Here is a 144,179-nt window from a genome sequence, read left to right on the forward strand (position 1 = left end):
ATCCCCTGAATGGTAGAAGTTTTCTCACTGGGCATTGTCTAAACAGCTACCATGAACCAAATCCAGACACAAGCAAAGGGCAGCCTCATAACTTTGAGAACTCCCATAATAAACAGTCAAATAATGAGTAGCATATCTTCATTTTTATATATTCATATGCATATACCTTACTAAAATACAAGATTTTTCTGACTAAAATCATAGAAATAACACGGTATTTAAATATATGTATGAGTACATACACATCTATGAAATTCATTGTTTCAGTACCTGGCAATGAATTTATTTACCTCTAACTAATTCTAGTAAATGTTTGCGAGTGTGTTTATGAGAACACCAATTTTTTCCCCCACACTTCGGATTAAGTACCAACATGTGCTAGACACTATGTTAATCACTTAACTAATATTTCCTTTGATGCTCAAAACTGTAGGAGATAGGTATTATTATTTTCATTTTCCTGTGTCTTGCCCAGGACACAGCAGTAAAGTGCCAGAGGCCTGGTTTGAACTTAGATATTCTAGACTCCAGACCAGCTATCACCTAGTTGCCCTCATTTAATAGAAAAGTAATTTTTACAGATAAGAAGGAAAGATCTCTGTTACAAAGCAAAATAAAAAGCACAGTGATGAGGGTTGTTGTTTTCTTTCCCTTTGGCCAGAAATGGGTGGAGAGAGCTATTTCGCTGTTATATTCATCAATTAACTTGGGAAAAAGAAAAGAAAAGTACATAATGAGGGAACCTTTTTAAGTAAAGATACACACAGGAGCACAAAAACTGCTTTATATAAGTTAGGATGATAAAATTATATGTTTTAATAAATATCCATTCTTGGTTCTTACTGACAAGGGAACTCAGATTTTGTAATGAAAGCAATCTCCCCCTATACCATTTTAGAAGTTTTCTTAGGAAAGAGAAGGGATCATTGCTGAATATCTCTCCTGACAGAAGGTCCCCTTGCACCGACAGAGTGAGCTGAGTTTAGCAACGGAATATTTATATGAATGAGAGAAAAGAAACAGAATATAACATATGTTTTTGACTTCTGGTTTGGAAAAGGCTAGGTGGGCCTGCAGAGTGAAGGGTAGGGGACATTATGACCAAATATCTATTTGAAGACTAATACATTAACTAGGGAAACTTTTGTCATTACTTCAGAATCTCTTGTCTTGTCTTTGAATTGGGGTTGAGAATTTAAATCCATGCACAGAAAATATGCATATACACAAACATGTAGGAGACATGCATATTTGTGTATGTGTGTATGTTTATATGTAGATAGAGATAGATACAGATATAGGTACAGATTAGATATGGATATGGACATTAATATAGATAAAGATTTCAGGCACAGATTTTCTATGGATGGGGATATGAATGTATGAATATATCAATACACATGCAGATATCATATAGACAGATAAAGATATAAATATAGGTACAAACATGTATACAGATGTGATATCGATATGGACATGAATATAGATATAGATAAAGATAGGTATAGCTACAGATGCAGATTGGAGATATATATTTGGAAATAAGAACATATAGAAATGAGAGAGATATGGATATAAATATGCATATGAATATAGATACACTGATACAGATATGTAAATACAGATTAGAGGAATGGATATCAATATAGATATAAACAAATATACCTACAGATAAAAACTGAATATTGATATCGAAATAAAAATAAGCAGATCAGACAGGGATATAGCTATAGATGTAGATACAGATATATATATATATATACATATATATACACACATACACAGTATAGATATGGAGATAGATATAGACACAGATACAAATTAGATATAGATAGGGATATGAATATATATCTGCATATATATATATACACATATATATAGATAGATATACACATAATCTAAGTATTGAAAGAGCTAGGTAATAGGGTAAATAGAGGAAAAAACATTAACACCAAAGCCTTTCAATGCCAATGTCCCAAGGGAAAACACCAAACCTCCTCTAAGTGTGTAGGTACTGAAGGTTATGTGTCTAGCCCCGTCCCAAGCCTCAGCTTCAGGAGAACACGGTAGGTTAGTAACTTGTTCTTCTGCTGACCACTAAAGTTGGCTCACCTTGCTGTCTGGCTCACCTTTGCTGATCACCTCAGATACACGGAGGGATTGGGGCTTCTCTCACCACTACTCCCAACTAGGATGGTGGGGTGTTCTTGGACAGAAGGAAGGTGGTACAAGCACTTCTCAAGCCAGGGGAATCAGGAATCAGCGACCTCTGGGAACTGAGTCAGTCCCGCTGCCTGGGTGTTATTCTCTTGGCCTCAGCAAGAGGGGAGGAGGATTCTCAAAGGCCATCAAATCCTTAACTCCAAGAGGCCTCTGCTGGGATGCCAAAGGCCATGCCATTGTCTTCCCCTGCTTTAACCTCCTCCTCCAAAAATTCCCAGCATCCTTGTAAAACTCCTTCTCGATCATCTTGGAGATGGAGCACACCAAGGGAAGATTGTGAGTGCAAGGCAGGGGCCAGGTAACCCAGGCTCTTTCCTTCTCCTATTATCCCGAAGGCTCTAAAGGCAGAGGGCATCTTTTGATTTTGGGAGCAACCAATCGCGACTTAGTTTTCAGAAGGAAGTGACTACATAGCAAGGTGCTTACAGCAATCTGGGGCAGAACTTTTGGGACACCACAGAGACGCCTGTCTTTCTGAGGTCTAGGTGGGGATGGTGGTCTCTGACCCCTGTGCTGCTCCAAGTCTCCTCTTCACCACAGAAGGGAAGTGTGGAGCTGGGATCACAATGAAAAGGGGTAACTGGAACTGCGTGATACCAAGAGAGTGGAAGCCCCGAAACTCATGGAAGTCCTCAGCAAGGAAGTGATCTTGTCTGCTGCTTGTGGGAGGAACCACACTCTATCTTTGACAGAAATTGGCTGTGTGTTTGCATTTGCAGAGAATAAGTTGGGGCAACTTGGCCTTGGTAACCAGATTAATGCCATCCCCAGTCCTGCATAGATAGGTTACAATGGCCAGCCCAATACCAAAATGACTTGTGGGGCTGGATTCAGAATGATAATGGATTGTAAACGAAACCTCTACTCCTTTGGGTGCCCTGAATGTGGTCGGCTGGGACATAATTCTGACTGGAAATTCATTGCCCAGCCTCAGAGGATAGAATATGAGTGTAATCTGGTCCCCTGCTAGTTCTCATCTTCACTGAGAAGACAAAAGATGGACAGATTTTGCCAGTCGCCAGTGTCGTTGTCTGAAATGTTGCCTGTGGCACCAATCACACTCTCGTTCTTTTCTCTTAGAAATGTGTTTTCTCTTGGGCATTTGAAGGGGATGGCTGACTGAGCCACACAGAGTAGAAGGATAGTATGACCCCTCCTCTGGTGAAGCTGTTCAATTTCCTGGGCCAGGAGGCTACCCCTGCCCCTTCGAAATCACTGAAGTTGGTAGCCTGTTTTTCTGGGGTGCTACCAACACTTCTCTGGAGTTCACCATGTAGCTCAAAGCTGTTCAGGGCCTCCGTGACTGGACAATGACAAGCTTAGCTTGTGGTAAGTGTAGTATTACAATGGCTGCAGATGAGAGCACCATCACCTGGAGCCTGTCTCCAACGTGTGGTGCATTGGGCTACTGCTATCACAAGCCCAAATCTTCCACAGCTGCCCAAAAAGTGAAAACCCTGGATGGCATTTACACAGAGCAGGTTGCCATAGGCTACTTACACTCCTTGGTGAAGGAGAGGGACCAGAGCAAGAATGAAAAAGAAAAGAAAAAATGACTCCCTGAGTATAATCCCCACACCTTCTCCTGATGCTGGGAGCAGCAAAGCTGCCAGCAGGCTGTCCAGGCCCCTCCAGACAGTCCACCTTGACAGTGTTCCCTGGAACACAAAGAAGGGAAATGAGAAGAGATTACTCAGTGAAAAGGTCTCCTGAAGCTCCTATTTGTTAGTCTTCCTGAGGTCCTGTTTTATAAACATATTCGATGTTAACTACTTTTTTACTGTACGATCCTCAAAGTTTATCGCTTCCTTTCTCTCTTTTCTCCCTTCCTCTACCCTAAATGTTCAATTAAAATATTTGCTCTTCGTTGTGGACTTAGCATTCCTACAAAAAAAACAAACAAACAAACAAACAAACAAACAAAAAAAAAAGGAACCTAAAAAAATCACAAACCCTATTCTTCCAAAAGCATCCTTGTAAAATTTCCACTTCCAAGAACGTCATTATAAAAAACAGCACCTTCTTTCCAAACGCATCCTCTTGCTCCAAAAGGAAACCGATTCCAGAGAGGCTCTTTGCTGCTAAATACAGGTATTCATGAAAGATACGCTTTCGTATTGACTCCAACAATGACATTTTGCAGGGCTAGCTATTGTGCTAATAGCTTAAGAACTGAATTTTTATCTAATTTCCTAAGTAGTAAGTTTTATCTAGAATAGGGATTTAACCATTAAAATAATATTAGCCTTTTCTAAAGCTTTAAAACCAAGAACTGACTTACACCAAAATACGTGGCTGCCACTATCCTGTGACGTTGAACAGATGCTGAAAGATCATTCAAATCGAAATCCATGCTCCTGTTGGCCAGCTAAACGATTTCAATCTTTCATTTTTCGTGAGCCTCAAAATCAATATTGGATGAAACACCCAAAGTTCCTCCGAAATAATTCATATAACTCATCAACAAAAAGACTCTTCAAGAATTCTCTCAATCGGGCAGAAACGCAGGGAAGGCGGAGTCGCTAAGGTTTCCTGCTTCATCGCTGCTTGTACGGAATCCGCTGCCCGGAATTCCTGGCCAGAGCTGCCCTTGTTCACGTTCATTTCTACTAAGCAACACTTCTTCCATCCTCCTGTTACCGCTGCAGCCACCTGCTCAGCGGCCCTAGGCCCGCATCCTCCCTTCCCTCCGCCGCCACCCAAGCATCAGTCCGAGTCTCACCCCCAGCCCCTGCACAGCCTCAGCCGCCGCCATGACAACATGCTCCCCCTCTCAGGTGCAGCAGACTTACCACGAGGACTCTGAAGCGCCAGATCCACCTGTACCTCAACGCCTCCTATGTTTACCTCTCCATGTCTTACTGCTTTTACCTAGATGATGCAGCGTTGAAGAACTTTGCCAAGTACTTTCTCCACCAGTCCCACTAGGAGAGGGAGCATGCTGAGAAGCTGATGAAACTTCGGAACCAGCGTGGTGGCCGCATCTTCCTACAAGACATCAAGAAGTAACACCGAGATGACTGCGAGAGTGGGCTGAATGCAGTGGAGTGTGTCCTGCCCCTGGAAAAAAGTCACTCAGTCGTTACTGAAATTGCACAAGCTGACAAATAACAGAAATGACCCCCATTTAAATGGTTTCATCAAAACCCACTACCTGGACCAACAGGTAAAGTCCATCAGACACCTGAGTGATCACGTAACCAACCTGTACAATATGGGAGCCTTGGTTTCTGACATAGAGGAATATCTTTTTGAGAAGTACACCTTTGGAGACAGTGAGAATGAGAGCTAAGCCACACCTGGCTTACCCCACACCTGGGAACTGCAGCCTTGACTCCTACTGTCTTTCAGTGCATGCATATTTGGGTTATCTGACCATAATCTGTATCAAAAAACTGGCACCATTTACATCCCAATAAAGTGACTGGGCACTGATGAAAAAAAAAAATCAAACGCACCAATACCCCCAATGAAGGCTTATCTCAATCTTTTGAAGATCGCCACTATAGTGAAGATCCCCCACGATGATCTGAGGAATCCCATTCCATTTTGGACAGCCCTCAATATTAGAAAGTCTTTTCTTTCCATGGAGTTAAAAACTCTCTACAATTTATTCCCTAAGGTAAGTGGATTTTGATTCAGGAAGATCCTGTTTATATGCAAGCATGTGTGGGAAGGGGGTGAATACTTTAACACTTGGAGCTTAGTTGAGTTTTTCTGGTTCCTGCTTGTCCCTTAGGGGAATAGAGAAGGTTGTGAATAGGATGTAGGCTTGTTACGTGAAAAGGCTAGGTTAGAGGGAGGGAGAAGGGGAAGAAAAAGAGAGGAAAGAGGATAAATAACATCTGAGGATATTGTGAAAATCCAGTGCTGCTCTTTTGGAAAAGAAGGCATGATGGCCCAGCAGGTAAGGGTGCTGAGCCTAGAATCAGGAAGACCTGAGTTCAAATCCTGCTGGGTTACACTGGCAAATCACTTAACTTCAGTTTCCTTGTATGTCAAATTGGGCAAGAGTTGCACCTACCTCACAGGGATCTTGTGAACATCAAATGAGATAACCTGTACAGTGCGCTTTGAGTTCCTTTAAGCCCTATATAAATGATAACTTATTTTTTTCTGTAGACAAAATGAATTTTACTAAGTTAAATCCACTTTTTTCGTTTGCTTATTTGTCTTATTAACATCATTCAGGAACACATTTTTCTTGATTGCAGTACACAAAGAATTCTAAATTAATACCTTTGTGAGCAAACAGGAGTGTGCTAGGGAAGCCACCTTTTTGAAGACACCCTGCATTAGAAAGGAGGAAATTCCCACTAAATGGCTGGTTTGATAAGTCCTAGTTTCTTTCAGAGTTTAAAGAATCTTTGAGGGGGGGGGGGGTTGTTAGGTAATTGGTGACTGAACATTGAGTCACCCTGCTCTCCAATCGTTTGCTGCTGTCAACAGAGCCTGGTACCTGAAGGTGATCTCTGTTAAGTAACAACTGATATCAGATGCAGCCAGTTTTGGAAGATGCAGGTGAAGCAAGAATGTGGTCATGTTGTGTGGCTTTCATCCTGCTTTCATCACCTTGCTTAATCTGAGTCCTTCGTCTAGGGTTCAAAGCCTTGGAAGAAGGTAGAGAAGAAGGAATCAATGGGTTTTCTAATTAGCTCCAGAGTATCTGAACAGGGATAATGCTGGCCAATGTCCTGTTCAGGTGAGCTTCTTAATATAGAGCCCTGAGTGTTCCAGTCTGGATTATTCTGTCCCCTCACTCTAGTTTTGTTTTGGATTTTATAAACTGGTTCACAAATGAGCAGAGCCTGTTGGCTACAAGGCAATCGCTTATACTGGGGCTAAGGGGTATGTATGTCACTTAGCCCTACCTTTATTCAAAGTCATTATCATCCATCCAACTGGACGGGAATAAGACTATTCAGGCAAGCAATTTTTATCCATGTGCTACTATTGAGTGTAGGTGTGATGCATGGGGTTGTGGGGGGTAGTTGAGTGCCACTGATGGGGAATGGAGACATCTCAATAGAGAGGTGGATACAACACTTGCTAAATTCTTGTTGCTTGTGGTATAGCATAGCTTGTGCTATGCTATAACTCATCTTTAATAAGGTGGGGGCGGCTCCAAAGAATTGTAGACTTCTTATTACGCGGTAACTTGAGCCAACAGAAGCCAAACAATTCATCCTCTTAAATCTATCCAGTGTGTCTCTCTAACTTTGCATCTTTGTGTGTGTATCTGGGAAGGAAATAAGTACATTAATTCAGACATTCATATTATAAGCCCTTTAGGTAGATAGAAATAACTCCAGTTTCTGAGACTTTTAAAGTTTGGAAAGTACCATTCTTCCAGCATACCTCTGAGATGGGTAGCCTAAGTTGGCTGTTTCCCTTCTTGTAGTCGATGAAACAAGATCAGAGAAGCTAAGTTACTTGCTCAAGGAGATAGAGTTTGAAAGTATTAAAGTCAAGATATGGACTCCAAGGTAAACATTCTTTTGGTTACGTCATCCTACCTCTGTAAATAATGGTCGAAAAAGCCAGGTAATGACATTTATGTAGCACTCCCAATGACCCTGTGAGGTAAATAGAGTACAAATCATCATCCCCATTTTACAGATGGGGACACTGAGGCTTTAATAGTAGAAGTGCCCAGTCCAAGGTCACTCAGTTATTAAGCATCTGAATTAGGAATCAAATTGAGCTGTCTGGAGTCCTAGTCTTACCACTATTCCATGTTGCCTGGGCTAATTTATGCCTGATTTTACAAAGAGAAGCCTTTAAAATGATTGCATTGTGATTTTACTATCGTAATTGCTCAATCTAAGTAATTGAAAGCTTCACTAAGGACCTGTACATTATGATTTTCAAACCTGGATCTGCTCAGATCTACCCCCTTTTTTTGTCTTTCTTTGCTTCCCTATTCCCTGTCCTCATCACATACCTCAGAAATAACTTTGACAGGAAAGGAAGCGGGTATGTGTAAGAGTGAGGAGGAAGGAAGCAACATTCGTTTGCCTTCGTGACGGTAGGATGGTGTGGCACTTTCATAGCTTGCGTCAATGGTATGAGCTTCAAGGCCTTTTAAATAGTTGTACTGGAAAGAAATCTTCATGTTCCTCACATCCTCCTGGGCTGACATAAGTCAATAGCACAGCCTGCCATGGAAAACAGAATGATATGTAAAAGCAGGGGAGAAGACCAGCGCAGGTTAATCAGACAGATACGAATGAACTCAGTGGTGATATATGACATGTGGAAAACCCTGGACTGCCAGAATCCATTAAACACTGAAATAAGAAAAGAACTGCAGGCTGGCAGGGCGTAAGGGGGTGTGGAAATGATAAATTGTTTAGAATCCACTCAGTCAACAACCGTAAAGAATATGCTAGGCACTGTGCTAAGTGCAAGCTAGCTATAAAAACAAAAATGTGATCTCTTCTCTCATGTATCTCCCATTTGGATGAGGGAAGACAACATGCAGATATCTGGGTATATACAAAGATATATACAGAGGAGAAGGAAGGTTATCTGAGAAGGCAGGAGAAAATGGGGGTCAGAAGTATGAAAAGCCTAAGAATGTGGAGTTTGGAATGAGTCTTGAATCTAAGAAGCAGAGATAAGAGCATTAGACACATGGAGGACAGCCAGTGAAAAAGGCATGGGGTTCAGATTGTCTTCTCTAAGGAGCAGGAAACTGCCTGTATCTGGATTTTAGACTCTGAAGGGGAATAACATTTAAAAAGACTGAAAAGTTAAGAAGAGGCTAAGCTGAGAAGACCATTAAGGAACAGAGAGAGGATTTTTATTTGATACTTCAGGTGACAGGGAGGCCCAGTTCTCCTACGTTCTAGAAAATTTAATTTGGCAACTAAATGGAGAATGAATTAGGGCAGGGAGAGACTAGAGGCAGAGAGAACAGTTGGAAGACTATTGTCAAAGTCCAAGCAATGAGAGCCTGTACAGTGGCCAAGTTACATAAGAGATGTTGTAAAGGTAAAATGGCAAGATTTGACAATGTTTATGTGAGGTGAGTGAAAATGAAGGGTCAAGAATGGCACCAAAGTTTCAAACTAAGTGACTGGAAGGATTATTGTGCCTTTTCACATAACAGGAAATAGAGAAACAAGAGTTTTGATGGAATTGCCTCTGTTTTAGAGTTTAAGATGCCTAGTTGTAGCTACACAAGAGATGGAAGCTTGAGAGAAAAACTTGGTTAAATATATAGATCTGAGAATTGTCTACATTGAGATTGTAGTTGAACTCATGGGAGCTGATGAGATCGCCAATTGAGTGTCAAGAGGGAGAAGAGAAGACTAGAGAAGAGAGCCCAAGACAAAGCATGAGGGAATTCCTAAGGATGGTGACCTGGATGAAAATCCATCAAATGAGACTGACAAGATGGAATAGCTAGGAGGAGAAAGAGGAGAGAGCAGTGTCATGAAAATCAAGGGAGGAAAGAGAAATTAGTGATTAACAGTGTCAAAAGTTGCAGAGACATCAAGAAGGATAAGAAATGAGAAAAGGCTTTTAGATTTGCAAATTAAAAGATATCTGATGACTTTGGAATGAATCATTTTATTCATTATAAACCTGAACACCTTGTTATTTTGAATGATATATATTTATTATAATGAGTCATTATATATAATAATATAAAATCCTATACATATTATTATAAATGGAGGAGATAAGAGGGAAGACTGAATGGTCTCATTAATTTAATTGTAACAAGATGGGTAGAGGTATAGGAGTTAGCTAGGTGGTATAATGGTAGAACACTGTGCCTGGAGTCAAGGAAGACTCATATTCCTGAGTTAAATCTGGCCTCAGACACTTACTAGCTTTGTGACCCTAGGCAAGTCTCTTAACCCTGTTTGCCTCAGTTCCTCATCTGTTAAATGAGCTGGAGAAGGAAATGGCCAAGAAAAGCCCAAATGGGGTCTTAAAGAGTTAGACACTACTGAAAAAATGATTGAACAACAGATAGCTCAGTGGATAGAGTGCTGAGCCAGGGATCAGAAGACTTGATTGCAAATTGGCCTCAGACCCTAATGGTTGTCCCACCCTGGGCAAGTCACTTAACCTCCATTTGCTTTAATCCACTGGGGTTTGGAAATGGCAAACCACTCCAACATCTTTGCCAAGAAAATCCCATGAATTGTGTGGTCCACAAGAACATAATCAGACACAAGTGAACAATAACAAGAAGAAGTATCTCAGAGAACCCAATGAGCTGAGAAGCAGTGGGCCCGGACTCAGGTCTGGGATCTTACACTTACTAGCTGTTTGACCTTTCTGGCTCTTACCTCTGTACTATCCAAAACTGGTAGGCTGAATAAGAGATCTGAAGGACTCTTTCACATATTACAGTTCTAAAGTTTCTTATAACTCTGAACATTCTACGATTTAAGTTTGACTTGGCTGAATTTCTATAACTGAGCAATTACATATTTCAGTTCGGGTATTGCCAATTCTCTGAGCTTTAATTAGGTCTAACAACGGTAGGTGTCCTGGTTTGTCTTTAATAGAATATTTCCCATGCCACCTATGTCTGCAGATTCCCTTGATTCCCCTTACTTCAGCTCCCAAAAAGAGGAGAGCATTCTCAGGGCATTAGGAATCCTATGCTTTGACCTGCTGAAGTCACAGTAGTTTGTCCTTGGTGATGACGTGCTCAAAGTCTTAAGAAGTTCTTTTCTTTTCAGCCTCAAAAGAACCTGGGGCCATGTCACTATCGGATCTGAATCTCTGCTGAATACATGAAAATTCTGTCTCTGAAGATTTATCCACATTTTATGGCTATTGAGGTATTCTCGGTACACTGTATCAGAGTGAAATATTTTCTGGTTCCTGCAATGGTTGATTTTAAAAACGAAAAATACTACAAGCTAGAAGAGACCTTGAGTGAGAGGATATATTACACTTGAAAGCAATTTAACACCATAATGTGGTAGAATGAATCTTAGGGCTTGTCAAAGCCAACCATTATTTGAAAAATGAAGAAGTTTTCTATGAAAAATCATAAATTTCAATAGCAAATTAAGATTTGCAAAGTTATTTCATCCCAACAGCCAGGTTGAGCTACAAATGTCATTGTCTCCATGCTGCAAAATAAAAAAAATTAAGCCTGGGAGTCTGAGCCCAAATCCAAGTTTTGCAATCTATCTCCTAAGAAAGGACGTCTCCAACCCCCAAAGTAGAGAAATGCTTTCCTCAGTGTCACAGGGTGCTTTAAGAGCAGGGAGCCAGAATTCAAGCACAGGCTTCTGATATGCAATCATGTGTTCTCTACAGTGACCTGCACAGCCTTCCATTGACAAAGACCTCCTGGCTGCATTTACTTTGTATAATTAATATTTGTTGAACTGAATTCAATTGAATTGAGTTAAGCAAATATTCTTCATCATGTCTTGCTTCATTCAGGAGGTCTCTGATCCATTTCCATTCTTTAGAAGAAAACTAGGCAGGCATTTGTCCTGAGGAGTATGTTGATGCACAACGTTGTAGATCTGAGCAAGGCCTTTGGCACTGTTAGTTGTGAGGGCTTATGGAAAATAACGTCAAAATTTGGTGGCCAAAGAAATTCATCAATATTGTACATCAATTTCATGCTGGCAAGTTTGCACCGGTTCTGGACAGTGGACAATGCCCTCATGCCTTTCCAGTAACCAATGCAGTGAACTGGGGCTGTGTGCTTGCTCCCATGCTTTATAGCATGATGTTTTACTCCATATACACAAATGTTTTCAATAAGGATAAACATAGCATCAAGGTCAACTACCATACTGATGTCAAGTTCTTCAATTTGAAAAGGCTACAAGCAAGACCAAAGTGAAGGGAGTGTTGGTGCATGATTTTCTGTTTGCAGATGATTCTGCATTGCACTCAATGCAGCCTCTGAAGCTGAGATGCAATGAAGTATGTATCAATTCTCTGTTGTGTGTGCTAATTTTGGCCAAATAATTAACACCAAGAAAACACAGGTGCTCCATCAGCCATCACCACACCATCAGTTACAACAAATGGAGAAGTTTTGAAAACTGTGGATAAGTTCACTTACCTTGCTAGTGTACTTTCCAGGGATGTACACATTGACAATGAGGTGGAAGAACACATTGCCAGAGCTAGCTCAGTGTTTGGGAGGCTCTGTAGAAAAGTTTGGGAGAGGAGAGGTATGAGACTAACTACCAAACTGAAGGTCTGCAGAGCCGTTGTGCTGACATCATTGTTGTATGCCTGTGAAACATGGACGATCTACCAGTGCCATGCCAGGAAACTCAATCGCTTCCATTTGAACTGCCTTAGGAAGATTCTGAGGATCACCTGGCAGGATAAGGTAGCAGACACTGAAGTCCTTGCTCGAGCTGAATTGTCTGATATTCAAACTATGCTTCAGAGAGTGCAACTCTGATGTGCTGGCAGCACTGTTCAAATGCAAAATATACGCCTGCCAAAAAGACTATTTTATGGAGAACTTGCATTGGGGCAGGCAATCACCTAGTGGCCAGACGAAACGATATAAGGACACTCTCAAGGTCTCTCTCAAGAACCTTGGGTTTGACTTTGCAACACGGGAGACACTGGCACATGACTGTTCAGTATGGCATGCCCACATCAGAAAGGGTGCTATGCTCTTTGAGCAAAACAGAGTTGAGACAGCACAAAGTAAACGCAGGATACCCAAATTTGGAATATCCCCCCCAAATATTCACATGCACTATCTATGCCTAACCTGTGGTAGAGCAGTGCGAACTCATATTGGTCTGATCATTCACAGTCAGACACACTGAAATTTCCCTTTATCATGGTGATGTTATTTTGGTCCACTTTGAAGACAAAGGATAACAACCAAGCAATCAACCAACCAACGTTGATGTTGCCAATTGCTGGTAAGTGAATATCCTTTTTTCAAATCCAATGTGGACTGAGAAATATCTAACTGGCTTTAAAGATGTCCTGTTGAATGAGGCCTTAGTTTTACTGGGAGGATGGGGGGAAGGGGAGAACTTGTGAGAAAAAGGTGATACTTCCCTCTAAGTTCCAATGAAGAAAGAATTTTCATATATATTGAAAGCCCATGATGGGCATAAATGACTTGAGCATTTGTGGCCTGTCTACTTTCCTGAAGTTCCCCATCCTCAGACCAACAGAAAAATTATACTCAGACCTCCCTCTAAGAGTTCACGATTACATCCATTAACACTTAGAGTATCTGAACTCATTGGTATGGGTTCTCCTCTCCTTCATACGTTAGCAGATGGTTTCATGTGACAGTTTACTATGAAAAAAAGAAAAAGAAAGGAAAAGTATTCTGGTAGCCAACCAACATCCTTCTAATGAACCTCCCCAAACATGTTTGGGCTGATCTTCAAATAAGAGAAATGCATCCTACTCAGAATTCAAGATTTTTCATTTTATAAGGATGCCTGCCAGTGTAGGCACAGGCTTTGGGGCCTCAGTTTCCTTCTCTGTAACCCAGAGACAATAATTCTTTTCTTGGTTACCATCAAACTTGTGGTGAGGATTAAATGAGAGGAATGCTGTGAAAGACGGCAACATAATACCGTGGAAAGAGTATTCTCTCAAAAGTCAGAAGCACAAATCCTGCCTTTGACATTGACTTGGAGAAATAATTTTCCTGGGCTCCAATTTCCTCACCTGTGTAATGTGGGAATGGGGTGAGGATTGAGTTTACTAGATGGATTCTGGGGTTCCTTAGAACTCTAGCTTTGTAAAATGTGACAAGTTCTACATATATAAGGTCTTTTTATATATAGTACCACTAACTTAGCAGAGTTTTTAAATTGATTTTTAACTCTACAAATTATCAATTTGGGTTTCCTTCTTTTTTTGTTAGTTGTCCTTTGTCCAGTACAATTCAATGACAACTATTGATGAATAGCCTGCTCGTTTGTAAGCCCTGTGCTCAGTCCTGGGAAGACCTTTGTCCTCACCTCCAAGAATCTTAAACTCATAGGGACAAGAACACAAATAACTGTGATAGCAGAAAAGGTGAGACTAGTGGAAAAGCAATAGATCTAGGCAAAGTATGGTGGGAAATATGAGGAGGGAGGGATCATTTCCTTTGAGATAGATAGACAGAGCTTTTGTGAAACATTTACCATATGCCATGCACCATCCTAAGATTTGGGAATACAATCTAATTTGGGAAGACAATGCACGAAAGGGAACTGAAAAGGGGGAAAAGTGGGGAAAGTGAGGTTGAAAAGATGGGGATCTAGGAGGAAAAGTCAGGAGCTGAGCCAAAACAGAAGAGAGTCTGAATGACTTGGGTATGTATTGAGCACATTAATCAGGTCAACAATCATGAATTTTATGTTTTTGTTTATTTATTTGTTCTTACTTGTATTTTTTCTATTGTATTCCGTTCATTTTTTTTTTTTTTTTTACAAATCTTGCCCAGGCTTAGCAGCAGCCACTTAATAGTCCAACCATTCAGCTGACTTGCCTGGGAACCTTTACTTTGCTCTGTTTCCAACCTGAGCTAGTTCACCTTCCTTAGGTAGCCCATGTCTGTTCGCCCCTTCTAGGGACTAACTGTATTGGTGTACATTCCTAATCAGCATTTCTGTCATGGAAATTTAAAACTCCTACACTCATGCAATCCACCAAGCTCACCTACCCAAATAACGAGGAATACAGCTGTGAGCTATTAAGCCAGGCTCAAATAGCATTTAACAACTTATGATGGATGTGTCAGGCACCAAAGTAAACACTGCAGCTGCAAAGAAAGGCAGAAACATTCCCCTGCCTTCAAGGAGCTCTCAGTCTACTGGGGAACAGAGCATGCAAACAGCTATGTACAAACAAGTTATAAACAGGATAAATTGGAGGTAATCTCAGAGGGCACTAGCATTAAAGGGAATGAGAAAAGGCTTCTCACACAAGGTGGGATTTTTGCTGACCTTTAAGGGAATAGGGGAGGAAGAAACAAGGAGGGAGAATGTTTTAGGCAGGCTTAACAGCCAGTGAAAATACATAAAGTTCAAAGGTGTCATATATGAGAAGTATGTGATTATGAGCAGCTTGTATGAGCAGCTAGTGATTAAAGTACAAAAGAATACTGGAATGAGAGTTGAGATGTGGGTTCCAGTTCTGTCTCTTCTGTAAAATTGTTGAGTGACTCTCAATTTCTCCAAACCTCAGTTTACTTATTTACCATATGATGATAGTTTTCACTGTCCTATCTAACTCCATGGGGGTTCTGAGAATGAATAATAAAATATGCCATTGTGGGAAAGCAGAAAATACCATTTAAATATAAGCCATTATTATCATGACATGTTTTGCAAATAGCCCTTCACCTGCGGGCCCTAGGTGAGTACCCATTTGTAGCTGATGAAAAGGAAATAAGAATGTTGGTTTCATTTATTTTACTCCCATTGGGGACTGTGGGAGAACGAAGGATTTGGGGGTTTTTTTGAAACCTACAATCTCAGTGATTCTTTCAATAAGTGGATTCATTAATACCATTTTGTCCTCTTTTCTCAAAGGGTGATCTCTTATTGTCCAGCTGGCTTGCTGCATTCAAATGACTTTTCCAGAAAGTTTAGACTGGGCAGCACTAGTATAACAGGAGAAGGACTGAATCTGGAGCAAGAGGATCAGTCTCTGCATCCCAGCTCTACTTAGTGGTTCTGTGTCCATGAGCAAATCACCTCTTGGTTCTTGTTGTTGTCTAATCGTTGTAGTTATGTCCAACGCTTCATGACCCTGTATGGTGTTTTCCTTGACAAAGATACTGGAGAGACTTGACACTTCCCAGAGTTAAGTGATTTGCCCAGGGTCACACAGCTCATCAGCCTCTGAGGACAAATTTGAACTCAAGTCTTCTTGACTTCAGGCCCTGACTTATCTCCATGAGTCTCCTTAATAACATGGGAACACTGACTCTCACACTATCTTTACCTCATGACCTTTTTCTGGAAAGAGTTTGATGAACTCTCAAGTACTAGAGCAATGGGATCTTTCCCCCCCACCTCGAGCTTCTGTGTTGCCACCACCCCATGTAGACCTGCCAGGAGTCATCCTTCCCTTTTCATAGAATTCCTTTCTGAATGCCTTAATGCAAAGGTGTTTCAGTTAAGAACTGAATCCTTCATCTTCTTTCTCTCAAAGTTTGTCCTGTCTCACCATTCTATAGTTGTATGATTTGGCCCTGGAAGGACTTCATACCTTGTTTCTGAATTTGAGCTTGAGAAATTGGAAGCTCATCTCTCTAACATTCTCTCCCAACATGTTAACTTTTCAGATACAAACAGCAAGGAAGAGATCTTGAATTTCCCAAATGACTGTAAGTCTTTCTCATTACACCATATCTCATTCATGTACTGCGGCATCAAAACGGGAAGGTATATCTGAATGGGTACAGATGATATTCTCTTCATCTTTGAGGGGTCCTCTGGGAGTTGTAGAGTGTGGGGCAAAGCAACACGTAAACACCTGAATGTGGAAATTCTAGTCAGAGTTCATGTTCCTTTTTGCAACACTTTCCTCTTTTACAAAGGGAATTTGTTGTGCTGCTATTAAGCCAATGACAAGGGCATCACCAGAGGCAAAGGGCCGTTGGGGAGAAAAGTGGTTCCAATCCACATCATATTCCAACTTCATAGAATCAAAGGATTTGAGACATGAAAGAGACTGGGACCTAAGAGATCATCTACGTCAACATTTTTTTTTAAAGATGAAGGCAAAGCACTTGCCCTAAAGTCTGAAAAACCAAGATTCATACCCAGTTCCAGTTAGTCTACTGAAAGTTTCAAAAAGCTTTTGAAGGGTGTAAGTGGGGCATAACAGGGGTAAAAGATTATATATAACACATACTGTGGGGTAGGAGAGAAACACACAACCTTGTATCATGGATTCTTTCCCAACACCTTGGCAAGGCCCTTCTCTCAGGGTGTCAGTTGTCTCATCTCTGTCCACTTATTTTAGAGACATGAAACTTAGCTGTGAAAATCCCCAAAACCCTAGGAGAATCTATAATGTAGAATGATATTCCTTTTTTTGATAACTGCTATTATGGTGCTTTGTACCTAAACAGGCTTTGATAATAACAGGTTTTCTTTTGTTTGTTTACTTATTTTCAAAGTATTTTCTTTCCTTCTACAGAGCTTTTTGCCCACAAGAGCTCTCAGGCACCATTGAAATCCACTGAACTAACAAAAGGTGTTGTAGGAGAAAAACACAAAAGAAACACGATAAAAGATAATATGTTGTTGCTCATTCACTTACTTATTCACTTACTCATGGCATCCCAGAATTGCAGAACCTCAGAGTTGCAAGGGACTTCAGGGACCATCTAGTCCAATCCCCCTGTCTTACAGATGTCTTAAAGAGGACCCAGGGGCAACATGACTTGCCTAGGATCAAACAGAGTAATTGGCAGAGCTGGTATTTAAGTGAATCTCTTTAGATTCCAAGTTCAGTCTTCTTCTGCTTTGACACCTTTTTTGAGTCTTAGTTTCATCATCTGTGAAACAGGAGGAATAATTTCTGCCTTACATGTTTCACAAGGTAGTTATGAATAAGTCACCTTTGTAAACTATATATATATATGTATATATATATGTATATATGTATATATACATATATATATATACACATATATGTATGTGTATCATGTGAACTTTTTAATATTCCTACCCTGTAGCATCTAGTCCCTCTCAATTTTTCCCCCTTCTTGATGCTCCTCTATACCTTCCAAACACCCAGATTACTGGCTAAGGACTCATTCTAATTTTCTGTTTGGAGTAACTGATACCTAAATAGGTTTAAAAATAGTAAGGAAGGTCACTCAAGCAGGAATTGCTAACAGAGAACTTTGGTAATGTCAAACTAATACTTTGGAAAAGTAAATGCTTTCAAGTGTCTAAAGAAAAGAAATCCCATCTTCTATAGGAAGTCTTCCTTCACACGCCCCATCCCTTAACTCTATTATCTTCCTTCTGTTAATTATCTTCTATTCATCCTCTATGTAACTTGCTTTATTGCATGTTGTCCACACCCCCATTAGATTGTAAACTCCTTGAGGGCAGGGACTGTCTTTTGCCTGTTTTTGTATCTCTACCACTTAGCACAGTGCCTGACACAGAGTAGACACTTTAAAAATGTCTATTGATTAATTGACTGAGGGTAACTGGGGCTCTGATACAACCAGAAAGCTCTAAACTGAACATCTGGATGTCACCATAGAAGTGTTGCTGAATTTGTCAGTGGTGATTTCCTTGACACTGTGGGCCTATGATAGAGGTCCTTAAGACTTAAAGTAGGACTGAAATGGTCCTGAAAATGAGGAGGGCATTGTTTAAAGGCATCTTAGAAAAAATGAGACGTGGATTAATATGCCAATGGCACATGAGAGCTAGAAAGGGCCATGGAGTTATCTGGCCCAGCTCTAATATTAAAGATGAGTGAACTAAGACCCGAGCTCTCTACAGTAGTCAAGAATTGCCCCTCTATTTCCAAAGTAGGTAGGGCTTATGGGAAGAGCCCTGGGTTTGGGTCTCCCATTGTGTGAACAATATGACTGCTTTAGACAAGATATTCCACCTCTGTACCTTTCTCAGTTTTATCCTTTGTTACATGAGGGGATTGGATTAAATGACCTTTATACGTCTAATTCCTGTAAGTGTATGAGAAAGTAGCCTTGGACAAGTAACAGATGAGTTACTTGCCCAAGATGATACCTCCAGGCAAAGTTCTTTTGATTCTAGGATCAAAGATATTCATCTGGAGGGGTCCTCAGAGGCCATCCACTCCAGTACCCTTATATTACAGATGAGGAAAAAGATACCTAGAGAGATTAGGTGCCTTGCCCAGCATCACAAAGAAACAGTTATAATAGGTAGGATTTTGAATATGGTTCTCCTAACTCTATAGTCTTTCCATTGTACCACATTTCTTCTCCTCTTTAAGCTCAAATTTTTCCTTATGTTGAGTCTGTTTCCCATCTTGAGAAAATCTAGTATAGTTCCAAGCCTGACCATTTGTAAACCATCCACATCACGCCTTTGAGAAGTATGGCTGCTTCTACCTTTTCTTGGACACTTTCACTCCGTAATTGAAAGAGAGAATCTCCTGGCTGGAAGAGATCTTAGAGATCAGCCTTCCAAACTGTACATAGCTACCTTAGAATCTCCTCTGTAATATCCTCCACAAAGTCTCATTCAGTCTTTGATGAAATATTACCAAGGAGGAGGAACCCACCGCCTGCTGTGAAAGTTCATTTTCCTTCTGAATAGCTCAAACTAATATTTTTTTTGACACTGTCAAAATCTGCCTCTGCTTCTAGTTCTGCCCTCTATAGGTCAAGTCTGATCCCTTTTCTGGAACAGCTAGAGGGTGCAGTGGATAAAATGTTGGTCCTGGAGTCAGGAAAGTTCTTTCTGAATTCCAATCTGGCCTCAGAAATGTACTAGTTATGTTATCCTGGCCAAATCACTTCACCCTGTATGCATCAGTTTCCTCACCTGTAAAATGAGTTGGAGAAGGAAATGGCCAACCATTCCAGTACCTCTGTCAAGAAAACCCCAAATGTGGTTACAAAGAGTTGGATACAAAAACAAAACTGTTTTCTGTATGATAGTCCTTCAACTATATGGAATCAGGGAGCCCCTGTCTTAGTCTGCTTCGTTGTAAATGTTCCTAGTTCCTTTCACCAATCTTCATATAGCATTCACAGAGGCTTTTATCATTCTCATTGCCCTCCTCTGAATACATTCATCTGCTGCATGGAGGAGGAGGAGAAGAAGGAAAAAGAGAAAGAGGACTAGTGGTAGTGAATAAGGGTGAGGGTGTGGTAGTAATAGCCACCATTTATTTACACCTTAAATCTTACAAAGCAATTTGCACATAGACTATCTCATTTGATCCTCATCACAACTCTGTAAGTAGGCATTATCATTATACTCATTTTATACAGATGGAAGAAACTGAACCTAAGAGAGGTTGTGACTTTCCCAGGATCTCATAGCTAATTAATTTCTGAGATAGGATTCAAACTCAGGTTTTCCTGATTCCAAGCAAAGCCCTCCATGTACTTCACCAGACATTGTACTAGGTGCTGGTGATACCAAGGCAAGACCAAAACAGTCCAAGGTGCTTACTTCTACTGGGGGAAAGAAGCTACAACGTGAATACAGTTAAGTGCCTACAACAGATGTAAAAAGTCCATACAAAGTAATTTGCTGCAGTGGGGAAGGTACTAGCATGTGGGAAAATCAGAAGTGGCCTCAAGTAATAGGTGAAAGTTTAGCTGAGTCTTGAAGGAAGTTAGGGGTATTATGAGGCACAGGTGAGGAGGGAGAACATCTCAAGGATGGCAGAAGACTGGGCAAAGGCATGAAATGTTCTGTCTTGAGAAAACTGAGGAGACAAGTTTATATAGAATACAGACTGTGTCAAAGAGAGTAAGATAGAGTGGAACCAGATTTTAGGAGACTTTCAAAACCACCCCGAGGAGTTCATTACAACAATTCTGTCCGGGGTGTGTTGCATGCCCTCGGGATTTTGTTCTCTTCTCTGCCAATCTGATAAATTCCCCTGTTCAGGGAGACTATTGAGTGTTAAGGTGGTGTTACAACCGAAGAAATAGATTTTTATTTTCTTAGGGGTCATTCCTACATGTCAAAAAGAACACCAGAGTAGCTGTCAAAAGATCTGTATTATTTCCCTGGATCCACTACTAACAGGGGCAATGATGTTACAAAAGTCATTTCACTTTTCTTGGCTAGTTCCTTCACCCATAAAATTATGGTGTTGGATTATAATAAGAGTTCTTAATATTTTGTGTGTACATGTGTGTGTCCCTTTGGACATTCATGGTTCTCCAAAGGGGTATAGTGAACCCTAGGGACCACTTTTAAAATAATGTTTTGAAATGAAATAAAAGACGCAGGATTACAAAGGAAATTTGATCACATTGAAATAATTATCAAAATATGTGTTTTAAAAATAAAATGTGCCAAAGAATATATCAATAAAGGGACACTAGGTGGTGCCAAAGTCCATAGTGTGTGGCCTGAAATCGGGAGGACTCATCTCCCAGAGTTTAAATGAGGCCTCAGACACAGTGTGACTCTGGGACAGTCACGTAACACTGTTTGCCTCAGTCTTCTCATCTGCAAAATGAGCTGGATAAGAAAATGGCAAATTATTCCTTATCTTTGCCAAGAAAACCCCAAATGAGGGCATAAAGAGTTAGAGACCACTGAACAGCAAGTAATATATCAATGTATCCAATATATATCGATACGCCGAAAATACGTTTCAAAAAAGTTCATTGACCCCAGTTTGAGAATCACTAGATTACAGCTACTTCCTGAAGTCTCTTCCACATCTCTAATACTCACTTGTCTATCTTGGCATTTACAGTAAAAGTGGATTATGAATTCAAGTTCTGTGATCTCTTTTCACAGTCATTGCTGAAGTCCCTAGAGACAGCAGCTTAAAGGATTCCTCTGTGGAAGGTATGTAGAAGGGATTTTCCTCAGCATTATTTATCAAATCTTGTAGGGAGACATGTCCATTCTAATTTTGCTCTGCTGCCTAGTGAGAGGGTGTGGGCCTTCTCAAAGAAGGTAGAAGAGGATTGTAAATTGCCAAGCAGATCCTACAAAGCTAGACAGGTTTGAGGTATAGCCCAGTGATAGATTGTGCCATCCTTTCCACAATCTGAAGAAGATCTGAAGATCTTAGTGGACGTGCAAGCTCAAGATGAATTAAGAATGTGATAGCTGACATAATCTAAGGCTTCACAGAAATTATGATTGAAGCTGGAAGCCTGGCTCACACTTGATACAGGCAACCCCACAACCCAAGCTCTTGCAGCACAGGATAGGGTCACAGCCCAGAGGGCTGGTGCACCAGATCGCATTGGAACACCATTCCACATACCCCCAAAGAAGGGCTTTATGATGCTTGGCAATGACTTAAGAGAGGCTTAGTCTCCAAGTCTCTAAGTGTAGAAAGACAACAATGTCAATGTACTCAGTCCTAGTCAATCCCCAGATAAAAGTACTGTATTCATTTCTGGGTTTCGTGTTTCAGGAAAGTCATTGATGAATTAGGAAGCATTCACTGAGATGGAATGGCATTGTAAAAGGGTAGGCTATCTGGCTGTTTGATGACCAACTAAATAAATGACAAAGTCTAGCCCATCAGGGATGGTTTCTGCTTGAGGTGACACTTACCTGGGCTTTAAAGGATGAGTAGAAACTCAACAGTTAAGGAAGGGAAAAAAGAACATCTGGGAATAGGAAGAATCTGTGCAAAGGCAAGGAGAGGGGAGAGCTCTGATTGTGTTTGAGAGGCAGTGAGTCATCCAATAGCACATGGAGAGGCAGGCTTCTACCATGTTGTAGAGGGCCTCGAATACTATGTAGTTGAGTCTGAAATTTTCTCCATCTTCCTCCATTTAATGTATTCTGCTTCTGAAAGCCTAAGGGGTAGAGGAGGGCATGTGTCATCCTTATTTTGGCAGAAATGAACAGATATATGATCTTGTTGATGTAGGGAACTCCTGGTGGGAAACTCTCCATCAATGCAGATGAGCACATTTTTGGCAACATATAGTGTTAGACGATTGTGTCAGGTACTAAAAGGTTAAGTGATTTACCTAGGGTCACCTCATTGATACGTGTCAGAGGCAGCACCAATCAGCTTTAAGCAAAAACAGTTAATGTTAGAGTCTGAACCTGGGTTTTCCTGATGCACATTATGCTGCCTAGAGTGCAGCATATGGTGGTGCATATTATCCTCATTTTACAGGAGAAATTGAAACTCAGCAAGATTAGCTTGATTTCCCTAGATCCAAGGATCAGCAATGACTCTCTCTCCCCACCAGACTCTATTTTTCCTGGAGTGCCTTTCCACTTGGTTCAAAGCTCTTTACATATTTGGGAAGAGAAGTGTCTGTTTCCTCATTTTATTTAAGATGGATGAATTTTACCCTGGCCTTTTGCTTCAGCTGGTTTAAAGACCAGCTAGTTCTTGCTGCTCTTAATGAATGAACACCTGTTTGGATTTTTAGTCACGTGCTTTCCACTGGCCCTATTGTCCCAAGTTCATGGAAAACCACACATTTCCCAGGAAGGAAAGGTTTCTAATTGTCTCCCACTTGTATCATAATGGATTCTACCTTCTGAGAGCAGAGGTGAGGTGGAAGAATCAGTTTTCATGGTGATTTTTTTCCTTTTTTGCTCAGCTGTTACCAGAGGCCATGAAGGCACGGCACACCCAGAGACTGTAGCACTGCTGGGTAAGTGATCCATGGATTTTTTTACCTCAGATAATTTCATTCCCTGCCTATGGAACAGATTAATGAAGCCAAGCATGTTGGAGTGTGAGGGCCAGGGAAGAGACAATACAGCACAGGTCATACCACAGAGAGAGAAATTGAAATCATTAAGGCAGTCAGGAAAATGAATGTCAAATAAGGAAATATTAGTTGAGCAATGACTATGAGCAAAGCACACAGTAATTATTATCCTTAGCATGGGGAGGGGGACTATGTGCTGGGAATATAAAGCAGAGACAAGGACTGGGAACCACATGGAAAAAGGTCCAGAGTTGCTGAGTTGGCCAACTATTGTGAATCTTATCAGATATTTGACTGAAAGTTGAAAATAGGTATAGATAACAGATTTTACATTTTGAGCAATATTTCATTTCATTCCTCAGATTAATTTATCTGGCTGCCAAGAAAATGATTCATGCCGATTATCACCAACCTTGTTTTGGGCTTCCCTCTGGTAGAAACAACCTAGAGGATTACAATAGTGAATAGTTATAGTAGTGTATTAAGGTTTGTAAAGCACTTTACAATTCTCTCATCATAATCATTGTTATTATCATCTCATCTTATTCTCATTATCACCTTGAGAGGTTAAGTATTATTGTTACCCCCAATTTATAGGTGGGGAAACTGAGGTAAGCAGTTTTTTTAAAAGTACTTTGTACAGAATCACAGAGGTATTAAATGTCTAAGGCAGAATTTGAACTGGCTTTAAGTCTAGCGTTTTCCACATTTTTCTATTTAAGGAGAATACTAAAGCCTTTAGCAACATCACTGAGCTAGTGAGTGAAGAAGGCCATCTGCCTCTGAGCACTTCTGTTGCTGTACTCCTTCTGCAGATGACGACTGCAGTGATGCAGGCCCTACCACAGTGGCATAGCTAGCACTTGGCACTATGGCTGGCATAAGAATGAACGCTCATTTGAGGTTTCATTTATCTATCTATCTATTTATTTATTTCCCGGGGTGAAGTGACTTCCACAGGATCATACAACGAGTAAGTGTCAAGTGTCTGAGGCTGGATTTGAACTCAGGTCCTCCTGACTTCAGAGCTGGTGCTCTAACCACTGTGCCACCTAGCAACCCCAACATGGTATCGTTGACAAAAGTAAGCAAGGTGGCACTTAAGCCATCAAGCCAAAGAGTCCCAGACAGAAGGAAAATCATTAACAACCAGCCATATAGGGGAAAAAAATGTACACAGAACACATTTTTATGTTTGATCTGCTTTATTAGCATTTTTGCCATTGCTTTCCGGATGATAGATAAAAAAGCAAGCCCTTATTTGTAGTATTTGTTGATGTCCAAGGTGTCAATACTTAACACTGAAAATTTAACAACCAACTCTCATAAGCCAGTTTGAGCTAGCCCCAGCACACCCCTGATCCCAAGTAGGGGAAAGAAGGAAGAGGGAGGGTCACAGGAACAGCATTGTTTTTGCTTTGCATCCTGTCTATGTGATCTCAGGTGGGAAGGAACTGAAATGGACTGGATGAGAGTCTATGTTATTATTCTCTATGCCCTGTCCAAATATAAAAAATAAAAACCTTCCAAAAACTCCACTCTGGTCCCTCTTCATGGCACAAGGGGGACCAGGAACACAGAGTGCAAGATTTGGCAAATTCTGTCATATAAAAAGTGGATTTTAGAAAGGTCACAAAGACACAGTGTAGACAGCTTGATTAAGCAGAGCAGTGGAACCCTTGGAAATGGAAACACATGAAGAAAAATTATGCATAAAACTGTTCCTAGTCTTATGGGAGCCCCTTCTGGTTCTGCATTGATAATAGAACTTAAAAAACTAAAGTCCCTAAAGGGTGCTAGAATCACACAAATTTTAGACTTTCTATTACCTTTACCTTAGTTCTCAATAAAAGTGAGATCCTTGCCTAGTGACCAATATGCTAGAGGAGCTGAATCATAGAAGTCTTGGCATATTTGCTAAAAATGATACTAGAAGACAAAAGAGAATTGTAGCAACAGTTGACGTAGTTAGTTGATTTTCTTGAACTAGGCCTGGAGTCAGGAGGACCCAAGTTCAAATCCAACCTCAGACCCTTACTAAGTATATGATCCTGGGAAAGTCACATCACTTCTGTTTGCCTCAGTTTCCTCAACTAGGGGTAAGAACAGCACCTACTGCCTAATGAGAAACAAGTGACATAATAAGTATAGAATGATTAGTACAGTGCTTGGCACATAGCAGATGCTAAATAAAGGCTTATTCCCTCCCTAGTCCCCTTCCTGCTCATCAAAAACATTATTTCGTGGATCACTTCTTCGTGCATTACTTAGGAGGAATATTTGCAAAGAGACAACCATGAGCATAATTATAGCTTTTTGTCATATGTTGCAAATAATTTGGAGGTAAAGAAGCCCTAACAAGAACTCAGGAAGACCCACAACATTAAATCAATATGCTCTCTAATGGGAGTCAGTTAGATTACATGGTGGATAGAGTGCTGGACCTCGAGTCAGAAAAACTTGAGTTCAAATCCAGACTTACTGGAGGTATGACACTAAACAAGTCACTTAACTCATGTGTGTAGCCATGCATGCCTGTCGACCTCAATAACATCCACTTCCCAGGGTTGTTCTAAAAATAAAATTTAGTATTTGTAAAGCACTTTGCCAAATTTCAAGTTCTATATAAATTCTAGCTCTTGTTATTATTCGATCTCTCTCTGTTCTGTGCAACGAGGAAAGTAGAAAAAAAAGTGGAAAACATGGAGGAAAGAAGAAAAGCTAAAACCTTGAAGGCTATGCAGAAACCTCATGCCCATCTACCATGAATACTCTGAGAAGAGTGAGGAGACTTTGGACATAGCTTCACATAACATTTAAAAAATGAAATGTACTGTATTGTAAGAGAAAGGAAATACTGGCTACTGATATGATAATAATTTTGAATTCAGGGAAAAATAAGTTTTTACAGAAAGTGTACTGAAACTCAGTTAAGCCATATCATGGTAAGAGTATGTAAAGATTAAAAACTAAGAGAACAGCAGACAAAAAAGAGTGGGAAAGACATATTAAGATTTTTATTATTAACTCTTTTCGCTGTCAATGGTAGAGAAATCACTATTTGGGGACTTTAATATCAAAATCTCCAACGTATAACATGTGGAAGTAGAGTTCAGAGTGGATCAGGACCCTACACAGTGGAGATATATGCTAGAGTTAACACAGTTGGGAGAGAGTCAGGGGATTCTTACTATGTCTGAAAGATGGAGTGATGCCAAATGCTTGGAAAAATCAAGAATTTTAAAATAATAGCCCCCTTGTCCGTCCACCCCACAAATTTCAGAATAGCAACACCTTCTTACTGAACCTACTTTCCCATGTCAACAAATATTGTATGTGAATAATATGGAAACACATCCAAGGATACAGTCTCAAAGACCTGGAATAGCCTGAACAGAAGTGTAAGCGTTTTTGTAGAAGGACATTGAGTAGTCTGGTTTGACTGGAGCAAAACAGGCTTAGATGAGGAGAAGAGAATGAGATAAGGCAAGAAAAGGAAGATGGTACCAGATAATGTAGGCCTTGAATGCCAGGGAGAAGACTTTGAATTTGACAGGATATACCAATGTATTGAAGATTTTTGATCAGTGAAGCTAAATGGACAGATCCATACATAAGATTATTAGTTGGGACTACACTAGAGGATATTGTTGAAGATGGTATAAGAAGGAAAAAGAAGACGTTGGCAAATTATCCTGCAGTAGAACCACATAGAAGTCTGTCCCATAGTTGCCTGAAAAATGCAGAAACTATAAAATCCCACTGTACTCATTTTTTTAACTATTAATTATTTGATTCAAAAGAGGAAACTGCCCCTTTTGTTGAATGTCCTCCAATAAGATGTCTCCTGTTACTGCTCTAAAACTCAGAAGAGTCTTGTAACCACGTGGGTGACTTTCTAAGAAAACTGCTTTTCACATTCAAAGAGGCTTAAAACAGAACCATGAGTGATCAGCAAAGGTCTTTGCTGCTGCCAGAAAGGATGCCCAGCTCTGAGTCCCAATGGAGGAGGGACTTCCTATAAGTGCTGACTCCTTCCAGATATTCCTGTATATAGATGATGTTGTACTTGTAGGTTAAAGCCCCAGAGTTTAATACTCCCTCAGCAGAATTGAGATGAATGCAGGAAAAACCAAGGGGAGAAAGAATGTGCCCTGGGTTGAGACTTGTAGTTAATAAGATCATTAAATCTTATATTTAGAGCTAAAAAGTGACCCAAGAGGCCTTAAAGTCTTACCTCATTTTCTAGAGGAGGATACTGAACCTCAGAGAGGTGAAGGGCATTAGTCATGGTCACACTGCAGATAAGGGTCTGAGGCAGAATTGGTACCAAGATTTTCCTAACTCCAAGTTCAGTGTCCTATACATATATGTATATTTATGTGTACATGCTGGTACATCATAAAGCTAAGTGGCATAGTGGATTGAGCACTGAACCTGGAGCCAGGAAGCCCTGAGTTTAAATCCAGCCTTAGATACTCGTTAACTGTATGAGCCTGGGCAAGTCACACATGTGCCTGTGTGTATGTATATATACACACAATGTGCATGTATGTATATCCAATGCATACTCAAAATCAATATAAACACATTGCATATATTATGTGTAGACATTGTATATATGTGTGTATATATATGTATATATATATATATATATATATATATATATATATATATATATATATATATACGCATATAAGTATGTTTACACACAATCTTTTTTTCAGTATTTTTCCATTGATAATATATCGCTCTGAATCCCATGGTCTCCAAAAGAATTACTTTTGAGGGTAAGGCGCAGAACAATGGAGAGCTACCTGACAGTCAGAAGCAGGGTGTACTAGGTAATATGAGGAATTACACCTAGGGGAGTAGATCACCAAAGAGTTACATGATCTGGAAAGAAGATGGGCGTAGACTGAGAGACAAGCAATGGACAACCCACACGCTCCACCTACATAACAATGTAGGAAGAAGCACGGAGAGATTCCCAGCAGGTTGAGTAGAACTCTTTTACAGGGGAATTTATGGGAGGTCCTTGGAGAAGAGTAACACAGAAGAAGAGGTTGGGTTTGCCAGTATAACTTACATCCTATTCATTGAGTTGAATTACCCATGTTGATGAAATCATGGATGTATCCAAGTAAGAGCAGTAATCCCCCACATACATATGCATGTGTGCATGCACTCTTGCATACACATGTATACGTATATAGTTTTTCTGTGTTATTTCAAAGTAGTTTAGGTGTGTGCAGGTAAGCAAGTCCTTATTAAGCACCTAATATGTTACAGGCACTGTGCTAGATGTGGAGACACAAAGACAAAAATGAAATCCTACCTTCCCTCCAGAAATTTAAAATCTCTAGGGGAAAGATGGCACCACATGTATATCTGTAACTATTCTGTACAGAATAAATGTTATTTCATTCGGAAGACAGCACTAGCAGCTAGAAAAATCAGAAGACGCCTCATGTGGAAAGTGGCATTTAAGCCCAATTTGGAGGGAAAGAAAGATTCTACAAAGTGGGAGGTCAGGAGACATTGTGTCCCAGGTCTGGGGGACAGTGGAGGATAGCATTTGAAAAGTACAAAGATGGTTGATGAAATGACTTGTGTGATCAATAAGCAAAAATGCCTGTTTGAGGAATAATCATATTCTCTTCTGAAGTTCCTATTTAATGTTGTTATCTCTGTTTTATACATGAGGAAAGGAGAACTTAGTGAGGTGCTGTGATTTGTCAAAGGGAATACAGTGAATAAGGGTTAGAACTCAAACCCAGTGCACCTGACTCCAAGCAGGCTGCTCTTCCTACTGGGGTCATTCTAAACCATCTTATCATTCTAATCACAATGCTCATTGAAGGAAGGCCATTAGCAATACAAATGAGTAACCTACAAATAAGGACAAGAAGGAAAACAATAAAACCTTAGAGGGCAGAGAATAGACATTGACCCTTTGAGAAAGAAGTTCTAATGAATTGTCAAGGATGAGAACTTTAGAGTTGTCTGCCCAGCATTTGTGACATCAGAAGAAAGGATCTTGGTCTTTTGGATAGACCCAGCTTATGTCTCTGCATTTATACAGAGACCACTGACTAATCTGTCTATTGGCAGTTTCTATATGTGCTATCATCTATGTGTTTTTAGGTCCCTTGCAGCCTGTCTCCATAATGAGAGGAGCAACAAGTGCCTTGTGTGGTCTTAAATCTGAGGACTCTGACTTTCAGGCTTTGGAACTGATCCCCAAGGAGATGAGAGGAAAAGGTGAGTAGGAATACCAGCAGTGTCCTTGGATCCAGTTAGAGAGAGTGCCTCCTGCCCATATAGATATAAGAGAGCCATTAAATCTCTGGAAGGAACGTTTTGATTTTGAGCTCCAAAATGGCAGTATTGTAATATGGAATACATGGTGTGTATGTTTGGTTTAACTACATTTGTGTACATAATACATGTGTATATACCTGTGTGCAATTACATGTTCATATACAATACCTGTGCATAGGTATGTCAATGCATGTGACTATATGATACATGTATATATGTGTGTGTCTACATGTGTGTACATTATACATGTGCATATGTGTGTAACTATATATCTGTATATAATACATGTGTATATGTATGTTTGTGAATGCACGTGTGTGTGTTTGAAAGAGACAGATAAACAGAGACAGAGAGTATCTTGGTAGGGCCTCACCCTGGTCTCTAAGGCAAATTCAGGAAATAAGATAAAAAGAGTTTATTACCCAAAAACCCAGCAGTATTGGGTGCAGTTTTTGGTGTATGTATGATGTGTTTATAATGCTCCTTGTTGGCCTTCCCTCCCTGTTCAAAAAGAGTCCTCTATTGAATTACAAGTTCCTTGATGACAGGGATTGTCTTTTTCTCATTTGTAATCCCACATAGAGCATAGTGCCTGGCATACAGGAGATATATATTTAATGTTTATTGAAATAAGCTAAAATGAAAAAGGCATGCATAAAGATACAAATACATACACACTGAAATAAATACATACATGTATGTTAGCATATACAGATATACGTGTAATGTCATTTACTTGGGATGAGTAAGCCTCAGTGACTCCATTTTAAAGCCATAGACTTTGAGTAAGTAACAGATAATCTTAGTAAGATGTCCTATGCATGTCTACTAACCTCATCTCCTCATAATTACATGTACCAATCAAAAAGATTTTGCCTTAATATACAAGTTGCTTATTGCTGTCTACAAAAAGCAATGCCAGTTTCCATAGAACTTGGCCACACCCAGTGCTGTTGTAACATCAGCATGTTAATAGCCACCTATAGTTCCTTAAGGTGTAAGTTATGGGTAATTTCAGACACCCTGGGTCAACATGGAAGACATTTTTGTAGGGACAAGACTTATCTAGAACCATTCACCCATTGCACCCACATGTAAGGCCAACTATGCATGAGATACCATCATCCTATTCAGACACTGTGCATAAAGACTTCCAGTCTTGGTCTGGAGATCCCTGCTGGGATGAAATAAATTGACGTGGTATTAATTGTTCCTCAGGTTCCACTCATTTGACTCTGCATTAGCTCATAGTTGTCTGGTCAGGGTTCTCTGAAAGTATCCCTTTTGTCATTTTTAGATGTAAAATAATATTCCACTGCAGTCATATACCATAATTTATTGAGCCTTTCCTCATTTGATGGTGGTCTCCTTTCTTTCCAGTTCTTTGATTCAGTGAAAAGAGTTTTTACAACTCTTTTGTATATAAGGGTCCATTTGCTTTTCCTTTGCTTTCTTTTGGGATGTGTACCTAGCAATAGTATCCTTAAGAGTATGTATACTTCAGTGAATCTACAACTGTTTTTTCAAAATAATCACCTTTTGCCTTTTAGTGTATTTTTAAAATAGTTTTTAATTGATATCTTCTGTGTCAGACTGTAAGTTCCTTCAGAACAGGGACCATGTTTGGGACTTTCTATGTATATTCAGGCATTAGTACAGTTTCTGGTACATAGCCAGTGTGCTTCATATATGCTTATTGATTTGACTGATTTTTACATTAGTTAGATTTTCCCTATATCCCTCCAGCATTCCATAATAGTTTGAGGAAAGAGAGCTATTTCCTATTTCCCTAAAAACTGGAAATCATTCCAGGGTTTGAAAGTAAGGGTAGTCTGGCTTTGGTTAAGATGGGAGGAGGGGAGAAATATATTCTGTTGGTAACCCATTTGAGAGCCTTCTCTGATCCCTCTCAGTAACAATTTTGGGGATACCATGTTTAGACAAGACACTATCCTTAGTCTCATGCTAGATGAAGGGAAAATTTATGACTATTGTAGCTACAATAAGAAATTCTATAGAAATCTTTCCAGAAGCCTGTTAACATCATGTAACTTTTCTTTCAAGGCTGCTCTTGTTGTCCATTTTAACTCAATTTAGCCTTCATATAAGTGTTGATGTGGACACAGACTACCCATTATGATTTAATCCTGGCTTAAATAGATAGACAGCCCTAGATGGAGGAATTGTCACCCCATCAAATAGTTTTACAAGTGTTGGAGGGAAGGTAGTAAGGTGAGCAGTTCGGATCAGGGGATTTACAAAGATAGGTAAAGGGACAGATCCAGGAAATTTGTTTGGTGATATTCACATTCACACTTATGGTAGGTATATTGAACAGACAGTCAGCTGTCACTATGTGCGAGGTGATGGTCACGAAAAGGTGAAAAATTAGATAGTTCTTGATTACACAGACTTTCTTAAAGCAAAGGGACAAGACACGTCCTTAATGACCTTAGTGCAAGATAGAATGTGATCAGTGAGCTGGAGAAATCAGAGTTTTTCATGGGTAATTCCTTCATCATCCCCAGAAATTTCCATGAACTGTAAAGAATGATAAGGATAGTATCTTTTATTTATTAAAGGTTGTACATGTCTCCTCGAAGTACTTTGATGGGAATTATGTAATTTCATCCCCGTCAATGACAAAAGAGATATTTTTAGAGAAACCTGACCAGATCGAATGCAGAGTGAAGTGAGCAGAACCTGGAGAACTATTTATACCATTGCAACAACAGGAAAAATAAAAAATAACTCCGAAATACTTAAGATTTGTGAATAGATAAGGCCAATGTTATCTACATCAGACTGTAAATTCCTCAAAGATCATACAGAGTAAAAGCAGTATTATCAACTCTGAAAGATGTAGCTACTCTGATCAATACAATAACCCAAGGAAATTCCAGAGGACTTATAATAAAAATCCTATTCATTGCCAAAGACAGATCTGGTGAAATCTGAGTGCAGATTTAAGGGATTTTCAAAATATCCTTTACATTTCTGGCTTTTATCTTTTTTTGAAACATGGCTAATATGGAAATGTGCTTTACATGATTTAATATGTGTCATTGATATTGTATTGCTTGCTTTCTCAATGGGTGGGGTAGGAAAAGAAAAGGAGGGAAAGAATTTGGAACACATTTTACAAAAAGAATGTGAAAAATTAAGAAAAAATTAGCAAAAACCCATATTCTCCGTGAAGGCAGAGGTTGTCTTTCTGCTCTCTTGTATCCCCAGTACTTAGCACAATGCCTGACACAAACTAGGTATTTAACAAATATTTGTTGACAGATAATTGCTTGATTTATAGGAGAAGCAGAATAGTATAATGGATAGAACACTGGACTTGGAGTTAAGAAGCCTGGGGTTAAAGTCTCGTCTGAGAAACTGACTAGCAGTGCTGAACCTGAGCAATTTAATCCCTTTGGGCATCAACTTCTTCATCTGTAAAGCGAGCATGTTCCACTGGTCTCCATCTGACAGATTAGAAGGCTGATGGACAGAGAAATAATGTTATTTTCCCAAGGTCACACAATATCAGGAAAAAGGCTAGAACCCAGGTTTTTGGACTACTAATCCTACTGCCTTCCAAAAGTATTCCTATAGTGTTCTTTTATGGACTGCCATGAATTTCACTCTGTTAAAACTCAGATCCTGTGATTTCCTGAAAAAATGAATATTTGATTTTTTTTCTTTCTTCCGTAAATTGAATTGTGACAGATTCACCTTTCTGCCACTGGGAGACAGTGGAGAAGTCAAGCAGGAGATGCCCCATATTGGAGAAATGCTCTTCGCTCTGACTGCTCAGTGCCCAGAGGAATCTGAATCTTATGACTCTTACTGTGGTCATGGAGGAAGGGGAGACCCAATTGATCCTGTGAATAGGTATGGGGGATTATAGCTGTGTGATATGGATGTAGTGTAAGCACACAGTAGTGGCACAAGGTCAACTGGCATAGGTTCATTACAATTAAGCCCTGACTCATGAAGATAGCCGGGATCACGAATACTTTTAGAGTCGAGCTCCATAGCTCTGTGTGTGTGTGTGTGTGTGTGTGTGTGTGTGTGCATGCGAGAGAGAGAATGACAGAGAGTGAGTGAGTGAGAGAGAGAGACAGAGAGAGAGAGAGAGAGAGAGAGAGAGAGAGAGAGAGAGAGAGAGAGAGAGAGAGAGAGAGAGAGAGATGGGCTCTGTGGCAGTCTGGTGACACCTATGGACCCCTTCTCAGAGTAATGTTTTTCAATACATGAAATAAATTAAAAGTGCTACAAGGAAAGCCAATTATATTGAATTATATATATATATGTATGTATGTATATATATGCACATTGTATATATAATATATATATATATATATATATATTTCCTATCCAAGTCCACAGGCCCCCGAAATCTATTATAGCCGTCTTGGGGATTTCTATATTCTTTGTTAAAATCCTCTGCTATGAGTGATCCTAAGCTTGTCTTATCACCAAAGCCCATCGTGAAGTACTAGGATACCTGCTAGACTTATTTACAAATGTGGGCAAAGGAATATTCATGTTCTAAACGATCTCTGTTTATATAGAACTAGATAGTTGCAAAGTTTGTGAAGAAAATAATGTGAGAAGTGATCAAATCCAGCATGTCCAAGTCCTTCTGTCCCTTCCCCAAATTATGTCTGCCCCTCCTCTCTCCTGCTTCTTTGTTTTCAAGATTATCTTCCATTTAGACTACATATGACTTGTACGTACATAATAATTTACTGCTTATCTCTCCCATTTTAATGTGAGCACCTGGAGAGCAATGACTATGTTTTTGCCTTTCCTTTTATCGCAAGTGTTTCTATTTTGCTTCCTTGTCGATGTCAGACTACTCCTGTTCTCTGCTGGATAAAAAAGGAGAAACAAAGAGAACAAAACAAGCTTATTTTGAACTTATTGGGAAGACAAAGTTGCTGTTCAGTCATTTTCAGTCATGTCTGATGTTTCTTGATCATATTTAGGGTTTTCTTGACCAAGATGCTGAAACAGTTTGTTATTTCCTTTTCTAGACCATTTTAATATGAAGAAACTGAAGCAAACAGGGTTAAGTATCTTCAGGGTTAACTGAACAAATTGGCTGAAAATCACACAGCTGGTGAAAGTCTGAGGCCGTATTTGAAATCAGGTACTCCTGACTTCAGAGCTGCTACTCTCTTCACACAGTCATAAACGCTTAGAGCTGGAAGCATCTTTAATTAAATGGAGTTCATTTCACATTGATTGTCTGCTAAGTACCAGGCCCTGCACTAACCTGGGTCTTGGAGCTTGTCTAGTCCAGAAGTTTTTTAAGCCAACCTCTTCCTTTTATAGATGAAAAAATCATGGTTCAGAGACATGAAGGTGACTGTCTATTTAGTGAGATTTTAAGGGTCTAGAAAGGGCCACCAATTCATCTAGGTCACTTTCACATTTGATTCTTGAATTAGGCGCCCAAATGTCTCCAACTGCATCAGAACTAGGGTTATCATCTTTTATCATGCTCATTTTGTTCAGCTGTGTTCGGTACAATAACAGTCACAAATCTTATGCCTACATGGCTTGCATAGCTCAAGGTTCTCTCCTGGGTTTTCTGCCCTTTCATTGTATAGTGCCACACTGGGAACATCATCAGCCTCCATGGGTTTTAATCATCACCTCTACGCAGAAATCTCTCTCTTGCTTGGAGTCCTACATCACCAGCTGCCTACTTGGGGCATTTCAAATGTGTCATTCCACGGCCATCCGAAACTGGAAGTCTTCACTATCTGGCGCCAATCTACCTTCCCATTAATACACTTTTCTCCCTTTGACATGCTCTAAATCTAGCCACACTCATCTACTGACTGCTTCCCACACTTGGCATTCCACCTACCTAGCACGTACTAGTTTCCATGATTAGAATGTTGCCCCTCCTCACCCCCAACTTTGAGTTTCCATGACTTCTTTCATGTCTCATATCCAATGCATGCTTCTGCAAGACACCTTCCTGGGCACTCCAGCTGTTAGTGCTTTCTCCATTGAGATTAAGTGTTTTTTGTTCCATATGTAACTTGTGTGCACCTGTTTTCTGAACTTGCTCTCATTAGAATTTAAGTTTTTTGGTAGAAGGAGCTGTTTTTTTACCTTACTTTGCACCCCTGTAACATAACATAGTGCTTGGCTATACGAATTGTCAGAAATGTCAGTTTGAGTACAAAGGGACACATTATCCTACTTGAACTCTGCTGAACTAACCGAACAATCATGTTGTTGGTTATATCACACTCTGTTTTAAAGTATTCAACAATTGTGGGGACACCAATAAATTTTCATTCAATATCTGCATCAGCTTATTACACAAGTTGCACACTCCTGACACAGTGAGCAGTACAGAAGAAAATGATGACAGTTTTTGTGTTTTGGTTTGGTTTGGTTTTTTTTTGGTGACCATTCTAATTTTGTTTCTGCAAAGAATTCCTTGGATGTTTCCCCTACCCCAGGGATTCATAGAATATAGTTTTAGGGATGCTATTTTGATATGCTTGGTTTACAAGAGAGCACTGTTAATACATTGCTTTTTTCCGTAAAGGAGGAGCGGTAGGAGTTTATTTTTAAAGAGAAAACAAAGTTGAGCCTGAGCACTTGGTACCTTTGAAAAAGAAACCTTTTGCTTTGTTGCAGGTGTTGCTTTTCACATCATTGGTGATTGGAACAAGGGAAGAAATTTCACCGTGAGTTATAGAGGAGTCCAAAATTCAAAGTGACATGTGAGAATCACAAAATACAATGTAAGTGATCCCACAGAGGCTGTTGCTCAGGTCAAGCTAGCAGGGAATCATTGAGTACAAGTTACATGTTCACATGGCCCTTCCCTCCAAATGGTTGAATAATCTGGTTAGAGATAGTAAATAAACAAAAGAAAAAATAAATACACAAAAATGTGCAAATACATGTGTGTTTCTAAGTGTACATATGTATGTATAAATGTATGTATAAATACAGATGAAATAAATATCAAGTATTTTATAAAGTAATTATGAAATAAGAGAAACATAAGAAAAATTAATATGGGAAAAGTAAATACAAGAGCCCTAACAAAACTCTAAATAATTCAAATGTGAACTATACTGAATTTTTAAAAGTTTTACCGATGCCTTTGTTTTTTACACAATTTTTCCCCACCACCCCAATCCTCCGTACAAATAACAAAATTAATTCATTTCCATGGACAAAAGTGGTCCAATAATATACGTATATTCTGCCTCCATAGTCCCTTAGATTTTTTGTCAGATGTGTTTCATTATGTACTCTCCAAGGACTGATGACTGTGACTGATCTGAGCCTGACTACCTTATCTAGGTTATGGTAATCATTGCATATGTTATTCCCCCCCCCCCCCAGTCTATTTATTTGGCTCTGAATTTTGATCTTCAAATGGAGGCTGAATGCTCACCAACATCTTATGCTGTTGGTATTTATGCTTCACTTAGAAACAAGAGAAGATGACTCTAAACTTCCCTAATTCCATGCAATTGTTATTTTCTATGGCATTAGCTCCTACTGGGAGCACCATTTCTCAGTATATCAACCAAAGAACATTCACTGAACATCTATTTTGTCTTTTAGGCACTCTGAGGCCTATCAACAAGTATACAATGGAAGGAGGTGATATTAGATGAAGCCAATTGAAGGGAGTAGGAATGTCTAAAGTGGAGCAGAGGAGGCTTCAGTGGAGCATGAGAGCTCAAATACATGAAGGATTGTAATATTGAAGGGTTATACTTCTATACTATATATTGCTTCACCTAAGAAGATAGAGCTAAAAACAATTTTAAAAATTGCAAAGAGGCAAATGGAGTAGAAATATGAGGGAAAATTTACTAGAACGTTAAGTGGAATAAGTCACCTTCTTGGGATATAATAAATTCCCTGTCAATGGAAGCATTTGTGTCAAAATTGGATGACCACTTACTGAGGAATCTATAGAGGCAATAGGATAGACTGTTCAGGGATAGAAGGGTGTAGGCTACCTCTGTAATGCCTTCCAACTGTAAGAGTCTATTCTTCCAAGAAGGCACAGTCATTGTGCCTAAGTCATTGGTTATCTAGCAGAAGAGATAATCAACCAATAAACATTCGTTCAGTACCTGTCATGCACTTTACACAGTGCTCAACTCTGAGCATAAAAAAAAAAAATAGAATGAGTCCTTTCATGAAGGAGCATACATACACAAAGAAGAAGAATTAACAATACAAGGCATCATATAATAAGGGTCAAATGAGTGGCAAAAACAGGGTTTCCAGCAGAGTAGGCACTTACTGAAGCCTTGTAGAATTGTATTCACGCGATCAAAGAAAGGAGAGATCACCTGAGATCATCCGGAAAATCTTCATGGAAGAAGTAAAATTGGAGTTGAACCTGGTCTAAAAAAAATTGTCTTAGTTTCAATTAAATGACAAGGCTAGAAGCCAGGTAGGAAAAGGTGAAAAGTAAGGATCAGACTTAAAAAGTTTCGTAGGGGAAAATCTTCGTGCACGAGATGGGCTCTGAGTTGACTTTTGAAAAATGGACAGGATTTACAAATGGAAAGATTTTGCGGCACTGCAATAGCATGATTTGCAAATGAAGAAGATGCAGAGTCAAGAAAGTACAAGGGGACGATCAGTGAAGAAACATGGCTAAATTAAGGGCTATATGTAAGAGAGAAAAAAGCTTGAAATGGTTGATTTATAAATACTGAAAATCAGGATCAGGTCAAAGAACTGGGAGAACAAGGGCAGGTTGGGCTGCCAGGTGAAATAATAAAAGTATGATTAATAATAATAGTTTTCATTCTTGTACCTCTTTAAAGAGAGGACAATCAGATAGACAGAAATAAATGATACATACATACATACATACATACATACATACATACATACATACATAAATGATAGATAGGTGGATCGATGAGAGAGAGATAGCATTTACCAATCACTCAATATGTGCCAGGTACTGTGCCAAGTTGTAGTGATACAAATACAATAAAAGAGAAGGCCTCTGCCTTCAAGGGGCTTACATTCCAATGTGTGAAGACAACACATAAACGCAGTGCTGGGAAGTGGAGGAGGGGGATGTACATCCTGGAGTAGGGGAGAGACTTTATAATTACAAAGTGCCTTCGCACTTCCTTTTCTCATCTGAGCCTAGTAATAACTCTGTGAATCTGTATGTGATATATATATATATATATATGCCTTCAGACATGACTATGTTCTAATAGAGAAATTGTCGTTCCTATCAGACATTAAAATTCAATAAATTCAATTAATTAACAATTTATTCAGTGCCTGTTGTGTAAAGATTACTATACCTGATTCTAGGGCAGATATAAATTATGAAAGACCAATATGCTGAGTAAGGGAGGTGATCATACTGTCTTCCCCCACACCACTCATAATACAGCTAGTGTACTGTGTCTAGTTCCCTGCATCACATAGCACAAAGAGCTCAGTTGAGTTGGGGTATGTCGAGAGAAATGTGACTAGAATGGTAAAGGAACTGAAATCCCTACTAGATGACTGGCTAAAGGAATTGGAGATGTTTAGACTGCAGTAAAGAAGACCAGATTAGAGGAAGATACAGGGATCTTCAAATCTATCAAGGGCAATCATTCAGAATAGAAATCAAAGGTTTGTTTTACTTGACTCTAGAAGGCAAAACTAGGACTAATGAGTACAATTTATAAGGAAGAATATGTTGGAAAAACATAGGTTTCCTAAATATGAGGGTCATGCTTAAATGGGCTGGGAATGTTCAAGCAGAGGCTATCTGGTCACCATAGCTGCTACAGGCGCTAGCTTTGATTTCGGTAGAGGCTAGACAGGACTATCTCCAAAGTCCCTCCCAACTCCTCAGGTACTATATAATCTAGCAGAGGATTCCATTTCAACACATTATGTAATACGAAATTGTACTTGAAGAGGCATTCTACTTAACAAATTTCTCTGTATGAGGTAACGAAGTAGAAAGAGTGCTCAACTTAAAATTTGAGAAGATCTGAGTCTGAATCCTGACACTGTCAGTTTATTTGTAAGAACAGGCAAGTCATGTCACTCTCTGAGTCTCAATTTCCTTATCTTTAACATGGGGGTGATAATATCAAACTACCTGTGTCTCAAGGCTGTTATAAGGAAAGCCTTGGTAAAATGTAAAGTTTCACTATACACCCATGAATTATTCTTGGTGACAAGGACGTAACATTTTGAATTGTTCATTGTTTTCCTTTTGCTTCTTTAGGTAGAGGACAGAGTCTATGTGAGAAGCTTCTGTGCTCCTGTGATCAGACTGCTGCCAAATGTATGGCTGCTGCAACATTCAATGAAAGTCACAGGCACTGGCGTATATCCAGGTGCCAGGAGAATGGAGCACTGTGTGAAGACAGTAACTCTGAATGGCCTTTGCCTCCCACTGGTTTAGTGACCAGGAGCTAAACTTTGATGAAAACAGCAGTGAAGAGTTGTTGCTTCTCTCACACGGGGTTTCAGAAGAAAGAAAAGATTTCTGGGAAACTCATTTGACAATGCTGGTTCCACACCAGGCCACAGACAAGTATTTGAGTTTCCTTCTTCAGTGAAAAACACCAAAAGTAGGTCATCTACATCTATATTATTTCAAATTTAAGCTTTTTGAAGCCTTGGATGCCTCACCTGCTGAATCATCATAATAATGACTCTGCTACATTTTCCTCCCACAGGCATGATGGAAAGATTGATCGAGAAAATAAAGAAAGTGCTGTGAAAGTTACAAGTCCTACACACATACACGTGAAACATTATTATTGCCAGACTTCTTAGAATGCAAGACCAGAGGGCTCTGGATGTACCATTTTGTCTGATTTGTACTGCATGTATTGTATCATGGGAATTAAAGAAAAATTCAAATTAATTGTGTTTTTAGAACTTCACTTTAGATGACGATGCACAAGTGCTCCTGGGGGCATATATGGGAGAGTGAGTGAGAGGATCACTACCAGAACACTTAGCCTTTGAATGCTATTCCTGGCAAAGTTGAACCAATGATAAACCTGAAGTTAGCAGTTTAGGTAAGGGAAATTTTACTTAAGTTATACCACTTACTTTCAGGCAACTAGGTAGCACAGTGGAGAGAGTGCTGGATCTGAAGTCAGGAAATCATCTTTCTGAGTTCAAATCTGGCCTTAGATACTTATTGTGTGACCCTGGGTAAGCCACTTAACCCTGTTTGCCTCAGTTTCCTTCCTCATGTGTAAAATGAACTGGAGAAGGAAATGGCACATCATTCCCACATCTTTGCCAAGAAAACTCTAAACAGGGTCATGATGAGGCAGACACAGCTGAAAAACAATTGAACAACAAAAACCCCCACTTATAGAAGTACACATGTGACTGAGTAACTAGTCATTTCTCAGTCCTAGAGGTAGAAATGTAATGTGGTGCACTGAGAAGAACTGAGCTGGGAGGCAGAAGACATAACTCATGGTGCAGTCACTGAGCAAATTGCTATCCCTCCCTGTTCCTCCATTGAGGGAACTGGACCCTTTATTAGCTCTAACAATATACGAGTACAATTCTACTCAATTTGAGTAAGATTCACCACCTGCATCAAGAGCTTTCTTTTATGGGGTTGTCTATGAGGAGCACAGTTTAGTCAGTGCAAAAAAAGATACTTCTTTAACAATAAAATACGTTCTCAACACTATGAAAAGAAATTTCAGTATATATGATTAGGCTTTTTTTGAGAGGATGAAGGCTTTCAGAGGTTTTGCGTAATTATGAACTATATGCTTCTATTTTACAACTTAAAGCCTACAAACTTTGGCTAGGAAAATTTTAAAGCTCTTATACGCTTACACCTTGGAGTGGGAAAAACATATACAATCTGAAAATACAATGATTAGAATTAGAAGGAACTTCAGAGTTCATGTGGTCGGTGCCACCCTTATTTTATTCACGAGTTTTTATATATTTGGTGTTCATCCAAAATCTGCTCCAACATTCTTCATGATGGAGACCTTGTTACTTCTTAAGGCAATCTTTTTGGACGCTTTGTTGGGAAAGTCTTATCTCGAGTAAAACCTGCACCTTCACCTTCCGCGATCCCATTAATTTTGCATTCTGAGCCAAGGCATGCCATGAAGTGTAACATTAAATAACTTCCAGCACAAGGCACTCTAAGGAAACCATTTTTCTTCCATTCTCAACACTATCACTTTACTCTGCTGTCATTTGGAAACCACCAAAATACCTCGCCCACCTCCAGAAGTGCAGGACTCAAATTCTATCTAGAATTCCATTTCTTTAGATAAATGCTTTGTCAGTCTATGAAGTTAAAAAAACTTCTCAGCCCTATTCCCTGCTACCAGATAAAGATTTTTAAATATTAGTCCTTTATATGTAATGGAAACATAACCTTTCTAGAGAAGAGGTGTTGAAAACTATGGAAGGAATGTGTCTACAACATGAGCTTTTTGAGGAGGACCAATGCTGGAAAGAACAGTGGAGGCTTGAGGGGCTGAATATCTATGAACTGATAATTTATGAAATTATGAAATGGGGGCAGGCATATCCAGTGTTTCGGATAGCTGCCAGAAAACACCATAAGTTGACAGTGAGAAAAGAGGTGGCAATAACACTTTAATTAAACCGAGTATGGGGCAAAAAATCCTGTAAAAGCAGAGACAAATGATGAAGAGTGATACAGAGACAGATCTCATGGAAACGTATGGAGTGGAAGGATGGCAAGGGGTGTGGAGTAAGGCATAGGGAAGGGGAGAGGCAGAGAATGTCACTCATGTAACTATGGGCTAGAGTTGGCCAGCAGAGGCCTGATTCAGATGGAACAGTACTGGGGGTGAAGAAGAAGCAAGAGTTTATTTTTTGTGGAAACAGACCAACTATCTATGACAGTTTGGAGATAGTTCATGGACATATCCACATCATCTCAAAGTCATCAGCACCTCTTGGATATTCTGCTGATGTGAAACTGCAGAGTCTGGATTTTGTCTGGAATTCACATTTCCCAGCATCAAAATCTTGACATCACAACCTAGATGGTTTCCTCTGATCTAGCACGTTACCGAGATATAAATTTTCATTAATGTATGATATAATTTGCAAATCATGCTCCTTTGACCCTTAAGACAGTTTGTACATAACTTTCAGGCTCCTCTTTGCAACCTCATTTCCTGGTATTGTCCCTTTATAGCGGTTACCTATAAATTTACTGACTATATTGATTAGAAGGAGAGGACCACAATAAGGTGCAATTTTCACACAATCCACTTCGTTTGTTGCCTAATTTTACCAAAACTGTGTCCTGCTTAAACACATTTCCATGTGGAGCTAAGTCATTAGGAATTCAATATTCCCTAGGTTTAGGTGGCTCAATATCAGTCCTTTAAACAAGTACTTTTTTGGAAGCTATACTTAGGTATTTTGGAACAAACAGCTTGGTTACTTTGTGAAAGCTCCAATGCAATTGTAATTCTCTCTCTTCCATTCTGTTTCCAGGCTTCCCAGTCTTTCTCTGAGACCCAGCTAAAATCCCATGTTCTGCAAGAAGCCTTTCTCATTACTGCTACATGTAAGTGACTTCCTTCGTTCCTTATCTAATATTTCACTTGATTATATTTTGTTTGCTCATAGTTCTTTGCCTGTTGCTTGGTTATCTGAAAGTTAAAAGGTCATAGAAGGCCACTTACCTTCAGATGAGTACGACATAATTTAGAAAGTGATGGTTTGGGTGGGAAAAGAAGAGAAAGGAGGAAGGAGGGTAAGGGGAACAAAAGGGAGAGGGAAGGCTCCTGCTCCAGGGGTGGGGGAAATCATAGCTTAAAAACTAGAAATTGATCTGTAGAGAAATATTTCAATTTGCCACTTTTAGAGATGAGGAAACTGGGGCCCAGAGAAGAAACTGTCTGAAGTTAGCAAATGTTTCTTCTACCCCCAAGTCTGGTGCCGTTTCATTGGTTAGAGATTTTAGAAAAGTTAATTGAACAAGCACATTTTATATATGCTAAGTTCTCGTGATTCAAAGAAAGGCAAAAAATAGATCTTATTCTCAAGGACTTCGAATTCTAATTGGGGAAGCAACATGTTCAGAAAGAACCCAGTTTTTATGTAGTCAAACCTATGCCTAAAAGAGTCCCCACTGTGATACAGTCTATGGGAGGTCAGGTGGCCTTTGGAAAATCACTGCTTTACACAAGGCAGACCATTTCAAATTTGAAGAGTTCTAACAATTATTTTTTTTCGGACTGCAAGTCCAAATTTGTCGCTGAGACTTCTACCCACTTATTTTGCTTCCACCCTCTGGAGCCATATGGAACAATGTAAATCCTTTCCCATGTGACACAGTTTTAAATGTTTAAAGACATTGTGTTCCAGTTTTGTCTTCTACAAGTTAAATATCTCCAGTTCAACTGACATTCTTTCATATGATGGAATCACTACCATTTACAATCCAGTTTGCACTTCTTTAGGTGCTGTCTAACTTATTTATGGCCTTTCAAAAAAGGAGAACTCAGAATGGAACCCAATGCTCCAGATGTCATCTGACATGGGCAGAGTGCATTGGGACATCTCATTACTAAAAGCTACAATTCCCTTAACGCAGCTCAATCACATTGCCTTTTTTGATTGCCGCATCAGTGTTGACTCAGTTCGACCTTAAATTCTGTTAAAACCTTTTCCCCCCAAATAATTACTACCCATGCCTACTTAACTTGTACCTGTAGAGTTGTTTATTGATGGAAAGTACAAATGGTTACAATTTTATTAAATTTGTATCCAATTTTATTTTTTAAAAATCCAATCCCTATATTCTATTGTGTTAAGATCTATTTTGGATGAATATTTTTTCTTACATTATGCTAGTTATACACAGTTCGAATAATCTAAAAATTAGTCATATCCGTCTATGTCTTTGGGTCATTGACAAAAGTATTAAACAAACTGAGCAAAGATGCATGGGACATGGTAATAGAGAATTCTTTCCTTTTTGACATCAGCTCCTTAATCAATACTCTTTGAGGGATGTCATTAATGTTCCAAAGTCATCTAATGTCACTTCTAAACTTAGCTATGCCATCTGATTATACTATACTCTCGATCTTCTCCATCAGAACAACATGAGATAATTTATCAAACTCTTCACCAAAATCTAGTGTGAGAGGGTATGGGTTCTTTTTGGTTGACCCATGTAGATAATGAGAGCTTATGTGGGTCTGTCTAGATGTGACTTTCAGGGAGGCAAAAGCAGATATTTCTAGAATCTCTTCCTTCCATCCTTCTCCAAGGAGTCTTTGATTCTTGCAAGGAAGGAAAGCAGGAGATTGGAAGTAGTAACTAGTCACTCTGCTCTTCTTAGAAACGGTTAAGATTTATAGTTTCTTCCTTAAATACTGAAAGTCTAGGGGAAATAATTTTTAGGCTTAAGCTACTCTTTTAAAAAAAATTATTTTGAGTTCAAAGTTTTCTCCTTCTCTTCATTCCCCTCCCCCCATTAACTGAGAAGGTAATATGATACACATTGAAATGATGTAAAATATCTTCACATGACTTATGTTGCAAAACAGCAAGAAAAATGAAGTGAAAAGACATATGCTTCATTCTTCATTCAGAATTAATCAGTTCTCATTCTAGAGGTGAGTACCATTTCTCATCATGGGACTTTTAGAATTACCTTGGATCACTATATTAATTAGAATAGCCAAGTCTTTCATCGTTGATTAATGTTACAACAATGCTATTACTGTGTACAGTACTGTGTAGTTCTTCTCACTTCATTTTCATCAGCTCCCAGATTTTTCTAAAATCATTTAGCTCATCATTTCTAATAGCACAGTAGTATTCCATCACAGTCATATACTACAACCTGTTCAGTCATTCCCCAACTTATGAGCAGCTTCTCAATGTTCAATTTTTCGCCACCTTTAGAGCAGCTACAAATATTTTTGTATATATTAATCATTTTCCTTTTCCTTTGATCTCTTGGGGTTATAGAACTAGTACTTCTACTTCTGGGTCAAAGAATTTGATAGCTCTTTGGTCTTAATTCCAAATTGCTCTCGAAAAAGGTTGGACCATTTCATAACTCCACCAATAGTGCCATAGTGTAACTATTCTTCCACATCCCCTCTAACGTCTATTATTTTTGCTTTCTCTCATATTAGCTGGTCTGGAAAGCATCTCAGACTTGTTCTGACTTGCATTTCTCAGATTCTTAGTGATTTAGAGCATTTTTATGACTCTTGATAGTTTTGATTTATTCTCCTGAAAACTTGTCTGTACCAACTGGATAATGGTTCCTATTTCTATAGATTGGGATCAGTTCCCCATATATTTGAGAAATGAAACTTTTATCTGAAGCAACTTGATGTCCAATATTTTCCCGTTTCCTGCTTTAACTCTAATTTGGACTAAATTAGTTTTATTTGTTTAAAATTTTATTACATGCAATCAAAATTAGCCATTATTCTTCCCATGCTATCTATTGATTTTTTGGTCATAAAATTTTCCTTATCTGCCAGGTAATTTGTCCCACGTTCCCCTAATTTGCCTATGATATCACCTTTCTCTTTCAACTTTTTCTCAGTACACGGTGTGAGATATTGGTTTATGACTGGTTTCTGCCAAATTGCTTTCCAGTTTTCTCAGAATTGCTTTTTGGTCAAATAATGACTTTTTGTCCCCAAGGTTTGAATTTTTGAGTTTATCAAATTCTAGATGACAGTGGTCATTTACCTCCCTCTATTGTGCACTTAATCTTTAACACTGTTTTACTACTGTCTTACCCAATGCTAGATTGTTTTGATGACTGTCACTTTGTAATATAATTAAATCTACCTTCTGCCTGTATTTTATATTGATTTCCTTGATATTCTTCACCTTTTGTTGTTCTACACAAATTTTGTTACTATTTCATCCAACACTATAAAATAACAGGGTGATTTGATTGGTATGGCACTGAAGAAATAAATGTCAGTAGAATTGTCTTTTGAGTTATATTGGTTTAGCCTGCCCACAAGCAATCAATAGTTCCCAGGTTATTTAGATCTTTTTATGTGAAAAGTGTTCTAAAATTGTATTCACATACTTTTGTAAGTGTGTCTCTTCAAGTAGACTCCAAGTATTTTATACTGTCTGTAGTTCTTTTAAATGGAATTTCTCCTTCCTCTTAATACTGGGTTTTCTTGGTAAAAATTGGAAACGGTGATGATTTATTTGGGGTTTATTATATTTCCTGAAAATTTGCTGGAAATTTTAATTGTTTCAATTTGGTTTTTTTGCTTGATTGTCTAGTTCTTCATTATCCACAAAGAATGATAGTTTTGTTTCCCCACTGTCCATTTTTATTCCTGCAATTTCTTTTTCTTTTATTATTATAGCTACAATTTCCAATGTAATAATGAATAGTGGTGGTGATAATGGACATCTTTGCTTCACACTTGATCTTCTTGGAAAGCCTTCTAACTTATCTCCATAACAAATGTATGCTCTTGGTTTCAGAGTGATACTACTTACCATTTTAAGAAAGGCTCCATTTATTCCTATGCTTTCTGATGTCTTTAATAGGAATGGATGTATTTTGTTAAAACTTTTTCTGTATTCATTAATATAACCATATGATTTTGGTTGTTTTTGTTACTTAGAGGTCAACTACACTTATAGTTCTAGTGATGTAAAACCAGTTCTGCATTCCTGGTATAAATTCCACCTGATCATAGTGTTATGATCTTTGTGATATATTGCTGTAGTTTCCTTGGCGTTTTTTTTTTCTTTGAATTAGGAGTTCTGGAATTTGACAGTAATATTCCTAGGAGTTTCTATCTTCATATTTCTTTCAGGAGATGATTCCTGAATTTATTTTTGATTTTCTATTTTGCCTTTTGATTCTAGGAAATCAGGATAGATTTTCCTTAAAATTTCTTGAAATGTGTCTAGGTTCTTTTTTATGGCTTTTAAAATTTCCTCCCATTGATCTACTTTTCAATTCAGTTGTTTTTCCAATGAAATATTCATTTTTTCATACATTTTCATTCATTTGTCTTTATTCTGTTCCCTGATGTCTCATGGAGCCATTATCTTCTATTTGCCCAATTCTATTTTTTTTGAGGCAATTACGGTTAAGTGAATAACCTAGGGGCACAGAATTAGCAAGCGTCTCAGGCTGAATTGGAATTCAGGTCCTCCAGTCTTGAAGGCAAGAAAGTATTCTATCCACTGTACCATCTAGCTGCTCCTTAATTCTAACCTTTAATTAATTATTTTCTTCACTGAGGTTCTAAGGCTCTTTTTCCATTTGGACAATTCTACTTCTTAAAAGGTTTTTTTCATCAGCCTAGTTTTGTATCTCTTTTACAATTTGCTCAATTAAGTTTTGTAAGGTATTTCACCCTCCCTCAACCCGTTATTTTCTGCTCAACTTTTACCAAAATGTTTCTCTTTTCATAATTGTCTTGCATCGCTCTCCCATTCTTACTTGATTTTTAACATAATTTTTCTTTTGCTCTTTCTTTATCTCACTCAGAGATAATTTTTGAGCTTGTGTCTAGTCTGCATTTTTTCTTTGCGGCTTTGCTTCCAAATCTTTTTCTGCCAATGGCTTCTGAGTTTGTTATTGATTTGCCATTGCCAAAGCAGCTTTTTATGGTCAGGGTCTTTATTTGTTCTTTGCTCATTTTTCCAGCTTTTTTTTTATCGACTTCGAACGCTTTATATTAAAGTTGGGAAGTAGGAGAGCTGTCCCTAGCTCGTTTTTTCTCAATCTGCTGTTTTCACAAATAATTCTTTGTGAAAATTTAGGGTTTCCAAGGTGTTGGAATGCAGAAAGACGCAGTCAATGCTACAACCTTCAAACCAAAGATCTGACAACACCACTGCACTCCTGCATGCCACCCCCACCAATGTCAAAGACCTTTTTTCATACCTCTTAAGTAAGCTGTCCTGTTCTGGAAAAAATATCTCACCCTGAGCTTTTGTTAGCTATATGATTCCAAAATTTAATTTGAGGTATTATTTTGAAGTTTTTGGTGTGGAATGTTAGGAGAGTTCAGCAGGAATGCTTATCTTGGTTGCACCCTCCCAGCTTCACTTTGGATAACTATTCCTTAATGGGAAAGAGGGTCCCAAGCCCTGTGTGTGTGTGTGCGTGTCTCTCTCTCTCTCTCTCTCTCTCTCTCTCTCTCTCACACACACACACACACACACACACACACACACACACACACACGATGTGTAGATGTGTGCATTCACTAGTGCATGTATATGACGATACATTTAGTTATATCTACACATACACACAGGCATATATGTATGCACATATGAACGTACATGTGTGCATACACACATATACATATCTCCAAGTTTGACCCCATTCTGACGAAATGTATATTTCACAATGGAAAAATATAGCATAGCAGATAAATCCATTTGTTCAGGTTAACAAATTGGAAATTAGAGAAAAAATATGTAGAATATATGACAATCAATATATACAGTAGATGAGTCCTCCCATTGGGATTAAAAGAATTCAGCTCAACCAAGTGAGAGAGTCTCAGATATCTCCTATTCTGCACTCTTGTGATTCCAGTCTTCATAATTTTTCGAAGATCCCTGATAGTGATCAAGCAATCATTTTTTCCTCCAGTATCTGAGGATGTGTGTGAATCAATACTTGGACTGATTAAAGACAACAAAGTGACCTTATTATCTTAGACCTCACGTTCCTAGTAGCCATTTTTGTTCTGTTTTTTTTCTAATCCAAGTCATGTTCCTTGGCAGAGAAAACAGAAGCAAAATAAACATTGGAGAAACACTTCAGACCATAGACCTCTTGCCAGTAATTGTCTCATCCATCTGGAAGAGCTGTCTTTATACCTACCTCCACTCATCCTCTTTCCTCTCACATGGCTTTAGAAACAAAAATTCTCATTTTCCTGCATTTAGCTTTCGTGGGCTAACTTGCTTCTGATTAAGGTAAAAGAGGATTCTTCAGATCAGCACTTTAACTTTGAGCTCATCTGAGACTAAATCAGTCTTAGAAATTCAAAGCTAGTAATTTATAAATTACCAATTAATTTAATAAAAATGACCTTATAAAGAAATAGAACTATGGAACTATAACCATCACTATATAACTATATATAAATATGTATATTCATATATGTCTGCATACATGTATATAGATATATAGATATGTATATGTCAATATATATATATAGGTAGAAAGATATGTGTATATATATCTATATATATAGATGTATATATGTGTGTGTATGTGTAGATACACACACACATACACACATATATACAACTGTATATATGTATGCAGTTATATGCAGGAGGTCTTCCCTGTGTGAACATGATTGGTACCTGGAAAAGGCCACTTCAAGCAAATCAACGGACAATATAGACCAGTATGTTTCATTGAAACAGTGGGAAAAATTTTGTTTCTGACCCTTTATTATACATTTTATTATACTAGGACACTGGCTCTGGAGTCACATCATTTCACTCCAAATCACACCTCTGTCATTTGCTACTTAGGTGACTTTCAGCTTTAATTAACCTCCTTCGCCCTTCATTTCCTCATCATAAAATGAGGACTCAATAACTAAAATCTGGAGGACACTAAACGATTTTTAAGGTCTCTTTCAATTCTACACTTACAATCCTGAAAAATGAATCTAAAATCTACGAAAAGAAATTTATTTTATTTTATGTTTAACACAACGTTGGTGATGACTGCAACCCAGAGGTAATTCTTAGAATGAACAAAGATCAAATGTTACCAGAGAAAAAAGGGTTTCATCAATGTCCCTAAGATCTTCTTATATTCATATCATTCGCTCCTGAAATATCTACTGACAATCAGGAAGAAAAGGACCAGACAAAGACAAAATAGGATGATCTTGGAAATATGTCAGTCTTAAGTATGAATGGTGGTATCTAATTGTATAAGTGGTCAATCCCTGAATATATATTCATGTTACAATTTTGGTTTGCCTCAGCAACTTCCAGGGGAGGCAGCGTTAAGGGATCTCTGTAGCATGAAATTTTGTGTTCAGATTGTGCCAGTAAAACGCACTAGACTATTACCATCACCTTTCAATTATCTGGGCAATATTCTGTGATCATAAATAGCAAGATAATTTCTCATCTGCGGACTGGTAAAAGTTTTCTCACTGGGAGTCCCCTAAGCAGCTACCGTGAAACAAATCCAGACTCAAACAAAATGTAGCCTCATAACTTGGAGGACTCAAATAATAAATACCCAAATGATGACTAACATGTATTTGTATGTATATGAATACATAGCCTTTTCTGACTAAAATAAAATAAATAATAAAGTATTTAAATAGATGTATGCATACATACACAAATATGGAATTCATTGGTTCATTACTTGGCCATGAATTTATCTACTTATAATTACTTCTAATAAATAGGTTTGTGGGGGTGTGTGTATAAAAAATGATCAATTGTATTTCCCCACATTTTGAATGAAGCACCACTGTGTGCTAGAAAGTGCACTGAATTCCAAAAGGCGTCCCTTGTTTCAATGGAGAGTGGCAGAGCCCATTAAAGGCTCTGCCCGAACCCCAGTAAGCGTTCCTTGTGCACGAGTTGAACCTCAGCTATAGGGCAAGGAGAGGGGAAAGCTCAGCAAGCTTAAGGGAAAAGAAAGCTCACCTTGACTTGGAGAGGACTTGAGATGTCAGATTATGCTCTGGAGGAGTCGCCAAAAATATGATGAGGGTCAAGAAAGGTGCAGGAAGCGCTAGCGATCCCTGTCAACCTAGTCTGGAAAGGATTCACTGGACTCAAACAATCTTAAGTCAAGTAGGCAAAGCAGTTTATTATTATTACACTTTTTAGCGGGCAAGAATACTTAGGGAACCTGCCATTTAAAGGAATTATAGATAAAGTTTATACAGATTATTGTATAGTAAGATGGGTGCCAAATACGCTAACTAGGTATTCTGTGGTGTGATTAGGGAATAGTCAGTTCTTAAAAGAACATGTACTTTAGGTATGTACTGTGTAGGTATTTTACTCAATATTTATCGGGAAATAGCCCAAAGGGGAGCTACATGGAGGTGTGGTTTTAAGTCTGAAACGTCACTAAGTCAAACGATAGTCAGGATTGATCATAAAAAATCATACTTCTGTTACCAATGTCTTCTTAGACAAGATTTATGTAAAGGAGCTCACATAAATCTAAGTTGAAGATGCGTATCACTGGTCAGCGAGGAATTAATGTCTCCATGAACCAGTGCACAGCTAGTTTAGTCAGCACGCAGCTGGCTCTAAGTGATAAATTCTATAGGTGCAGCTGGCTACTATGGTAGGAAGGGAGATAACGGTTCCTGCTGGGGCAGGCTGTCCTTGAACTGGAGGGAGACTGACTGAGAGAGTGTTTTGAGGTTAGAGAGAAATGTTATTTTTAAGAGAAATGTGATTTTTAAGAGAAATGTGATTTTAGAATTGGGGTCCAAGCACATGCAGCCAAGCACCCCATCATAGTCATCCACCAGTTGTGAGTCCTCACTGCGTTATTCCTGCTCTCTCAGGGGAATTTGTGGTTAGCTCCTCAACCACAGCATGAAGTCTCTGGAATATTTAGGGTCTGGTTCTTCCTGCAGGCAGGACTGATGTGGGTAGAAACAGTGCCCTGAGAGGTAAAGTAATATTGATTGACTTTGTGAAGCCCTTGGTGCCCTAAACATCTCCCCTTACCACAACCTCCCCTTATCCTGGACCGTATGATTCCCCGTTCTCACCCCTCATTCTGGGGAAACAAAAAATTCCTGTTCCTACCCCTGATCCTGGGGAATGGGATTTCCTTACCATGTGTCCATCATAGTCCTCACCCTGTGTCTTTATCTTGCAAGACCCTAGATCTCCTACACCCACAAGGAAACCCTAAAGTCATCCTACATAAAACTGGTCCTTTTTCTAAAGCAAGGCCTTTGTTTAGCTCCTTACTAAATCTCAGCTTCTGCATCAATAAACCTCGCAATGGCTACAGAGAAGATCTAAGTGAATTCATTCACATTCTGAAGCAGTTCTCCCATCTCTCTTTCTTCAACAGGACCTGAGAGAATTCCAACACATGCTCTAATGATTACATGTAGAGGGCATGGCAGACTTTTTGATGATCTGTTTTCCTGGACAAACATTAGTCACTACAATTCAAACTGCTTCCTTTTTTCCTCTGTTCTCTAAGATGGTGTCTTCTTTTTCTTGACACCATTGCAGTCATAGTCTGTGGATTCTCCTGGTTCTGTTTACTTTGTATGAATGAGGAACAAAGAATGAATGGGAAAGCTTTTATTAGACGTTTATGAAATGAACTGGGAATACATTTAGAAAAGTAAGTCTGTCCTGAAGGAGTTTATATTTGAAGACAAAAAATAGAGGACATTCCAATTGTGAGTCAGATGGAAAGAGCTTCATTGACCTCAGGTTGCAGCATACAAAGGACCACAGGTGAGTATTTCTTAGCAATAAAAAGTTCAGAGGTTTCACTCTGGTGCTGGAGTTGCAGTTTCGCTTTTAAGCAAGGCTCCCTGGCTGAGGCCAAAGTATTTGAGGCTGAACAGTGAGGAGCCAATTTCCAGGAAGGAAGGAGGGAAAAGATGGGGAGCTATGAGAAGGCTTTGGAGGATGCCTTTAGGAGGGGTTGGAAGGAAGATCAGTCATGCTGGTCACTCATGGCAGGTAGGTCCATGGTCTCTGCGTCTCATTATATATATATAATACACACACACACACACACACACACACACACACACACACATCCCTCCACTGTTTAGATTGATCTGGTCCTAGTAGGTGCCATGGCTGCATTGACATTGAGGCTGAAAACCAAAATTGTTCCACCTTCATGGTAGCAGTCTTGTCCTTTGTGGAAATGGTAGCATGTGGAAAGTCTGATCTGACAACCAAGCTCTTGATCATGGATAGATCTTTCCTGTCATCACAGGATTCCCATGTGAAGACAGGAATAGCCATTTACTACCTTCAGCAGGGGGAAGCAGCTAGATGATTAAGTGAATAGAGTGCCTGGTTTTGAGTCAGGAAGACCTGAGTTCAAATGGCCTCAAACATTTACTGTGTGCCCTTGAGCAAGTCACTGAACCCAATTTGTCTAAGAGCCAACTAGGTGGCTCATGGTGTAGAGTACTGGGCCTTTAGGAGTCAGGAAGCTCTTAGGTCACATGGCCTCAGACATTTACGACCTGTGTGGCATTCTGCTCCCACAGTTCCTCATCTCCACAGAGTGGGAAGGCAAGCTTCATTTCCTAAATCTCTTGGACTAATCTCGAAGCTTAGTCATCAGAATTACAATGCTACTGTCTTTGGGCGTTTCATTTCCACTGTGATTTTCCTTTTTTGTGCTGTCCTCCTGATTATGTTCACTTAATTCAATTAGTCCACATACTTTTTCCCATCTTTCTCTGAATACCTGTCATGCACTATTCCCCTTTTGTTTTCTTTTCCATTTCTTTTCAGACCTGGGATTTTACTAGCAATTCTAGGTGTGTTAACTCCTTCCACTTGCGTAGATTCAATAACTCATCCGCAATCTTAGGGGCTTCTAGGAGAGCTGCCTCAGAACCCTGAAAGGTTAAATGACAATCCAATGGTTATACAGTTTGAATATGGCAGGGTAGAACCTGAACTCTCATTTTCCTGAACTCAAGGTTAGCCTTCTATCTACTGTGGCCTCCTGTGTCTCATCATTTTTTTCTGTGCAAATAATCTAGCACTTTCATGTAGGTATGTATTAGGTACATTTTGAAGAATTTATTTTATTGCTTTTTTCAGAAAGATATCTATCTTTTCTCGTCCAATTGCCCTACTCCTCATTGAGAAAGAAACCAAATCAAAACTCCTATTATGTGCTTGTCAAGTCAAGCAAAATAAATTTCTGCATTGGCCATGTTAAAAAAAAAATAGTCTCATTCTGTACTCTAGCCTTACTTATAATCAGCTGAACCTGACATATCTTTTCCCAAACAACTGCTGTAACTCCCTCAGCCCCCACTCTAATAAAAGCATCAATAGGGCAATTGCAGTTCTGCACAGGCTGGGCTCGAACCCAGGGCTGCCTGGTTAAGGCCAGCTCCACCCTCCCTGTGCCAGGCTCCCTGTCCCAGAGGAATCATTGCCCTGTCCTCCTGAAGGGAGAATCAGAGGAGAGAGGAACCTAGACTGCGTTTGTCCCAGGGCGTCCATCAGGCATCAGAGCACCAACATGGTGCTGGCTTTCAGTCTGGGCTTCACAGAATTATTCATGGCTGGCAGACACTTGGGAAGTTATCAAGACCGAAGTCTGCGTTGTACAGAAGAAGGAACTGGGGCTCAGAGAGGAAGTGCTTTGCCCACCTTCACAAATGGAAACAACAGAGCGGGTCCAGGATTCCACGTTCGAACCCAGTTCCTCCCAATCCACATGCCCCACCCTCCCCTTAGGTTTCACCTGGCCCCCATCGCCTTCCCCCGTCTTCTATGCATCCTGTCACAGCTCCAGGCTCCAAAGAACCTCCAGCACAGGAAGCAGCCAGCCCAGGGCTCAGCCACCCTCGCGATCTTGAGCTGTGGACCCCTCCCGCGGAGACCTAACTGACCTGGCACGTGTGCACTCGCCCAGGCTTAGCTTTACCGTTGGGCCCATGCGCGTGACTCCTGCATCTGGAGAACGCGTGCTCATTTCGGTCCCCCTCGAGGCGTTGCTAGGGCTACAGCCGTCTCTAGGATCGATTCCTTGCTGTTGCTGGCTTAGGAGTCACTTCACTTGGAGCGGTTGACGTTCTTTTTGGAGAATAGGCGAGGGCCCAGAGGAGGCCAATACATCAAGGGAGAACTCCTCGTGACTTCCCCCACCCTCTCTGTGACCCCCTGCCAACATGAAGAACATTTCTAACATCTTTAGGAGGAGCGTTGTGTCCCCATCTTCCTCCTCCTCCTCCTCCCCCCGCGCAGGGACAGCGGGGTCCCACCCTTCGGCCCGGATTCTTACATCATCAGAGTCAAGGACCTCGATAAGATACACAAAGCTGCCGAGCTTGGGGATGTGAAGAAGGTGCAGGAACTGCTGCTCCACGAAAAGGCCGGAGTCGACGATCTGGATAAAAAGGGCAGGTGAGAGGGCGGTGGGGGAGAGTGAAGGGAAGGCCCCCAGGAACAGCCTCAGACACCCCCCCCTCCACGGGGGCGCCTGTGCCTCGGCTACCCCTTGGCCAAGCTCTTCCCCTCAGCATCTGGGACAGAGCAGGGTCAGGCTCTGCCTGCTGGAGAGTGGATCCCAATCGTGACCACTGGCGTCCCCTCCCCCTCCTGCCTGCCCATTTTGAATGAAGGGAAACTCCTTCACTTTTTCCTTTAGCCAGCCTCCAGCTGACTTCCGCCTCCTCAGTGGTGAGGTGGGAGCAAATGCTACCCTGTTCTAGTGAAATGTTGTTTTCAGCCTTTCAGTTGTGCCTGACTCTCTGGGAAGACTTTGGGAGATTTCCCTGGCACAGATACTGGAGTGGTTTTCCATTTCCTTCTCCTGGTCCTTTTACAGATGAGCAAATTGAGGCAAATAAGGTTAAGTGACTTGCCCGGGGCCACACAACGAATATTTGCCTAAGGCTAGATTTGAAGCCAGGAATATGAGTCTCCCTGATCCAAAGCCAGCACTCCTATCCCCTGGGCCACCTAGCTGCCCCATCTGGAGAAATATGGTCACTGTATGTGGAATGTAGAAGCAACAAGGCAGAAAAGAAATTTCTGCTTTTATTAATCGCGTTCTATGTGTCAGTCACCCAGCTAATCACAACCGATAAAAAGAAATCTGGAGGCTGTCTCTGCTTGCTAGGAGGTCAGTCGAATGGAGATGGTAATCTACAAGGGAGGCTAGGAAGGAGAGGATCAGATACTTAGGAGGAGATCCGGGGAAAACTAGTGTTACAAAACGAAGACTGTAGGGAATATCAAGCAGATAAGTGTTCTAGTTTGACAAGGCTTCAAAGAGATCAAGTCGGATGAGAAATGAGAAAAGACCATTAGATTTGGCAGTTAAGGCAGCATTGGTATCTTTGGAGATTTTACAAGCCAGACTAATGTTAAAAGAAAGAGTCCAGAAAGGAAGTGGAGACACGTGTTTTCAGGAATCCTCTTAGAGCACAAATTAGGCAAAAATGCCAAGAGAAATGTGAGATGAGAGTGAGGACAGGTTGACGAAGTAAAGAGGTTTTTGGGAATGGGGAAGGAGGGAAGTAGCCATTAGGCAGGGAAAGATTGAAGAAAGCAAGAATAGGAATGAGAGAGGGGCGATACGCTGGAGGAGATAAGATAGAATGCGATGAGTTGGACCTATAGAAGCATTTTCTTTTTTTTTTTTCCTCTTTCCTTGACTTGTCTAATAGCTTTTTTTTTTATTTAACTTTTAACATTTATTTTCACAAAATTTTGGGTTACAAATTTTCTCCCCTTTTATCCCTTCCCCCCCAAACCCAGGCATTCTAATTGCCCCTGTGACCTATCTGCTCTCTCCTCTATCCTCCCTCCCTGCCCTTGTCTCCGTCTTCTCTTTTGTCCTGTAGGGCCAGATAGCTTTCTTGACCCCTTAACCTGTATTTCTTGTTACCCAGTGGTAAGAACATTACATTTGGTCCTAACACTTTGAGTTCCAACTTCTTTAGCTCCCTCCCTCTCCACCCCTTCCCCTTGGAAGACAGGTAATTCAATATAGGCCAAATCTGTTTAGTTTTGTGCCAGGCCTAGAGGCCTGTGGGCTACCCGAGTCTTACCTTACCTCTATCGGAGGTCTTCGGTTGGCCAAACCGGATGCTCGTATGAGAGAAAGGACGTTCCAGAGTCGAACAAGGGTTGAGCTTTATTTCAGGGTCTAGTTACAAGTGCAGGGGAATTCTTCCTTAGGAGGGAGCGAAGAATCTCCCAAGGAGGCAAAGATCTTATAATAAGAGATTGGAAGTAGAAGTGTAAGTGGGGAGAGAGGGGGAGGGGAGAGAGGAAAAGCGGAGCCTTGTTGTCCTCACACGTGGCCCCTCCGCCCAAGAGAACTTTCTGGCTTTCCTGATCCTACTTAAGCTCTCCAGCCGCATAGTTTGCATCTGAATATCGTGCTGTTAGGTGTGCCCAGGTCCGGGACAATCTCGAGGGCGGGGAGAGCTCTCTCCCATCACGTTTCTCACGGGAAGAGGCGGAAATACACGAGATAGCTCGGTTCACCTCGATTCCCAGTCGTTTCCTGGGGGGTCCTCGTGAGAACTCTAAGATTTAGAAGTTCCCACCTTTACCCGCCTGAGGCTGTCCACATGGAATTGAGCTTCCATCTCCAGCAGTTTTGCAAATGATTTCCATACTAGTTGTGTTGTATAGGACTAACTATATTTCCCTCCATCCTATCCTGTCCCCCATTACTTCTATTTTCTTATGGTCCTTTCCCTCCCCATGAGTGTCGACCTCGTATTGCATTCTCCTCCCCCTGCCCTCCCCTCCATCTTCCCCCCCTCCCTGCTTGTACCCCTGTCCCCCACACTCCTGTATTATGAGATAGGTTTTCCTATCAAAATAAGTGTGCATTATATTCTTTCCTTTAGTGGAATGTGATGAGAGTAGACCTCATGTTTTTCTCTTGCCTCCCCTCTTTATCCCACCACTAATAAGTCTTTTGCTTGCCTTTTTTATGAGAGATAATTTGCCCCATATAACTTCTCCCTTTCTCCTCCCAATATTTCTCTCTCACTGCTTGATTTAATTTTTTTTCAAAGATATGATCCCATCCTCTTCAATTCATTCTGTGCACTCTTTCTCTATGTATGTGTGCGTATGTGCATGTGTGTGTGTGTGTACTCCCACCCAGTGCCCAGTTACTGAAATGTTTCAAGAGTTACAAATATTGTCTTTCCATGTAGGAATGTAAACAGTTCAACTTTAGTAAGTCCCTTATGACTTCTCTTTGCTGTTCACCTTTTCATGGTTCTCTTCATTCTTGTGTTACAAAGTCAAATTTTCTTTCCAGGTCTGGTCTTTTCATCAGGAAAATTTGAAAATCCTCTATTTCATTGAAAGACCATTTTTTCTCCTGAAGCATTATACTCAGTGTTGCTGGGTAGGTGATTCTTGGTTTTAGTCCTAGTTCCTTTGACTTCTGGAATATCCTATTCCATTCCCTTCGATCCCTTAATGTAGAGGGTGCTAGATCTTGTGTTATCCTGATTGTATTTCCACAATACTTGAATTGTTTCTTTCTAGCTGCTTGCAATATTTTCTCTTTCACCTGGGAATTCTGGAATTTGGCCACAATGCTCCTAGGAGTTTCTCTTTTTGGGTCTCTTTCATGCGGTGTTCTGCGGATTCCTTGAATATTTATTTTGCCCTCTGGTTCTAGAATCTCAGGGCAGTTTTCCTTGATAATTTCATGGAAGATGATGTCTAGGCTCTTCTTTTGATCATGGTTTTCAGGTAGTCCCAGAATTTTTACATTGTCTCTCCTGATTCTATTTTCCAGGTCAGTTGTTTTTCCGATAAGATATTTCACATTATCTTCCATTTTTCAAATCTGCACGCTATGTTCTGAGATATCGGTCTTTCTCATAAAGTCTTTAGCGTCCATCTGTACCATTCCAGTTTTGAAAGATCTATTTTCTTAAGTGAGCTTTTGAATCTCCTTTCCATTTGGTTAATTCTGCTTTTGAAAGCATTCTTCTCCTCATTGGCCCCTTGCACCTCCCTTGCCAACTGAGTTAGGCTAGTTCTCAAGGTGCCAATTTCTTCAAGATTTTTTTGGTTCTCCTTTAGCAGGGAGCTGATCTGCTTTACATGCTTCTCCCTCATCCCTCTCATTTCTCTTCCCAGTCTTTCCTCCACCTCTCTAACTTGATTTTCAAAATTCCTCTTGAGCTCTTCCATGGCCTGAGCCCATTGGGTGGGCTGGGACACAGAATCCTCGATTTCTGTGTCTTTGCCTGATGGCAAGCATTGTTCCTCCCCATCAGAAAGGAAGGGAGGAAGTGTCTTTTCTCCGAATAAGTACCCTTCAATAGTTTTATTTCTTTTCCCTTTTCTGGGCATTCTCCCCAACCAGTGACCTGACCTCTGAATGTTCTCCTCACACCCACCTCGCCTCCTGGTCCTCCCAGCCAGCGTTTGGGGACTGAGATTCAAATGCTGCTTTCCGCCTTAGGGTCTTTGGCGGGGGCAGGGCTGCTATTCAGTGTGAGAATTAAGTTCAGGTGGTCAGGGGCAGGGCCGCCTCTCTGGCTCAGTTCCCTCAGGGGGTTTATGCACAGACCTTCCACTATGGATCCAGGCTCCCGCCCGTTTGGAGAGCTCCTGTCTGTAGCCGCCTCTCAGCTTCTATCTCCTGGAGGGGCCCGGCCATGGGGGCACCCCACTCCCGTCTCGACCCGCCAAAGAGACTCTCTCACCTACCCCCGTCAGTCACCTGTTGGTGGGGGGGCTTGTGCCGCCGCTGGAGATCCCGTCCCATAGCCTGCTCGGATCTTTTCCTCACGGTGTCTCGGCCACGACAGGGCTGCCCTCTGCTCCCAGTCCCGGCGCCCAGTCCACGGCGCGAAGGACCCCCCGCGAGAGGTTTGCAGGTCTCTCCGGAACAGAAATCTCCCTTGCTCCAATATTCCGTGGTCTCTGGGTGCAGAATTCGCCCTGGGTTGGTCCCCTCTAGCCGTTCTGTGGTTTGTGGGTTCGGAGCTATGTGTATGTGCGTCTTTCTACTTCGCTATCTTGGCTCCGCCCCCTGAAAAAGCATTTTCATGTGGGATGAATGAAGGAGGAGATACTGACAGAAGGCATTTGGATGATGTTAGATGAGAAGAAGTGGGGACAGGGTGGTCTCAAGTAATAGCCTCAATTGTTTTCAGCCAAATATGAGACAAGATTTTTAGCTGAGGAGGTGCAGAGTGAAATATGGGAGCTTTGAGGAGGGATGAAAAGGTTTGGAAGAGCAGCTGTGGTAAGTGTAAGGTGACCGGTTTTTCAGGTGTAGTTTATAGAATCAGCTTCCTTACTCTCTCAGCATACCTAATATAGCTATCCGATTAAATGTGTATGTTTGAGTTTCTCATGGGGTATGGACTGGATGTATGGTGTCATGGTATAGGGAACTCCCTTTGCACTGCAGGCCAGTATCTTTCAGCAAATTAGAATCTTAGATAGTTACTTAGATCCCTGAGAGGTTAAGTGACTTGCCTAGGTCACACTGCCAGTGGGAGTCAGAGGTAGTTCTTGCCAGCTCCAAGGCTTGCTTTCTCTCCCCTGTGCTGTACTGCCTTTCTGGAGTGTAATTGACGATGCAAGCAAGGGGATCTTTAAACATGAGTCACAGAAATTATCCATAGGAAAATTAAGTTCCAAGTGTATTTATAAAAGACATATATGTTTTATTTTGTCTGTGAAACATTGGAAGTCTGTGGAATCCAGGATGGGCATTTGATGGTTCCCAGCGCATTATTCATTTGCCCCAATCTACGTTTGTACATTTTCATAATTGTTGAAAATATACACAAATTATTAGATGTGTTCTTAGAAACAACGAAATGCTGTCCTGTTGTTACCATACCCCTATGTTGAATGTAATTTCCAACATTAGTCATTCATTACCTTTCAAAATTAGAAGTGATAACTATATATTGAGTTTCGATTAATATTTTCGCTTATCCTAAAAGCCAAGAAATGCCAGTATTGGCATGATCCCTGTGAACCGCTGCCTTCACAATTACAGGCCCAAAGTAGGAATGGATGAGAGAGAACAGCCTCATAGATTAAAGCAGCTGAGGTACTGGCTCATTGAAATGGCTGAAGTCAAAGGCTTTCATGATTGTCTGGCTATCCTCATTGACCTTGTTCTGATACATAAGCTGTGATTTGCAGACTAATATAATAACTTTTGCCCTTCCCATAAATATATATTGTTTTATTGAGATGGTTATTAAAAAGCATTTCAGCAGAGTAATGATAACGGAAATGAGTGTAGTAACCTATTTGTTTAATATACAAATGTAGTCTAAAACTGAAGAAATACAAAAACATACAACCAGTCACTGTACAGTTTGAAAAATGCTAGTCCCTTTTCAAGGTTGAGATACTTTTCACTGTGTTCAGTCGTGCTGAAAGAAGTGAACCCTAGCCCGTTGATCCTGCATGGTATGGCAACTAGATAATTATTGCCTAGTTGGAAGATTAACTGTAATTACCATGGATAGAGACATTCCCAGAATGATGAATGTTGTAATTGCTAACAGCAAATACAGGTGAAGTGAGGTTGAAAGTTGTCACAGACTTTTGTCGCCCCTGTCTTTGTGGTTATATTCTTCCCTAAAATACACAGCAACCAAGGTGCCCTCCCCACATAGTGCCACTCAGGTAGTATGATGGCTGACCCACTTATCTTTCACTTTCTTCATCTTTCCCCTAACAATAAACATTTGAGGCTGTTTTGCTTCCTTCCGTTCTCATTTCTTTTACCACTCATAACTAAGTTTGTTATTTCTCAGATGTATATCAACACATTTTTAAATTTCTTCCCCTCTCTTATCAGTGCCCTCCTAGGAATATCTCTATCTACCCAGGCTCTTTTACCCTGCTTCCCTTTTCCCTTTGTGCCTTTTATGAGTAAAATGAAATCCTACCCTAATCATACCTGATAGGGATGGGATACATCTGGATTCAGAAGAATAAGTGTAGATGGCATAGTAGAAAGATACACGTATGGTAGCTTTGAACCCACAGCCTATAAAATATCTGTAAAGAAGAACTCCCAACAAATTCTGGAGCAGCAGAAGCCACAGAACAATGGAGTGGAGGAGATTTCTGTTTCAGAAAGCCCTGAAAAACCTACGAAAGGTCTGTCACGCCCTGGACCTGGAGCCCAGCCCAGTCCTGCCTTGGCCTTGAGCCACTGAGAGGAGCAGATACAGGCAGGCTTCAGGGAGGGAGTCTCCAGCAGCCTCGCAGATCCCTCCACCCACAGGCGCCAGGGTGAGTGAGGGAGACTTTTTGGCTTGCCAGGAGGGGAGTAGGGAGTCTCCATAGCTCAGGCCCCCTTGGGAGGCAGCAGCGGGAGCGGAAACGAAATGGCACCCATTGCATATGTGAAAAATCATAGATAATGGGAACTGCTATTAGACTGTACGAAGCTATTCATCTTCCACAAATAAAAGCCAGTGATTACACAAACTGCAAATTTGGACACAGAGCAAGAATTGTTATTAAAGGGTAAAAAATAAATACTGAGATAAATAAAAAATTAGTAGGGAAACAAAAACAATTTTTAAAAAATAGAGTTAGTATCACATAAAAATAATTAATGCTTAAAGCATAATGATACTTTTAAAAATAGGATTCCTGTTCTAAATTTTATAGGAAAATAGTGCCTGATCTTTGGAATTTCCATGGATCTCTTCTAACACTAGGAGGAAAAGATGTATCTCCAGTCTGCAAAGTCTCCCTGTGTTCATTGGTAGGAGGTAGAGTTTGGCTTGTCTGGGCTCTTGTCGTGTTGGGTGAGGGGATAGTTGTAGAATGGTTGGCTCCCTGTCTTACATCATGGAGGGCAACAATGAATGTTGTCTCTGGCCTTGTAAAAGTTGGAGGTCTCAAGGAATGTGTTTGATATTTGAGAGTTGTGTGGGGTTTGAGTATATTCTCCACAAAGGTAACAGACAATGTTATGGGCCCAGATATCCCTTTTGTGGGTGCCAAGGACAAACATGTATTGGGATGATCCTTATACCAGGATGGTGCTGGGCAGCTGAGCCAGATTCTCTTCACATCTGAGAGTCTGACCTCTCTGGGGTAGTGACCTCAGGTTGTCCTGGAGTTGGTGCAGGGTTTTCTCCTGAAAGTTGAAGGAGAGAAGGACATGGAGGCAGGAGGACTGGTGCCCATCCCTGAAGCTGAGGCAGTTGTACAGAGGACATCTGGTGGAATTGCTATAGATATTGATCCCATACTGGAGTTCTCCATGGTAGTTGTTGGTGCTCTAGATGGGATGATTGGGAGAAGAGAGGAAAGTCTCCCAGTCAGGCTGGTTTGTAAAGGAGTACTTGAGTCAGAGGTAGCTGTTGTTTCATCTGAAGTCAAGGCGAGCAACAGGCTCCTGGTTGCCACGTTCACTCCTGCAGATGTCTTAGGTACAGCAGTGGCTCTTCTTGAAAAATAGGTTGACTGTGTGTGAGAGAGGGTGTCTTGATTTCTGGCCAATTGTCCCAGTGGGAATCTGGTCGCTGGTGTCCTGAATTGAAGATAGTAGAGGATATATTCTATATGTGATTCATAGACTGAAATGCAACATGATAATCAAGTCTATTAAATGTCCAATATAAGGCACAGGTTTTACAAGTATTAAATCTAGAGCTCTGACTTTGACATTTTAACTTCTCTTAAATGTACTCACTCCCTGCAACAATGAAATAATCAGCCTACTTTGGCCAAGAGTAGACTTCAAGTGACTGAGTCTGTATCTCTTAACAATAAGAAAACAGCAAAAGGTACTAATAAAGCAATTTATAAAACAACTAAATTATGATTACCCCAACCTTATTTTTTCATTAAAAAAATTAGCAATACTAACAACTGGTAAAAAAAATTAAAATAATGATAAAAGCATGGCACATCCTTATCATCAGAGGACAAAATGCCCCATGGTATAGACATCAAGCCTTCATGAAACATATAAGGCCTAGCAAGAATATCAGGAAGATGAAAAACTGCAAAATCTCTTCTTAGACATTCAAAATTCCTAATTTGTGTGACACTTCAAAAAGCAAGTTGGAATGATGGTGGATTGTCATTCGATTATGCCTAGTTTTACTGAGATGTGTTCTACTGGAGGACAATGGAAAAAATAGCTTCATGGGTTAAATGAGTCATTTGGAGTTTTTCAAATAATTATTTAACAAAATAAAATTAAACACATTACGTATTCTATTTGACACAAATCATGTTGTTAATGACAAACTATTTCCAAAAATAAAAGCTAAAATGTCAACATTTTCAACTTACAGTTGAGAGATTCAGTCTCTTTTCAACCAAACCATTATTTGGCCATTTCCTCACCAAATTCCTGTTACTATATAAGTTTGTGTGTATATGTACATGTGAATATACACATATATGTATGTATTCATCTATTCATATACACACACATGTATTCAGATAGGGAAATCCAGCTACTTCTCTATAACGCTGTTGACGGTCTCCAAAAGAATCTGCAACAGAAAAATTCGTCATCATCAAGCCCACGTGATGATGAACCTCAGACTAAAAAGGACATGTCTTACCAAAAAAAATTTTTGAATGATTCTATTCTCCTTTCCACAACTGCTTTGGAAAATATGTATCTGTATATGTGTATGGGAAAGCTGCCTCCTCAAAAACCTTATCTCAGAACAGGAGGTAAGGAAACTTATTTCTCTAATTGCAAGCTCAGTTCACATCTTTGGGATAACCCCATAGAGCTTAGCAATGACCTTGGTAAAGTAACTGCTAGAGAACTAGAGAATTCTCTGACCCACTGGTATTTAAATTTCCATAGGTTCAGCTTTTCAGTGATAAGCTTATTCCCAAAAGCAAATTTTTTTTTTTCTGGACCAAAGTAGACTCTAGTCATCAAAATCTGGAATGTCATTGTAAGAGTAGCCCGTGTAGCATTTGGAAACATAGTAGGCAATGCACAAAAGGTAGAATCCTGGCATGAATACCAGAATTTCAATTACCAGAACAGAAATGACTCATTCTGCCCCACCTTTGCTGATATATCCAGCTAATAGCAGAGCGCCTATGACATTGTGAAAGGTGCCAATCATAAACAGTACTATGGCAACTGCAATAACCTTGTAAGGGATTTTGGGAGGGCTCTTCTTAAAGTTTTCGAATTTCCCTGATTAAGTGATGAAGTTTTCATTATTTTATATTTATCATATTATTTGTATAAGTAATACCTTTATTGAAATCAAATGAGAACTTTCATTGACATACGTTTCAAAAAAAAAAAAAAAGAAATGCTTTGTAGTGAAGTCCCAGTAAAGCTTTGTTGTTTTACGTAAGATGAATCATTTTCAAATCTCTCCATATTTGTTTTGGTTTACTAAACTATGTTTAAGCTAATATTTATAGATGCTCTGATCTTTTCTGTGTTCTCTTTTGTGAATTTACTATTACAAATTTGAGAATTTTCTTTTCTCGAGACTAAATACAAATAGGATCATTTTCTATATAAGGATACTTTGTTTTGGTACTTTCCCCACATGCTATATATATTGCAACATTTACCTCCTCTCTATCTATACTATACTGTTTCATTTGTCTCTGAAAAGGAAACTATACTGTTTTAATGGTGATCGGGAGAGCTCTCCCATTTCATCTCTTCCCACTTCTGTGAGGTCGTAAGAATTAAAGAACTGCATGCACTTAGCTTTTAAGGGCATCATGTCTATTAAGATCGCATCTTCCTACAGACAGGAAGAGGATACCTTTCTACAGTAAGGGGGGAAGATTAACAAGGGCTTGAAGGAAGCCAGAAAAATACAGAGGGAAAGGACTCCAGGGATGGAAGACAGTCAGTAAAAATATATTGAGTTGTGAGATGGTGAGTCAATGCAAGGAAGAGCAAGAAGGCCAGTGTCACTGGCAGAATGCAGGAGTAAAGTACAATTAGATTGACAAATAAAAGGAGGGACAGGCTCTGAATGTGAACTAGCACTTTCTATTTGATTCTTGAGGGAACAGGAAGCCATTATATTTCATTGAATGGTAAAATGACATGGTCAGACAAGAGCTTTAGGAAAATCATTTTGGTGGCTGAGTAGAGGATGGACAAGAGTGTCTTATGACAAGAAAATCCACAAGAAGGGTACTGCAATAGTCCAGGAATGAGGTGATGTGGGCTTGCACCAGGAGGATGATAGGGTCATATGAGTAAAGGAGCATATAGGAGAGGTGTTAAGAGAGCAAGACCTATATTCCTTAACAAAAGATTGGATATGGGTTTGGGCGTGAAAGTAAGTAGTTCCGGGCTGTGAGCCTGGGTGATTGGAAGATGGGGAGAGCATGAAACTGGGAAATTGAGACGAAATGAATTTTGGGGGGGAAAGGAAATGAGTAGAGTTTTGGATGTGTTGCGATTCAGATACGGACAAGACAACCAGTTCAAGATTTCTAACAGGCAGTTGTCCAAAAGGAGTAATGAGTTTGCAGATCACTAGAGAGGCTAAAGGTAGATGAGTATATCTGAGAATCACCGTTCTGAGGACGGATTTCCAGGAGCTTACAAAATCTCCTAGAAAAAGAAAAAACAAGGGCCCAACTCAGAGCCCTAATATACAATACCCAAAATTCGCATTGATGACTTGGGTGAGAATGTAGCAAAAAAGACTGAGACAGGATTCAGCCAAAGAACCAGGAGAGTATTGTCATAAAAATCTAAAGGGAAGAGAATATCAATGAAAGTAGGAGAATGGAAGGAAAGGCTGCAATGAGATGAAGAAGAATGAGGATTGAGAAAAGGTCATTTCTTTTTGCAATGACGAGTTTTATAGTAACATTAGCGAGGACAATTTCATTTTGCTTATGAAACTTAGCAACCAGACTGTAGAGATAAAAAGGGAGTGGGAGAAATGGAAATGGAAACACCTTTTGTAAATAGCTATCTCAATGAACTTGAAGAGAAAAAGGGAAGAACTAAGGAAGAATATTATCAGGGAAAGAATGAAAAACTGAAGGTGCTTTTTTTTGTGGGAATTCATTTTTTGCAGATAGGTTAGTAGGGAACTAGATGACAGTGCAAATTGACATGGTAGTTTGGCCTCTCGCAGCACATCAGTGTGGAAGACCATCAGACCATCCCAGGGATGTTTCTTCTGGCTGAGAGCACAGCTAACTCCATGTCAAGTCCTTTGTGAGGGTCTAGGCCAGAGTCAGCTGCCTACATAACTCCATCACACACTCCAACTACTTCCAGGGTCAGGCGTCAAGGAGAAACAGAATCATCCTTGGTTTTGACTTCACCAGCACCTGCTGACTCCATCACCCGCATTGATGGGGCTCTGCCTGGAATGAAAACAAAGGTCCTCTAGTCCTTGACCTCTGCTGAAGCTGCAGATCTGACCAGGATTGTTAGATATTATGTCTACTTTGCCCCTTTGTCTCCAGTCATCTTCCCTGAGGGATACTTACAAGTCCAAGGCCATAAGCTTGAATAATCCTGGAACTGAAAGCCCAAGTGTCATCCTCAGCAGCAAGGTCACAGATGTGGGCTTTCTTTATTTTGAGACCACTAGAACCAAGGGCTTCTGGGTACAGTGGGAGAAAGTAACAAAGGTGCTTCACTGATCACTCCTTTACCTGGATCTCCTATGTCCTCAGCTTCCCTTTTGGGAGAAGAACCAAGGAGGTTAGGTACCACTCTTTGCTCCCTTCCACCGGTGATTGCGGCTAACCATCTGCAGTCCCAATTGGACACTCAGAGAGGACCTGAGTTCTCCCTTTGGCCACAATGGAGCAAAGTCCATACTGTCACAGTCAAGATGACTGGAGATATCTCTGTGGCTCCAGAGTGACAGCACAGGAGCTCAAGTGAACTCAACCCTGCTTCTTACCACCAGCAGCAGTTGCATGGTTTTTCCTGGACAAAGCACAATTTCTCCCTCACCTACTAAAGGTGACGCCAGTGATCTCACCATCACTGAGACAGATGCCACCCCTGCATGGCCATGGACAGTCTCTTCTTCAACTTCCCTAAATTCAACTGAAACGATTCCCTTTACAGTGAACATTAGCTCACCTGCCCCAAGACCTGATACCATAAGTCTCACCTTTATCACCAAAATCCCAGATATTGACCCTCTCAGACTGTGGCCACTCTCAGCACTGATCTGCCAAGTAGAGTGTCAGAGAAAAGCACAACTGAATCATCGACCACCACTTCTACTGAAGATCAACTCTTCTCAAACACTAATCCTGGAGGTTCATTGGTGAACACGACTGGCTCAATTTTGTTGGGACTGGTGCTCATATTGTTCCACAGGCAGGCAGAAGTGAGCTGAGAGGTTCCGCTGACTACAGAGCGCATGATTCCATGCAGGATGATAATAAGTATCACGTCAACTCCTCCAGGGCTCAACACAGCAGCTGAATTGAGCTCAGCCATACCTCCTCCAACAATTGCCCAAGAGACTCCAATAAGTCCTGAGGTCATTCTGACTGCCAGGGATATAAGCCCTTCCTCTACTTGGCAATGGGTAGGAGGGGGGACTGCAGGGTCTCCTGTCCATATGAGATGAGGTTCAAGTGTGTCTGCTGTGTCCCAGACCATCCTCTCTGAAATTCAAAGTTCATTTATCATCACCAAAGCCCCTTAGGAGATTCACACATAATGTCCATTGTCTTGTACTGCAATCGAGGTCACTAACACAGTTACTCTATCAGATTCCACTCTGATCTCAGGGCTGGAGGAAGGCCAGGATTCCAATGGTGCCATCTCATGGACAGAACCCAGCAGGACCTATCTCACCTTGGATTGCCCTTCAGAAAACCCCATAACACATGGCACTAGTCCTGTGGACACACGCTGACTAAGCATTATCCACTGGGCCAAGTGAGCACTTGCTTGAAAGAGGCACCAGTGCTGCTACTTTTCTTTTCAAAATGCTTGCTGAAGTCACTGTTCCAGCACCACAGAAAACTACCCAGGAGCTTGAAAGTCAAATGCATTTCTGCCCTAGATGGTCACACTGCCCTTGCAGTGGACACTGGCCTTATTGGGAACCTTATCTCTGCATTGTCAAAGGTCACAGCTGATATCAGCAAAGATAGGGAAACTGTGAAATTGAGCTCCTCTGGCAGTAAGCCTTCAAGGAATTTGCATCTAATGGGGGAGACAAGGCATAGAAAGGAGTGGTAGCCAGTGAGATGCAACTGAGTTATACATCATGAAGGAGTGTTACCTGGGGAACAAGTGGAGTACATGGACACATGACATTAGAGAAGAATGAGAGACAGGATTGGGTAACATTTTCAGATCTGGAGAGGATCCGGGGGATGAAAGTGTACCCGTGTACAAGAGAGAGTGAAATGAAGCATGACCTTGAATTTGATAAAAAAAAAAAAATAGATGAGTAGGGTGACACACCAATGGGGATCGCGGAAGTCCAGGGCAGACGTTCTAGGGACTAAGCTTGAATCCTGCAAGACTAGTCTTTAGTGTGGGCATCAGGACAGTAATGACGTTCGAGGAGAAATGGCCAGAGCTTAGCTTCAGGGCCAGAGCAGAGCTGATGAGAGTACTCTACAGGAAGAAGTGCCTGTGATGTGCATTGGAGAGGAAAGCGAGGTTCAGGTGATTGGGTGTTATCCCAAGGAATGAAAGAATTCCACTGAGAGGAAATGTATATCCCTATGAGAATAACACCAAACCTGTCCACATACTAACCAACTCCTCTGCTTGTAGTATTCTCCAGGAGCACAGTTCATGGATTAGTGAGTCTAATGTGACAAGCAAATGAAAACAGTCTACCAGCATCCTCATGCCTAGCTCCATAGTGAGAGATTCTGTTTCTGAGACTGTAAGAAAGACAGTTAGCATAGAAATCCCTCCAGGCTCAGCTCCCATTTGGGGTACACTTCTCATTGCGGCCATGATCACAAATGGGCTCAGATCTGAGACACCCAGAGGATCAGTAGATTTTGTCATAGAAATATCAGCTTCACCTGAGAAATCCTCTTGTTTGTCCCGTAAACCTCCCACGTTCCTTGAATCCAGCAGAGCCCACAGTCAGCCAAGGATCTAGTGAGCCTTGGAAGGCCATACTATTATGGGATACTCGGGCAGGAGCAGAGGCAAATTCAGCTGCCTTGTCTTTCACTGCTCCCAGCACCATGCCAACAGATGGTGGAGGGGACACAAGCCCTTTCTTGGTGTCTACAGAAGGGCCAACAGAACGTCAGACAGTGTCCAGCCCCTTCCTAGAAGACACAAACATTCTGCAAGCACTCACAGGGAGGACATGCACTTTCTAAGCACGTGAGTAAGCCACTGCCCTGACACAATCTCCACTTCTTCTCTGCTCAGCCTAACTGAAGGACTCAGCTACCCAGGACTTTGCCTTCAACCTCTTTGGGAAGCCTGAGGAATTAGGCTAGGAATGTAGCTAAATGCCCCAACTCAGCGTCCATATGCTCCTTGATCATCCTTCTTTATATGAGAAGACATAGGTTCCAATAGAAACTGACATATGAAGAACCATTTAAACCATGTGCACAATCATTTAACAATGTGAATGTCAAGAACTACTATACAAATTGAGCTGAATGCTGTGAAATACTAATGACCTTCTTGTTCATTTAGAATAGATATTGAAATTTATTTCCCTCCCTTCATTGGAATGTTGAAGTGTATGAAATAATTATTAGTATGAAATATTAGTATTAAATTTAGTATGAAATAATGCATTTAATGTAAAAACTTTTTGATGTATAGGCTAGTTGTGCTATACGTTTTTGAATCTTTTATATTAAAGGAAGTCTCTAGGAGGGAGATGGATATATTTCAAGATAAATATTACCTAAAAAACAAAATGCAAACATCACTTTATCACTAATTAATGTAAAGTTAAAACAATTTAAAGGAGATGTTATATATCAATATATGAAATAATTTTAGAGGAAGACGTGAATATTTACGAAAATGTAATTTGTCCGGACCAACAGAAGAGAAAATAAAATACTTAGTCCCATCTTAATAAAGAAATTGAAAAAGCTTTTAATGAGGTCCCTAAGAGAAACTCCCAGAATCACCTGGATTCACAAGTGAATTCTATCAAACATTAATCTACCTAACTCGAAAGATGCTACCAAGGGTTGGTACTCTCCCAACTTGCCCAGTCATGGATCAAGCCCTTTAAAACAGAATTCCCCTCACTCTCTTTGGCAGTCCTACTGCACCTTCTTCCACACAACCAGGGCTTTTATTGAAACTCTACCTGTTGTGGTCGTCCTTTGTTTTTGAAAGACTTGGACTCCAAGGCCTCTGAAGGACAACAGAGAAATGATAACATGACTTGCACTAGACACTGTTTTGAATGAGGGAGGGCTGTGCAAAGTCACCAGCCTCAGCTTTTCCTCCTAAGTCTTCTGGATCCTGTGACCAGACATTAATGATGATGACTGGAGATTGGCCAGGATGCAATGGGAGATTTTGGTCTTTTCTGCTAAGTCCTATTCAGGGACTCTCTCAGAGAGTGGTTATGCACATTTAATGAATAGGTCCCCTTAAGAAATAATCTAGGAATGGCCCCTTTAATGAGCAAAAGAAAAAAAAATGAGTAAATCTCACTGGAAGGAATCAGCAAAAGTGACTACTGATAATCACTCTTCTGTCAGAAAAGTTCAGAAAAATATTAAGTGGAGTTTGGGCAGGGACTTATTGGTGTGCCATGTATGAGGGCACTTGGTTTAAAGTTTGGAGAGAGAGAGAGACAGAGACAGACAGACAGAGACAGAGAGAAGGAAGGAAGGAAGGCAGGCAGGAAGGAAGGAAGGGAGAGAAAAAAAGAAAGTAAGACAGACAGAAAGAGAGACAGAAAGAAAGAAAAAAGAAAGAGAAATGAAGAAAGAAAGGAAAGAAAGAAGGAAGAAAAAGAAAAAAGAAAGAATAAGAAAGAAAGAAGAGAGAAAGAAATATGCTCTGTTAACATCACGTTAACTAGTGACCCACTGGCCATCCAAATTTACCTTCCTTTGGAGAGGAGACGGAAGGAGTCAACAAAAGCTAGAAGATGAGCTGAGGTACCCAGCTAGTTGAACCCCCATTAAGACATCTAGATCTACTCACAGGTCTGTGTTTGTCCTTAGTTTTAGAAGACCATGTCGTCAGAGAAATGATGACATGACTTGCAGCTGACTTTGTTTTGAGTGAGGGAAGGCTGTACAGCCTCACCAACCTCACTTTCTCCTGCTGAACTTTCTGGGTCCAGTGACCAAATATGCATCAGGATGCCCAGCATGCAATGGGTGAGGCACTGGGAATACAGAAAGAGGCCAAAGACATTGCCAGCTCTGAAAGGAGCTCACATTCTAACACAGGAGACTCCATGCAAATAACTCTATACAAAGCAAGCTATGTACAGGATACATAAGGAATGAAAAGAGAAGAAGAGCCCTGGTTGAGAGATCTGGCCAGCGAACCATCTCTGAGTCCCCATTTCCAAAGGTGAGCTTCTCCTCCTCCAGCACCTTTGTCTAATGATAGTGGTGTTCCTGATGAGGATACTGCTGTTGCAGAACCCCTTGGTTCCCCTGATGGGTTCAATAAGTTGGACTCAAGTGGGGTGTATAGAGATCATCATCATGCCTTAGGAGGGTTAGGACATGGGAAAATCTGATCAGATCTGACCTGTCTTAGATGGTCCTAGAGAATTCAACTGGGGGCTCAGTTGACTGAGGGATCCCTGGGGTGGGAAAGGAGGCTCCTGTGTGACCAGGCCCCTGGGGTTAGTAGTTATGGTGGACTGGGAACACTGGGGTGGGTTCAGTGGAATCCATTGAACTGGGTTGGGCAGAACTGTCTGTAACCCATTCATGGGGTAGGATTGATTAGGTCAGTAATTGTGTCCCATCTCACCAGGACTGAGGGGATGGGGCTTGAGGGCTTGTAGGCACTGGCATTCCAGTGCCTAGGTTGAGCCTGTGTCTTGGGGAACTTGGAACGTTCGCTGCTTACCTGTTCCTCACTGGGAGCCCTCACTTGTCTTCACGATCCATCGAGGAGGCAGAATGGAGGCTCTTGAAGGACGCTGGTGACCCTGAAGCTGCCAAGGGGGCCGGAGACTGAGTGGAAGTGTAAGCTTCAGTGGGAGGCAGTGTGCTTCCGGGTGACGATGTGGTGGGAGAAGGGAAATTTGGGGGCGTTACGGTGGGAGGCGAGGTGGGGGGGGGCTAATTTGTGGGACAAGGGGTCAGGAAAGTGGCCAGCACTGGTCTGGGAGCTGCTGGGTGCTTTGTCTGTCGTTCTGCTGGTCTGCTGTCTCGTTCACTTCCGGGAACAGTGGACTAGGGCATTGTGCCATGGCATTGGTGGACACAGTAGCTACCTCGCCTAGCCCAGTGCCCTCCATCCTTGGCACTCAGGGGACACAGATAAGGTGAGACCATGGAGGCCCCAGTGATCTGCCTTCCTTCTGCCCCAGCCTAGCATCCTTAGTACAATAGCGTGCCTACAGCTGAGTGCTCAGAATCACAAGAACACTCCTGCTTTTCTTGTCTCCTTGCCTCAGGGGTCACGTCAGAGGCCCTTGCCTTCATCCCTGAGATCCACTTCAGCCCAGGGCTGCCAGCTACTCTTCAGATGGCCCAGAAGCAGCGAGGCAGCCTCCCATGTGGGAGGGTCTGTCGCCCCCTTTCAGCCTGGCAGGGCCCCCTGAGCTCTCTGAGCCACCATTTCCTAATACGTCAGTGAAAAATATGTTCAAAAACTTTCACAGCATCTAAGTGCCAGGAATATGGGGAGGAAAGCAGGAGGTGAGCTCCAGAAAGTGCTGTGGAAATCTTAAGGCAGGATGTAAATGCTGTTAGAAACTTTTCATTGTAAAAGCAACAATAGCCAGGTTGAAATCCTGCACTGGGCTCTTCCTTGCTATATGACCTTGGGCAAGTCATTGCGTTGAGGTTTGGGGGTGCTTGGAACTTGAAAGAGCAACCCCTGTCCTTCCCGGAGAAATTGAACCAAACCTTCTTTGCCAGTCAAAGACAAAGATGATTATAGGTCTCCCATTTGCAGTAGACTTCTTGGGAATCTGTGTCTTTGTGACTTACACGTGGGGCAGTTAGAACCTGAGCCCTGCGGATAAGGCCCAGATGCAATCCGGGCACTATCTGTGTGATTAAGGAAATTTATGGTTCAGATTCGCACCTACAATAAGACCCATTTGAGAAGAAGAAGCTGGATAATTTATTGATTTACAGAAAAGGCAAATGCATGAACAGTTTAGAGCTATAGCAGAAATAATTAATATAGCCTAATACCAATATAATTATAGCAATATTAACATAGATATAAGAGGAAATAGAAAAACATCACCAATTCAGGAAAGTACCGACACCTGAATTTTCTCACCTGGGGAGACCCGGGATACAGCTTTCAGGGTCTGAATTGGGAGCGTCCTCTCCGTGGGTGAGATTCCAAGAACTTACACTAAGCAAGGAGAGTTTATAGGGACCTAGACAAAGACGGCTTTTTGCCAACGGCTCCGCACACTGTTCCAAGCTGGTCGGGAACATGGCCATGGGAATACAGATGTTTGTCCATCAGGGAGATATCATACAGGGGTCACAAGATATAAGTTAATTAGTCATATACTGGGAGGATTAGCCAAATCTTCCAAGTATTATCTATGTGTTCCAGGAGTGGCTAGTTCCCAAAACATTAATACATGGCTGACTCACCTATGTTATATTCCTTGAGAGGTCACCAAAAGGACAGAGTGAACTTACTTTATTCAAGGGATATGAAATATTCCTTCACTATCATGGACACAAGTTGGATCTTATGTTCAGAAAGACTGTGATAGGGATCTAGGCATGGTCAAGTAGTTTCAGGTGAGTGGAGGAGGGGTTTAGGGGAGGTCTTGAAGGGAGTGACCAGTAATTTCGGTGAGTAGCGTCAAGACAGCAGAAACCAAGAGAAAAGCATGTTGATAGCATGAAGAATGGGAAGTAGCTGAAGGTTCCCTGGAAATAAGACAATGGAGGGAGAGGCTAGGTAAGGGTAGCTGAAATTTGGGCCCAGGGATAATGAAAGACTTCTGACTTCAGCCAAACACCTGTTTCTGAGGCAGGAACATGAGAAATAACTTATTCCCACTCTGGAGGGGTGAAGATAGCACCCTCCAGAAACAAAAGTAAGCCTTAAAAACCTTTACCTGACTATAAAGATCCTCCCCTATCTCCCCATTGACTGGGTAGTGCAGGATGTACAATTTCGAGTACCATGTTCCCCCTTCTGCCACAAGTTATGTATGACCATGAAAATGGACATTTACCTTTCCTAGAGGAGGAGAAGTCAATATTTGTAAGCTTCATACTCATGAGAATTCCAAGCTATACTTCATGTTTATTCTACTTAGCTGCCTTCCAACGTCAAAACAAGTTCCAAACCAGTTGGACCCATGCTTTGCCTGTAATCTTCTCTATGAAACATAACTCCTTCCTTATGTCTCCCATTCTACTGGTGGCTCTTCTGAACTTAGGGAAACAAATATCATCGTGATATATCTCAAATTTCCCTCTTCCTCTGCTAGAAAATAATCTAGTACTAATTGTTGTTGATAGTATCTTCTACAATCACTTTATTTTCCTGCATTTCTTTGCAAGTCAAAACACTCTCTGGCCTGGATCACTTTGGTTTCATTCCGTATAGTACATAAGGTCTGTGGAAAGAAAAATTGTACTCATTCCTCCCAATCCATCCTCTTTTATTTATTCAAATCTTGTTTCCACATCTATCTCCATTCTGATGAATGCTCCCTCACTCTACTATACACATTCTTCCTTTCATCCATCTCCTCTTTAAGTAAGTATAGATTATTTTGAACAAATATACAAATGAGGAAAGGGAAGAGGTTGATCAACCCATACACAAATCAAAGGGAGCAGTCGCTTTGGTAAGGACAGATACAGAGACCCAACAGAAAAAGATAAACAATAAATTGCACATTTAGAAGTCTCATCTCATACAGCAGTCTAGGGGGTGGGGGAGACATCATCAGATCTGCATGTTCATCCAAGTCATCTTCAACTGAGGAACTTCTTGGCTGTCTTTATGTAGAAATCCTCTATCTTCGGTCAATTCTGCTACAAACTTCATCTTGACACAATTGTAATTTTCATTCACCATTTATACCCTCATTTTTCTTAAAGAAGTGTACGCTATTTCTCCTGTTTGGTGACCCCAATACAGCTAAATGAACATTTCTGAAGGATGCTTTTCTTGTTCTTCCATCAAAAATTTTTTTTCTTCAAAATCAGTTTCCTCTTTTGTGGCACTGCAGTGCCAAATGTCAAAGTACCAAATCTTGTATGATTTTCAAAATCTCTCCACCAGATAAGGGTTTCCCTGAGAACTTTCCAAATATAACAAATTATGAACTTTCTCTTCCCCAGCACTCAGGCTTTATAGATAGACTGTGTCCATCTCCCCATCACCACCTAGTCCAGTGTTTTCTGTAACACCAAAAGATCTCTTCACCTTTTTATAACCAAGGTTCCAGGAGCCTGTATCACATTTATCCCTCCTTGAACACGATATGCTTCTGATTCCTGCCTCCACCTCTCTCTCTCCTTCTTCTCCTATCCCTTTCCCCTCCTATTTTCCAATAGTGTGAAATGGATTTCTATACCTAACTGAGTTATTCCTTGTTATGCTATTCCTTGCCTGAGCCAGTTCAGAGGAGAATAAGGTTCAAGGTGAAGGTTTAAAATAAAGGTTTTGCCACCTCCCCAATCTTCCTTTTGACTGTAAAACCTCGTTCTTGAATCTCTGTTGTGAGGCAATTTACTTCATTGTGCCTTTCCCTTTCCCTTTCTCCCAGTGCATTCCTTTACCTAACTACTTAATTTTAATTCCTTTAGACGTCATTGGTTGATTTGTGGGACCTTTTCTCCCTGAACCAAAGAGCCCTTTGTCAATAGCAGTATTCTGCCAATGTTGATAGATGGCTGCAGTGCAGAGAGCACAACAGACTCCATAGCCTGAAAACATATAGGGCAATAGTGTAGAAAAGTGGAAAGCAGCTGCCCTACAGATCAGCACCAAAGAAGTATGACTGGAAGCTGGCTTGTTCACGTAGTGCAGGTGTCATGCGCACAATCCTTTGGGTCCACCTGTGTCCTCATGGTGTCAGGAGAAAGAGAAGAAATCCCTTTACATGTGGGTGTCAGCTTCTGGTAGGCCTGTGTGTGGACAGAACATTTATTACGCCAAGTCCAGGACTCTATACATTGCAACCAAGCTGCCCCAGGAATACCTAAGTTCACATCCTACCTCAGACACTTCCTGGTTGTGTGCCCTTGAGGAAGTCACTTCATTGCTATATTCCCCAGAAAATTCTGTAATACACATTCCCAGTGAGCTGGACCTAGCTCACATACATGCAATTCTCTACACTAACAAGACCACAGATCTAGTGTGAGATAACCAAACAATTTTGTATGAGATGTGTACTCATATGACATGATAGTAAGCACTCAAGCATTTCTCTGTTTTTGGTTTGTGTATTAAACTTGGTTTTCCTGAAAATTAGGTTAAAAGAGGCAAAGTGCCTTGGTAGCATTTAATTTCCATTGTTCCTTCCCTTCAGGCTGGCCAAAGCTAGCGAACATGCATGTATGAGGACCAGGAATGTGAATTCTGATTTTGTGCTCTAAAGAATGAGAAGGCTTTAACACATGCTAAAATAATCCTGATGCAGGACTCCAATTTGTGATTTCCATAAATGTTAAACCATAATATGCAAAAGAATTTTCTTAATTGAGTGGGTGGTAAATACAGTAAGACAAGAGAGTTGACAAGCAATTAATTGGAATATGACCTAGGATATCTATGTTTTCTTTACCATGAACATGACATAACATATGTCCAAGGAATATGTATTTAAGATAGTGCCTTTTGGTGAGGAGCCTTGTCCTTGGTAGTCATTAATAGAAGAATGCCCTGGTCTTCTTCATCTTGCCTTATTGACACAGTAAGAGGCATTGTGGGAGTTTACTCAGAGAGCAGAGAAGAGATATCTGTGAGGCCAAGTGGCTACCCCTAGTTGATTAGTTCAGGCTCTGCCCCTTATTGAGGTTCACATGATATTAAATGATTATCAATCAAATGGCAGCCCAAAAAAGGGCAAGTGAACACTAGAGTTGTTGTGTTGGATGAAGGTGGCTTATGGAGTTGATTTCCCACAGGGAAAGGTGACTATGCCTCAGCGAGAGCTGTAGTTGGATGCCCAGTAGCAGAAGCCCCTGGAACTCATGAAACAGCTCATCCTGGTCCAGGAAACTGCATATCCGGGAGCAGACCCTCAGCGAGCTGCAGACTGACCATGAGGAGCTGCAGGCCAGGCTGGAAAAGTACCAGAAGAAATTCAACAATCTGGAAGATGAGGTGCTTCTCTCTGTTTTTTCGTGGGGGAGAAGTTAAGGGATGCTTCAGGGATGGAGTGTGGGGAATGGCAGGAAAGATGGGCTGGTGACTGTGGGGACTGCAGTAATATATTGGTCAGTAATTGGGTTTTGTGAAGCTGGTTTCATGGGACCTTGTGCACTCATCTCATGCTTTAGCACTGCTGACTATTGTCTGGTATTGTGTTGAGCAGAACTCTACTGATACAACTTCTGTACATCTGTAACGTGTTCTATTGGTGTGGTCTATTTCCTTGAACACTATTCTGAGTGATAAATGTCCATGAAAATATTTTACTCCCTAAAGTCCCAAACCAGTTCAGGTCACAGTGAGCCTTTGAATTGTGATTTTTCCCAGCTCCAAGAACCAAGAGGCTTCAGAAAGCAAATACAGCGCCTGTAGAATGCATTTCAGAAGTTTTCTCTGGAGTTACATCAAGGGCAAGATAAGGTGAACATTTTGGGAGAGGCCAATGCAGCCCTTCAGGAAACCACAATATCTTGGTAATGGAATCAATCAAGAGGGTAGCAGATTTAGCACAGCTGAACGTGCAGGTATGTGAAGCCTTATGCTAGTGGGTTGCTTCTCCTGGATCTTCAAATCAATACACATCTTTCTTTAGGAAGAGTTAGAAAGGGAAGACTTTGACAGTGAGGCATAAGTAAAATGACTATTTCTTCCCATCTCTCCTTGTGCAAACAGAATTTCCACAGTGAAAATGTGAACATTTTTCCTGGTTTCATAAGGTTATAGTATATTTGGTTATTTTACTCAAAAAGGTTTTCTTAAGGTACAGCTTTATTGTCTAGGAGTACATCAACAAAAGCACTGACTAATGGGTTTGTTTCTATATTTCTTTTTTTTGGGGGGGGGGGGTTACTTAGAACGGAAGAGGTTGCTATTGTCTCAACCATTGCTGAGGGTCATTCCTTAGCTCCTTGGTTTGAAAGTTTCTTCTGGGAACAATAGTACCGCACTTTTAAAAAAAAAAAAACGCTTATTTATTTATTTTTAGTTGTCAACATTCATTTCCACAATATTTTGAGTTCGAAATTTTCTCCCCATCTCTCAGCTCCTCCCACCCCATAATGCTTTGCATTCTGATTACCCCTTCCCTCAATATGCCCTCACTTCTATTATATCCCCTCCCTTCCCTTACCCTCATCTTCTGTCTTTTCTGGTAGGGTAAGATAGATTTCTGTCTCCCATTAACTGTATTTCTTATTTCCCAGTTATATGCAAAACCAGTTCTCAACATTCGTTCCTAAAACTTTGAATCCCAACTACTTTCTCTTCCTCCCTCCCCACCCATCCACACTGAGGAGGAAAACAATTCAATATAGGCTATATGTGTAGCTTTGCAAAAGACTTCCACAATAGTCGTGCTGTGTAAGACTAACTGTATTTCCTTCCATCTATCCTGCCCCCGTTTATTCTATTCTCTCTTCTGACCTTGTCCTTATCCAAAAGTGTTTTCTTCTAATTATTCCCTCCTCCCATTTGCCCTACTTTTTACCATCCCCCCACATACCCCCGTCCTCTCATTTACCCTCCTTTCTATCATCGCCCCACACCCCACTTCTCGCCTACTTTCCTATAGTGGAAGATAGATTTTCATACCAAATTGAGTGAGCATATTATTCCTTCCTTAAGCTTAATGTAAAGAGGGTAAGCTTCCCTTTTCCCTCTCTCTTCCTCCCTTTTCTCATCCATTGAAAAAACTTTTTTTGCATCTTTGATGAGATAATTTTCCCCATTTTATTTCTCTCTTTATCCTCCCAATATATTCCTCTCTCAGCTGTTTTATTTTTTAGATATCATCCCTTCTTATGCAAGTCATCCTGTAATCTCTCACTCCATATATCTATCTATCTAAATATGTATATATGTCTCAGTGTGTGTGCGTGTGTGTTTGTCTCTGTATGTCTTCGTGTGTATGTCTGGTACAATCCGTTCAACTACACAAATACTGGCAAAAGTCTCAAGAGTTACAAATATTATTTTTGCATGTAGAAATGTAAACAGCTGAATTTTAGAAACTGCCTTGTGATATCTCTTTCCTATTTACCTTAGCTTCTTTCTCTTGATTCTTGTGCTTGAAAGTCAAATTTCCTCTTCATCTCTGATGTTTTCATCAAAAATGCTTGAAAATCCTCTATTTCGTTGAATAACCACTTTTTTCCACTGAAGTATTATCCTCAGTTTTGTTCATTAGGTGATCTTTGGTTTTAATCCTAGTTCCCTTGAATTCTGAAATATCATATTCCAAGGCCTTTGGTCCCTTAATGTTGAAGCTGTAATATCTTCTGTTATCTTGATTGTATTTCCAAAATATTCAAATTGTTTCTTTCTAGTTGCTTGCAATAGTCTCTCCTTGACTTGGGAACTCTGAAATTTGGCTACAGTATTCCTAGGAGTTTCTCTTTTCAGATCTCTTCCAGGAGGTGATTGGTGGTTTCTTTCAATTTTTATTTCACCCTTTGGTTCCAGAATATCAGGGTAGTTTTCCTTGATAATTCCATGAAAGATGATGTCTAGGCTCCTTTTTTGTTCATAGCTTTCAGGTATTCCCACAAATTTTAAATTATCTCTCCTGGATCTATTGTCCAGGTCAGTTGTTTTTCCAGTGAGATATTTCACAGTTATCTACAATTTTTTCATTCTTTTCTTTTGTTTTGTACTTTCTTGGTTTCCCATAAAATCATTCCTTTTAATGTTTGCTCCATTCTAATTATTATACAACTATTTTCTTCAGTGAGCTTTTGAACCTCCTTTTCCATTAGGCTAATTCTGCTTTTTAAAGCACTCCACATTCCTTTCTCCTTGGTGAAGGAGCTCTCTCACTGACCTTTGAAACTGTCATTGGTGTTTGTGGATTGAGCTATCTGGGAAATACTGCTGCTGGTGGTTCCCTGAAGGCTATTCTGGATCCTGTCCCTGCCTCGCCATGCTGTCCATGCAGGGCTGTGTGCCAGTCTGAACCTGGTACGATAGACCTTTCCTGGTGGCTTTCCAGACTGTCTTGGGCTGCAACTCTGTTGTTTTTTAGTTTCTTCAGCTTTAGAATTTGTTTACTCATTTTTACAGGTATTTTATGGGGTATTTGGGGGAGCTTCCACAGGTCCTTCTTTGTCCTCAGCCATTTTGACTTCACACCCATCTTCCATACTGCACTTCTCAGGGACTTGGCCAGGGAATCCACTACAGACCACTCCTGCTTGAGAAAGCTAAAAAGTAGTACTAAAGTCTCTCCATCCACCAGGCTATGTCATCCATTTTTACCTAGTTTCTCTGGGAAAGCATCTTAGTCTCTGCACAGAAACTCAGAATGCTGTGGCTTGCTTTTAAGTGGCACATTGAAATGTCCAGGGTCTAGGTAGCCAGTGCCTAGGAGAGCATACAGTCCCCACCCTAAGGTCTCCTGCCATGGCAGTGCTGTCATCCAACAGAGTTCTTGTTTTTACACTGATTGTGATTTCCCAGACACTTGACAGGACAATGTGCCGCACCACTTCCTTCCTGTGGTCTAGGTCCACTGCAGGTTTGCCGAAAAAAAGAAGAGGAAGACCTGAAAATCAGCCTGTTTATTCAGGGCTTGCAGAGGACACTGAAGACTGAGAAAGCCAATGTTCAAAGCCTCAAGGAGCAGGTATGTGGGTGCTCAGATGGATGTGGGTGAATGTGACTGCTTCTGCTGCCTCTGAATCTCAGACCAGCCCTCACCAGAGGCCATGTAGGCTTGACCATTGCCAGATCTAGAAATACATATTACAGAGATGGTAGTGCCAAAGCCTTTCTAAGCCTTTCAAGGAGTACTGTTGAAAGGTCCTTCAGTCTACACCAGAAGTAAAAAGCTCTACTTATTTGTCTGTTCATTGCACAAAAAATGAAATTTAATAGGCTTCTTAGCCTGACTCTTACCTTCCCCTGCCACAGGCAACAGCACCCAATGTCAAAGCCATATACAACCTCTATCATTTCAAAGCTACCACCTCGGGAGTGAGTGAATTTAAGAAGGAGCTGCAGGCCAAGGAGCAGCTGGCTATGAAGCTCCAAGCAGACACACACAGGCTGCTGTGAGGATTGCCCCACTGAGAATTATCTGGAGTCTGACACCAGAGTTCAAATCTGTCTTTAGGAACTTAGAGCACTAAGCCTTAAACCTCTGTCTGCCTCGGCTTTCTCAACTCTTAAGATGGGGATGTTGATAGCACTTACTCCAATGGGATTGTTGTGGTTATCATATGAGATGATCATTGTAAAGTGCCCTGCACAGTTCCTGGTACATGGTAGGCACTGAACAAATGTAGCCATTCATGGTATTATTATTAACACATCTCTGTATCTCCTGAGGTCCAGATGCCAGAGACACAGGCACAATGTCTTTTCATGTCTGGGTCATTACCAATGCAGACTTTCCAGGTTTGACCATGCTTGCCCTTGGACTTGATCTCTATCCAGCACTGGGAGGATGGGTATGATCAGGAGGAGAAGCTCAGTTTCAGTTTGGCTCCCTTTATGGGGCAACTCCAAAAAGCAAATTTTAGCTGATTTAAGGGATAGACAGTGTTCATGCCAGCATAAAAATGCCGTGGTGGCAATACTTGAAGGTAACTGGAAAGGGCGTAGTAAATCACCCTTAAAACAGATCTGGTGTCTGTGAGCAGAGCAGACAGGACCAAGTGAAGATCATCAGGCAGGCTCATCAAAAACATGTAGTCATCAGACATCTGTGCTTACCTGTTTCTTGGAATCTGTGTGCTCATAAATCCCCAGTGCTCTGACATTATTGTATGTCTTCTATACATGACTTACACAATGATGCAGAATATACTGATAGGTGCTGTCGTTTCTAGACTGGATATAGACTTTTATAGCCAAAAGAAGTTGTAGATCAGCAGAGAAATAATATTTTTGCTTGGTATTCTTGTGTCCATCCCTAGGATGCAGGAGGGAAAACACCGACAGGAAGTGTCCCAGTTGAAGCTGGAGTTGGCAGAAACTCAGGCTGAGCTGCAGCAAGACAAGATGAACAAGGTAATGCCCCCTGACCTGAGCTCCATCATGGGACAGAAGACCCTCTCCAGAACAGGCCTTGTGGTTAGGCTGCATAGCCTTGACCAGCAGAATCATGTTCCCTCTGTAGCTGACAGTTTGTAGTTAGTTAATCACCCTAGAGGAAGAGGCTTTGTGATGGAAAGATCTTTAGGGCCCCAACAGGTGGCAGCTTCTGGACTTTATCCTGCTCAGGAGAAGTGGTGTGAGTGTAACCCAACCCAGAAAGCTGCTCCTGAATATCTTTGGTCAGAGGCCGAAGGTCCCAGTCTCCATTTGCTTTGGGCTTTAGCACACCCAAGGCTTACTCTGTATGGGCTCTTCCTGCTATATCTTTAGAGGACTTTCATAAATATGAGAAGTGCTGTACTTCATCCCTCTGAAATAAATGTACCAGTAACATAAAGGTGAAACCTGATGATCCACTGGATAAAAAAGAGTTGCTTATGATGCGAAAGGTCCTTCATGGAAAACTCTACTACTTCATATGTAAGAGGGGTTATATTGTTGATCATGAGCTTGACAAATCAATATAATTCCCAGGAGTTCCCACACGTCAAGTGCTTTACAAACATGAAAATCCAATGTAATTCTTAGCTACGACTTGGGGGGCATCAAACACAGGCATTTCACTTGCTGATTTTGGAGTCCCTCCTGTCAGTAACTGGGAAACATTATGCACATTTAGAAAGCTTGGGTTTCCACAGGTGTGCCATTATTTTCCCTGTCTCTCTCTGTCTGTCTGTCTCTAAAAGTTAGGCACTACTAACATGAATAACACCTTTGTTTTTCAGAGTAAGGAACTGAAGGGAGAGAAAAATGACTCCTGTGACTCCTCCCTGTCCCTGCCTCCCTTCGAGAGGGGCTGCTCAATCCTCAACCCGCTGTCAACAAAGATAAACTCTACAGCCTGCACATCTCTCTCCAGCAACTGACGTAGGACCTATTTGTTTATCATTCATTATAAAAAAGGAAATATGTTTGGAACATGCTTTCATGTCACTTATGCTAAATGCCCAACAAGTGGGTCTGCCAGGCTAAAAACCTCTTCATTCCCTTGTGTCCATGCCATGTTGCTACCTCTCACAAGATGAAAAAAGTTTCTGACTTGAATAGAATCACCTATGGACTCCCTCTGACAACTCACACCTGAACAAAATTCCTCTTGACCAAATCCCCAACACAGGGTGAGCCTCTAGCCCAGGGCTTCCCAACCTGTATCCCATGGGCCCTGTGCTGCCCACCAGAGCATTTCAGGCTTGGTCACTGGAAAATGTAGAGGAAAACATCCTTTGTATGAAAAGGAAGTCCTGGGGCCCACTGCTTCCAGCCCCAGGGCCCGAGGGCCACAGTTTGCACAGGCGTGCTCCAACTCCTACCAGGAGGCCTCCCCTTGTGTGGCAGCCCTGGCCAGAGTGGGATATCTCTAAGTGATTTTGGTTTTTCCACTCATCCGTGCTTTATTGATACATACTGTATGTGCACCCAGGATTGAAAACAGGAGATACAACTTAGGAGAGTCTTACAAACGAATCTAGTATACACACACATTTAATAGATAAAGACAGGTATATTTATGTTTTAGAGGGATTCAAAGGAAGGGAGAATGAATTGGACCATTCTCAGAGGAGTTTGGGGTTCTCCTCTGCAGAGACTGCAGACAATGGCTTCCAAGGCAAGGGGAATAGCATGAAGGAAAGCAAGACTAAACAGAACTAAGACACCAGAGAAGACCAGCTGACCTCTACTACCACGAGAGAGGCTTCTTTAATCAGTAGACAGACATAGAGACAACTGGGTCACCCTCTTCCTCACCTGTTAACCTTCTCACTGAGACTGCTTTCTTCCTCTACAGTTCAGGACTATTTGAATCTATGTGAAATGCCAGATGGAGTCAAGAAGAGTTGGACAAGACAGAACGTCACAACCCTACATCGTTGATCAATATTCCTTGTTTTGACCAGTTTGGAGGATGCCTTTAATTTCTTTTAATTGGCATATCTTTGATTGTGAGGGAGGATGAACAGAAGAAAAGGCTCACTTTTAAATTTTAACTTAAATTTTTAAATTTAAACTTCTTAGAAGATTTTATCTCATTGTGGAAATAGAGGAAGATTAAACAGGGTTTGGTACTAGGGCTCCAGCTGTATGATCTACCTGAGAGCCAAGAGGCAGCCCCTCCTACTGCACTTTTGTTTTCTTGACTAAGCAGAATCCATTTTATACTGAAATAGTTGTTCAACAAGAAGATGCCTGAGTTAACAAAGGTACCTGACTGCCTTTGGCAACTTCAGGGCACCAGGCACAGTTGAGCTCTTAAGGTACTGGGAAAAACAAGGCAGATGTCACTGGTGAGGCGACAAACTAGGATTTGGGGAAAATCATGGAGCACGGGAGAGGACCAAAGGAGGGCAAATGTCCCGATCTTCTACAAAGGAAAGAGAACGAAGTCTGCACATGGAGAATAAGGAGGGTCACCTCTGTTGCTGAGAAATTATAGATCATGCTATTCAGAGGGTGGCTAGAAAATGGCTAGAAAAGCAGGAAGTGTCAGCGGCTGGTGTTAGCTTTCCCAAAGTCACACCCAGTTCATTTCATCTCCCTTCTTCTCAGAGTCATTAGACTGCTCAGGAAGGGGAATGCTGGAGTTATCCTTTATCTAGATTGTAGCCAGTCATTTGGGCAAGTTTCCCATGCAGTCCTTTCCAAAGCGAGTGAAGAAAATGGCTAGAAGGTAATACGTTCAGATGGATTTACAAGAAGATGAAACACCAGACTCAAGTCGTAGTCATACCTCAGTGACTTAGGCATAGATGGCATGCTTTTCCAAAACAGTTAACGGCTATAACAGTCAGGATGCCAAAAGATCTCACATGGTAAAATTATTAGGTCAGATCTAGTAAGATGAAATTATTTTTGGTCTCTTTAATTAAGAATTTGACAAACATCAACCAAAATGACTACATCTATCAAAGTTAGAAAAAAGAGAGAAAAGAGAATTGTGTATGAAACCATGAATCCCTTTTATACTTAGTTTGGGTAATTTTAAAGTGTATTTATTTTATGTGGCTTACATATGTCTGTGTCCCCTTTCTGAACTTGATTCTCTTCTTTGCTGGATGTTTTTAAATGTGTTTTGTACCTCATTTTTGTTTTATTTTTGGCATCAGTATCTTCTTGTTACACTTGCCCCCCAAGTATTTAATCCTTCCTTCTAATCCTCCCTGAAGCAAACGTAATCCGCCCCCATTCTCACGGACTAAGATAATAGGAGGGAGGGGGAATCACACATCTGTTATCGCTAAAAATAGTATGATTCTGCAATTATAATCTGTACCAAGAGGATGGAGGCCGGCTTCATTACTAGTCTTCTGAGTCACTGATTCATCATTGCATTGGCCAGAGTCTTAAGTCTTTTGGAGGAATTTCTCTTTACAACATTGCTGTCAGTGTATGTAATAGTGCTTCAATCTGTCAGCTCATATGTCATCCTAGATTGCACTTTATCCCTTTTATAACTCTATACTGTGAAGCAATGTTCTCTTCCATTGATATGCTATGTTTTCAGTCATTCTCTAATGGATGAACATGCCCTCAGTCTTCAGTTCTTTGCTGTAGCAACAAATGCTACCATAAACATTTTGCATGTATTAATCCTTTCCTTCTTCTTTGGTCTCTTTGGAGTATAAAATTATTAACTAGAATAAAATAATTAAGGATCAAAAAATCTACTTCACTAATAAATTACAGGGACAGGTATTATTAGGCAGTGATTGTCCTGAAAGAATCTGGCCTTTTAGGGCACTCCAAGCTCCAGGTGAGTCAGTAGTGTAATATGGCGGACAAGAGAGCTAGAGTGATCGTTGCTGAAATAAGAAATGAACATACCCAGACCTAGGAAGGCAATCATCTCTCTGTACCTTATCCCAGTAAATGCATATCCCAAAGGCAGTATGAAGCTCATTGGTAAAGTAGAAAGTGTCGTCATAATGATTGGTGGTCTTCAGGCCCTGCCACCTTATTTAGGGAGGAGCAGGCCATGAGTAGCTGGATAAAGAGGATATCTGCAGGAATTGTGGCAGTGTTCAAGTATTTGATAGGCAGTCACATGCAAGAGAGCAGAGTCCCATGCAGCAGAATGCCAAACAGTAGAATTAGCAGTGTCACCAAAATTCCAGCTGACACAAAGGGGAATGGGCTTTCTCAAGACGTTGTCAGTTCTCTATCCCAGCAGATCCTTAGAGAGAAGCTAGCTGAGAGGCCCTAAGTTTATTCACTTTAGGGGTGTTTTTGTCAAAGTTTGAGGTGGCAAGTGTGGATGCCTAGGTCTTCACAAGTCATCATTTCTGATGTATGTGTTGTCTATTGTCTCCGGATAGAACCTTTGATCCCTTAGTGGATGCATGTTTCCTTTGAATATTTGTGAGATTTTGAAACATCACAAGTTGATGGATTATGCTTAATGAAGCTACTTAGACTCTGCTGATTTTGTTTCTCGTGGTGATTGGTGAAGGGATAAGGGTGTTGTGGGTTTCTTATGTCTAATCCTATCATATGTTCCTCTTTTCAACAGATAAAAAATTTTGCAGTATAATTTCATTTTCATCTAACTTTGGGTTTTCTTAAATGGTTAACTGTACGATCTTGTTCCAGTTGATGTTAAGATACAGTAGAAGGTTGAGAACCCAAGTCTATATTCAGCCACATCCAGTTGTTAACAAGGGCTTTCTTCTTGCTTTGGAAGCTAATATTTTAAATGTTGTTGTAGAAAATGATTATAGCTCTTTCTGCTGTTCCTGTGTTTTGTTTTACATAGTATTTATTCCTTTGACCTGTTTCCTTTTGTTAAAAAGCAACAAATAGATAGTCTTCAACACCAAATGGAAGAACACAAGACCAAAATACATGAATCGATGCCTTCATGGACTCATGGATGGAATGTTACTTAATGGACCTCTCCATTACCTGCCCATCTGCTGCTTCTAGGGAACTTGAAAATTCCAGCTTTGACTGAAAGGAACAGAACCACCCTTTCAACACCCAGTCAGTAATGAAACAATGACCTTGGATCTGAATAAGCTTTCTTTTCCTCCAGAGAAGAAAACATTTCTTTCGGACCTTTTACTTTATTTTTCAAGTACATACATCGTATATAATTGGTTGTCTATAAATAGTAAAATTACAACTATTTCATTATTGCAAAATCCCCTTTTACAATTTCAAAATTACTTGGAATGTCTTTCTTGTTCTTCTGACTCATTGCCATGTTGAAGTCTGCTGCTAGAAAATCTGGTATACGGAGTATTTAGGGAAGCTGACGTACTGGTAAGGCTTTAAGTAAAATGAATATTTTCTTTAGTATACCTTTCCAACAAAAAAATGCCTGTATGATAGGGTTTTATTTTGTTTCCATCACCTTTCTTTCTCAGCTGTTTGCAAAAGCACATTACTTCTCTTTCAGTGGGACCAGCCTTTCTCTCTCTGGCTGAAACACCAAACTTCCTAAATGGTAGTTGGGTCCCCTGTCCCAGCAGGTCCTGAAGGACTTTAGGTCCCACACAAGGAGAGGAAAAAGATGGGGTAGATCTCTGGTCATAGTTCCAAATTGCTTTCCAGAATGGTTAGATCACCTTAGAGTTCCACCAACAACGAATTAGTCTTCCAAATTACTCGCATCTAATCCAACATTGATCATTTTCCTGTTTTGTCATGTTAGGGAATCTTATAGGCATAGCTTGTGTTTATTTGCCTCATTTTGCGCAAAAGTGATTTAGAGCATTTTCCTTATGAATATACGTAGCTTTAATTTCTGTCTCTGAAAATTCACTCTTCATATCTTTGACCAGTATTCAGTTGGGGAATGAATTGTATTCTTGTTAATTTGGCTAAGTTCTCTATTTATTTTAAAAATGAGTCCCTGACCACAGACACTAGTTTTCAAAATTATTTCCAGTTTTCTATTTCCCTCCTAATCTTCGATGACTTACCTTTGTACAAAATCCTTGCAATTTAATGGAAACAAAATTATCCATCTTGCATTTCATAATGTTCTCTATCTCTTGTTTGGTCATAAAATCGTGCATTCTCCATAATCTGAGAGATAAACTATTTCTTACACCCCTAATTTGTTTATGCAATCAATCAGCCTTTATACCTAAATTGGAAAACCATTTGTACTTTATGTTGGTATATGGTGTCACATGTCCAAATTTTCCTTGTTATTTTCCAATTTTCCTAGCAGCTTCTGTCAAACAGTGAGTTCTTATCACAGAAGATGGCATCTTTGGGTTTATCAAACAGGTGATTACTGTACTCATTGACTACTGTGTCTTGTGAAGTTAACCTACTCCACTGATCTGCTGTTTTATTTCATAGACAGGACCAAGTCGTTTTGATGATTGCTGCTTTGTAATGCGATTTAATATCTGTTGTAGTACGTCAGCTTGACTCATATTTCTTTTCCTTACATAGCTTGATATTCTGGATCTTTTATATTTCCAGATGAATTTTGATATTGTTGTCTAGGTCTTCAAAGTAATATCTGGTTGTTGATTGGGATGGCACTGAAAAAGTACATTAATTTAGGTTGAATTATCATTTTTAGTGCATTAGCTCAGGCTACCCTGGAGTAACTGATGTTTTCCCAGTGGTTTAGATCTCAGTATATTTGTGAGAAAAGTGTTCTCTGATTGTGTTCCCACAGCTCCTAGGTTTATTTTGGCAGGTAGGCTCCCAAATATTTCATAATGTATACAGTACCTTCAAATGGAATTCTCTTTCCATCTCATGCCATTGGGCTGTAACGTGCAATACAAATAATTTTGATTACATTAAATTGAAAAACTTTTGCATAGGCAAACCAAAAGCAACCAAAAGTAGGAGGGAAGCAGAAAAATGGGAAAAACATTTTTGTAACTGTTGTCTCCTATCCAAATTTCTAAAATTATGATTTCTAAAATATATGGAGAGCTGAGTCAAATGTCCAAGAATACAAGTCATTTCCCAGTTGACAACTGGTCAAAAGATATAACCAGGCAGATTTCAGAGGAAGAAAATAAAACTATCTGTATTTATAAGAAAAAGTGCTCTAAATCACTATTGTTTAGAGATACACAAATGAAAACAACTCTGGGGTACCACATCACTTGCGTCAGATTGACTACCTTGACAAAAAAGAAGATGATAAATATTGGAGAAGATTTGAAGAGCCGGAACACTAATTCAATGCTGGCAGAGCTGTGAGGTGATCCAACCATTCTGGAGAGCAATTTGGATCTATGACCAAAGGGCTACAAAAATGATCTTACTCTATGACCCAGCAGTATCTTTTCTAGGACTCTATCTTAAAGAGAACAAAAAATAGGGACAGGTCCCACACGTACCAAATTATTTATAGCAGCTCTCTTTGTGTTGACTCAGAACTGGAGATGGAGGGGACACACATCAGATTGGGAATGGATGAACAAGTTGTGGTGTATGAACATAATGGAATTCTATTGTGCTATAAGATATGATGAAGTGAGGTTTTCTGAGATGTCTCATGTCCGAAACTGGTCCCCTTCAGACACAGCAAGAAGGACCCTTCCTGTTAATCTCCCCAGTCTCCCCAGCTAAAAGACTGGTGTATCCCTTCTACTCGTTCCACTTCTCCTCGATATATCCTGGGCCAATATTCTCTGGAGTTTTCAAGATCAACAAGGCATGGTGACAGCACTTACAATGTACTCTGCCATCTTGGATCCTGGAAGTTCAGGTAGGCAACTTTCAAATGTTCAGTCTGTGTGCTGATAGGCCCAGAAGTAGCTGCTGCTGCTGTAAAGGCAGCAGCCTCCTCAAATCCTTCAAACATTTACTTTCCAAGGCTTCACAGTCACCATTGCCCTCACCTTCTCCACAGCATGCAATGGCTTCTCATTGCCTGAGAGCTCATCTGTAAAGAGTGGTTAGTGTTGTGAGAGATGATCTCTGAAGATTTCTCAGGAGTGAAGCAGGCCTCCTCACAGAGTCAATTTTTTCTTGTCCTGTTGACTTGTAAAGAAATATCTCAATATATTATGTACTTTCCCAGACTTCCCCCACCCCACCATGTTATAGGCACATAGCTAGGAGAAATAACACCTCTCCCCCCCCCCCCACCTCCCTCCTGTCCTTGTCTCCAGGCAAGTTTGTGCAACTGTCTTTGTTCTCTGTCGCTAGCGTAGATTGCTGTGAATTGTACCCTCAGGGCTTGCACCCATGAGCCCTGAGGAAGGGGGTTAGTGAGGAGAGGATTGTTGTTAGAAGCTATAATCTGCTGAGCTGAACACACCTCAGCTCTCGTAGGTTCCAGCACTCTGAGGGAACCCTTTCTTGAGAAAGTCAATAAACGAACTATTCTCTTTGCTAATATCTCTGACTCTCTCATTCATTGCTAAGCGTCTCTGTACCCTACACAGTACGTTGTCTTCCCCATTGGCCTGGAAAGTTTTGGAGCACAGGCTCTTTCTTTCCCTTCTTTGTATCCACATCACTCACCCCAGTGCCTGCCCTGACTCTGTTAGTAAATAGACATTTATTAAAATCCTCCCATGTGCTAGTCCCCTGCTAAGCTCTGGGGATGTGAAAACAAATGACAGACCCTGATTACAATGTAATGGAGACAAGAAGCAAAGAAACATGTACTAACAATCTCTATACAGGGTAAGTAGAACATAATCAACAGAGGGAAGAGACTGAGAAAGGCTTCCAGTAAAAGATGACATGTTGGTTGGGACATAAAAGGAAGTCAGGGAGGTTCGTAAGGTAGAGTGGTGGGGGGGAGGGAGGGCAGAGGTCCACGTATGGGGGGCAGCCAGAAAAAATGCCTGGAATTGGGTAGTTGAGGGTCTGCGTGATGAAACATCCAGGAGACCAGCATCACTAGGTACAAGAGTATGAGTTGAGAGGTAAGGTGTGTGAATACCAGCAAGCTAGGAGGGTCCTAGGTTATGCGGGGCTTAAGGTCATACAGCATTTTGTATTGGATCCTGGAAGTGAAAAGGAGCCATTGGAGATTATTAAGTGGGCAAGTGGGAAGCAGTTTATGTGAAAATATAGGACCATTTTTTAGGAAAAACACTGGAATGGCTGAGTGGAGGTTAGATTGGAGTGGAGAGAGACGTGAGCAGACTTCAGAGACAGCACATATTCCTGCAAAGTATTGCAATAATCCATGTGAGATGATTAGCCCTTCACCAAGTACCACAGGAGAAAAGACTTGCAGAAGAGATGTTGCAACAGTGAGATTGTCAGGCTGTGGTAACACTTTGACTATAGGGATTGAGAGATTGTGAAGCATCCAGGATTAGTGGACTAGACTGTGGTCTTATTTGTTACAGGGGTACAGAAAGGAGGAGTGGAAAATGGTTTAAGGATAAAGACAATGAGTTCAGTTGTGGACATGGTGAGTTTCATGTGTCTACTTGATATTCAGGTTGAGATATCTGAAACGCAGAGACACAAGATCAGTAGAAAGATTGGGGCAGGAAAGTTAGAGTTGGGAACCATCAGCATACAGATGATAATTGAATTTATGGGAGTTGATCAGATCACTCAGTGAAAGTGTATAGGGAAGAGGGCCCAGGATAGAACCTTGAGAGTCACCTATGTTTGGAGGAGGAACCAACCCAGGAACCTGAGATGGAGCAATCAGAGAGGTTAGAAAAGAACCTTGAAAACTTGTAGAAGAGAGGGTATCAAGGAGGAGAGAATGGTCCTGGGGTTCAGAGGCTTCAGAGTGGTCAAGAATAATGAGGACAGAGAAAAGGCTGCTGAATTTGGCAACGAAGAGATCCCTGATAACTTTGGAGAAAGTAGTTTTTGTGTCGTAGTGAGGTCATAGCAGGATGGTGAAGGCTTAAAAAGAGAGAATGGTGGAAGGGTCTTTTGTAGTGGCCTTTCCATGGAGTTTAGCCACAGAGGACAGAAAAGAGAGAAGATGAGAGTTAGAAGGGATGGTAGGATCAAGTGAGGGGTTTTCTTGGAAGGGGGAGATGAGGATATATTTGTAAGCAGCAGAGAAAGAGCAGGAGTGAAAGACTGAAAATAGGAGGTGGAGACAGATGGTAGAGTGGGATAAACTGTTGGTGGAGATGAGATGGAAAGAATTCCCCCTTTTCAGGTGTTAGACTTGGTGAGAAGACAGGAAAGAGGGGCAGAAGACACGTGAATGAGGAGCTCATGGGGAAAGCTCTCAATATTTTCTGTACAGTATGAGGTGAAGTTCTCAGCAGAGAGAGTATAAGGGGAGGGAGAACCATAGGACGTTTGAGGAGGGATGAGTAGGTTTGTAAGATTCACTGTGGAGAGAAGAAGAGTGAGCTGATGAGGGAGGTATAGAAGGTTTGCCTAGAGCAGTGAGGGCCCGGTTGACGTGGTGTTACCAATTTGTCGTGGACCTAGTCAGAACGATTGTGTGACTTTCTCCAACTTCATCTTGTAGCATATGTGTAGTATGCATAGTGGGAAAGGGGGGGACTGATCGAAGGCTGAGTTTTGAAAGGGAATAAGGGAGGAAATGATGAAGGGGCTAGGGATACAGGAGTGGGCTACAGTGTGGAAATGAATTGGTTTAATAAGGAGTCAGGATGAAAAAAAGAGGTGAGAGTGAACAGTAGAGGGAGACAATTGAGGAGTAAAGGAATCAGAGCTCATTGGGGTAGGAGAGGAGGAGGTTTGGAAGCAGAGTTGAAGAGAAAGGAGCAAAGTCTGATGCTTAGGTGGGACAGGGCCAGCATAACAGGTGAGGCTGGAGGGAAGCAGAGGGATGACTTGGCTAGAACTAAGTTAAGTAAAGAAGGTGGCAGAATTTAGGTGGCGAAGAGTCATGTTTACATGGCAAGGAGGGAAGTCAGAGAGCATCTTAACTGAATAGAAGAGGGGCACCGAGGTGAGCTTAGGAGAGGGACCATAGGTACGGGGACCAGTAAGAGAATGATATGAGGGGCCTGCGCCAGAGGTTAGGGTTCCTAGGTAAGAGCTCTAGTGAGGCTTGGGTAGTGGGCAGAATGGGGCTGGATTTAGGCCAGCTAGATATTGCATGCTGTACCCCAGAGTAGTATTAGTCATGGTCCCCAGTGAGCCCCTTTGGTGGATTAACTTACACATATCAGGGAAAATGTGTTTATGTTAGGCATTGAAGGAGAAAGTGAAGTGGTAGGGGTGGTCTCCCTAAGATGGAATTGCATTATTGAGGAGAAATGGGGATGAATAGCCTGCTGTCTTTGCTTCCCTGCAGCCTTCACATGTGCCAATCAACTACTCAATCACAGAATTCCCTAGAAAAAGAACCCAGGCAGGAGGCTCATCTCCTCAAACTTGTGACTTTTCAGGGCTGAACACCATCTTTGAGATCACCCTCTTTGTCAAATGCTCCAACAGAGTCAGTTGCCATGGAGGTACTTCCTTCACTTCAGTCTACCAGCCAACATGTTCCCACTGAGACAACTGGCCAGTAAATCAAGACATCCTCACACACAATCAACCTCTTCTTCAACGAGAACCCCTGCTGTACCCAAGACATCTGCAGGAGGGAACAAGGCAACCAGGAGTCTGTTGTTCACCTTGACTTCAGATGAAACAACAACTACCTCTGAGTCAAGCACTCCATTACAGACCAGCGTCCCTGGGAGAATTCCTTCTCTTCTCCCAATCATCCTGTCTAAAGCACGTACAATTACCATGGAGAAAACCAGTATGGGATCAATATTTATGACAATTCGACCAGATATCCTCTGCACAACTGCCTCAGCTTTAGGGATGGGCACCAGTCCTCCTGCCTCCATGTCCTTCTCTCTTTCAACTTTCCATGGCAAAGAACCAGCAGAAAACCCAGCACTGAATCCAGTACAAGCTGAGGTCACTACCCCACCGAAGTCAGACTCCTAGACTTGAAGAGAGTCTGGCTCAGCTGCCCAGCACCATCGTGCTATAAGGATCATCCCAACACATGTTCTTCCTTGGCACCTACCAAGGGATATCTGGGCCTATAACACTGTCTGTTTTCTTTCTGGAATGTACACTCAAACACCACACAACTCTCAAATATCAAACACATTCAGAGGGATCCCCAACTTTTACCAGGCCAGAGACAACATCCACTGTTGGCTCCCATGATGTAAGACAAGGAGCCAACCTTTCTCAAACTATCCCCTCTCCTCTCACGACAAGAGCCCTGACAACACAAACTCTACCTCCTACCTCTGAACACAGGGAGACCTTGCATTCTGAGAGGGCAGCCAGATCAGTTGGACCAGTGACTGGAGAAACATCTTTTCCTCCTAGTGTTAGAAGAGATCCTAGATTTTTCATCACTCTTGCAAACAGACAGCTGGCTAGTTATATGGCTTCCATAAGCACCCCTTCATTTGAGATGAGTCGGGGATGGGGAGCAATGGTGCCAGGGCATCTTTTCCTGCTGAGACCTCAGCTGACCTCAAGGCAAGTCATGCTGGAGTGTCTAGCACCAGGCCAGATGGCAATTCCACTCTACACTACACCCTCCTTTCCTGGGGTTCAGGCTTGGAGCAAAAACAGTCTTGTGTCCTGTATCAACAGTGGCAAGTCATGCTACTTTTAGCAGCAGTAGCTCTGTGACTCATATAGGAGAAAGAACTGACAGCACCTCATCTTCTGCTACATCTGAAGTCATATCTCTTGCCATGACTGGAATGGCAAACATCTTTACTTGGCCAACAATTCACCATTCTGCTTGCGCTTATGGACTCATATTACTAGGACTTGAAGGGAATTTAGTTGTCTAGTACAAATATTTTAAAGTAGAGAAAACTCTAAAGTAGATGTGAACCTTTGACCAAAGCCTCACAAGGATAAGCGTTAGCAGTGTAGATTGAATCATATTCCTTTGACATACTTCCTGAAATGTGGTACCCAGATTTTCCTGTCTAATTGCTTTCTCCAGTGAAGCCTGTAGGGTAATAGCAACTTTGGAGAATTGTGGGTAAGGGCTTGGGCAAGTATCAATCAGTCAGTTAATCTGAGCTTAATTTTCATTTGTTATCTTTTTGCAAGAGAGTTGGGGTTAAGTGTCTTTGCCAGGGTCACATGGCCAGTGTCAAATATCTGAGGCTGGATTTCACTCAGGTCGTCCTGATTTCAGAACCAGTGCTCTATCCCACTGAACAATCTAGCTGCCCCCGGGTCTAACTGTCTATCCTAATTCATTCCTCTGCCACAGATATCAATAAAATTGCAAGTAAGGATCAGTACCTTCTCCTCTTATCTCTGTTCTGCAAGTCGTCCTGGGATCTGCATGAGTCAAAAATGAATCTTGTCATGGGATTGGTTCACTTACATGGGCCTCACAGACAAACTTGGCCACACTAAGGTTAGCATAGCAGTGTATAGCAGTCTCTGATGGAATCCTTACACCATAGGTAAGGCTTATCCAGGAACTGAAGCTCAACTAATGAATGCAGGGGAAAGTGAGGCAGTGGTTTGGGAGATGTCTTGAATATAGAAGGCGCCATGTTAAGAGGCAATAAAAATCTGTCTAAATGAGGCCAAAATTTGTCCTTCAACACTTAGGCACACTTCAACCAACTGCCAACTCCAACTAACTTACATGAGCACAGAATTCTCCAACTCAAGAATAGTGACATTGGATAATGTCAGTGGATCCAACTTGGGAAGAGACTAAACAGGGTCCACCAGCATCCCCAAGATTGTCTCTATTGAGAGAGATACCATTTCTGTCACTGCAACAGAGATGATCATCATAGAGACAACTCCAGGTACAAGAGCCATTGAAGCTCCACCTTCTCACTGTGGCCACCATCACAGTTGGTTTCAGGCCTACAAAACAGAGAATAATCATGTACTCTTTCACAGAAGCCTCAATATCACATGAAACATTGGCTGGAGATGCCTTGGGCTTGCTGAAAGCCCAATACTTTCCTTGCCTCCAATAGAGGCCATAGTCAGCTCAATCTCCAGCAGTCCTTTTAAAGATAAGTACAGCCAGGACAATGTTTTCTGCATTCCCTTTGGACATGCTTCTATCAGAAATATCCCCTAGGAAGAGTCCTACTACCACCCAGGCTCCATGGCCCACTGGATTTGATTCTACCCATGTCTCTGTCTGAATAACAGGAATTGAAATCAGGCCCATTTTTTTCTCTACCTTCAAATCCTACATCCATCAGTGCCATGGGAGTTGGGCCAAACCCAGATATGTCTATGATGTGAATCACCCCAGAAAAGTAGGATGCCTGCCCTAGACAGTAACACAGTCAGGATCAGTGCCCTGTCCTCCATTGCTCCCAGAATCATGCCAACATCTCCTGGAAGAGACACACGAACTTTCTTGGTGTCTATAGAAAAGTCAATGGAGTGTAAAAGAGTGGGCAACAATTTCCTATAGACCACATGATACTCTAAGACAAGCAGCCCACAGGTCAAGGAGTAACTTGAATGGCTTTATATGATCTCCAACTCTTGTCTGCCCAGCCTCAGTGAAGAGACCAGTTACTCCAGGACTTTCTTTTCACTCTCTGAAAGAAGTGTGATGAGCTCAGAGAATCCCACTTGTATCACTTGCGACTGAACCTACATAGCCCACAGCTTTTGAGAAGTATACTGTTTCTGTTACACCAGTGGCTACATGCAGTGCTGATTCTGCCTTCTCCACCAGGACCCTAGCGTGAGAGCTACTCCAACAGGCCACACAGCTCTCTCAGAGCCCAGTGAAATTGCATCAGGGATGTCTCTCCTGATGAGCTGAGAGCTGGCCTCTTGACAAGTCCTGTGGGAGGATGAGGTAAATACCTGATAAATCGGAGATTATCAATAAAAGAAGGACACTAGAATTAATAGTGATCCCTTAAGAATCAAGGTTATCATGTCTATTAAGATCACACCTTCCTATAGACAGGAAAGGAATACCTTTCTACAGGAAGGGGGGAATCTTAACAGGGGCTTGAAGGAAGTTAGTAAAATGAGGAGGGAAAGGACTCCAGGGATGGAAGACAGTCGGCGAAAATGTGCTAAGTTGGGAGATGGTGAGGCAATGCAAGGAAGAGCAAGAAGGCCAGTGTCACTACAAGAGGATTGGCAAATAAAAGGGGGGGCAGCCTGTGAATGACTCTGAATGCCAACCAGCACTTTCTATTTGATTCTTGAGGGTAACAGAAAGCCATTGTATTTCATTCAATGGTAAAATGGCATGGGGAGACCTGGGCTTTAGGAAAATCATTTTGGTGGCTGAGTGGAGGATGGACAAGAGTGTCTTATGACAAGAAAACCCACCAGAAGGCTAATGCAATAGTCCAGGAATGAGGTAATGTGGGCTTGCACCAGGATGATGATAGGGTCACAGGAGTGAAGGAGCATATAGCAGAGGTGTCAGGAGAGCAAAATCTGTATTCCTTTTCACCAGATTAGACATGGGATTGGGAGTGAAAGAGAGTAATCTTGAACTGTGAGCCTGGGTGATTAGGAAGATGGTGATAGCCTGAAATTGAGAAACTGAGATAAAATGAAGGTTTACAGGGAGGGGCAATGAGTAGAATTTTGGATGTGTTGCATTTCAGATGTGTACAAGACACCAAATTCAAGATTTCTAACAGGCACTTGTCCAACAGGACAGATTTCACACCCCCTGAAGGAGGCACTCCCTCTGTTGCACCAATGAATGACTTCAGAACTAGGTGACAGTGGACATTGACATGGCAGTTTGGCCTCTAGTAGCACATCAGTGTGGGAGACCATCAGATCATGTAGCACTGCAGCATCACAGGCTGGCACACTCATCCCAGGGATGTTTCTTCTGGCTGAGAGTACAGCTCACTACATCTCAACTCCTTTGTGAGGGTCTAGGGCAGAGTTAGCTGGCTACAGTACTCCTTGCCACTCTCCAAGTACGTCCTGGGTCAGGCTTGAAGGAGAATCAGACTCATCCTTGGTATTCACTTCACCAGCACCTGCTATCTCCATCACCAGCATTGCTGGGGCTCTGTCTGAAATAAAAACAGAGGTTCCCTGGTTCTTGACCTCTACTGAAGCCACATATGTCAACAGGATTGGTAGATATTATGTCTACTTTGCCCCAGACCTTCTCTCCTTTGTCTACAGTCACCATCTCTGAGGATACTTACAAGTCTAAGGCTATGAGCTTAAATATTCCTGGAACTGAAAGCCCAAGTGTCATCCTCAGCAGCAGGGTCACAGATATGGTGTCTTTTTATCTCGAGTCCCCTCCCAACCAAGAGCTTCTGGGTACAGTGGGAGAAAGTAGCACAGGTGCTTCACTGATCACTCCTTTACCTGTATCTCCTATGTCCTCAGCTGCTTTTATGGGAGAAGTACCAAGGGGGTTAGGTACCACTCGTGGCTTACTTCCACTGGTGATTGCAACAAAAAATCTCCAGTCTCCATTGAAGAAGAAGGCTGGGGATATCGCTATGACTCTTACAGGGCACAGCACAGAATCTCAAGTGAACTCAGCACTGCTTCTTACTACCAGCACCACTTGCATGGTTTTCCCTGGACAAAGCACAGTTTCCCCCTCATCTACTGAAGCTGAAGCCAGTTATCTCACCACGGTGAACATCAGCTCAACTGTCCCAAGGCCGGATATCACCTTTATCACCAAAATCCCAGATATTGGCCCTCTCTGTCCTGTGGTCACTCTCAGCCCCGAGATTCCAAGTAGAGTGTCAGACAAAAGCACAACTGAACCATAGACTACCACTTCTACTGAAGATAACTGTTCTCAAACACTAATCCTGGAGGTTCATTGATCACCATGGCAGGCTCAACTTTTGTGGTGACTGATGCTCATATTGTTTCACAAGCAGACAGAAGGGAGCTCAGAGGTTCCTCTGACTACAGAGAGCATGATTACATGCAGGACAATAACAAGTATCAACTCAATTCCTCCAGGGCTCAACACAGCAGCTGAATTGAGCTCAGCCATACCTCCTCCTACAATTGCAGAGGAGACTCCAAAAAGTACTGAGGCCATTCTGACTGCCAGAGATATATACCCTTCTTCCAATTGGCAGTGGGTAGGAGGGGGAACTACAGTGACTCCTGTCCATATGAGATGAGGTTCAAGTGTGTCTGCTGTGACCCAGACCATCCTCTTTGAAATTCAAAGTTCATTTAAAATCACCAAAGCCCCATGGGAGATTGACACAAAGCATCCATTGTCTTGTACTGCAATCAAGGTCACTAACACAGTTACTCTATCAGATTTCACTCTGATCTCAGGGCTGGAGGAGGACCAGGATTCCAAAGGTGCCATCTCACGGACACAACCCAGCAGGACCCATCCCACCTTGTTTTGCCCTTCAGAAAACCCCTTAACACATGGCACTAGTCCTGTGGACACCCTCTGACCAAGCACTATCCACTGGGCCAAGGGAGCAATTGCTTGAAAGAGGCACCAGTGCTGCTAGTTTTCTTTTCAAAATGCTTGCTGAAGTCACTGTTCCAGCACCACAGAAAACTACCCACGGGCTTGAAAGTCAAAAGCATTTCTACCCTGGATGGTCAAACTGCCCTAGCAGTCCGCACTGGTCTTGTTGGGAACTTGATCTCTGCATTGTCAAAGGTCACAGCTTATATCAGCAAAGATAGGGAAACAGTGTGAAATGGAGCTCCTCAGGCAGCCAGCCTTCAAGGAATTTGCATCTAATGGGGGAGACAAGGCCTAGAAAGGAGTGGTAACCAGTGAGAGGCAACTGAGTGCCTCATCATGAAGGAATGGTACCTGGGGAACAAGTGGAGTACATGGACACATGACATTAGAGAAGTATGAGAGAGAGGATTGGGTCAAATTTCCAGACCTGGAGAGGATCTGGGGGATGAAAGTGTACCCGTGTACGGTAAAGGAGAGAGTGAGATGAAGCATGAGCTTGGATTCGATGAAAAAATATATGAGGAGAGTGATGCACCTATGGGGACCATGGTAGGCCAAGGCTGAATTTCTGGAGACTAAGCTTGAATCTTTCAAGACCAGTCTTTTTTGTGGGCATCAAGGAAGTAAGGAGGCTTGAAAAGAAATGGCTAGAGCATAGTTTCAAGGCCTGAGCAGGGCTGATGAGAGTGCTCTACGGGAGGAAGTGCCCATGATGTGCATGGGGGAGGAAAGTGTAGCGCAGGAGATTGGGTATTATCCCACTGAGAGAAAATGGATATCCCTGTGACAATAACACCAAACCTGCCCGCATAAACTAACCAACTCCTCTGCTTGTAGCATTCTCTTCCAGGAGCACATTTCATGGGCTTAGGGAGTCTGATGTTACCAGCAAATCAGCAGAGTCTACCAGCATCCCCATGATGAGCTCCACAGTCAGAGATTCTATTTCAAATCCCTGTAGGCTCAGCTACCGTTCTGTGTACACTTCTCATTGTGGCCATGATCACAAATGGGCTCAGATCTGAGACACCCAGTGGACCAGCGGATTTTCCCAAAAAAACTTCAGTTTCACCTAAGAGATCCTCCAGAGTGATGCTGATTTCTCCCATAAACCTCCCATGCTTCTTGACTCCAGTAGAGTCCACAGTCAGCCAAGGATCTAGAGAGCTTTGAAAGGCCACACTAGTGGCATGGGATACTCAGGCAGCAGCAGAGGAAGGTTCAGCTGCCTTGTCCTTCACTGCTCCCAGCACCATCCCAACAGATGGTGGAGGGGACACAAGCCCTTTCTTGGTGTCTATAGGAGGGCCAAAAGAAAGTCAGACAGTGTCCAGCACACTCCCAGAGAACACAGACACTTCTGCAAGCACTCACAGAGAACACATGCACTTCCAACTACATGAGTAAGCTACTACCCTGATAGAAGTTCCACTTCTTCTCTGCTCAGCCTAACTGAAGGACACAGTTACCCAGGACTTTGCCTTGAACCTCTTTGAGAAGCCTGAGGAATTAGGCTAGGAATGTGGCTAAATGCCCCACCTTATCGTTCATAAACTCTCTGATCATCCTCCTTTACATGGGAAGACACAAGATTAAATAGAAATTGACATATGAAGAACCACTTCAACAAGGTCCACAATCATTGAACTGTATGAATGTCAAGAACTGCTATAGAAATTTAACTGAATGCTCTGAAAGTCTAATGAACTCTTTATCCATTTAGAAGAGATATCAAAATTTATTTCCCTCCTTCCCTTGAAATATTAAGGGTCTATCAGTATGGAATATTGATTTAATGTAAAAACTTTTTGATGTATTGGCTAGTTGTGCTACACATTCTAAAATCTTTTATTTTAAGGGAAGTCTCTTCGTGGGAGATGGATATATTTGAAGATAAATATGTAAAAAACAAAATGTAAAGATATCTTTATAACTAATTAATGTAAAATTGAAGCAATTTAAAGGAGATATTATGCTTAATAACGTGCCAATGTATGAAACCATTTTAGAGAAAGACATGAATATATATATAAATGTAAACAGATCAGATCAACAGGAGAGAAAATGAAATACTTAGTCCCATCTTCATAAAAAAATTGAATAAGCTTTAAATGAGGTCCTTAAGTGCAACTCCCAGGATCACTTGCAATGACAAGTGAATACTACCAAACATTAATCTACTTAGCTCTAAAGATGCTCCCAAGAGTTGGTACTCTCCCACCTTGGCCAACCATGGATCAAGCTATCTAAAACAGAATCCCCCTAAGTCTCTTTGGCAGTCTTACTGCACCTTCTTCCACACAACTGAGGCTCCTATTGAAACTCTACCTGTTGTATTCTTCCTTTGTTTGGGAAGGACTTGGACTCCAAGGCCTCTGAAGGACATCAGAGAAATGATAACGTGATTTGCACTAGACATTGTTTTGAGTGAGGGAGGGCTGTGCAAGGTCACCAGCCTCGTATTTTCCTCCTAAGCCTTCTGGATCCAGTGACAAGATATTAATCATGATAACTGGAGATGGGCCGGGATGCAGTGGGAGATGTTGTTTTTTTCTGCTAAGTCCTATTCTGGAATTCTCTTAGAGAGTGATTATGCATGTTTAATGAATAGAACTCTTTAAGAAATAATCAGGGAATGGCCATTGTAATGATCAAAAGAAAAAAATATGAGTAAATACGACTGGAGGGAAAGAGCAACAGTGACTACTGATAATCATTTAAACCAAGAAGGTTCAGAAAAATATTAAGTGGAGTTTGGTCAGGGACATATTGGTGTGCCATGTATGAGTGTACTTGCTTTAAGGTTTGGGAAGAGAGAGAGAGAAAGACAGAGAGACAGAGACGGAAGGAAGGAAAGAAAGAAGAAAAGAAGGAAGAATTTAAGGAAGGAGGGAAGGAAGCAAGAAAAGAAGGAAAGTGAAAGAAAGACAGAAAGTAAGACAGACAGACAGACAGAGAGACAGAAAGGAAGGAAGGAAGGAATAAAAAAAAGAGAAATGAAGAAAGAGGAAAAGAAAGAATGGAAGGAAGGAAGGAAGAAAGGTAGAAAGAGAGAACAAAAGAAAGAAAGAGAAAGAAAGAAAGAAATATAGCCAATTAACCCCACGTTTATTGGTGGCCCTCTGGCCATTCAAATTTACCTTCCTTTGGAGAGGAGAAGGTAGGGGTCTACAAAATCGAAAAGATGAACTGAGGTACCCAGCTAGCTGCATCCCTATTCAAGCATCTACGTCTACTCATAGGTCTGTGTTTGTCCTTAGATTTTGAAGAAGACCATGTCATCAGAGTAAAGTTGACATGACTTGCAGTTGACTATGTTTTGAGCGAGGTTAGGGTGTACCGCCTCACCAACCTCCCTTTCTCCAGCTGAGCCTTCTGGGTCCAGTGACCAAATGTTCATCAGGATGACTGGAGATGACCCAGCATGTAATGGGTGATGCACTGGGAAAACAAAAAAAGACCAAAGACATTGCCTGCCATGAATGTAGCTCACATTCTACCAGAGGAGACTACATGCAAATAACGATATGCAAAGCAAACTATATAGAGGATAAATAAGGAATGAAAAGAGAAGCACCCTGATTAAGAGAGGTCTGACCAGGGAATCATCCCTGAGTCCCCATTTCCAAATGTGAGCTTCTTCCAACCTCCTCTAGCACCTTTGTCTAGTGATGGTGGTGTTCCTGATGAGGATACTGCTGCTGCAGAACCCTGCTTGGGTAACCCTGAGGGGGTCAAGAAGTTGGACTCAAGGGAGGTGTACAGAGATTGTCATCATGCCTTAGGAGGGTTAGGACGTGGGAAAATCTGACCAGATCTGACCTGTCTTCGGTGGTCCTAGAGAATTCAACTGGGGGCTCAGTTGACTGAGGGACCCCTGGGGGTGAGGAAGGAGGCTCCTGTGTGGCCAGGTCCCTCGGGTTGGTAGTTGTGGTTGACTGGGGACACTGGGGCTGGTTCAGTGAAGTCCATTGGACTGGGTGGGGCAGAACTGTCTCCAATCCATTCAAGGGGTAGGAGTGATTAGATCAGTTAAGATGCCCCATCCTTAGAACTGAGGGGGCGGGGCTCAAGGGCATATAGGCTCTGGCATTCCAGTGCCTAGGTTGAGCCTGTGTCTTGGGGAACTTGGAACGTTCGTTGGTTGCCTGGTTCCCGTTTGTGCACGGTTCACTGGGAGCCCTCAGTTGTCTTCAGGATCCACAGAGGAGGTGGATTGGAGGTCCTTCAAGTACCCTGGTGACCCTGAAGCTGCCAAGGGGGCCGGAGACTGAGTGGGAGCACAAGCCTTAGTGGGAGGCAGTGTGCTTCCAGGGTGTTATGTGGTGGGGGATGGGAAATTTGGGGGCGTTACGGTGGGAGGAGGGGTGGTGGGAGGCCAATTGGTGGGACAAGGGGCCAGGAGAGTGGCCAACACTAGTCTGGGAGCTGCTGTGCGCTTTGGCTGTCGTGCTGCTGGTCGGCTGTGCCGTGCACATCTGGAAACAGTGTAGCGGGGCGTTCTGCCATGGCATCGCTGGACACAGCAGCTACCTTGCCTGGCCCTGTGCCCTCCATCCCTGGCACTCAGGGAACACAGATCGGGTGAGACCATGGAGGTCCCAGGGACCTACCTTCCCCCTTCCCCAGTGTAGCGCCCTTAGTACAGCAGATTGCCAGTGGCTCAACACTCAGAATCACAAGGACTTTCCTGCCTTTCTTGTCTCCTTGCCTCGGGGGTCACTTGAGAGGCCCTCACCCTGGTCCCTGGGCCTGCTTCAGCCCAGGCCTGCCTGGTTCTCTTCAGCTGGCCCAGAAGTGGTGAGGCAACCTCCCGGGTGGGAGGACCCATCTCCCCCTTCCAACCTGGTACGGGCCCCTGAGATCTCTCAGCCACCATTTCCTAGTATGTCAAAGAAAAATCTGTTCAAAAACAGTCATAGCTTCTAAGTGCTAGGAATATGTGGAGGAAAGAAGGAGATTAGCTCCAGAAAATGCTGTGTAAACCTTAAAGCAGCATGTAAGTGCTGTTAGAAACTTTTCATTATAGAAGCAATAATAGCCAGGTTGAAATCCTGCACTGGACTCTTCGTTGCTATGTGACCTTGGGCAAGTCATTGTGTTGAGGTTTGGGGGTGGTCGGAACCTGAAATAGCAAACCCCTGCCCTTCCCAGATAAACTGAACCAAGCCTTCTTTGACAGCCAGAGAAAAAGTTGATTATAGGTCTTCCATTTGGGGTAGACTGGTTAGGGACATGTACATTTGTGACTTACACATGGACCAGTTAGAAACTGAACCCTGGTGATAAGGTCCAGATGGAATCTGAGCACTATCATGGAGGCAAGTTGGGTCTTATATTCAGAAAGACTGTGGTAGGGATCTAGGCATGCTCCAGTAGTCTGGGGTGAGTGGAGAATGGATTTATGGAGGGTCTTGAAGGGCGTGACCAATAAGTTGGCATCAGGACAGCAGAAACCAATAAAAAAGCATTTTGCTAGCATGAAGAATGGGCAGTAGTTGAAGGTTCCCTGGAGGTAAGACAATGGAGGGCTAGGCTTGTAAGGGTAGCTGACATTTGGGCCCAGGGATAACGGGCCCAGCCCATTGATGACCTCAGCCAAACACCAGCTTCTGAGGCAAGACCATGAGAAATAATTTATTCACACTCTGGAGGGGTGAATACAACAGCCTCCAGAAACAAAAGTAAGCCTTAAAAACCTTTACCTGACTACAAAGTCTGTCCCCTAGGACCTCATTGACTAGGTAATACAGGGTGTATAGTTTCCAATACCATGTTCTCCCTTCCCATACCTGTAGGTATGGGATGACCGTGAAAATGAACCTTTAGCTTTCCTAGAAGAGAAATCAACATTTCTTAGCTTCTTATTCATGAGAATTCCAAGCTACACTTCACATTTATTCTACTTAGCTGCCTTCTAACCTCAAAACAAGTTCCAGACCAGTTGGACCTTTGCTTTGTGTGTTACCTTCTCTGTGAAACATAACTCCTTCCTTATGCCTCCCATTCTACTGATGGCTATTCTGAACTTAGGGAAATGATTTCTCCATGATATTGCTCAAATTTCCCTCTTCCTCTGCTAGAAAATAATCTAGCACTAATTCACTTTGATAGTGTCTCCTACAGTTAGTTTATTTTCCTGTATTTCTTGCAAGTCAAAACTCTCTGGCCTGTATGGATCCCTTTTGGTTTCATTTCATATATTACGTAATTTCTGTGGAGAGAAAAATTGTACTCATTCCTCCCAATTCATCCTCTTTTATGTATTCAAATCTTTTTTCCACATCTGTCTCCATTCTGATGAATGCTATCTCACTCTCTTTTCCATACACAACCTTCCTTCCATCCATCTCCCTTTTAAGCAAGAATAGATTGTTCTCAACAAATATAGAAAGAGGGAAAGAGAAGATGATGATCAACGCATTAATAAGTCAAAGGGGCAGTCCCTTTGGTAAGGACAGATATAGAGACCCAAAAGAAAAAGATAAAATATAATTGCACATTTAGAAGTCTCATCTCACACAGCAGTCTAGGGGTTGGGGGAGACACAGTCTGAGGCAGATTTCTGATCTGCATGCTCATCTAAGTCATCTTCAAAAAAGGAACTTCTTGCCGTCTTTATGTAGAAATCTTCTATCTTTTGTCAATTCTGCTACAAACTTGATCTTGACACAATTTAAAATTACCATGCAGCCTTCATACCCTTATTTTTCTTATGGAAGTGTATGCTATTTCTCCTGTTTGGTGACCCAAATACAGAAAAATGAATCTTTCTAAAGGATGCTTTTCTTGTTCTTCCACCAAAACAAAATTTTCTTAAGACTCAATTTCCTCATTCATGGTACTCCAATGCCAAATGTCAAAGTACCAAATCTTGTATGATTTTCAAAATCTCTCCACCAAATAAGGATTTCCCCGAGAACTTTCCAAACCTAACAAATTATGAAATTTCTCTTCCCCCAAAATCAGGCTTTTTAGATAGACTGTGTCCATCCCCCCGTCACCACCTAGTCCAGTGTTTTCTGTAACGACTAAAAGGCCCCTTCATCTTTTTATAACCAAGCTTGGAGGAGTGTGTGTAACATTTATCCCTCCTTGAACATGAACTGCTTCTGATTCCTGCCTCCACCTCTCTCTCTTCAATGAGAAGCACCCCCTTCTCCTAGCCCTTCCCCGTTCAATTTTCCAACAGTGTGAGATGGATTTCTATACATAACTGAGTTATTCCTTCTGGTGCCATTCCTTGCTTGAGTCAGTACAGAGGAGAATAAGGTTCACGGTGAAGGTTCAAGATTAAGGTTTCCCACCTCCTCCATCTTCCCCTCAACTGTTATAGTTCATTCTTTATTCTTTGTTGTGAGATAATTTACCTCATTGTACCTTTCCCTTTCCCTTTCTCCCAGTGTATTCCTTTTTCTAACCCTTTAATTCTTATTCCTTTAGAAATCATTGGTTGGTTTTGGGGACCTTTTCTCCTCCATCCAAAGAACCCTTTGTGAATACCAGTATTCTTCCAGTGTTGATGTATGGCTACAATACAAGGAGCACAGTAGAGTCCACAGCCTGAAAACATAGAGAGCAATAGGGTAGGAAAGTGGGAAGCAGCTTTCCCACAGATCAGCCACAAAGAAGTGTGACTGGCAACTGCGATGGCCATGTAGTGAAGCTCGCATGGGCACAATCCAATGGGTCCACCTGTGTCCTCATGGTGTCAGGAGAAAGAGAATAAAACCCTTTTCATGTTGGAGTCAGACTCTGGCAGACCTGTGTGTGGATAGATATGAAATCATTTCTTCATCACTCGAAGTCCAGGGTTCTATATTTTGTTCAACCAAGCTGCCCCAGGAACACCTAAGTTCCAATCTTACCTCAGACACTTCCTGGTTGTGTGAACTTGAGGAAGTCACTTCACTGCTGTATTCCGCAGAAAATTCTGTAATACACATTTCCAGTGAGCTCGACCTAGCTCATATACATGCAATTCTCTACACTGACAAGACCAGATTTAGTGTGAGAAAACCAGAAAATTAGGCATGAGATGTGTACTCCTAAGACATGATAGTCAGCACTCAAATATTTGTCTGTTTTTGGTTTGTGTTTTAAACATTGTTTGCCTGAAAGTTGGGTTAAAAGAGGCAAACAGGCTAGGTGGCATTTAATTCACATTGTTTCTTCCCTTCAGGCTGGCCAAAGATAGAGAACATGCATATCTAAGGAGCAGGAATGTAAATTCGGATTGTGTGCTCAAAAGAATGAGAAGGCTTTAACACATGCTAGAACAATCCTGATGCAGGACTCAGATTTATGATTTCCATAAATGTTTAACCATAATATGCAAAAGAATTTTCTTAACTGAATGAGTGGTAAATACAGTAAGACAAGAGAGGAGACAAACAATTAATTGAAATATGACCCAGGATATCTGTTTTCTTTACCATGAAAATGACATAACATAGCATATGTCCATGAAATATATATTTACGATAGTGCCTTCTCTTGAGGAGCTTTGTCCTTGGTAGTCATTAATAGCAGAATGCTCTGGTCTACTTCATCTTGCCTTGTTGACACAGTAAAGGGAATTCTGGGAGTAGAGAAGTAGAGAGTAGAGAAGAGATATCTGTGAGACCAAGGGGCTACCTCTAGTCAATTAGTTCAGGCTCTGCCCTTTCTCGAGGTTTACATGATATTAAATGGTTAGCAATCAAACAGCAGCCCAAGAAAGGACAAGTGAACACTGGAATTGTTGTGTTGGATGGAGGTGACTTATGGAGTTGATTTCTCACAGGGAAAGGTGACTATGCCTCAGCGAGACTCGCTATTGGATGCCTTGCAGCAGAAGAACCTGGATCTCATGAGACAGATCACCCTGGTCCAGGACACTCTGCACATCCGGGAGCAGTCCTTCAGCGAGCTGCAGACCCAACATGAGGAGCTGCAGGGCAGGCTGGAAGAGTACCAGGAGAAAGTGATGGACCTGGAAGATGAGGTGGTTGTCTCTGCTGCTTCTTGGGGGAGATGTTAAGGGATGCTACAGAAACGGAGTGTGAGAAATGGCAGGAAAGATGGGCTGGTGACTGTGGGGACTGCAATAATGTACAGGCTAGTGATTGGGTTTTGTGATGGTTGAAGCTGGTTTCTTGGGATGTCGTGTTGAGTACAACTCTATGGATACAACTTCTGTACATCTGTCACATATTTTATTGGTGTGGTCTATTTCCTGGAACATTACTCTGCCTGATAAGTATTCATCAAAATATTTTACTCACTAAAGTGTCCAACTAGCTCAGATCACAGGGAGCCTGTACCGTAATTTCTCCCCAGCTCCAAGAGCCAAGAGGCTTCAAAAGGCAAATACAGCGCCTGAAGGATATCAATAAGAATTTGACTCTGCAATTACATCAGGAGCAGGAAAAGGTTAACATTTTGGAACAGGCCAATGAAGCCCTTCAGGAGAAAAACAATGTCTTGGAAATGACTTCAATGAAGAGAGAAGCCGATTTAGTAGAGTTGAACCTGAAGGTATTTGGAGCTTTATGCTAGTGGGTTGGTTCACCTGGATCTTCAAATCAAAACACATTTTTCTTTAAGAATAGTTTGGAGGGAAACAATTTGACTGTGAGGCATGAGTAGAATTACTATTTCTTCCTATCTATCCTTGTGGAGATAGAATTTCCACAGTGAAAACGAGAACGTTTTTCCTTGTTTCATAAGGTTATAGTATATATGGTAATTTTACTCAACAAGGTTTTATTAAGGCACAACTTTAACCTCCGGGACTAAATCAACAAGATGAGTGACTCATGAATTTGTTTCCTTCTTTGTTTCTTCTTCTTGTTCTTCTTTTTATTTTACTTAGAAAGGTGCTATTGTCTTGGCCATTGCTAAAGGTCTTTTCTTAGCTCCGTAGTTTGGAAATTTCTTCTGGGAAAAATTGCACTACACATATATTTTTTTTAAGTTTTTTTTATTAATTTTAGTTGTCAACATTCATTTCCACAATGTTTTGAGTTCCAAATTTTCTCCTCATCTCTCCCCTCCCCCATCCCATAATACTTGGTATTCTGATTGCCCTTTCCCTCAATATGCCCTCCCTTCTATCGCACCCCTCCCTTCACTTATCCCCATCTTCTCTCTTTTCTGGTAGGGCAAGATAGATTTCTATATAACATTAACTATATTTCTTATTTCCCAGTTATATGCCAAACAGTTCTCAACATTCCTTCCTAAAGCTTTGAGTTCCATCTTCTCTCCCTTCCTCCCTCCCCACCCATCCACACTGAGAAGGAAAGCAATTCAATATAGGCTATATGTGTATAGTTTTGCAAAAGACTTCCATAATAGTCATGCTGTGTAAGACTAACTATATTTCCCTCCATCCACCCTGCCCCCTATTTATTCTATTCTCTCTTTTGACCTTGTCTCTCCCCAAAAGAGTTTACTTCTAGTTACTCCCTCCTTCCATCTGCCCTTCCTTTTATCATCCCCCCACATATCCCCGCGCTCATTTGTCCCCCATTCTATCATCGCCCCACACCCCACTTATCACCTTCTCCTCTACTTTCCTGTAGTGTAAGATAGATTTTCATACCAAATTGAGGGAGCATGTTATTCCCTCCTGAAGCTTAATATAAAGAGAGTAAGCTTCACTTTTTCCCTCTCAACTTCCTCCCTTTTCTTCTCAATTGAAAAAATATATTTTTACCTCTTTTATGTGAGATAATTTCCCCCATATCATTTCTCCCTTTCTCCTCCCAATATATTCCTATCTCACCTCTTAATTTTATTTCTATAGATATCATCCCTTCTTATTCAATTCACCCTGTTCTCTCTCTCTCTCTCTCTCTCTCTCTCTCTCTCTCTCTCTCTCTCTCTCACTCTCTCTCTCTCTCTCTCTCTCCAGACAAGTGTGAGTATGTGTGGCACAATCTGTACAACTACACAAATACTGAGAAAAGTCTCAAGAGTTACAAATATTATCTTTCCATGTAAGAATGTAATGATTTGAACTTTAGAATGTGCCTTGTGATTTCTGTTTTCTGTTTACCTTTGCATGTTTGTCTTGATTCCTGTGTTTAAAATTCAGATTTTCTATTCATTTCTGGTCTTTTCATCTAAAAGGCTTGAAAATCCTCTATTTCATTGAATACCCATTTTTTTCCACTGAAATATTATCCTCAGTTTTGCCCTTTAGGTGATTCTTGGTTTTAATCCTAATTCTCTTGAATTCTGGAATATTATATTCCAAGCCCTTTGATCCCTTAATGTAGAAGGTGTTAGATCTTCTGTTATGCTGACTGTATTTCCACCATACTCGAATTGTTTCTTTCTAGGTGCTTGCAACACTTTCTCCTCGACCTAGGAACTCTGAAATTTGGCTGAAGTATTCCTAGCAGTTTCTCTTTTCGGATCTCTTTCAGGAAGTGATTGGTGGTTTCTCTCAATTTTTTATTTTACCCTCTGGTTCTAGAATATCAAGGCAGTTTTCCTCGATAATTTCATGAAAAATGCTGTCTAGGCTCTTCTTTTGTTCATGCATTTCCGGTAGTCCATACGTTTTAAATTGTCTCTTCTGGATCTGTTTTCCAGGTCAGTTGTTTTTCCAGTGAGATATTTCAAATTATCTACTATTTTTTCATTCTTTTGGATTTGTTTTGTAATTTCTTGGTTTCCCATACACTCATTCACTTCCATCTGCTCCATTCTAATGATTATGCAACTATTTTCTTCAGTGAGCTTCTGAACCTCCTTTTCCATTAGGCTAATTCTGCTTTGTAAAGCATTCCACATTCCTTTCTCCTTGGCAAAGGAGCTTTTTCATGACCTTTGAAACTGTCTTTGTCATTTGTGGATTGAGCAATTTGGAAAATGCTGCAGCTGGTGGCTCCCTGAAACCTCTTCCATATCTCGTCCCTGCCCCATCATGCCGTCCACCCTGGGCTGTGTGCTACTCTGCATCTTCTGTGATAACACTTTCCTGGTGGCTTTCCAGGCTGTCTTGGGCTGCAATTCTCTGTCCTTTTATGGTTTCTGCTGCTCCAGAATTTGTTTAGTCATACTTGCAAGTATTTTATGGGCTATGTGGGGCGCTTCCACAGCTTCTTCTTTCTACTCTGTCATTTTGACTCTGCCCCCTATCACTCAGGCTGCCTTTATCAGGGACTTGGCCAGGGAGCCCACTAGAGACCATGCTTGCTTGAGAAGGCTAAGAAACACCACTAAATACTCCACATTCTGCAATCTCTGTAGTCCATTTTTACCTAGTTTCTCTGGAAAAGTATTTTAGTCTCTTCACAGAAACTCAAAACTCTGTGGCTTGCTTTTAAGTGGCACGTTGGAATGTGCATGGTCCTGCTTGGAGCTAGTGCCTAGAAGAGCATACAGCCCCCACTCTAAGGTCTGCTCTTGTGGCAATGCTGTCACCCAACACTAGTTCTACTTTTTACACTAACTGTGGTTTCCCAGACACTTGACAGGACAATGTGCCACCCCTCTGCCTTCCTGTTGTCTAGGTCAAGGTGGTTCTCCAGAAAAAAGTAGAGGAAGACCAGCAAATCAACCAGCGGATTCAGGCATTCATGAGGGCGTTAAAGACTGAGAAGGCCAATGTTCACAGCCTCAAGGAGCAGGTATGTGGTTGCTCAGGTGGATGTGGGTGGATGTGGCTACTCCTGCTGCCTCTGAATCTCAGAACAGCTCTCACCAGGGGCTATGTGGTTTTGGTCGTTGCCAGATGTGGAAAGACATATCACAGAGATGGTAGTGTCAAAGGCTTTCTCAGCATCTTTCAAGGAGTACTATTGAAAGGCCTTTTTGTCTACACCAGAAGTAAAAAGGTCTGCTTATTTGCCTGTTCATTTCACAGAAAATGCAACTTAATAGGCTTCTTGGCCTGACTCTTGCTTCCCCTTGCCACAGGTGGCAGCAAGTAATATCAAAGCCGTTCACAACAAGCTGCATTACAAAGCTGCCACCTTGGAACTCATTGAACTGAAGAAAGAACTGCAGGCCAAGGAGCAGCTGGCTAAGAATCTCCAGGCAGACACACATAGGCTGCTGTAAGTATTGCCCCACTGGGACTTGTCTGGGCTCCGACTCCAGAATTCAAATCTGGCTTCAGGCACTTAGTGCTCTAAACCTTCACCCTCTGTCTGTCTCAGCTGTCTCGACTCTTAAAATGGGGATGTTGATAGCATCTGTTCCAACAAGGTTGTTGTGACGATCATATGAGATGATCATTGTAAAGTCTTCTGCACAGTTCCTGGCCCATAGTAGGTGTTGAAGAAATGTAGCCATTCGTGGTATTATTATTATTACATTCCAGTATCTCCTGAGGTCCAGAAGCCAGAGACACAGGCACAATGTCTTTTCATGTCTGGGTCATTGCCAATGCAGTCTGGGTCATTACCAATGCAGTCTTTCCTGGTTAGACCATGTTTTCCCTTGGACTTGATCTCTAATCAGCACCGGGAGCATGGGTAGGAACAGGAGGGGCTCAGGTTCAGTTTGGCTCCCTTTCTAGGTCAACTTCGAAAAGAAGCTTTTAGCTGATGTAAGGGATAGGCAGTGTTTATGCCAGCATAAAAATGCCTTGGTGGCACACTTGAGGGTAACTAGAAAGGGTACAGTAAATCACCCTTGAAACACATATGGTGTCTGTGACTAGTGCAGACAGCACAAGGTGAGGATCATCAGGCAGATTTATCAGAAACATGTAGTTATCAAACATCTGTGCTTAAGTGTTTTTTTGGAGTCTGTGTGCTCATAAATCCCTAGTGCTCTGGAACATCACTGTACGTCTTGTATACATGACATTAAGAAAGATGCAAAATACAATACCAGGTGCCATCACTTCTAGACTGGACATAGATTGCTTTATAGCCAAAACCAGTTGCAGATCAGCATAGAAATGCCATTTTTACTTGATATTCTTCTGTCCATCCTTAGGACACAGGAGGAAAAACACCACCGGGAAGTGTCCCAGTTGAAGCTGGAGTTGGCAGAAGCTCAGGCTGAGCTGCAGCAAGGCAAGATGAGCAAGGTAATGCCCCCTGACCTGAGCTCCCTCATGGGGCAGAATACCCTCCCCAGGACAGGTCACGTGGTCATGCTGCAGAGCCTTAGCCAGCAGAATCATGTTCCCTCTGTAGCTGCCAGTTTGTAGTTAGTTAATGTCCCAAGAGGAAGAGGTGTTGTGATGGAAAGATCTTTAGGCCCCCAACAAGTGGCAGGTTCTGGAATTTATCCTGCTCAGGAGATCTGGAATGAAACCCAATCCAGAAAACTGCTCCTGAATGTTTCTGTTCAGAGGCCAGAGGTCCCAGGCATCCTTTGCTTTGGGCCATGGCACGCCCAAGGCTCACTCTGTATGGGGTCTTCCTGCTATGTCTTTAGAGGACTTCCATACGTTTGAGGATGATTGCTGTAATTCATCCATCTGAAATAAATGTCCCAGTAAAATAAAGGTGAAGCCTGATGACCCATTGTACAAGTAACAGTTGCTTATGATGCCAGAAGTGCTTCATGGAAAATCCTCATCTACTGGTTCATATCTAAGGGAGATGATATTGATGATCATGAGTTTGGCAAATTCATATAATCTCCATCAGTTCCCACATGTCAAGTGCTTTACAAACATGAAAATGCAATCCAAATATTAGCTACAACTTGGGGGCCATCAAAACACCAACATTGTACTTGCTGAGTTTGGGGGCCCTCCTGTCAATAACTGGGTAACATTGTGCACATTTAGAAAGCTTGGGTTTGCACACATGTACCATTATTTTATCTCTCTCCCTCCTTCACCCCTGCAGTTTTTCTCTGTGTCTCTAAACGGTAGGCACTAATAACACAAATAACACCTTTGTTTTTCAGAGGAAGGAACTGAAGGGAGAGATCAAATCCTTCCCTGTGACTCCCATTCAACTTCCATCCTGCCCTGTCCCTGCTTCCCTTCTAGAGGAGCTGCTCAATACCCAGCCCACTGTGAGCAAGGAGAAGCTCCACAGCCTGCACATCTCTCTCCACCAACTCAGGTAGGACCTTTTGTTTATCATTTATTATGGTATGTTTGGAACATCCTTTCATGTTACTTATGCCAAATGCACAACAAGTGGATCTGCCAACCTAAAAATCTCTTCCTGCCCTGTGACTGTGCCATGTTGCTTCCTCTCACAAGATAACAAAAGGTTCAGATTTGAACAGGATCACCTATGGACTCCGTCTGCCAACTCACACCTGAAGAAAATTCCCCTTGAACAGATCCCCAACATAGCGTGAGCCTCTAACCCAGGCCTTCCCCACCTGTGGTTCATGGGCCCTGTGCTACCTACCAGAGTATTTCAGGTTTGGCCACTGACAAATTTAGAGGAAAATGTGGAGAGGAAGTCCTTGGACTCATTGCATCCAGCTCCAGAGCCCGAGGGCCACAGGTTGCACAGACCTGCTCCAAACTCTACCAGGAGACCTCCCCTTGTGGGCAGCCCTGGCCAGAGTGGGATATCTCTAAGTGATTTTGTTTTTTCCACTCATCTATCCTTTATTGATACATACTGTGTGTGCACCTAGGATTGAGTATAGGAGATAGAACTTAGCAGAGTCTTACAAACAACTCTAGTATATAGACACACATAATACAGAAAGACAGGCACATTTAAGTTTTAGATCGATTCAAAGGAAGGGAGACTGAATTGGACCATTCTCAGAGGCGTTTTGGATTCTACTCTGCAGAGACTGCAGACAAGGGCTTCCAAGGCAAGGGGAACGGCATGAAAGAAGGCAACACTAAGCAGACTTAAGACTCTAGAGAAGACCAGCTGGCCTCTGATGCCAGGGGAGAGGCTATGTTAATCAGTAGCTAGACATAGAGACAGCTAGTTCACCCTCTCCCTCACCTGCTTGCCTTCTCTCTGAGACTGCTTTCTTCCTCTGTAGTGCAGGACCATTTTAAGCCATGTGAAATGCCTGATGGGGTCAAGAAGAGTAGGACACTACAGAACGTCACAACCCCACATCATCTGGTCAATATTCCTTGTTTTGACCAGTTTAGAGGATACCTTTACATTCTTTTCATTGGAATATCTTTGATTGTGAGGGAGGATGAACAGAAGAAAAGGCTCTCACTTTTAAATTTTAACTTAAATTCTTAAATTTAAACTTTAACTTCAATTTAAACTTCTTAAAAGATTTTATCTCAATGTGGAAATAGAGGATGAAGAAACAAGGATCGGGACTAGGGCTCCAGCTGTATAATCTACCTGAGAGCAGAGAGGCAGTCCCTCCTACTGCACTTTTGTTTTCTTTACTAAGGAGAATCCATTTTATACTGAAATAGCTGCTCAAAAGGAAGATGCGTCAGTTAACAGAGGTACCTGATTGTCCTTGGCGACTTCAGGGCACGAGGCACAGTTGAGCTCTCAAGATGGGAAAAATAAGGCAGATGTCACTGGTGAGGCCACAAACTAGGATTTGGGGAAAATCATGGAGCACAGGAGAGGACCAAAGGAGGGCAAGTGTCCTGATCTTCTCAAAAGGGAAGAGAGCGAAGTCTGCACATGGAGAATAAGGAGGGTGACCTCTGTTGCTGAGAAATTATAGAGCATGTTATTTAGGGAGTGGCTAGAAAACTGCTAGAAAAGCAGGAAGTGTCAGCGCCTGGTGTTAGCTTTCCCAAAGTCACACACAGTGCATTTCATCTCCCTTCTTCTCAGGGTCATTAGACTGCTCAGGAAGGGGAATGCTGGAGCTATCCTTTCTCTAGATTGTAGCCAATCATTTGACCAAGTTTCCCATGCGGTCCTTTCCAAAATGAGTGAAGAAAGTGGCTAGAAAGTAATACGTTCAGATGGATTTACAAGGAGATGAAAGACAAGACTGAAGTCGTAGTCATACCTCAGTGACTTAGGCATAGATGGCATGTTTTTCCAAGACAGTTAACACTTCTAACAGTCAGATGCCAAAAGATCTCACATGGTAAAGTTATTAGGTCAAATCTAGTAAGATGAAATTATTTTTGGTCTCTTTAACTAAGAATTTGACAAACATCAACCAATATGACTATTTCTATCAACGATAGAATAAAGAGGAAAAAGAGAATTGTGTATGAAACATGAATCTCTATTATATGTAGTTTGGGTAATTTCAAAGTATGTATTTATTTTGTGTGGCTTACATATGTCTATGTCCCTTTTCTGAACTTGATTCTCTTCTTTGCTGGATGTTCTTAAATTTAAATTTAAATTAAATGTTTTGTAGCTCATTTTTTTTAATTTTTGGAATCAGTATCTTCTTGTTACACTTGCCCCCCAAATATTCATATCCTTCCTTCTAATCCACCCTGAAGAAAACGTAATCCGCCCCCATTCTAACAGACTAAGGTAATAGAAGAGAGGGGGGAATCACACATCTGTTATCACTAAAGACAGTATGATTCTGCAATTATAGTCTGTACCAAGAGGATGGAGGCCTGCTTCATTACTAGTCTTCTGGACTCATTGATTCATCATTGCATTGACCAGAGTCTCAAGTCTTTTGGAGGAATTTCTCTTTACCACATTGCTGTCAGTGTATGTAATTGTGCTTTAATCTGTCAGCTCATATGCCTTCCTAGATTTCACTTCCTTTTATAACTCCGTACTGTGCAGCAACACTCTCTTCCTTTCATATACCATGTTTTCAGTCATTCTCTAATGGATGAACACACCCTCAGTCTTCAGTTCTTTGCTGTAGCAACAAATGCTACCACAAATATTTTGCACGTATCTATTCTTCCCTTCTTCTTTGGTCTCTTTGGAGTATAAAATTATTTGCTAGAATAAAATAATTAAGGATCAAAAAATCTACTTCACTAACAAAGTAGGGGCAGGCATAATTAGGCAGAGATTTTCCTGAAAGAATCTGGCCTTTTAGTGCACTCCAAACTCCAGTTGAGTCAGTAGTGTAATATGGCAGACAAGAGAGCTAGAGCGATCTTTCCTGAAATAAGAAATGAACATACCCAGACCTAGGAAGGCAATCATCTCTCTGTACCTTGCCTCAGTAAGTACACATCCAAAAGGCAGCGTGAAGCTCATTGGTAAAGTAGAAAGTGTAGTCATAATGATTGGTGGTCTTCAGGCCCTGCCAGCTTATCTAGGGAGGACGAGGGCATGATTAGCTGGGGAAAGAGGATATCTGCAGGAATTGTGGCAGTTTTCAAGTATTTGAAAGGCAGTCACATGGAAGAAAGCTGAGTCCCATGTGTCAGAATGCCAAACAGTGGAATTAGCAAATCACCAGAATTCCAGGTGACACAAAGGGGAATAGGTTTTCTCAAGAGGTGATCAGTTCTCTATCCCAGCAAGTCTTTTTGGAGAAGATATCTAACAGGCCCTAAGGATATTTGCTTTTGGGGGTTCTTTGTCGAAGTTTGGGTTGGCATGTGTGGATGCCTACGTCCTCAGAACTCATAATTTCTGGGGGGGTTTCAAGAGATGATTTTTGATGTATGTGTTGTTGATTGTCTGTGGATAGATCACCTTTGATCCATTAGGGGATGAGTGATTCCTTTGAATATTTCTACGATTGCAAGACATCCTAATTTGACAGATTACGTTTAATGGAGCTATTTAGTCTCTGCTGATTTTGATTCTCTTGGTTATTGGTGAAGAGATAAGGGTGTTTTGCTCTTTTTTTATCTAATTCTATCATATGTTCCTCTTCTCAACAGATAAAAATTCTTGAAGTATGATTTCATTTTCATCGAACTTTGGGTTTCCTTAAGGGCTTAACTGTACGATCTTGCTGCAATTGATGTTAATATATAGTATAAGGTTGAGAACCCAAGTTTATATTCAGCCACATCCAGTTGTTAACGAGGACTTTCTGTTTGCTTTGGAAACTAATATTTCAAATAATTGCGATAGAAAATTATTATAGCTCTTTCTGTTGTTCCCGGGGTTCATTTTACACAGTATTTATTCCTTCGACCTGTTTCCTTTTCTTAAAAGGCAACAAATGGATAGTCTTCAACACCACATGGAAGATCAAACGATCAAAATACATGAATCGATGCCTTCATGGACTCATCGATGGACTGTCACTTAATGGACCTCTCCATTACCTTCCCATCTGCTGCTTCTAGGAAACTCGTAAATTTCATCTTTGCCTGAACCACCCTGTCAACACCCAGCCAGCAGTGAAGCAACGACCCTATATCTGAATAAGCTTTATTTTCCTCCAGAGAAGAGAACATTTCTTTGGGACATTTTACTTTATTGTTCAAATACATACATTGTATATAGTTGGTTGTGTAAAAACAGTAAAATTATAACGATTTAATTGTTGCAAAATCCTATTTTGCAATTTCAGAATTCTTGGATTGTCTTTCTTTTTCTTTTGGCTCATTGTCATGTTTAAGTTTGCTGCTAGAATATCTGGTATAAAGAGATTTAGGGAAGTTGACATGTACTGGTAAGGATTTTAGAAAAATGATTGGTTTTTTTTAGTATACCTTTCCAACACAAAAGTGCCTACATGACAGGGTTTTATTTTGTTTCCATCACCTTTCTTTCTCAACTATTTGCAAAGGAACATTGCTTCTCTTTCAGTGGGACAAACCTTCCTCTCTCTAGCTGACGCACCAAAGTTCCTAAGTAGCAGTTGGGGTACCTGTCACCAGAAGGTCCATGAAGGACCTTTTGTCCCACACAAGCAGAGAAAAAAGATGGTAAGTGGGAGGATGAGGGAGTGCATAAGAGGGAGGGAGGGAAAGGAAAGGGGGATATGGACAAAGATTGGCAATAGTTAGTGGAGGGCACTATAGTTTGGCTAGCTCTTGGCTTGTATTCCTGGATCCATCTTACCTTGGCAGAGTGGTCAAAGACAGGATAACAACAAGGATCTCTCTTCTCTCCATCAGTTGTGAAAACCTGAGGTTTATACCTGAAACTGACAGCAGGTGAGAGTCGCCCCAGCCAAATGAAACCAGTGAAACCATGGAGAAAAGTACAATCCCAGGAGACTGGACTTTATGAGCATGGTAGGCAGTTTTACAAAAAAAAAAAAAAAAAAGGGAAAACTTCAATTTCTGTCACTTTCCTGCTCAGGAGTCATTGTTTCTGATGCACAGGAATGGAAAAAATTAAGACACCACATCAGTTTAGACTTCTGCTTGCTCTGTCTTTGCATGGTGCTCTGGAAACATAGAATACATTCATTCATTTACAAATAAGCATCCCTGGATAGGCCACACTTCAGCTCCTCCCACTACTCCACCAAAACTAAATATCATCAGATGGCTACGTCAGAAGGCTAGCAGTTTGCGAAATTTGGATTTGGTTGAGTTTTATTTTTTAAAAAACCGTAGAAATACAGTTGCAGTAAAGAGTTGGAGATTTCTGTGTTTGTAATCTTTAGGGATGAGAGGGAGTAATCCCTGAATGGGGACTTCAGATGACTATTCTGCATAATAACTGGCCTGCAAATGATGTAATGCAGGGGTCCTGATCATTCCAGACATGTTCATGTGTACTCTGTATGTGACAGAAGCATAATTGCTCTCATGGAGTAAACAGTACTGTATTTTTAAGCCATTCATGGTGTTCTCTTTTTTATTTTTAATTTTCAAAGTTCACTTCTATACGTTTTAAATTTTCTCCCCCTCCCTTCCCAAGGCTGCATGCAATCTGATATAGGCTTTACACATACATTCCTATGCAAAACATGTTCATATCAGTCAGATTGCATGTCAGAATTATAACGAATGGCAGAAATCATGAGAAAGAAAACAAAACAAAACAAAATAAAAAAGAAAATGGTCTTCTTTGCTCTCCATTATGACTCTTTAGTTGTTTTCTCTGAATGTGGATAGCATTTACCATCATAAGTCCTTTGAAATATTTAACCTCCTTGCGTTGCTGACAAGGGCTAAGTCTATGAAAATCAGTCATCATACACTGAGGCTGTTTCTGTGAACAATGATCTCCTGTTTCTATTCACTTCAATCAGCATCAGTTCATTGAAATCTTTGAAGGATTTTAAAAATTCTGCCTGTTTGTCATTTCTTATATCTAAATAGCATTTGATTATATTTATATGCCACAAGTTGTTCAGCAACAACCCAACTGATGGCCATCCCATGAATTTCCAGTTCTTGGACATCAGAAAAAGAGGTGTGAAAAATGTTTTTATATGTGTGGTTCTTTTCCCATTTTATAATTTCTTTGGCATACAGCCCTAGGAGTATTATTGCTGGGTCAATGGTTATGCACATTTTTGTAGATCTTTGGTCAAAGTTCCAAATTGCTTTCCAGCATGGTAAGATCAGCTCATACTTCCACCAACAACGAATCAGTCTTCCAAATTCCTCACATCTATTCCAATACTGATCATTTTCCTCTTTTCATGTTAGCCAATCTCATAGGCATGATGGAATACCTCACAGTTGTTTTTATTTGCCTCATTTTATACAAAAGAGATTTAGAGCATTTTTCTTAGGAATATAGATAGCTTTAATTTCTTCCTCTGAAAATTGCCTATTCATATCTTTGACCAGTTATCAACTGGGGAATGAGTTGGATTCTCCTTAATTTGACTCAGCTCTGTATTTATCTTAGAAATGAGTCCTTTATTACAGACACTACTTGTCAAAATTATTTCCAGGTTTCTACTTCCTCCTCATCATTGATGACTTAGGTTTGCACATAAACTTTGCAAGTTAATGGAAACGAAATCATGCATCTTGCATTTTGTAATGTTCTCTATCTCTTGTCTGGTCATAAAGTCCTGCATTCTCCATAAATCTGACAGATAAACTACTTCTTGTTCCCCTCATTTGTTTATACTCTCAATCAGTCTTTATACATAAATCAGATAACCACTTGGACTTTTTTTTTTTTGGTATATGGTGTCACACATTGTCCTATGTCCAAATTTTCCTTGTTATTTTCCAGTTTTTCTAGCAGCTTTTGTGAAACAGTGAGTTCTTATCACAGAAGATGTCGTCTTTGGGTTTATCAAACAGTTGATGACTGTACCCATTGACTACTGTGTCTTGTGAAGCTAACCTACTCCACTGATTTACTGTTTTATTTCATAGAACAGGACCAAGTCATTTTGATGATTGTTGCTTTATAATACAATGTAAGGTCTGGTATGGTACACCAGCTTGGGAATATTTCTTTTCGTTTCATAGCTTGATGTTCTGGACCTTTTAAATTTCCAGATGAATTTTGATATTTTTTTCTATCTCTTCAAAACAATACTGGTTGTTGATGGCACTGAGCAAGCAAATTAATTTAGGTTGAATTATCATTTTGATTGCATTAGCTCAGGCTATCCTCGAGCATCTGATGTTTTTCCATTGATGTAGATCTCATTATACTTGTGGGAAATGGGTTCTCTGATTGTGTTCCCATAGCCCTTAGGTTTATTTTGGCAGGTAAGCACCCAAATATTGTATAATTTCAATGGAAGTTCTATTTCCATCTATTGGTCCTGAGTTTTAAAAGGCAAAATGGAAAATTTTGATTACATTAAATTGAAAAGCTTTTACACATACAAACCAAAAGTAAGAGGGAAGCAGAAAAATGGGAAAGAATTTTTGTAACTACTGTCTGTGATAAAGGCCTGATTTCTAAAATATATAGAGAACGGAATCAAATATCCAAGAGTACAAGTCATTCTCCAATTGACAAATGGTCAAACAGACAGTTTTCAGAGGAAGAAATGAAAGCTGTCTGTATTCATAACAAAAAGTGTTCTAAATCCCTATTGCTTAGAGATATTCAAATGGAAACAACTCTGAGGTATCCAGATTGGTACCATGACACAACAGGAAGTTGATAAATTTTGAAGAAGATATGGAGAGTTGGAACACTAATTCATTGTGGGTGGAGCTGTGAGCTGATCCAAGCATTCTGGAGGGCAATTTGGTACTATCACCAAAGGGCTTCAAAAATGATCTTATTCTATGACCCAGCAATATCTTTTCTAGGACTCTATCCTAAAGAGACCATACAAATAGGAAAAGGTCCCACATATAAAACATTATTTATAGCGTCTCTCTTTGTGGTGGCCCAGAACCGGAAATCGAGGGGACACCCATCAAATGAGGAATGGCTGAACAAGTTGCAGTATATGAACATAATGGAATTCTATCGTGCTATAAGATATGATGAAGTGAAGTTTCCGGGATTGTCTCATGTCCTACACTGGTCCCCTTCAGACACAGCAAGAAGGGTCCTTCCTGTCAATCTCTAAAAGACCGTTGTATCACTTCTGCTGGTTCCACTTCTCCTGGGTATATCCTGGGAAAATATTCTGTGGATTTTTCAAGATCAACAAAGCATGGTGACAGTATTTACAATGTACTCTACCCTCCTGGATTCTGGAAGTTCAAGTAGGGAACTTTCAAATATTCAGTCTGTGAGCTGACAGGCCCAGAAGTAGCTGTTGCTGCTGCATCTGCTGCTGCTTACTCAGGCCCTGTGCTTCTCTCTCTCCCAACTCTGCCAGACTCCCAATGGCCTTTTTACAAACCTCAGTCTCCTTGAGGTCTTTGCAGCTTCTGCCACCAATAATCATTCTCTCTTCCTTGATACCCTCTTCTCTAGATTTTTGAGGTTCTCCTCCCACCTCTCTGACTTCTCCTACTCCCCTTCCTTTGTTGGATACTATTCTAAACATAGGTCTCCCTCAGGGTTCTGTCCTGGGCCCTTCTCTTCTCCCTCCACACCACGTCATTTGGTGATCTCATCAGCTCCCATAGATTTAACGATTTTCTCTATGCTGATTCCCAAATGGCCCTTTGCTGTCCCAATATTTCTGCCAATCTCCAGTCTTTTATCTCTAAGGGCCTTTCAGACATCTCAGACTGGATGTCCACTAAACATATGGAACTAAAAATGCAGAGAGATGAACTCATTATCTTTCCCCCTAGACCCTTCCCATCACATACCTCCCCCAAGAGTGCAGAGAGCAATTCCACCCTCCAAATCCCTCAGGATCATGACCTAGGAGTCAGCCTGGATTCCTCACTATGTCTCACCCCCTTGGCAACAAGCTATTGGCAAGGCCTGTCAATTACACCCTCACATCATCTCTCCCATGTCTGCACTTCTCTCCTGTGACACTGACACCCCCTGTTACAGACTTTCACACCCAGGACTATAAAAATAACCTTCTGCGGGGGGGGGGGGAGGGGAGAAGGGGAGAGGAGGACATTCCTATCTGCCTCAATCCATGCTCTGTTCAGCCACGAAAGTGATTTTCTAAAGCTTAAGTCTGATCATATCACCCCTGTCAATACTCAATAAAGCCCAGGAGTTTCCTATTGCTGCCAGAATCCAATACAAAATGCCTCATTAGGCATTCAAAGCCCTTCATAACCTGGATCCCTTCACCTTTTCCAGGTTTCTCCCACCTTACTCCCCAGCAAGTATTCTTCCAACGGGTGACACTGACTTTGTGCCACTTTGACAAAGAAGACCCTCCATCTGTCGTCTCTGAGCACTCACTCTGGCTGAACCCCATGCCTGAAAAGCTCTTGCTCCTCTACCCTGACAAGTGACCTCCCTGGCTAAAATCTCACCCTCCACAGGAATCTTTCCACAGCCACTAGACTGTAGTACCTCCCCTCTCTCAACTGTCTTGTATATATCTTGCTTTGCAAATATTATTTTATATTTTCTTCTTCACTATGATAATTCACTTAATAAAGATTTCTTAAGTGTGTCTACATGCTGGTGACTGTGCAGTCAATCTCGCAGTAAAAGAGATCTTTCATTCTTTTCTGTTAAAACTACTTTTCTATTAACTGGGGGCAACTATGTGGCAGGTGGTCTGGAGTCAAGACTATGTAAGTTCAAACCGGCACTTTTCTGCTCTGTGCTGATCAAGACAGAGTAAAATGAAAGTAATAATACCAATCTCCTACAATTGTTGTGAGGATCAAAGGAAATATTAATTAAGAGATTAGCACAGTGTCTAGCACATAGTGGTGCTTAACTCAAAGTGTGGGGAAATAAAATTGATGATTTTTCAGACACATACACACACACAAACATCTGTATTAGAAATAATTGGAAGTAGATAAATTCGTTGCCAAGTACTGAACCAATGAATTCCATATGTGTGTATGTATGCATACATATATTTAAATACTTTCTTATTTTTTTGTTCTAGTCAGAAAAACCTTGTATTAGAATAAGGTATACATATATATATATACATATATATATACATACATATATACATATATATACGTATATATATATATGAATACATACAAATATATGTCACTCATTATTTGGGTATTTATTATTTGGGTCCTCAAAGTTATGAGGTTGCATTTTGTTTGAATCTGGATTTGTTTCATGGTAGCTGATTAGGGGACTCCCAGTGAGAAAACTTTTACCAGTCCACAGATCAGCAGTTATCTTGCAATTTGTGGTCATAGAATATTGCGGAGAGAATTGAAAGGTGAAGGTAACAATCTAGTGCATTTTACTGGCAGACTCTGAGCACAAATTTTCCTGCTACAGAGATCTGTTATACTGCCTCCTCTGGAAGTTACTGGGGCAAACCAAAATTGTAACATGAATATATTTTCACGAATTGACCACTTATACAATTAGATGCCACCATTCATACTTAAGACTGATGTATTTCCAAGACCATCCTATTTTGTCTTTGTCTGGTCCTTTTCTTCCTGATTGTCAGTAGATAGTTCAGAAAAGAATGATATGAATATAAGAGGATCTTGGGCAAATTGATGAAACCCTTATTTTTTGGTAACATTTGATCTTTGCTCATTCTAAGAATTACTTCAGGGTTGCAGTCATCACCAGTATTGTGTTAAACATAAAACAAAATAAATTTCTTTTCATAGTATTTAGATTCAGTTTTTAGGATTGTAAGTGTAGAATTGGAAGAGACCTTAAAAAATCACTTAGTGTCCTCTGAATTTTAGTTATTTAGTCCTCATTTTAAGATGAGGAAATGGAGGGTAAAAGTTAATTAATGCTGAAAGTCATCTAAGTAGCAAATGTCGGAGGTCTGTTTTGGAGTGAAATGATGTGACTCCAGAGCCAGTGTCCTAATATAATAAAATGTATAGTATAGGGTCCCAAACGAAAATTTTCCCACTATTTCAATGAAACATACTGGTCTATATTGTCCGTTGATTTGCTTGAAGTGGCCTTTTCCAGGTACCAATCATGTTCACCCAGGGATGACTGCCTGCATATAACTACCCTAACCTTAAATATATATGTATATACAGATATATAGATATAGATATAGATAGATAGATAGATATAGATATAGATAGATATGCATATACACATATATTTGTATATAGTTATATAGTGATTGTTATAGTTACATAGATCTATTTCTTTATACAGTCATTTTTATTAAATTAATTGGTAGTTTATAAATTACCAACTTTGAATTTCTAAGATTGATTTAGTCTCAGATGAGTTCAAAGTTAAAGTGCTCATCTGAAGAATCCTCATTTACCCTAATCAGAAGCAAGTTAGGCAAGGAAAGCTAAGAGCAGGACAATGAGAATTTTTGTTTTGAAAACTATATGAGAGGAAAGAGGATCAGTGGAGGTAGGTATAAAGACAGGTCTTCCAGATGGATGAGACAATGACTGGCAAGAGGTCTGTGTCTGAAGTGTTTCTGTAATGTTTATTTTGTTTCTGTTTTCTCTGGCGAGGAATATGACTTGGATTAGAAAAAGCAGAACAAAAATTGCTACTAGGAACATGAAGTCTAAGATAATAAGGTCACTATTTTATCTTTAATCAATCCAAATCTTGATTCACATACATCCTCAGATACTAGAGGAAATTGATTGCTTGATCACTCTCAGGGATCATTGAAAAATTATGAAGACTGGAATCACAAGAGTGCAGAGTAGAAAACATTCCCAATTTTTTGAAGGGAAAAGCAAGGAGTCTTCCATTTCATATATTCCAACACAAACCAGTTACATTGATTGCAGTGAGTAGAAAACGTACAAAACATTATTTAAAGAGATAGCTGTGAACCCCTAAAATGGAAGAGATGATCACAAAGACAAAGCATAGCTTCATCAACATTTTTCAGGCTTCTACTCTATGCCACAATACTAGGCACAATCCTAGCTTTTGGAGATACAGAGTATGCTTCCTACCTTCAAAACTCTACTCCAGGAGTTTATATGAGGGGAGACACTAAGTACACATATGAGTATATAAAACTTTTTGAAAAGAAATAGAAGGTAGGTGGAATGGTGCTAGCAGTTGGAATTGTAAAATGCTTTGTTTTGAAAATATTTGCCTTGCATCTTTAAGGAAGAGGAATTTTCTGAAGTAAAAGTTAAGAGAGAGTGGAATAGCAGCTAAAATAAAGGTTGGAGATGCAATTCTGTGTGGGGATTTAGCTAGACTATCATGTGATGGAAGAAAGCTGCAGTGAAGCAAATAGTCAGGCTGTAAAGGACTTTAAAGTCAAAGAGATGAGTTTGTATTTTATCCTAGAAGCAATAGGGAGTCACTGGAATTGATTGAGTAATGGGATAGACTGTGATGGAGCATTCAACAACCTTTTGTTAAGTGCCTATTATGTACTCAATATAGTAGTTAGTATATGAAATACTAGGCATCCAAAGGCAAAACAAAACAAAGTACTCCCTGCTCTCAAGGAGATCACAATCTAATGGAGGACACATGAACAAAATACACAGAGTGCAGGACAAATTGGAGATAATTGATGGAAAGTACTCACATTGAGAAAGATGGAAAGTACTCACATTAAAAGAGATCTGGAAAATTTTCTTATACAGGGTGGGATTTTAGCAGAGACCTTAGGGGGTCCAGGAGACAGAGGAGAAGGGAATAATTCTAGGAATGGGAGCCCGCCAGTGAAAATGTCTGGAGAGCAGAGCAACGAGTACAGACCAGCGCTGAGCAGCAGGGTCAGGACCCAGAACAGGATTAAGGTGCCACTGGAAGCAGCTCCCACATTGCTCAACCCACTAATACCACAGACAGCTTCAAAGGTCAGTGGGAAAGCTCCTTCACCCAGAAGAGGGGAGTGCCATCTGGACCTTCAGCAGCAGGCATGGCAGCTGCCACTTTCTGAGCCCTTAACCCAGAGCCCTTGGGGAATTAAAGGGTTGATCTAATCTCAGCCCTGAGTGGCTGCCCTGGGAGACCTCTGCCTAAAGCCCATGAGGGATTTGAGCCTCTGATTTGATTCTTAGACCTGAGCTCCACCCAGGGGTGAGGAGGAGCAGTGGTGTGGAGCTAGTGAAGGATACGGAGAGGGATTTCAATTGCATATGCTGGGCAGAAAAGTTTTTGGTTGCTCCCAGACCAGAAAACAGCTCAGGAAAGAAGTAAATACCTCCTCCTTGTTTGTATACCACCTTGGAGGATGTGAGAAAATACAAGTCACCAGAATAGACCCTCCTCTCAACAAAGGAATCAAAAGTCAAGTAACTGCCTGGGAAAATGCCCAAAAAGGAGAAAAAATAAGACTTTAGAAGGTTATTTTCTTGGTGAACAGGTATTTTGTTCCATCCTTCCAGATGAGTAAGAACAAAGCGTAATCTCAGAGGAAGTCAAGACTTCTTCATCCAAAACTATCAACATAAATATGCCATGGGCTCAGGCCATGGAAGAATTCAAAAAGGATTCTGAAAATCAAGCAAGAGAGTTGGAGGAAAATTTGGGAAGATAAGTGAGAGCAATGGAAGGAAATCATGAAAAGGAAGTCAACAGCTTACTAAAGGAGACCTAAAGAAGTACTGAAGGAAATAACCCTTTTAAAAATTGACTAACCCAAATGGCAAAGAGGTCCAAAAAGGCAATGAGGAGAAGAATGCTTTAGAGAACAGAATTAGTCAAATGGAAAAGGAGGTTCAAAAGCTCACTGAAGAAAATAGTTCTTTAAAAATGAGAATGGAACAGATGGAAGCTAATGACTTTATGAGAAACCAAGAAATTACAAAGCAAAACCAAAGGAAAGAAAACAATAGAAGATAATGTGAACTATCTCATTGTAAAAACAATTGACCTGGAACGTAAATCCAGGAGAGACAATTTAGAAATAATAGGACTACAAGAAAACCATGATCAAAGAAAGAGCCTAGACATCATCTTTCATGAAATTATCAAGGAAAACTGCCCTGATATTCTAGAACCAGGACGGGGGGAATAAATATTTAAAGAATCCACAGATCACCTCCTGAAAGGATCTGAAAAGAGATACTCCTAGCAATATTGTAGACAAATTACTGAGTTCCCAGGTCAAAGAGAAAATATGAAAGCAGTTTGAATATGGTGGAAATCAAATCAGGATAAAACAGGACCTGGCAGCTTCTAAATTAAGGCATCCAAGGGCTTGGAATATGATATTTCAGAAGTCAAAGAAACCGGGATTAAAACCAAGAATCACCTACCCAGCAAAACTGTGTACAATACTTCAGGGAAATAAAATGGTCATTGAATGATATAGAGGACTTTCAAGCGTTCTTGATGAAAAGACCAGAACTGAGTAGAAAATGTGACTTTCAAACACAGGAATCATGAGAAGCATGGAACGGTAAACAGGAAAGAGTGAACATAAAGGACTTTGTAAAGTGGAACTGTTTACATTCCTACATGAAAAGGTAATATTTGTAACTCCTGTGACTTTGGGTAGTGGGTACTTGGAGGGATTGCACACACACAACACACACAGACGCAAACATACACTCATATGTGCGTGTGTGTGTGTGTGGACAGAAAACACAGGGGGAGTTAAATAAGAAGGGATGATAGTTAAAAAAATTAAATAAATTTGGGGTGTGAGTGAGGAATATATTGGGAGGAGAAAGGGAGAAATGGAATGAGGTCAATTTATTACGCATCAATGAGGCGGGAAAAATCTTCAGTGGAGGAAAAAAGGGAAGCCTACTCTCTTCACATTTGGCTTGAGGAAATGACATGCTCACTCAGTTTGATATGAAAGTATATCTTGCACTACAGAGGGCAGGGGAGAAGAGGATAAATGGGGTGAGGGGGATGATAGAAGGGAGGAGAAATGGGAGCAGGGAGAATTAGAAGTAAATACTTTTGGGGAGGGACAAGGTCAAAAGAGAGAATACAATACTTTGGGGGGCAGGATAGGATGGGGAGAAATATAGCTCGTCTCCAACAACATGACTATTAGGGAAGTCTTTTGCAAAACTACACTTATACAGCCTATATTGAATTGCCTGCCTTCTCGGTGGGGATGGTTGGGAAGGGAGGAAGGGAGAGAAATTGGAATTCAAAGTATTAAGAACCAATGCTGAGAACTGTTTTTGCATACAACTGGGAAATAAGAAATACAAGTAACTGAGTATAGAAACTTATCATGCCCTCCAAGAAAACAGAGAAAAAGGGGATAAGGGAAGGAATGGGTGTGATAGAATGGAGAACTTATTGAGGGAAGGGATAATCAGAATGCAAGATTTTATTGGGTGCGTGTAGGGGAGAGATGGGGAGAAAGTTTGAAAGTTAAATTTTTTTGGAAATGAATTTTGAAAACTAAAAATAAATGAACAATAAAAAAGAAAAAAAATGTTGGAGTTTCGAGATGTACTATGTAAGCAACAGCAAAGAGACTGATGTCACTGGATCATGGAACATAAGGTGGGAAGTAAGGTGTAAAGACTGGAAAGGGAGTATGAAGGAAGGTTATGAAGATATTTGCATGTCAAAAAATTTATATTTGTTCAGGAGGTGATGAGTCAGAAGATTTTGACCAAGGGTTGACATGGTCAGACTTGTACTTTAGGAAAACCATTTGACAGTTGAGTGGGAAGCGACTAGAAAAAAGGAGACCTATGAGGAGGTCATTGAAGTAGTGTAGACTAAGTGATGAAGGCTTAATATGGTGACTAGGTAACTAGAGACAAGTGTTCAAATATGAGATATGTTGCACAGATGAAAAGGGTAACATTTGGCACTTGATTTGTTATGTGAGATGAACAGAGTTGGGGGGGGGCACAATTATAGTTTTATGAGCCTGTAAGAGTGGAACAACAAGCGTGAATTAATGGTGATGCTTATAATAGGGAAGTTGGATAAGTGGGATTTGGAGGAAAGATGATAATTCTGTCTTGGCCATGTTGGTTTTGAAATGCCTTTAAGACATCCTGTTTGAAATGTCTACTAGGCAATTGGTGATGTCAGAGTAAAACTCATGAGAGCAAGGGAGGAAGGGAAGGGGAGAGAGAGAGAGAGGACAGACTGGGTCTGAGTATATAGATTTGGGATTAATATTAAAAGAAATGATAATTAAGTCAGCTCCTATTGCAGTTGAATGTTTACCACAAGAGAAAATGTAGGGAAAGAATTCCCAGGACAGCATCTTATGAAAGACCCACAGTTAGAAGGCATGATATCGATAATTAAAAAGAGACCTAAAAGGATTGGTCAAACAGGAAAACCAAAAGAAAGAGAATTGACGAGGAAAGGATGGTGAAGATTATAAAATGCAGCAGAGAGGTCAAAATGTATGAGGACTTAAAAATAAAAAGACTATCAAATTTGTCAATTAAGAGACCATTGGTCATTTTGGAGAGAGCAGTTTCATTTTGTAATAAATTCAGAAGCCAGATTGAAACACTTGAGGAATGAGAGGAAATTAATGTAATGAGCTTTAATTAATAACATTTTTGGCAGTTATTAAACTAGTACAACACAGAAATAGTATTTTTGTTGTAACCTTTGGTGCAAAAGAGCTCATTGATTGGGTTGCTCAGTGTCAGAAGTTGGGCAGAGTTGGTGAAAGTGAGAGAGAAGAGAAATTCGTAATCTTTAAACTTCCAGTTTTGAGAGAGAATGTGACATTCTAAACATTTTTCAGGTTGATGAAGGGAGGAAAAAGACTGGGAAGAAGCTGATATTGTGAAGGAGTTGTCAATCTCTTTCATGTCCTTATCCCCAGTTTGACACATTAGAGACTTCAGGAATTTTTCTTTAGGTGAGATCTGAGACTCTCTCTCTTGGTTGAGCTGAGTTATTTTAATCCCAATGGGAGGAATCATCTATTCTCTATATGGCTTGCCATATATTCTACATATTTTTCCCTGATTTGCAATTTGTTAACTTGGATAAATGGATTTATTTGCTATGCTATATCTGTCCATTGTGAAATATGCATTTGGTCAGAATGGGGTAAGTCTTGGAGATATGTATATGTGTGTATGCACACTTAGATGTACATGTGTGCATATACACATATGAACGTGTATGTATGTGGAGATATATCTAAGTGTATCTTCATATACATGCATTTGTGAATGCACACATCTGCACGTTGTGTGTGTGTGTATGCGTGTGTGTGTGTGAGAGAGAGAGAGAGACAGACAGACAGACACACACACACACACACACACAGAGTGCTTAGGACCCTCCTTCCCATTAAGGGATAGTTATCAAAAGTGGAGCTGGGACGGGGGAACCAAGATGATGGAGTAAAAGGAGCATTCCTGCTGAAAACTTTCTTAACATTCCACACCAAAAAACTTCAAAATAATCCCTCAAATTAAATTTTGGAGTAGCATAGCTAACAAAAACTCAGGGTGAGATATTTTTTCCAGAACAGGACAGCTTACTTAAGAGGTATGAAAAAAGGTCTATGACACTGGTGTGGGTGGCATGCAGGAGTGTAGTGGTGTTGCCACTGAAGGCTGTAGCATTGACTGCATCTTTCTGCATTCCACCATCTTGGAAACCTTAAATATAGAGACTCAAAGAATCATCTATGAAAACAGCAGATTGAAAAAAAATGAGCTAGGGACAGCTCTACTACTTCCCAACTTTAATATAAAGCATTCAAAGTCAAGAAAAAAAGCTGGTAAAATGAGCAAAGAGCAAATGAAGACCCTGACCTTAAGAAGCTGCTATGGCAATGGTTAAGATCAAGAAAAAACTCAGAAGCCATTGACATAAAAAGATTTGGAAGCAAAGCCTCAAAGAAAAAATGCAAATTAGACACAAGCTCATAAATAATTTCTGAGCGAACTAAAGAAAGAGAAAAAGAAAAATTATGTTAAAAATCAAGTAAGAAGTGTAGAAGAAAAATAGGGAAAGAAATGAGAGCGATGCAAGAAAATTATGAAAAGATGAGCAGAAAATATGAAGTTGGGGGGGGTGATATACCTTAAAAAACTTAACTGACCAAATAGTAAAAGAGGTACAAAACTAGGTTGATGAAAAAAATTTAAGAAGCAGAATTGCCCAAATGGAAAAAGAGCCTTAAAACCTCACTGAAGAAAATCATTCATTAAAAATTATTATTAAGGAGCAGCTAGATGGTAAGGTGGATAGAATATTTACTTGCCTTGGAGTCTGGAGGACCTGAATTCAAATTCAGACTGAGACTCTTACTACTTCCGTGCCCCAGGATTATTCACTTAACTCTAATTGTCTCAAAAAAAAAATAGAATTGGGCAAATAGAAGCTAATGGCTCCATGACACATCAAGAAACAGAATAAAGCCAAATGATTGAAAATGTATGAAAAAGTGAATATTTCACTGGATAAACAACTGAACTGAAAAGTAGATCAATGGGAGGTAATTCTAAAAGCCACAAAAATAGCCTAGACACATTTCAAGAAATTTTAAGGAAAATCTATCCTGATATACTGGAAACAAAAGGACAAATAGAAAATGAAAAAAATACACAAATCATCTCCCGAAAGAAATATGAAGATGGAAACTCCCAGGAATATTACAGTCAAATTCCAGAACTCCCAATTCAAGGAAAAAATAACGCCAAGGAAACTACAGCAATATATCACAAAGATCATAACACTGTAATCAGGTGGAATTTACACCAGGAATGCAGAACTGGTTCTATATTACTAGAACTGTAAGTGTAGTTGACTTCTCAATAACAAAAACAACCAAAACCATATGGTTATATCAATGAATGCAGAAAAAGCTTTTAACAAAATACATCCATTCCTATTAAAGATATCAGAAAGCATAGGAATAAATGAAGCGTTTCTTAAAATGGTAAGTAATATCTGTCTAAAACCAAGAGCATACATTTGTAATGGAGATAAAGTAGAAGCCTTTCCAAGAAGATCAAGTGTGAAGTAAAGATGCCCATTATCACCACCACTATTCATTATTATACTGGACACTGTAGCTATAATAACAAAAGAAAAAGAAATTGCAGGAATAAAACTGGGCAGTGGGGAAACAAAACTAGCATTCTTTGTGGATAATGAAGAACTAGACAATCAATTAAAAAACTAATTGAAACAATTAAAACTTCCAGCAAATTTTCAGGAAATAATATTAACCCCAAATAAATCATCACCATTTCTAAATATTACCAACAAAATCGAGGAGAAAGAGGAAGGAGAAATTCCATTAAAAAGAACTACAGACAGTATAAAATACTTGGAGTCTACCTGAAAAGACACACTTACAAAATTATATGAATACAATAGAACACTTTTCACATAAAAAGATCTAAATAACCTGGGAACTATTCATTCCTTAAAGGCAGGCTAAATCAATATAATTCAAATGATAATTCTACTGAAATCAATTTATTTATTCAGTGCCATACCAATCAAATTACCATGTTATTTTATAGAGTTGGATGAAATAGTAACAAAAGTTATGTAGAACAACAAAAGGTGAAGAATATCAAGGAAATCAATAGAAAATACATGCAGAAGGTAGCATAGCCATACCTTATTTAAACTATATTACAAAGTGACAATCATCAAAACAATCTGGCATTGGGTAAGTCAGTAGTAGAACAGCATTAAAGATTAGATACACAATATAGGGAGGCAAATGCCCATTGTCATCTAGAATTTGATAAACTCAAAATTTCAAACCTTGGGGACAAAAAGTCATTATTTGACCAAAAAACAATTCTGAGAAAACTGGAAAGCAATTTGGCAGAAATCAGTCATAGACCAATATCTCACACCGTGTACTAAGAAAAGCTTGAAAGAGAAGAGTGATATCATATGCAAATTAGGGGAACATGGGAAAAAGTTGCCTGGCAGATAAGGAAAATTTTATGACCAAACAAGCAATAGGTAGCATGGGAAGTAAAATGGCTAATTTTGATTGCATATAATAAAATTTTAAATGAACAAAACTAATGTAGCCCAAATTAGAGTGAAAGCAGGAAACTGGGGAAAATATTTGACAGCAAGTTGCTTCAGATAAAAGTTTTATTTCTCAAATATTTGGGGAACTGATCCAAATCTATAGAAATAGAAACCATTATGCAGTTGATATGGACAAGTTTTCAGAAGAATAAATCAAACCTATCAAGGTCATATAAAATGCTCTAAATCACCAATAATCTGAGAAATGCAAGTCAGAACAAGTCTGAGATGCTTACCAGATTGGCTAATATGAGAGAAAGCAAAAATAATAGACGTTAGAGGGGATGTGGAAGAAGAGTTACACTAAGGCACTGCTGGTGGAGTTATGAAATTATCCAACCTTTCTGGAAAGCAATTTGGAATTATGACCAAAGAGCTATCATCCTGTACATATTCTTTGACCCAGAAGTACAAGTACTTGCTCTATAACCCCAAGAGATCAAAGGAAAGGGAAAATGATTTATATATACAAAAATATTTGTAGGTGCTCTAAAGGTGGCAAAAAATTGAAAATTTAGAAGCTGCTCATCAACTGGGGAATGACTGAACAAGTTGTAGTATATGACTGTGATAGAATATTATTGTGCTATTAGAAATGATGAGCTACATGGTTTTAGAAAAATCTTGGAGCTGATGAAAATGAAGTGAGAAGAACTACACAGTACTGCACACAGAAATAGCATTATCATAACATTAATTAACTGTGAAAGACTTGGCTACTCTAAGTAATATAGTGATCCATGGTAATTCCAAAAGTCCCATGGTGAGAAATGGTACTTACCTCTAGAATGAGAACTGATTAATTCTGAATGAAAATTGAAGCATATATCTTTTCACTTCATTTTTCTTGCTTTTTTGCAACATAGCGCATGTGAAAACATTTTATGTGATTTCACATGTAAAATGGGTATCATATTATCTTCTCAGTTAATGGGGGAGGGGATTGAAGAGAGGGAGAAAACTTCGAAATTGAAAATAAATTTTTTAATTTATTTAATTAATTTTACAACATTGATTTCCACAAAATTTTGGGTTCCAAATTTTCTCCCCATTTGTCCCCTCCCCCCACCCCAAAACACCGAGCATTCTGATTGCCCCTATCACCAGTCTCCCCTCTCTTCTATCATCCCTCCCTTCTCTTATCCCCATCTTCTCTTTTGTCCTCTAGGGCAAGATAACTTTCTATACCCCTTTACCTGTATTTCTTATTTCTTAGCTGCAAGAATAATACTCAACAGTTGTTCCTAAAACTTTGAGTTCCAACTTCTCTTCATCGCTCTCTCCTCACCCATTCCCTTTGGGAAGGCAAGCAATTCAATATAGGCCATATCTGTGCAATTTTGCAAATGACTTCCATAATAGCCGTGTTGTGTAAGACTAACTATATTTCCCTCCATCTTATCCTGCCCCCCATTGCTTCTATTCTCTCTTTTGATCCTGTTCCTCCCCAAGAGTGTTGACATCAATTTGCTCCCTCCTCGCACTGCCCTCCCTTCCATCATCCCCCCCGCCCTGCTTATCCCGTTCTCCCCCACTTTCCTGTATTGTAAGACAGGTTTTCATACTAAAATGAGTGTTCATTTTATTCCTTCCTTGAGTCGAACGCGATGAGAGTAAGCTTCATGTTTTTTCTCTCACCTCCCATCTTTTTCCCTCCACTGAAAAGTCTTTTACTTGCCTGTTTTGTAAGAGATAGTTTTCCCCATTCCATTTCTCTCTTTTTCCTCCCAATATATTTCGCTCTCACCACTTAATTTCATTTTTTAACATATAATCCCATCCTATTCAATTCACCCTGTGGTCTTTGTCTCTGCGTGTATTTGTGTGTGTGCGTGCGTGTAATTCCACCAACTACACAGATACTGAAAAAAGTTCCAAGAATTACAAATATTGTCTTTCCATGTTAGGAATGTAACTCGTTCAACTTTAGTAAGTCCCTTATGATTTCTCTTTGCTGTTTATCTCTCCATGCTTCTCTTGATTCTTGTGTTGGAAGGTCAAATTTTCTTTTCAGCTCTAGTCTTTTCATCAAGAATGCTTGAAAGTCCTCTATTTCATTGAAAGACCATTTTTCCCCTGAAGTATTATACTCAGTTTTGTTGGGTAGGTGATTCTTGGCTTTAGTCCTAGTTCCTTTGATTTCTGGAATATGATATTCCACGCCCTTCCATCCCTTAATGTAGAAGCTGCTAGATCTTGTGTTTTCGTGATTGTATTTCCACAATACTTGAATTGTTTCTTTCTAATTGCTTGCAATATTTTCTCCTTGACCAGGGAACTCTGGAATTTGGCCACATTGTTCCTAGGACTTTCTCTTTTTGGTTCTCTTTCAGGAGGTGCTTGGTGGATTCTTTCAATATTTGTTTTGTTCCCTGGTCCTAGAATCTCAGGGCAGTTTTCCTTGATAATTTCATGAAAGATGATGTCTAGCCTCTTTTTCTGATCATGGCTTTCAGGTAGTACCATAATTTTTACATTGTCTCTCCTGGATCAATTTTCCAGGTCAGTTGTTTTTCCAATGAGATATTTCACATTATCTCCCATTTTTTCATCCTTTTGGTTTTCTTTTGTAATTTCTTGGTTTCTCATAAAGTTCTTAGCCTCCATCTGTTCCATTCTCTTTTTTAAGGAGTTATTTTCTTTAGAGAGCTTTTGAACCTCCTTTGCCATTTCACTAATTCTGCTTTTTAAAGCATTCTTCTCCTCATTGGCTTTTTCAACCACTTTTACCAATTTAGTTAGACTATTTTTCAAGGTGTTATTTTCTTCAGCATTTTTGGGGTCTCCTTTAGCAAGGTGTGGACCTGCTTTTCATGGTTTTTTTGCATCTCTCTCATTTCTCTTCCCAGTTTTTCCTCCATGTCTCTTACTTGATTTTCAAAATCCTTTTTGAGCTCTTCCAAGGACTGAGACCATAGAGTATTTATTTTGGATATTTGGGATGCAGAAGCCTAGACTTTTAAGTCTTTCCCTGATGGTAATCGTTGTTCTTCCTCATCCAAAGAATGAGAGAAGACTATGGCCTTATTTTTCTCCCTTTTTTGCACATTTTTGCTACCAGTTACTTGACTTTTGGGTCCTTTGTCAGGAGTACGTTATACTCTGGGAATCCTTAAAATCTCAGTTCCTCCAAGGTGGCACAATCAAGCGTGTACTGGTCTGGGCGCAGAAAGGGATTTTTGTGCCGAGAATCTTCACAGAGTTTCTTCTCCCCAGCCACCTGGCCTCCAGTTCAGCCAAGCCAGCACTGGGAGGGGTGGGGGGGGTGGGATTCAGTCAAGCTGTGGGGGCAGAGCCACCATTCAGTGCGAGACAAAGACCAGTTCCCCCAGGGCCTCTATACAGGGCTGAGGTAAGACTCAGCTCCTCAGTGTCCCCAGGGGTTTTGCAATCCAACAATGGTCGCAGACTGCTGTAGGGGCTGCTGGGCGTCTGCAGTTGCTGCCTGAGGCTGGAGCTATGGGAAGGCCCTTCTCCCTTCTTGACCAGCTGAAAAAACGCCATCACTGACATTTGTCCCCTGTGGGTTGAGGGATCTGAAAACCTGCTGCTACTGGGACTGGGGATTCTGGGACTGGAGATTCTGCCCCCGAGTGCTGTTCACAACCGGGCAGCCAAGACTAGGCTCCACTCCGTGTCCAGTGTAACAGACAATAGACGGTTCCCGTGGGCCTTTCAGGTCACTCTTGGCTGGAAATCTCCTCCACTCTGTTGTTCTCCACTTCTGCTGCTCCAAAATTTGTTGAGAGTCCCTCTCTATAGGTATTGTGTGGGCTGTTTGGGGAGAGCCTGCATTTTTGTGTCATTCTACTCCACCATGTTGGCTACACCCCTTAAATTTTTTTTAAATCAGTAGCTTAAACTTAAAAACTATTTCCCCAGATTTACTGTTTTTAAGGGAGAAGCTATAAATCTTAACCCTTTCCAAGAAGGGCAGAGTGGCCAGCTACTACCTCCAATCTCCTGCTTTCCTTCCTGGCAAGAATCAGACTCCTTGGAGAAGGGTGGGAGGAAGAGATTCTAGAAATATCTGCTTTTGCCTCCGTGAAAGTCACATCTAGACAGACCCATATAGGCACTCATAACGTACATGGGTCAACAAAAAAGAACCCATACCCTCTTACACTAGATTTTGGTGAAGAGTTTGATAAACTATCTCATGCTGTTCTTATGGAGACGATCGAGTGCATAGTACAATCAGATGGCATAGATAAGTTTAGAAGTGACATTGGATGACTTTGGAACTGGTTGAATGGCATCCCTCAAAGAATATTTATTAACGAGCTGATGTCAACCAGGAAAAGAATTCTCTATTAGCATATCCCATACATCTTTGCTCAGTTTGTTTAATACTTTTGTCAATGACTCCAAGACATACATGGATATGACTACTTTTTAGGTTATTCAAACTGTGCGGTATAGCTAACATACTGTAAGATAAAATATTCATCCAAAATAGACCTTAACACAATGGAATATAGGGATTGAATGTTTTTTTAGACAAAATTGGATACAAATTTAATAAATTGGTAACCATTTATACTTTGCATCAAAAAACAACTCTACAAGTACAAGTTAAGTAGGCATGGGTAGTAATTATTTGGGGGAAAAAAGGTTTTAACAGAGTTTAAGGTCAAACTGAGTCAACTCTGATGTGGCAATCAAAAAAGGGAATGTGATTGAGCTTCATTAAGGGAATTGTAACTTTTAGTAATGAGATGTCCCAATGCACTCTGCCCTTCTTAGATGACATCTGGAGCATTGGGTTCCATTCTGAGTCCTACTTTTTTGAAAGGCCATAAATAACTTAGACAGCACCTAAAGAAGGGCAAACCAGATTGTAAATGATAGTGATTCCATCATATGAACGAATGGCAGTTTAACTGGAGATATTTAACTTGTAGAAGACAAAACTGGAACGCAGTGTCTTTAAGCATTTAAAACCGTGTCACATGGGAAAGGATTTAGATTTTTCCATATGGCTCCAGAGGGCAGAATCAAAAGAAGTGGGTAGAAATCTCAACGGCAAATTTGGACTTGAAGTCCGAAAAAAAAGTAATTGTTAGAACTCTTCAAAAGTGAAATGATCTGCCTTGAGTAAAGTAGTGGTTTTCCAAAGGCCACCTGATGTCCCATGGACTGTATCATAGTGGGGACTCTTTCAGGCATAGGTCTGACTAGATAAAAACTGGGTTCCTTCTGAACATGTGGCCTCCCCAATTAGAATCCGAAGTCCTTGAGAATGAGATCTATTTCTTGCCTTTTTTTGTATCATAAGAACTTAGCATATATAAAATGTGCTTGTTCAGTTAACTTTTCTAAAATCTCTACCCAATGAAAGAGCACCAGAATGGGGGTTAGAAGAAACACTTGCTAACTTCAGACAGTTTCTTCTCTGGGCCCCAGTTTCCCCATCTCTAAAAGAGGCAAATTGAAATGTTTCTCTACAGATCAATTTCTAGTTTTTAAGCTATGATTTTCCCCACCCCTGAAGCAGGAGCCTTCCCTCTCCCTTTTCTTCCCCTTACTCTCCCTCATCCTTTCTCTTCTCTCCCCACTCAAACCATCAATTTCTAAATTATGTCATACTCATCTGAAGGTAAGTGACGAGCAACAGGCAAAGAACTATGAGCAAACAAAATATAATCAAGTTAAGTATTAGATAAGGAACGAAGGAAGTCACTAACATGTAGCAATATTGAGGATGGCTTCTTGCAGAACATGGGATTTAGTTGGGACTCAGAGAAAGACTGGGAGGCCTGGCAATAGAATGGAAGAATGTGCATTGGAGCTTGCACAGAATAACCAAGGTGTTTGTTCCAAAATACCTAAGTATAGCTTCCAAAAAAGTATTTATTTAAAGGACTGATATTGCATCACCTAAATCTAGGGAATATTGAATTCCTAATGACTTACCTCCAGCTGGAAATGTGTTTAAGCAGGACACAGTTTTGGTAAAATTAGGCAACAAATGAAGTGGATTGTATGAAAATTGCACCTTATTCTGGTCCACTCCTTCTAATCAATATAGTCAGTAAATTTATAGGTAACTGCTATAAAGGGACAATAGCAGGAAATGAGATTGCAAAGAGGAGCCTGAAAGTCATGTACAAACTGTCTTAAAGGTCAAAGGAGCATGATTTGCAAATTGTATCATATATTAATGGCAACTCATATCTAGGTAACATGTGCTAGATCAGGGGAAACCATCTAGGTGGTGATGTCAAGGTTTTGATCCTGGGAAATGTGAATTCCAGACAAAATCCAGCCTCTGCAGTTTCAGATCAGCAGAATATCCAAGGGTGCTGATGATTTGAGATGATGTGGATATGCCAACGAACTATCTCCAAACTGTCATAGATAATTGGTCTGTCTCCACAAAAAATAAACTCTTGCTTCTTCCTCACCCCCAGTACCCTTCCGTCTGAGTCAGGTCCATGCTGGCCAACTCTAGCCCATAGTTACATGCAGGATATTCTCTGCCTCTCCTCTTCCCTATCCTTTACTCCACACCACCTGCCTTTCTTCCACTCCATCCGTTTCCATGAGATCTGCCTCTGTTTCACTCTTCATCATTTGTCTCTTCTTTTACAGGATTTTTTACCCCCATACTCAATTTAATTAAAGTGTTATTGCCACCTCTTTTCTCACTGTCAACTTATGGTGTTTTCTGGCAAGTACCCGAAACACTGGATATGTTTGCCCCCATTTCCTAATTTCATAAATTATCAATTCATAGATATTCAGCCCCCCAAGCCTCCACTGTTCTTTCCAGCATTGGTCCTCCTCTGATCACTTTCAGATGCCTAAAAAGCTCATGCTGTATACACATTCCTTCCATATCTTTCAAAACCTATTCTCTGGAAAGAATATGTTTCCATTAAATATGCAGGACCAATATTTAAAAGTCTTTATCTTTTAGGAGGTAATGGGGGTGAGGAGTTTTTCTAACTTAACAGACTGACAAAGCATTTATATAAAGAAATGGAATTCTAGATAGAACGTGAGTCCTGCACTTCTGGAGGTGGGGGAGGTATTTTGGGGGCTTCCAAATGACAGCAGAGTAAAATGATAGTGTTGAGAATGGAAGAAAAATGGTTTCCTTAGAGTGCCTTGTGCTGGAAGTTATTTATGTTACACTTCATGGCATGCCTTGGCTTAGAATGCAAAATTAATGGGATCGCTGAAGGTGAAGGTGCAGGTTTTGCTCAAGATAAGACTTTCCCAACACAGGGTCCAAAAAGATTGCCTTAAGAAGTAACAAGGACTCCATCATGAAGAATGTTGGACCAGATTTTGGATGAATACCAAATATATAAAAACTCGTGAATAAAATAAGGGTGGCACCGACCACATGAACTCTGAAGTTCCTTCTAATTCTAATCATTGTATTTTCAGATTGTATATGTTTTTTCCCACTCCAAGGTATAAGAATATAAGAGCTTTAAAATTTTCCTAGCTAAAGTTTGTAGGCTTTAAGTTGTAAAACAG

At 40.8% G+C, this 144,179-nt stretch overlaps 1 protein-coding gene and 1 long non-coding RNA gene across 7 annotated transcripts; one reads left to right on the forward strand and one right to left on the reverse strand.

Moving 5' to 3' along the window:
- Positions 1 to 53,209: 53,209 nt before the first annotated feature.
- LOC140524865 (uncharacterized) lies at positions 53,210 to 55,568 on the reverse strand. Its single transcript, XR_011973860.1, has 2 exons — positions 55,380 to 55,568; positions 53,210 to 54,516 (listed from the first exon to the last, which is right to left on the reverse strand). It is a non-coding gene; the product is annotated as an uncharacterized lncRNA (long non-coding RNA).
- Positions 55,569 to 55,739: 171 nt separating this feature from the next.
- Positions 55,740 to 120,858, forward strand: LOC140524856 (golgin subfamily A member 3-like). Of its 6 annotated transcripts, none has more exons than XM_072639705.1 (12): positions 55,740 to 56,041; positions 78,875 to 79,073; positions 79,449 to 79,645; positions 82,622 to 82,740; positions 84,035 to 84,128; positions 110,330 to 110,530; positions 110,866 to 111,063; positions 114,054 to 114,170; positions 114,460 to 114,599; positions 115,489 to 115,582; positions 116,416 to 116,576; positions 120,528 to 120,858. In XM_072639705.1, the coding sequence occupies exons 4-12, from the start codon at positions 82,718 to 82,720 to the stop codon at positions 120,622 to 120,624; spliced, it is 1,125 nt and encodes a 374-aa protein (XP_072495806.1). In that variant the 5' UTR covers positions 55,740 to 56,041; positions 78,875 to 79,073; positions 79,449 to 79,645; positions 82,622 to 82,717; the 3' UTR covers positions 120,625 to 120,858. The 6 variants fall into 6 exon arrangements, with proteins under 6 accessions (XP_072495806.1, XP_072495811.1, XP_072495809.1 ...); XM_072639707.1 differs by lacking the exon at positions 55,740 to 56,041 and adding an exon at positions 73,007 to 73,133; XM_072639706.1 differs by lacking the exon at positions 55,740 to 56,041 and adding an exon at positions 74,327 to 74,440.
- Positions 120,859 to 144,179: the final 23,321 nt, after the last annotated feature.

The sequence above is a fragment of the Notamacropus eugenii genome, chromosome 2, assembly GCF_028372415.1.
Source record: "Notamacropus eugenii isolate mMacEug1 chromosome 2, mMacEug1.pri_v2, whole genome shotgun sequence".
NCBI lineage: Eukaryota > Metazoa > Chordata > Mammalia > Diprotodontia > Macropodidae > Notamacropus > Notamacropus eugenii.

Excerpts from the sequence above, each read along its gene's own strand:
- LOC140524856 (XM_072639705.1), top strand. The coding sequence starts at position 82,718 with ATGTTCAAAGCCTCAAGGAGCAG. Across the intron at positions 82,741-84,034 it reads TTCAAAGCCTCAAGGAGCAG|GATGCAGGAGGGAAAACACC; the intron begins GTATGTGGGTGC and ends GTCCATCCCTAG. Across the intron at positions 84,129-110,329 it reads AGCAAGACAAGATGAACAAG|GGAAAGGTGACTATGCCTCA; the intron begins GTAATGCCCCCT and ends GATTTCTCACAG.